General features: G+C 35.7%; 2 pseudogenes; both read right to left on the reverse strand.

The window, feature by feature from the left end:
• Positions 1-17930: 17930 nt before the first annotated feature.
• Positions 17931-55735, reverse strand: LOC149241080 (uncharacterized protein At4g18257-like; annotated as a pseudogene).
• Positions 55736-55942: 207 nt separating this feature from the next.
• LOC149241081 (uncharacterized protein At4g18257-like) lies at positions 55943-106392 on the reverse strand (annotated as a pseudogene).
• Between the last annotated feature and the right edge of the window lie 37787 nt (positions 106393-144179).

The raw sequence follows: 144179 nt of genomic DNA on the forward strand, positions 1-144179 counted from the left end.
GGCGCTAGCCAGGGACAAACCCCAATGTCGAGAAACCCTTGATCAATTCTTCTTTATGTTCTTCAAATTTTAGCAGAGAAAGTGAGAGAGATAGTACACTTATAATAGAAGTCAATCACTTTGACTTTTGATATCAGCATGAGATCAATTGAATACATATTGCTTCAACTGATTCTCTAAGGTGACTCGTTCACCTATCATAGTGTTGCATCTTGTCTATTTGCTGCACATTACCGTGTGACACCTTGTTGTACTGTCACATGTGTTGAACCTTGATGACTGAGCTGCTCTCATCTTCATGCTGCTCATCATGCTACATCTTCCATGGTCTTATTCATCATTAAGCTGCCCATGCTCATGATCTCATTCATCATTATGTTGCCCATGCTCATATCATCATGCATCATTATACTGCCCATGCTCATATCATCATGCTACTTATTATGCTGCCCATGATCTCATACATCATGTTGCCTTCCTTCGGAGACAAATGCTCCAGCTGTTTCGGCAGTTCCCGGTAGTTCCGGCTTTTCTGGCTGTTCTGGCTTTTCTGATAGTTCCAACAGTTCTGGCATTTCCGGATTTTTTGGATTTTTCGGCTTTTCTTGGTTTTCCGTTATTTCCGGCTTTTCTGGTGTTTCCAGCTTATTCGGGAGTTCCAGCTTTTTCGACAGTTCCGGATTTTCCGGCAATTTCGGCAGTTCTAGCTTTTCTGGTATTTCCGGCTTTTCCGGCGTTTCCGACTTTTCCAGTAGTTCTGGCTTTTTCGGCTTTTCCGGCTTTTCCAGCAGTTTCGGCTTTTCTGGCTTTTTTGGCAGTTCCGGCTTTTCCAGCTTTTCCTTAGGATCTCTCCTCCTACTAAAACCCAAAGACAAGTAGAGAGAGGAAGAGATCCAAGTGTGTGTAGAAATGACCTGAAGCCCTCTTCTATTTATACTAAAACATAGAGGTTGAATAGACATGACTGTTGGGCTTCTGAGCCTACATAAGTTGCTGGCCAACTTAACAATTTGTCCATAACATAAATAAATTCATAACTTCATAAATACTTATCGGAATCGGATGATCTTTAGATCAATCCTACACCTCTCAATGAGAGGGATCCAATAAAAATATCAACTGCCATAAATAATATGACCCACATGGAGTTTGGCCCTAGTTTCCAATTTTAACATAGATTAACTCTTGGGGTTCTTGTAGCACCTGAGGGAGGTTTGTAAGGTGTTGGTTCCTCGGTTCCAATTCCTTAACTACACTTAGGGAGTTGAATCATGTCATAGTAACTCTTCGTCACATGTTTGCCCTGGTGGAACGGTTAGCTTGGGTAAATGTGGGAGGAGGGTGTTACACCCAATTATTTTATTGGGGATGCTATTGCATTTATGCTAATTCTTCAAAGTCTTTAGCACCCTTTATGTCAGCCTATGTGTTGTGTCTCCAATTATCACAATCCGTTCTTCAAAAATTCTTGCTATAATTTCTCTTGATCCTTTTTAACTTGAATTTATTGTTGTTTCTTTAAACCATAGACATTTTTCATATCTTTAATGGTATCTTAGTTTACTTCTCTTACTAGTCTCTTAAGCCCACTTCCATCTCAGAAGAAATATCATATTCTAATTCTAGGTCTGAAGCCCGTCCATCCTCCAACGAGGCTCTCTGATAGAGCATAGCCATTTGGCAGTTAAACGAGATATCAACAGAAGAAGTTATATCTGCGGTTCTTTCTGGCTATAATGAATCCAATTCAATCTGGCAATTCAACGATCTCTGCTAAAAGGGAAAACCGGCCTCCTCGGGACCCATCTAGTTTAATCGATGCCCACATGTTTTTTATTTCAATATGTAAAGACATATCACCATCTATTTTACTTTCATTGTCTAAGATTCTAGTTTTATTATTCCCTTCCAACCTCGAGCGTTGCTAAAAGTTTCTAGCCCTTAAAATCTTATTCCTGATGATTAGATCCCATTTGGGCTTCTCTCTGTCAACTTTTATCTCGACATCTAACTCAAACTTCTTGGAGTAGTTGATTTGTTATGCAAACTTGAAGGTGATGGAAAAATTGCAAGTAAAATTTTATGTATTTTGGGTAATGGATCACTTTACAAAACACATAAAATAATGATTTTAAAACTTAGTTAACAACAATAACAAAGACAATATACCATATTAGAAACACATAAGAACAATACTGATAAAGGAGTTCATCCCTCTCCTGGGTTACATCTCTTAGACAACTTCCAATGTTGGGCCTCTTTCATTAAGTGCTAAAATTTATGTTTACATGGATTTATACTGTTCAAAATGTAAATATTATGTCTCCAATGGCTTTAGAATAGTAATGAATCCCTAGCTGGGCTTTTGTTGGGCTCAATTAGGCCAAAAACTGAAGAAGTTATGCTCTCTCAAAGTTTTCTATGCTAATTGATCTTCAAACAACACTGCTTTGTTATCCATCCTACGAATCCACCTTTTTCGGGCCCGTAGAGTGACAATTTCGCTCGGTGTCAGCGAGATTCACGCTGGATTGGGTGCAAAATGTCGCCTACTTTAATTTCCCTGCAAGGCCTATAGGTGGAAAACTAGGGTCACATGGGGCCATGCACCTGGGGCCTGGGGCTAACCAACCCTTCCCATCGGCATAGCCCCCTGGATCTTTTACATTTAGTTTCATGGGGCCCTTGAAAACGAGTTTGTTCCCTATGTTTTAGTGCCTGAAATCCAAGCCCTCTGCGGTGATCCGCCATGGTTCCATGGTTCGTGGTGATCGTGGGCTGGTCTCAAAACTCCACCCCTAACTATTTTGTTCCATTTTACTTTGGCGTGTGGGCATATAGTAGGCCATGGGTCCTCGACATGGTGCCTTGTCCCAAGCCCCCAACTATTAGCTCCCAAATCCTAGATTGTGGTTACATGTGCTCCATGTGATCCGGGGCTAGTCCCCAAAGTTTCACCCCCTCACGATTGTTGGTGCTTCCGTCTGTTGGCGTTGGTTCGATGGTTTATTATCGCAGGTGCCATAACCTTGGGCTGGGGCTAAGCCCAAGCCCGCGACTCCCCTGCCTGTAATCTCATGGGCGTGGGGTGACTGAGGACCAGGACTTAGCCCCGACCCCGTCCCCCAACATCAAACGACATAAACTTTAAATTACCAATTCAGAATTATGGTAGTTAAGAACCACCATGCACACTAGCAGTAAGGCGTTGCAATGCTGCTCCATAGGTCATGCGTTTGACTCACCCAGAGGCTTATTTAGCCATAACATAATTTTAGTGAACCCCGGGTGCCACATGACAACCCATTACCTGGCTACATGACATCCCACCATTGGTCCAACTCATAACCTCATTCAACCAATCAAATGCGTAGTAAATTTTACCCAATACAGATAGGCCAAGTGGAAGCCTTCCATTGACCCAAATTTTACAGTGAGCCTGTCGAGTCAGCGTACAAACTGCCTAGTCAACAGTCTTGCATCCAACCTGCAAATCTTTTCCCTGTTTGGGAAAACGATCAAAATGCGATATCAGTAGCATACAATATCGATTTTGAGCAATTCAAGTTGCGTTGGATTTGGGTCATTGATATCTACGTTCTGGTACAAGTTTCACTTTTGAACAATTTGAATTTTGAGTACTTTATTGATACCATGGATCACTTTCCCAACTAGAAGCTTTTGGATCTCCAAAAGAATATTTTTCAGTCAAAAAATAGATGAGGGTATAGTTCCCTCACCCTTCCCTTTTCAATACATTTAGCTTTGCCTTATTTTGTACCTTTGAGCCCTTTGTGAAGGTGGCTCACGTTCCTTCTTCTTGAAGTTCTTGTTTCTCTGACAAGGATAAGATCTTTTTGCAATTATTCAAGATTTTCAGAAGAGAAAAATTCTCTTGAAAGAATCCGAACATTCTCTCTTGTTTCTTCAATCAAAGGAGGCTTACCTAATTTCATTTTATTTTTACCTTGAAGCTTTTCTTTGCTGATGCAAAGCCTTACTTCATATCCAACCTGAAAACTATGGTCAACACGATGCTTATCATGTTTAGGCTCATACTTGGCTTGACTCTTCACCAAATGTGATCGCCATCGCCATGCACCATTCTTCCTCAAAGCCAAAACACTAGGACAACCACAAAAAGATGTATTAGAACTAATGTTACCTTTGTCAAGTAGCTCTTATATCTGATTCCTTATTATTGCATTCTCTAACACTGACATCTTGTTCAAACCAATGTTCAAAAGTGATGCATCCTGCTGCAAATGAACTTCATGTTGTTTTCCTCTTTTGGGAGGCAACACATTAGATTCTTGAAACATCTTATCACATGTTAACCACTTCAACTAAATCAGATTTTAATGTTGCATCACATTCTTGGAAGGCTTCACATTCATCAACATGTTTATGTTTAATCATGATTCAACAGTGCAGAATTCTGACTAGCATTTACAAACCACTTCATTTGTCCAACATTCACAAGTGATAAATTCAACTTCTTGCTATGTGACTTAACAATATAATAAATCCCATTTTTAAACAAATGATACTTGTTCTCATGGCGATGAAAGATGGATTTCCTGTCATATAAGTATGGACGTCTCAAAAAAATCCCACAAATGTCAAGTGGTACCGCATCAAGTTCTACCTCATCAATAAAATTTGCAGTGATGGCAAATCTAAGTATGAATTTTCTTGTAACTTTCAATTTGGCATTGTCACAGACCAAACCCAAAGGATAAGGTTTAGGATGAGAAATGGTTTCCAAATTTAGTTTCTTGATAATGTCTTTTGAAATGAGGTTTGCTTGTGATCCACTATCAAACAAAGTATCTACTTTGTTATGTTTTGTGATGACTCTAATATAGAAAATCTCTATTATTTCTCTTTCATTTTGAGTTTTAATGGGTTTTATAGAAGAAATAGTACTTGCAATTGAATCCTAATATTTCAATCCCATGGCTATGATTAGATCTTATTTTGTAGTTGAACCAATCTTTTCTTTCTCCTTGTTATTAAACTTTCTGGGTCTCATTTCAGGATGAAGTTTCCAATAGTGGTCTTCATCATGGTCTTCTTTTGAATAGTGTGTAAATGTGAGTTTTTATCCCTCCTTCTTGAATAAAGCATTATTTTTATCCTTGACTTTGAACTTACCTTTTCCTTTTTCTCCAGACTTAAATGACTTCTCACTAGTTTCTTTAGAAACAGTCTTCCCTCTTGCTTCTAAATGAGTTGATTGTACGCAAATTTCATCTAGTTTTGTAGCGTTAAACATGAGAATAATGTGTCTCAAATAACTATGTAATCCTCCAATGTAGTTCAATAGATTATCTTGGGAGGACAAATCTATACCCAAAATCAAAGCTCTTTTTTTAAATTCTTGAGTATAGCTTTGCACATTTTGACCCTTAGCTTGTCTAAAGTTCTTCCAATCCATTATAGATTTTTGCATGTATGTTAATGGATAAAATTTCCTTCTTATTACAACAACAAAATCATTCCAAGAGGATAAAATCTTACCATGTTTCTTCATGTCCTCTTGAGTTTTGGCCTCCCACCAAAAAAGTGTTGCACTTTCCAACCTAAGAGAAGCAAGCTAAATTTTGGTCTCATCATCCTTTATTCTTTGTATTCTGCAATACGCTTCAATTTGATGAATCCAATTTTCTAATTTATTAACATTTACCTCTCCATCATACATAGGTAATTCAATCTTTATGTCAAGCTTTAATAAAGGGTTTTTACCACATCCTTTTGGAGAATTTGGAGGTGTTTGTGAAAGGGTAGAAGACGTAGAAGATGATGAGGATGAAGATGAGGATGAGGATGGAGGTGAAGGTGGTGGCTTGTCACCATTTCCTCCATTCCCTTTTGGAGGTTTGTCTCCTTTTCCTCCATCTCCTTTTGGAGGTTTTGAGCTCTCTCCTTGCAACCTTGAGTTCCTCTCCTCATAAAGAACTTTTACCATTTCAGACATTTCAAAGAAAGCTTTTCTAAAAGTTATTTCATCTTCAGACATCCCTTTAGGACCTTCTTCATGTGCCATGACTAGTGAAGCTTGAGGTATGAGTGTTCTCCTTGAAATAATTTGAGATATTGGCTCCAAAATTTCTCCTTATCCTCTTTTAAGCTTCAACCTTGTAAGCATCAAAAAACACTTGCAAACAAAATCAAACCTTCAAAATAACCTCAAGCTCTGATACCAAACTGATCTGTTATGAAAACTTGAAGGTGATGGAAAAATTGCAAGTAAATTTTTATGTATTTTGGGTAATGGACCACTTTACAAAACACATAAAGTAATGATTTTTAAACTTAGTTAACAACAATAACATAGACAATATACCATATTATAAACACATAAAAATGATAAAGGAGTTCACCCCTCTCCTAGGCTACATCTCTTAGTATAGCTTACAATGTTGGGCTTGTTTCATTAAGTGCTCAAATTTGTGTTTACATGGATTTATAGTGCTCATAATGTAAATATTATGTCTCCAATGGCTTCAGAGCAGTCAAAAACCCCTTGCTAGGCTTTTGTTGGGCTCAATTTAGCAAAAAACTATAAAAATTAGGCTCTCTTAAAATTTTCTCTGCTAACTGATCTACAAACTGCACTACTCTATTATCCATCCTACGAATCCCATTTTCCATTAACCCATTACTCTAAAATAGAAAAATAAACTTTTCAAATTTTATTTTAATTTTATAAATAATAATAAAAAATTTGTTATATGTGGATAAGATGACATTTAGTCAACTTATCTACACATTTAAGATAAGCTCCGATAGGTGGATAATATTAGGCTTAGTCAACTTATCTAGACATTTAAGGATAAGCTCAAAGTTGTTGGATGGTCGTGAAAGATATTCAACATCTTGAATTTTTGTATTTTTGGATAAGATGAAGCTTAGTAAACTTATTTAGACATGTAAGGATAAATTCAAAGTTGGTAGAGGGTCATGAAATATGTTCACCATGTTTTTGAAGATACTAAAGGTGGTATAAAGTGAAGATTTTACATATAAAGAGATAAATTAATTACAATTTTTTTTTTTAGATAATTGAATATGAGAGAATGGTCATATATTGAAAGTTTTATTTAAAATTATGAAAAGTAATGAATGAGGTGGGTTTGCACTAATATTATTGAAATGCTCTTATCAAATGACATATTTTATATATAGGTTATTTGTGTTAGAGTTTTAACTTTTCATTTCCTTATGAGCTAATTATAGTTAGTTGTAAGTTTACATAGAAATCATGAGGAGGCAACACTAGACTAGCATTTGAAGAGCCATAGCCTTAAGGCTATACAAATAACATTGAGGTTTCCATGAAGAAAACCAAACCCTCTTTGGAGTGGAGAACCATGGTGAGCGCAAGATTTGAAAAAACCAAAATTGACTAAGAGTAGAAGTTGAATTCATGACTAAAACTTATAACTAGAGTGGAACAAGATCCACATTCAACGATGACTTCTGAAATATCACTAAGGTTGTCACAAGAGTTGCGAAAGCATTTGAAAGGATAATGCCCCCATGCAAGAGCTGAGAATAACTTAGAGGTGGCTCTACTTTTCTAAATTGTCAAGTGCTACCAAAGCTTATTGTCGTCCTGCTCTTGATTTAGAATAGCATTGGCCACAAAATATTTGACATGCCATAGTGTGATAAAACTTAGTAGTTGTGGTACAACTAAAGCTAAGGCATGGCACAAAGTCATCAATAATTGAATTCACTACCTCATTGTTCTAGGATACTTGTTGTTTAATCGAGTTCTTAATCAAATACAAGCTTTGTTGACTATCATTCAAGATAGAGCAATGAAAATCATCGATTATAGGAGCATCATCATATTTAGTTCTGGTACACCTTAAAGAGGCATTGCCATGAGAATTGGAATGAAGCAACATAGTACACATAATTACCAATAGAAAGACAAAAACAAACATAGTTGAACTAACTATACTTTATAATAACCACAACTTACATGTACACTAGGGAAAAAGGGTGGTAAGATCCATCTTAAAACGTTGGAGCTAATGACCAAGTATAGGTTTAACACCCTTCTGCATTAAAGCATCTATTACCTTTATGACAACCGTTAACATAGTTGAACTAACTATACTTTATAATAACCAAAACTTACATGTACACTAAGGCAAAGGGGTGTTAAGATCCATCTTAAAGCATTGGAGCTAAAGACCCAAAATAAGTTTAACACTCTTCTTCATCAAAGCATATATTACCTTTATGATAATCGTTGTGTCCTAGAAAAAAAACTCCATGACAAATACTTTAGTCCATTATCCCTACTTATAAAAAATAGTTCAAATGTTAATCATCTAGATGTGAGAAATTGTTCATCATTTGGACATATGTGTGTTGTACGTCCTCTCACGCCTTCAATCACCCTGTACTAGGAATATTGAAATATTATTATTGCCATGGTCTTTGTCATATGGAGGGCGAGGGCCGTTGGGTGCTTTCAAGCACATTGGGCTACTAAATAGCTTTAGTATGAAGAGTTCATCCATAAGTAGTGCAACATAAATATTGGGCTAACTCTAGCTCAATTTATGAACATACAACAATTGGTTCAGTGTTTAAATAAATATATATTGTTAATTATGATTTGAATATAAGTAAGAAGATACAACTTTCGCTAACCACTTAGACTACACAGATTGAAAATTACAACATGTTATATTAAAGGCAAGACATGCAATAAAAATATAGAGAGTATAGATTGCAACAACTAAGTGCATAGAGGCAGGGGTGTATTAGATAGGGCTTACTGGTAAGGGAGGCTTGCACTAAACTTGCCTGAGATAAAGTAATGTTTAGGAGGTTGACCATGAATTTGAGGTTTAAGGGTAGGGGGTTGAGACATACTGTCTATTTGTCGCAGAGTCACAAATTCATGGGTGGGGATGGCTTCCTTTTGCATCTGTTGAATGACAATACAACACATAAGAATCATGAGTGACTAGTGCCAATAGAGACTTCATAGGAGCACACACTTAGGGTCTTCACTAGCAATATAACCAGTCAAAGCATGAGCACTGGGATAATTGAAAGTTGGTGAAAACAACACATTCATCATCATTGTTATCGTTATAATGATCTACAGATGGATTTGAGCACTGGGATCATTGAAAGTCGGTGAAAACAACATGTTCATCATCATTGTTATTGTTATAATGATAGAAAGATGACTTTGAGCACTGGGATCATTGAAAGTCGGGGAAAAAACACATTCATCATCATTTTTATTGTTATAGTGATCTACAGATGCAAAGGGAATTGGAGTGACATGTTAGGGTTCCCCTGCATTTGTATATATATATATAAATTATCATTTAGTTAACATATATGTATTGTTTGAGTATTTTGAAGATAGGTTTTGGAATATTTTGAAAATATAATATATAACTTGGTTTAGATGTATTCATATTTATCAAAATTTCAAAATATTCCAAAATCTTTAAAATATACTAAGATTGCAATGAATATAGAGCCATTGAAAATCTAGTATATAACTTAAGTTTAACTTTATTCATATTTATCAAAATTTCAAAATATTCCAAAATCTTCAAAATATATTGAGATTGCAATGAATATAGAGCCACTAACAAACTCCACCCAATTGAAGGGAAGGGAGAGACTAGGCACCTTTATCAGGAATGTAGGAAAAAGATTACCTTAAGTCGTTGCAAATGATCTGATTTGCAATGATATGATTTACATCCCATGATTGATGTAGATGCTCAGATTTTTAAGGAAACGAGTATTATCACCAAGGATGATGAATACTTTGCAGCAAAGGTCATTGTCATCTTGCTACGCTAGCTCGCCATCTTTGTTGTCGCTTGGTTAGTATAACAGAATTTGAAGGCTCACAAGGTACAATCAGATGATATTAATGACGATAGATTTTATGATTCGCTCCCTTCCTTTTGTACTAATTAATTTTTTTATTATGGGTTGTTAAATAACGTAAAAAAAAAGGATCGTGGTGTTGAAACCCATATCACTTTTATGAAATCCTCATCTCTAACAATGTTTTGGTCTTCTACATCCATAACTTGGATACAGATTTGAACCCAGAACTCTTAACTTGCTGCTGAAGTCTGGTGTGGCTACGACGTTCTCATCTCTGCAATGTTCCGAGCTTCTATGTCTGTATCTTACCTATAGATTCTAACCCAGATCCCTCATCAGAGTAGCTAATGGTTTAAGTTAACATTCACGTCTAGCACTAGGATCAACGACTGCGTTGGGGACAATTCAAGGCCCGACATTTCTAGGTTGCATACACTACGCCCTGGTATTGATTTTAGAGATGAAATGTATGATATGACATGATTCCATGGTTTCATAAAAGAGACAATTGGAATGCATTCTCTAGTTGCTTCGCTTCCACCATAAACATGTCTGTTAGCGTGGTCACTATATCCTAGTTCCATATGGCTTCCTACGACATGAACAATTATCCAACATAGAGTATACGCGTCGAGGAGTAAATTAAACACTTGAGAGAGTCGCATGAAGTGTGGTGAAAGTTGCTCTGATCACCAGTATGGAGAAGCACTTGTTGCACTAACTAGTATAGGAAATGAGATTTAATTTTCCCATACATAACCTTAAAATTTTGGATATATATATATATATATATATATATATATATATATATATTGATTGTTGTGCAACCCTGATAATCATTAAAGATGAACTGGGACCAAAGACGATGATGGGAAAAGCCAAAGAACAGAAAAATGTGGGCTAGCTAGGCCCTTTTTCTCCACCACCACTATGATCATACTATATACTAGTCTCTGTTTAGGTTTTGTTTTCTTGTTTTAATGATTTCTACGCCTTACTTTGATTCATTTGATATCTTTAACCTCCTTATGTAAGGTAGATGTAGTGACATAACTTTGAAAGCAGTTTAAGGCCCGACTTCTTTTATGGGAGGATTTAGATAATTATGGTTGTAATTTTTTTTTTAGTAGTAATATAAAAAGTGGATTAATTTACAAAAATAGATTAACTTACCAAAAATCAGAATGTGTGTAAAAATTGTTCTTATAATAGGAATTTTTAACATATGTTATCATTATAATTATAATGAAATACATTTTATGATATAAATTTTTGGAGAAATTATATTTTTAATCTAAATTTTTCAAGAGAAATTATTTTTTATCTAAATTACAAATTTAGATGATTAAGATCATTACTTTTAATTGAAAAATTGATTTAGATCCTTAAAATACCACAATTTCATCTTTATTTTATAATATTATGTAATTTTGTTAATTCAAAATGGTTCTTATCAAATTTTGGTTAAAAATGTGAGTTTTTTTTTCATTATTTTAAATGATTGAAAAAAAAACAATATAATTTAGACAATGACATAATGAAATATTCATCATTATTTTATTTTTGCTCTATTTTGATTTTATGAGAGTTGCTTAATATTGTAACAAAATTTTATCAAGTGGCATAAGATATGAAAAATCAAAATTTTCATACATCTCTACTCTAATTGGATTTCTGAAGATTTGGGTGGTTTCAAATGGAGCAAATTTCTTAAAGATATTTTTCCACTATGTATAGATCTTTGTGTTTGAAATTTTTGTCTAATTATTATCTTATTCGCAATTAAAAAAAATATTTTTAAATGGAATAATAATTTTTGGAAAATATTTAACTTTAAAGATCGGTTACCACTATTACACTAGATACAACTATTTCATAAATACCACCACAAATGAGCCAATTACATCATGCTTTTTAAGACTTGAATAAGTAAAATAAAGTGTTCACATAAAAAAAGGTTAAAAAATTAAACTAATTAATCTTTTTTAATAAAAATGAAATTCCATTTTTCTATATTCATTTTATCTATTATTATTATAATAAAATAACTATATATAATAATAATAATAACTCAACCATCATAATAATAATAATAATAATAATATATATATATATATATATATATATATATATATATATATATATATATATAAAAGTTATTTAATATAAATAAAAATATGTTTTTTTGGGCGAAATGAATGCCAAAAAATACTTCGAATGGGTTAGGAAGTTTCATTTCGTCGAATATCAATTTCGTTTATGTAGTTTACAATTTGTTTATTAAAGTAGAATATTTGATTGGATTTTAGGCGATGACGTATGATTTCAAACGAAACAGATATATTTACTCTGTCAATTCAAAGATTCAACGAATATTATTTTAATAGTTAAATATAGCGTAAATGAAAGTTTTAAGTTATTATAGTTTTGGTAAGAGAATAAGTTATGTTTCCAGAAAATAAGAGAATAAATTATGTTACCCGGAATAAAGTTATATTTTACAATGAATAAATATATAGAGTGATTGTTTTAATTTATTATTTTTCTTTTAAAATATATTTTTGGGTGAATTTATTATAAATTAATTATTGTTTAGTGAGATCAAATTAACATAAGCTAACTTTTATAACTAGGTCTATTTCTAAGTATTTTTGACAATTATCATTTTATTGTATAATGCTAGCAAAATTTCCTTTGTATATGTTATGTAAATCAAAATATTTTGGATAACTATCTTTTTTTTTTTTGTATTCAAGCTTCTGATATCCATAATGAATTAAATAAAGTCTTTTGGTAGAAATCACATGAGAGAATTTTTTGTCCCACCCGTTTTGAACCAACAAGTGTGGTTCATCATTAGAGCCAGATGAAGAGGTAGAGAATTTTTTGTCCCACGCGTTTTGAACCAACAAGTGTGGTTCATCATCAGAGCCAGATGAAGAGGTAGACCATGGCAAAGGCTTAAATAAAGAGCAATGTAGAGACATAATTTCAAGTAACGACTATATTTGAACAATAATGTTTAGATTATAATATTAATATATTAATATATCAAAAACAAATATTATTAAGTAACGGCTATATTAAACGTCTAGTTTTTTGAAAAAAAATAATAATAATAATATTATTTTATTAATTTATTAAAATTATTATTAATTTTTAACTATCATTTTATTGTAAAAATTTATTTTAAATTTAGCCAAATTTTCTTTGTATATACCATGTAAATGAAAATAATAATTACAATATTAAAATTTTAATATTTTAAAAAATATTAAAAAAATAATTATAATTGTGTAAAATCATATTTCATATTACTAATATAGAGAATTGTTAAAAATAAATATGTTTCATTTTCATTTTTTGGGTTATATTATAAGTTTTAAGAAATTTCTTATTTTTATGTGTTTTTTTTCAACTACCAATTTAATATAATATTTATTAGATTTATGAAAAGATTACTTCTCTCAAAATATTATTTTTATAATTAAATATGTCTATGTGTGTTTTTTTCAACTACTAATTTAATATAATATATATATATATCTATATCTATATATATATATATATATATATATATATATTATAGTTATTTTTATAATTAAATATGGTACATATATAAGTAATAAAATTATTATGATTTTCTCAGAATAAGAAATTGAGTTATAACATTACATAATTGATGATGGTTAATGATCATTAAGACTAAATTTGGTTTATTCAATTCACATGATATCTACTTAGTGATAAAATATTTCTTTAAGTTTGATGATATATGATTAATATCTCTTAAATTCTTTTTAAATCTTTCCCAATACATTTTTCCAACTATTTTAGCCAACTAGTTTAAACAATATCTTAACAACACATTAATTTAGGAATTATCTTATTGGAGGGAATCTCTCACATCCAACTATTTACAACCACTTCCTAAAACTAGGAATAAACTCCTCATGTAGACTAACTCTACCTAATAATGACCAATAAGCTCAACAATTAGATATGATCTCACACATATGACACGTAGGAGTTACATACTTCAACATTCTCCCTTCACAACTACCAGAGTCTTAATCTTCATCATCTCAACTCTTCAATATCTTATCCTTTGTATCAAATACTTCACTATGACTTGAAGAACCTCCTCAATCGAAAAATCTACCTGTAGTCCAATATGGTACTTTCACTTTATACCTCGATCATGTACACATCACCAAACTATCAATGTTCATATAAATAAATAACCATCCACTAGAATGCATGGTTACATAATCATTATAAGTGTTCTTATATTAGGATATCCCTTCATGGACATGGTTCATTCAACTTCTTGATGAACTCCCCTTGAATGTGAAACTTCACCTCCTAGAGTCTAAAACCAACAATATGGCCCACTATATCATATCTAGCCACACATGGCCCACTCCTCAAAGTGTTAAAGAACTCCCTAATAGAGGTCATTGAACTAAACTATAGAAGCAATCAGGTCATTAGGGAACACACAATAAAGGGTATGCATGCCTCTCTAGGTCTTATAACGACATGCCCTTTTCATGTTAAATAGATATGGGTACAAAACAATCCATCTAATGGATATATTAGGTACACAATTTTCAAGTACCACTAAATCAAATCAAAACAATGTATGTAGACTTGCTACAACTACGATGTGTAGATCACAGTACAATATGTTCATGTGTGTTATTATTCAACTCACACAATTTTACCTTATTTTCCCGTCATCATCTAGTCTCTATTGTTGCCACAACTAATATCCTTTGCTGCCATGATGCTTCCATAAACACTATCACCTACTTTTCTTGGACCAAGCTCCAAATATCTCTCTATTGTATCAAGAACCTCTTTGTCCTCCTTATTGCAAACTCATCATTCACTCCCAAAAAAACACTTGCAATCAACACTTGTTTTTCTTAGGAAAGAACAATGCAACTCACTTCCACCTCAAAAAGTGTCCATGCTCCTTGAACACTCACCTGAAGAATTGTCATCATGTACTAGCTAGAAATCATTCATACCATTAATACCTTAGATTGAATTGGAACTTATTGTACTTCAGGGCCTAACATCAACTAACCATGAAGATTGAGTAATTTTCCATCCCATGGACCTACTTCCATCTATGAAGATACATGGGTGCCATCCACTGTACTCCCTAATTATTTAGGAAAGTAGTCTAGATATGGGATTTATCTAACTCAATCTTGCATTTTTTGCACCTTCCATTTTTGACTTATAGTGAAACATTCAACAATCAGTTTAAGGAGTAAAACACATGGGTAGAACTCCCTTCTGGCTATGCCACTTCTTCACTATCCAGATTCATGAATGATTACAATGCTACAAATTATCAGAAAGAGATAAAATACATAGTGATAAGATTACCATATTGTTCTACAATCATTCACACACTAGGAATCTCAATGTTTCATCTTTGGCATCTTTGTTTGCATATTGGTTCAATCTTCATCTTGTAGTTTCATACTTTAGGAAATTGTCAGAGTAGTCAATTCTAACCACCATGCACCCACATATTGTTTTGATTAGGCTCAATATGTATTTTTTACGAACTCTAAATAAATTCAAGTACACAATTTACTTTACTTCCCAAGGATTCTAACAAATTTTCATTGAAATAGAAATATGCTCTGATCAGTTTCGTAGCCCTTAGCTAATGTTCATATTATTATATTCAATATTTAAATATTGGATCCATATTTTCTTTGAGTTGGGGGATCAACTTCACACCATGCACAATTATGATTCTCTTTGTAGCTTCTCTAGGATTCAACTTTAGCAACTCTCTGTCACTGCCATGTTTTTGTCATTGTCATCTGCAACCAACCAAATGTAAATTTATCTTCATCGCGAGGTTCTAAAACCCTTAAATATATACCTTTCAACCCTTCAATATCATCCTCTAAAGTATCCTTCTGAAGGAAATACACACAATATTTCTCATTTTCTTTATCAATTGGAAGCTCTCCACACACAAGTTTTGAATAAAGTTCTACTTTCTTGTTCAATGCTACATAGCTAACTAATCCATCATTTTCAAAATTTAGTTGAATTTTATCCCTATGAGATTGATATTCAATGCCAGAGTTCTTTTTGAAGAAGATATTATGAAGGGTGTTGTTCCTCTTCCTTGCATGATGCAAATCAATTTTAGGGGCAACATCTGTGTTCCACTTGGCCTCCTCTTGGGTTCTATAGGGTCAAGTCCTCTATTCTAACAAAAAAGACACACTCACCCCTTATATGGCCTTCTATTTCTTAGGCATATCCCCTAACTTTGTCTACCATCCCAAAACCCAATGTAACAACCCTGGTAAAAATTCATGTAAAAAAATATATATGACCAAGGTCATGGGACACGTATTCCAAGCTGAATGTTGGGAAAACATCCCAGTGGGTGTTCATTTCGGTTATCATGGCTAAAGAAAAATGGAAAAGGAAATGTCAAAGGCTTTGGAAAGGGAAAATGACATTAATTAGCATTTTATTTATGAAAATAATGGAAATTAGGAGAAAAGGAAGGTGAAAGGTCACAAGTTGCATCTGAGGAGGAAAATTAAGGAAAATAATGGAAAATGAAAAAAATAGAGGCCTCATTGATAAAAAGGCTTTTGAGGATCAATTCATATACTTTTGTTAATTTATTTTTGGAGTGCTCTCTCTATTCTCTCTCTTACACACTCTTGGACACTTAGAGTTTTCTTGGAACACTTCAACATTGGATCAAGAAAAGCAAAGAAGGTAAGATGAAGTAACGATCAAGCAAGGAAGAGCAGGATCAAGTGGCTACAATGAGATTTTTTGCACGAATTGAGTTGCATGTATGGTTTCCTTGCTAGTTTTGGCATGCATGGTTATGCGTGTGTGTATTTGGTTCTCTTATTGTCATGAGCATGGGTTTTTCCAAGTGTGATAGTGTTCTTATTCCTTGCCTTGCCATTTCCAGATAGCCATGGTGTGATGGGATTTTCATGTTTTGGTTGAGCTGGATTGTCGGATGAATTGGAAGTTGAATGAGGTAGATCTCTGAATGAAATAATACATGGCCTAGTGATCCCCGAACTAGACTGTGGATTTTGGTAAAGCCAATAGCCTAGTGACCCCTAAACCAGACTAAGAGTTGCGATAAAGCTAGGTATTGTGTGCCTCGGTGGGCCTAGGAATCCTCAACCGGTGAATGGCGGGATATGCGGTAAATCCTAGAGCTGTTTACCCTTGATCATGCCTAGGAATCTATGTGGTGAATGACGGGATATGCGACAAATCCTAGAGGGTGGTGTCTCGATTATGGCATAGTGATCCCTGGATCATACCATCAATTCCTCATGGTGTAGGTGGAGAAATTTGGTGGCATCCATGCTTGTGTTAGGGCCTAGTGATTTGGTGGGGATTGTGGTAAATACTGGTATTGTATGTTTATTGTTTTGGCCTAGTGATCTAGTGAGGATTGTAGTAAATCGTGGATCTATTGATGAGGGTGAGGTGGTGTAGCATCGGGAAGACCTGGTTGAGTTTTGGTTATGAGTCCCACATTCATGCTTGGAATATGGCACGGGCATGATTGGCTGAAAGAAAAATTTAGTTCAACTAATCTATGGTTGGGTGGTTCGCCGAAGTCCCATACTCGGTTGGCCTTTACATTCATTAGTAAGAGTTCGTTCTCCTTGGTATTTCATGTGTAAATGTACTGGTTCATATGTGGTATTTATGGTTGTTGTATCCTTATTATTTTTGTTGGTTATATGCTGCTTATGAGTATGTTTTATGACAGTGATGATGTATGCCTCTCATTGTGTTTTTCTTTTTAAATGAATGAACAATGAATATATGACCTAATAGATGATAATGCAACTAATGTGATAATGCATCAATGTTTCCTTAAGAATCTCAGATAAGTATGAGGCCCCTATGCTTAGATATGTTGTTATGACCTGTAGATTTATGATCATTCTTCAAAGCCTTTAGCACCCTTTATGTCCGCATTTGTGTTGTGTCTCCAATTATCACAATCCGTTTTTCAAAAATTCTTGTTGTAATATCTCTTGATTCTTTTTAACTTGAATTTATTGTTGTTTCTTTAAACCATATAACTTTTTCATAACTTCAGTGGTATCTTAGTTTAATTCTGTTAGTAGTCTCTTATTCCCACTTCCAGCTCAGAAGAAATCGAGTCTAACCGATGCCCACATGTTTTTTATTTCATTATGTAAAGACATGTCACCATCTATTTTACTTTCATTGTCTAAGATTCTAGTTTTATTATTCCCTTCCAACCTCCAATGTTGCTACAAGTTTCTGGCCCTCAAAAATCTTGTTCCTAATGATCAAATCCCATTTGGGCTTCTCTTTGTCAACTTTGATCTCAACATATAACTTGACCTTCTTGGAGTAGTTGATTTGTTATGCAAACTTGAAGGCGATGGAAAAATTACAAGTAAAATTTTATGTATTTTGGGTAATGGATCACTTTACAAAACACATAAAATAATTATTTTTAAACTTAGTTAACATCAATAAAAGAGACAATATACAATATTAGAAACACATAACAATAAAAATGATAAAGGAGTTCACCCCTCTCCTGGGCTACATCTCTTAAACAATGTCCAATGTTAGGCCTATTTCATTAAGTGCTCAAATTTGTGTTTACATGGATTTATAGTGCTCAAAATGTAAATATTATGTCTCCAATGGCTTTTGAACAGTAAAAAAACCCTAGATGGACTTTTGTTGGTTTCAATTTGGCCAAAAACTGAAGAAGTTATGCTCTCTCAAAGTTTTCTCTGCTAATTGATCTTCAAACTGCACTACACTGTTACCTATCCTATGAATACACCTTTTCTGGGCTCATCAAGTGACAATTTCACTCTGCGCCGGTGAGATTCGCGCTAGATTGGGTGCCAGATGTCGCCTACTTTAATTGCCTAGTAAGGCTTGTAGGCGAAAAACTAGGGCCACATGGGGCCATGCACCCAAGGGCATGAGCTAACCGCCCGTGCCCATGAGCATAGCCCCCTAGATATTTGGCTTTTGGTTTCGTGTAGCCCGTGAAACTGGGGACTTTCCATAAGTTTTAGTGCCTAAAATCTAAGCCCTCCATAGTGATCTGCCGTGGTTCCATGCTCCGTGGTGACAGTGGGCTGGTCCCAAAAATTTGCCCCTAACTATTCCTCTCCATTTAACTTTGGCGTGTTGGCATATGGTAGGCCGTGGAACCTCGACCTGGTGCCTTACCCCAAGCCCCTCGACTGTTAGATCCCAAATCTCTGACTATGGTTACAAGCGCTCGATTTGATCCGAGGCTAGTCCCCAAAGTTCCACCCCCTCATGATTGTTGGTGCTTCCGTCTGTTGGCGTTGGTCTGATGGTTTATTATCGCAGGTGCCAAAACCTTGGGTCGGGGCTAACCCAGAGCCCTCGATTTCCCTTCATGTAGTATTGTGGGTGTGGGGTGACTGAGGGCCAGGGCTTAGCCCCGGCCCCATCCCCCAACTTCAAACGACATAAAATTTAAATACTAATTTGGAACTATGGTAGTTAAGAATGACCATGTGCCCTGGGGTGCCACGTGAAAGCCCATTACTTGGCCACGTGGCATCCCACCATTGGTCCAACTCATAACCTAATTTAACCAATGAAATGCACAATAAATTCGACCCAATATGGAGAGGCCATGTGGTAGCCTTTCATTGGACCAAATAGTATAGTCAGCCTGCCCAGTCAGCATACAGACTACCTAGTCAATAGTCTTGCATCCAACCTGCAAATTTTTTATCTGTTTATGAAATTGATCAGAAAGCGATATCGGTAGCATACGATATCGATTTTTAATGATTTAAGTTGCATTGGATTCAGGTCATCGATATCTACGCTCTAGTACAAGTTTCGAGCACTTTTGAACACCTTTCATTTTGAGCACTTTACTGATCCCCTGGTTCATTTTCCCAACTAAAAGCTTTTGGACCTCCAAAAGACTATTTCCAGGCAACAAATAGATGAGGGTACAATTCCCTCACCATTCCCTTTCAATACATTTGGCTTTGCCTGATTTTGTACCTTTGAGCCCCTTGTGAAAGTGCCTCACGTTCCTTCTTCTTGAAGTTCTTGTTTCTTTGTCAAGGATAAGATCTTGCTGCAATTATTCAAGATTTTCAGGATAGAAAACGTCTCTTGAAAGAATCTGAACATTCTCTCCTATGTATTCAATCAAAGGAGGCTTACCCAATTTCAGTTTCTTTTTACCTTAAAGTTTTTCTTTGCTGATGCAAAGCCTTACTTCATCTCCAACCTGAAAACTGTGGTCAACATGATGCTTATCATGTTTAGGCTCATACTTGGCTTGACTCTTCACCAAATGTGATCGCCATCGCCATGCACCATTCTTCCTCAAAGCCAAAACACTAGGAGAGCTAGAAAAAAGATGTATTAGAACTAATGTTCCCTTTGTCAAGTAGCTCTTGCATCTTCTTCCTTATTCTTGCATTCTCTATCACTGACATCTTTTTCAAACCAGTGTTCAAATGTGATGCATCCTGCTGCAAATGAACTTCATGTTGTTTACCTCTTTTGGGAGGCAACCCATTAGATTCTTGAAACATCTTATCACATGTGTTAACCACTTCAACTAAATCATATTTTAATGTTGCATCACATTCTTGGAAGGCTTCAGATTCATCAATGTCTTTATGTTTAATCATCAACAATGCAAAATCCAGAGTACCATTTATGAACCTCTTCATTTGTCCAACATTCACAAGTGATAAATTCAACTTCTTGCTATGTGCACTAACTATAGTCAATCCCATTTTTAAATAGACGATACTTGTTCTCATGGTGATGAAATATGGATTTACTATCATATAAGTATGGGCTTCCCAAAACAATCCCACAAATTTCAAGTGGTACTGCATCAAGTTCTACCTCATCGATAAAATTTGCGGTGATGACAAATCTAAGTATGCATTTTCTTGTCACTTTCAATTTGTCATTGTCACATACCAAACCCCAAGGATAAGGTTTAGGGTGAGAAATGGTTTCCAAATTTAGTTTCTTGACAATGTCTTGTGAAATGAGGTTTGCTTATGATCCACTATCAAACAAAGTATCTACTTTGTTATGTTTTATGATGACTCTAATATAGAAAAGCTCTATTATTTCTCCTTCACTTTGAGTTTCAATGGGTTTTCTAGAAGAACTAGTACTTGCAATTGAATCCTCATCTTTCAATCCCATGGCTATGATTTTTGTGTCATCTCCGGAATTAGATCTTAGATCTTGATGTGTAGTTGCAACAATATTTTCTTTCTCATTGTTATTAAATTTTTGGGTCTCATCTCAGGATGAAGTTTCCAACAGTGGTCTTCATCATGGCCTTCTTTTGAATAGTGCGTACATGTGAGTTTTTCTCCCTCCTTCTTGACTAAAGCATTCCTTTTATTCTTGCCTTTGAACTTACCTTTTGCTTTTTCTCCATACTTAAATGACTTCTCGCTAGTTTCTTCATAAACATTCTTCCCTCGTTCTTCTAAATGTGTTGCTTGTACACAAATTTCATCTAGATTTGTAGTGTTAAACATGAGAATAATGTATCTCAAATAACTATGTAATCCTCAAATGTATTTCAATAGAGTATCTTGGGAGGAAAAATTTATACCCAAAATCAAAGCTCTTTTTCAAAATTCTTGAGTATAACTTTGCACATTTTGACCCTTAGCTTGCCTAAAGTTTTTCCAATCCATTATAGATTTTTGCATGTATGCTAATGGATAAATTTTCCTTCTTATTGCAACAACAAAATCATTCCACGAGGATAAAACCTTACCATATTTCTTCATGTCCTCTTGAGTTTTGTCCTCCCACCAATTAAGTGATGTACTTTCCAACCTAAGAGAAGCAAACTGAATTTTGGTCTCATCATCCTTGATTCTTTGTATCTAACAATACACTTCAATTTGACGAATCCAATTATCTAATTTCTCAACACTTACCTCTCCATCATACATAGGTAATTTAAACTTTATGTCAAGCTTTAACAAAGGACTTTTACCATATCCTTTTGGAGAATTTGGAGGTGTTTTTTAAAGGGTAAAAGATGTAGAATAAGATGAGGATGAAGACGAGGATGAGGATGGAGCTGAAGGTGGTGGCTTGTCACCATTTCCTCCATTCCCTTTCAGAGGCGTGTCGCCTTTTCCTCCATCTCATTTTGGAGAATTTGAGCTCTCCCCTTGCAACCTTGAGTTCCTCTCTTCATAAATAACTTTTACCATTTCAGACATTTCAAAGAAATATTTTCTAAAAGTTATTTTATCTTCAGACATCCCTTTAGGACCTTCTTCATGTGCCATGACTAGTGAAGCTTGAGGTATGAGTGTTCTCCTTGAAATAATTTGAGATCTTGGCTCGATAAGTTCTCCCTCTCCTCTTTTAAGCTTCAACCTTGTAAGCATCATAAAACACTTGCAAACAAAATCAAACCTTGAAAATAACCTTGAGCTTTGATACCAAATTGATCTATTATGAAAACTTGAAGGTGATGGAAAAATTGCAAGTAAAATTTTATGTATTTTGGGTAATGGATCACTTTACAAAGCACATAAAATAATGATTTTTAAACTTATTTAACAACAATAACAGAGACAATATACCATATCATAAACACATAACAACGAAAATGATAAAGGAGTTCACCCGTCTCTTTGGCTACATCTCTTGGTCTAGCTTACAATGTTGAGCCTCTTTCATTAAATGCTCAAATTTGTGTTTACATGGATTTATAGTGCTCATAATGTAAATATTATGTCCCCAATGACTTTAGAATAGTCAAAAACCCTTAGCTAGGCTTTTGTTGGGCTCAATTTAACCAAAAACTGAAGAAATTAAGGTCTCTCAAAATTTTCCCTATTAACTAATCTACAAAGTGCACTGCTCTATTAGAAATCCTGCAAATCCACCTTTCCCATTAACCCATCACTCTAAAATAGAAAAAATAAACTTTTCAAATTTTATTTTAATTATAATAATTTTAATTTATAAATAATAATAATAAATTCATAATTATGAAAAAAAGAGATACAATTAAAATATTTATTAGTTAAAAAATACATTTATTTAATGTTAATGGAAACAATTATAATATATTTTTTAACGTTATTCAATCTATTAACGTAAATGTAAAGAAATATTGCAATTAAAATAGAAGAAATGAAACATTAAACTCAATTTCAAATTTTATATTTCATTTGTATATTAAATTACAAAGAAACCTAAAACGTTATCCATTGCAATAAAAATATGCTCACATTATGGTACCGACTATTAATGGCCAACGAATCGAATTTGTTATATGTGGATAAGATGACGTTTAGTGAACTTATCTACACATTTAAGATGAGCTCTGATATGTGGATAATATTGGAGTCGTATACCGAGGCAGAGGGGGAATTGCCCGAACGACTGAAAGTAGTCGTAATCTAGGGAAAAAAATTAAAAAAATCTTGTAGAGGCAGTATTTGAATCGTGTTTTTGATGGTGGAAATGGATTCAGTACCATCAAAAACATTTAAGATACCTAAAATTTTGAAGTTTAACAACTATAACTTGGATTTACAGAAATCCTTGCTGAATTTTCTCTAAATATAACCGGAATTTCCATAATTTTCCAGGCAATTCCTCTGGCTAATTAGACTACGGCAATAATATTTTGCTTAGTCAACTTATCTAAACATTTAAGGATAAGCTCAAAGTTATTGGATGGAGTTATTAGAGGGCCGTGAAAGATATTCAGCATCTTGAATTTGTTATGTGTGGATAAGATGAAGCTTAGTAAACTTATGTAGACTTTTAAGGATAAATTCGAAGTTGGTAGAGGGTCCTGAAATATGTTCACCATGTTTGTGAAGATACTAAAGGGGGTATAACGTGAAGATTTTATATATAAACAGGTAAATGAATTAAAATTAAAATTATGAAAAGTAATGGGTGAGGTGAGTTTGCACTAATATTATTGCAATGCTCTTATCAAAGTATATGAGAGATTTCATATATAAGTTATTTGTGTTAGAGTTGGTTTTTACAATTTTATTTATTTATTTATTAGCTAATTATAGTTAGTTGTAAGTTTATATAAAGATTATGAGGAGGAAACACTAGGCTTGCATTTGAAGAGTCATAGCCTTAAGGCTATATAAATAGTATTTAGGTTTCCATGAAGAAAACCAAACCCTATTTGGAGTGGAGAACCATGGTTTATGCAAAATTTGAAAAAACCAAAATTGATTAAGAGTAGAATTTGAATTCATGACTAAAACCTATAACTAGAGTGGAACAAGATCCAGATTCGACGATGACTTCTGAAATATCACTGAGGTTGTCACGAGAGTCGCCGAGAGCATTTGAAAGGATAATGCCCCCATGTAAGAGCTGATAATAACTTGGAGGTGGCTCTACTTTTCTGAATTGTCAAGTGCTACCAAAGCTTACTGTCATCCTGCTCTTGATTTAGAATAGCATTGGCCACAAAATATTTGACATGCCATAGTGTGTAAAACTTAGTAGTTGTGGTACAACTAAAGCTAAGGCATGGCAGAAAGCCACGGATAATTGAATTCACTACCTCATTGTTCTAGGAGACTTGTTCTTGTTTAATCGAGTTCTCAATCAAATACAAACTTTGTTGACTATCAATCAAGATAGAGCAATGAAAATCATCAATTGTAGGAGCATCATCATTTTTGGTTCTTGTACACCTTAAAGAAGCCTTGCAATGAGAATTGGAATGAAGCAACATAGTACACATAATTAGCAATAGAAAGACAAAAGCAAACCTAATTGAACTGACTATACTTTATAATAACCACAACTTACATGTACACTAGGGAAAAGGGGTCCTAAGATCCATCTTAAAGCGTTGGAACTAAAGACCAAAGATAAGTTTAACACCCTTCTGCATTAAAGCATCTATTGCCTTTATGATAATCATTGTGTCATAAAAAACAAGACTCCATGACAAATACTATGTTCCATTATCCCTACCTAAAAAATAGTTCAAATGTTAATACTCTAGATGTGAGAAATTGTCTATCATTTGGATATATGTGTGTTGTACATCCTCTCATGCCTTCAATCACCCTGTACTAGGAATATTGAAAGATTATTATTACCATGGTCTTTGTCATATGGAGGGCGAGGGCCGTTGGGTGCTTTCAAGCACATGGGCTGCTAAATAGCTTTAGTATGAAGAGTTCATCCATAAGTAGTGCAACATTCAAATTGGGTTAACTCTAGCTCAATTTATGAACATACAACAATTGGTTCAATGTTTAAATACATATATTATAAATTATGATTTGACTATAAGTAAGAGGATACAACTTTCACTTGCCACTTAGACTACACAAATTGACAATTACAACATGCTATATTAAAGGCAATACATGCAATAAAAATATAGAGAGCATAGATTGCAATAGCTCAGTGCACAGAGGTAGGGGTGTATTAGACAGGGCTTATTGGTAAGGGAGGCTTGCACTAAACTTTCCCGAGATAAATTAATGTTTAGGAGGTTGACCATGAATTTCAGGTTTAAAGGTAGGGGGTTCAGACATATTGCCTATTGGCTGCAGAGTCATAGATTCACTGGCGGGGATGGCTTCCTTTTGCATCCGTTGAACGACATTACAACAAATAAGAATCATGAGTGAGTAGTGGCAATGGAGACTTCATAGGAGCATGAGCACTGGGATAATTGAAAGTCGGTGAAAACGAGACATTCATTATCATTGTTATCGTTATAATGATCTACAGATGGCTTTGAGCACTGGGATCATTGAAAGTCGGTGAGAATAACACGTTCATCATCATTTTTATTGTTATAATGATAGACAGATGGCTTTGAGCACTAGGATCATTGAAAGACGGGAAAAACAACACGTTCATCATCATTGTTATTGTTATAATGATTGATGGATGGAGAGGGAATTGAAATGACTTTTTAAGGTTCCCCTCGATTTGTAAATGTATATCAATTATCATTTAGTAAAGATATATGTATTGTTTGAGTATTTTAAAGGTAGATTTTGGAATATTTTGAAAATCTAATATATTATTTAGTTTAGTTTTATCCATATTTATCAAAATTTCAAAATATTTCAAAATCTTTAAAATATACTAAGATTGAAATGAATATAGAGCAATTGAAGATCTAGTAACTTAGGTTTAGCTTTATTCATATTTATCAAAATTTCAAAATATTCCAAAATCTTTAAAATATACTGAGATTGCAATGAATATAGAGCCACTAATAAACTCCACCCAATTGAAGGCCAGGGAGAGACTAGGCACCTTTATCAAGAATGAAGGAAAAGGATTACCTTAAGTCGCTGCAAATGATCTGATTTGCAATGATATGATTTACATCCCATGATTGATGTTGATGCTCAAATTTGCAAGGAAACCAATATTATTGCTAAGGATGATGAATACTTTGTAGCAAAGGTCGTTGTCATCTTGCTAGGAAAGCTCGCCATTTTTGTTGTCAACTTCCTAAGCTAGCTCGCCTTATTCTGTGTTTTCTACAAGAAAGAACTTCTTGGATGCTCTCAGAGCTTTCCATTTACAAATGTCGCTCGGTTAGTATTACAGAATTTGAAACCTCACAAGGTACAATCAGATTATATTATTGACGATAGATTTTACGCTTCGCTCCCTTCCTTTTACACTATTTAAATTTTTTATTATGGGTTGTTGAAGAGTGTCAAAAAATGGATTGTGGTGCTAAAACCCATAACACTATTATGAAATCCTCATCTGTTCAACGTTTTGGTCTTCTACATCCATAACTTGGACATGGATTTGAACCCAGAACTCTTAACTTGTTGCCGAAGTTTGGTATGGCTATGACATTCTCATCTCTGCAATGTTTCGAGCTTCTATGTCTGTATCTTACCTGTAGATTCTAACCCAGAGCCCTCATCAGAGTAGCTGATGGTTTAAGTTAACATTCACGTCCACAACTAGGATCAAGGACTGTGTTGGGGAAAGTTCAAGGCCCAACATATCTAGGTTGCACACACTACGCCTTGTTGTTGATTTTAGAGACGCAGTGTATGAAATGACATGATTCCATGGTTGCATAAAAGAGACAATTGGAATGCATTCTCTAGGTGCTTCGCTTCCACCATAAACATGTCTGTTAGTGTAGTCACTATATCCTAGTTCCATATGCCTTCCTACAACATGAACAATTAACCAACATAGGGTATTATACGCATCGAGGAGTAAATTAAACACCTGAGAGAGTCATGTGAAGGGTGGTGGCAATTTCTTTGATCACCAATCTGGAGAAGCACTTATTGCACTAACTAGTATAGGTAATGAGATTTAATTTTCCCATACATAACCTTAAAATTTTGGATATCTTTAATATATATATATATATATATATATATATATAGTTGTGCAACCCTCATAATCATTAAAGACAAACTGGGACCAGAGACGATGATGGGGAAAGCCAAAGAAAATAAAACTGTGGGCTTGCTAGGCCCTTTTTCTCCACCACTAGTATGATCATACTATATACTAGTCTCTATTTAGGTTTTGTTTTCTGGTTTGAATGATTTCTATGCCTTACTTTGATTCATTTGATGTCTTTAACCTCTTTATGTAAGGTAGATGTAGTGACATACCTTTGAAAGGGTTTAAGGCCCGACTTCCCATATGGTTGTAATAATTTTTTTTATAGTAATAAATATAAAAAGTGGATTAATTTACAAAAATGAAATTAACTTACCAAAAATAAGAATGTGTGTAAAAATTATTCTTATAATATGAATTTTTAACATATGTTATCATTATATTATAATGAAATACATTTTATGATATGAATTTTTGAAGAGAAATTATATTTTTAATCTAAAATTTTCAAGAGAAATTATTTTTTTTAATCAAAATTACAAATTTAGATGATTAAAATCATTACTTTTAATTGAAAAATTGATTTAGATCCTTAAAATACCACACTTTCATCTTTATTTTATAATATTATGTAATTTTGTTAATTCAAAATAGTTCTTATCAAATTTTAGTTAAAAATGTGAGTTTTTTATTATTATTTTAAATGGTTGAAAAAAAACAATATAATTTAGATTATGACATAATGAAATATTCATCATTATTTTATTTTTGTTATTTTGTTTTGTTTTGATTTTTATGAGAGTTGCTTAATATTGTAACAAAATTTTATCAAATGACATAGTGATATGAAAAGTCAAAATTTTCATATATCTCTACTCTTAAATAGATAAAATAAATACTCACATAACAAAAAATATTAAAAAATTAAACTAATTAATTTTTTTAATAAAATATAAAATTTCATTTTCTATATTCTTTTGGTCTATTATTATTATTATAATAAAATAGCTATATATAATAATAACTCAACCATAATATATATATATAATATGATATATTAAAAAAATGAAATAATTAATAATAAATAGATAAATTTCTTGTTAAACAGCCACGATAACAGATCGATGAATTTGTACTTATTGACGTAGCCACTTCAACCAACTTTATAACTGACACTATGAATTAAAAATGTGGCATATATTAAGAATATAACTCTCCCATGACAAAGCTCCAAGTTCCCACTGACTAGGACGCCTTTGTGTTCGCCGCGTTTCGATCAGGAAAACGAGAATTGAAAATGAGATAAATGATTATAATTCTTATTATCGAATTTTAATATACAATAATAGTAATATATAATTCTCTCATGATAAAATAATAATAATAATCAATTCACCCATGATAAAATATTGTTTCAGGGCTCGACCTTCCCTACATGGGAAAAGACAAAGCTCCAACTACTATGACGCCTTTCGGGTTTGCCGCGTTTCGATAACGAAAACAGGAAAGATAAGTATAGAGTAAATATTCTTTAAATAACTCATTTATTATGATAAATAAAATAAAATAAAATATTATAATATAATTAATAAATAAATAAAAGTATTTCCTCAATTTAAAGTGTGCACTTTTCTCAATGACATTAAATAAAGGATAATAGAAATCGAGGTTTGACCTTTGCATCCTTCTCGTCACCGATACATTTAGATACACGAGAGATGTTCCTGATGGTGACTCCAACTCCTTATAAACCATAGTTCGCATTGGAAGTTCTTTATAATAATTTTTTTTTATTAATAATAACTGGGATAATAACCGTTTAAAATGCAAAACTAGTTGCCAGGAATCGTGGTACAGTCGGAGGACTGCCACCGTGGAACAGCAATTGTGTGCTTGGTTAAAATTCGATATTAAAAATCTTTGCAACGAAGCCATTGGAATAAAATCCAGCCTAATGTTATGGCATGAATCCGGTGTCGCGAGATCAAATCACAAGCTGAAACTCTAAGGTGTATTGTTCATACATATGACACAGAACACTTAAGTTTTTCAGACACATAAGCGCATCAGACGCCTTCGAATAACATCCGTAAATTTACGTCACAGCGATTAGGTCTACTTTAGTCACCGAACTACTTCTATAAATCTTTCTAAGATTCCTCCGACTTTAACGAAATGTTCATGGCCTTCAATTCTAGAGACGAAATTATAAAATTATAGCGGTTGAACAAAATTAGAAGGCTTTTTAAAGGCTGTGGATCGAAATGCCCGTAAGAATTATGAATATGAAGTATATGAGAATTTGCATCGGACGAAGATATCAAAATAGCAATAAGAATTGAATATAGTATAACTCTAGTGACGAAATTATAAAATTAGAGCACATGAAGAAAAGTTAAAGGGGGTTATAATAATTAAGAAAAATACTTAAATATATATTTTAGTTTGTGAGGAATTACTGAAAAGATATACATATTACGTAGAGATCATATAAGAGATATTCATTTTACAGGTAAAGACTCTAATTGAGTAAAGAAAATTATAACATTGATTTTAATCACTTAAATTAAATTTAATGGATAATCAATTTTAATTAATATAAAAATATATATTTTTATTTTTAATTTGTTTATATATAAATTATTTAATTAAATATAATATAAATTATATATTATTAAGTCAATAAATTTATTCTACAGTTTAGTATAATAATGTGTAAACCTGTTTATTATTGAAATTGAAATTTTACTTATATCTATTAAAATAAAATTTTAAAATGAAAATTTACTCATATTAACCAAAATATAATTTAAAAAAAATCTAAAAAATTAAATAACATACAAAATATTTACATAATATTTAAACATAAAAAAATTGTAATCCCCTAAATTTATGTTACATCTTTATTTAAAATAAATCTATACTAACCTAATTTAAATAAATATAACCTTAAGGTAACTCCCCCAACTCTCCGACAATAAAGGTTTCTTTAGTGAGCCTTATGTACTTCGGGGAAAGGACAAGGCTACAACCACCGTCATCTTATTGGCAACAGACAAGCCCGCGACCAATACAACATCTTTTGGGTGACGATACGGTAACTCCGCCAACCCTTTCACAATACAGGATTCTTTAGTCAGCCTTATCTATCTCAGGGAAAAGAGAAGGCTACAACCACCGTCATCTTTTAGGTAAGAGACAAGCCCGCGACCAATGCCACATCTTTTGGGTGTCCGAGAAACGAGTGATTGTTTGCGTCGAAAATAACAAAACATGGATAAAAAAAAACCGCCAATTAACCTATCATTTTGTCCCTTCGACCGTAGTGCAACTCGAGAGAAGGAACATGCTATTATTTTATCCGTTGTTTTGTGATTTGTGATTTTCGATTTTATTGATGTATTTAGGTAAATTTTATTTTCAAATATCAAAACGTTTATTTCACAACGACATCCAGTTATAAAAAAGTATAAATATATATAAAATTTAAAAATGTATAATAAGTTTTTTAATGATGAAGATTTATTTCAAATCAATATCATAATTTATTATTACATATTCATAAACATAATATTATATTATAATTTATTTACTTAATTAATTTAATTAAAAAAATTATTTTTTAGATAAATTTTAATTTTTGATTTATAATTATTATAAAATATTCAATAAATATTAAATTTTTACTATTTATTTAATAATTATTAATTATTAATAATTAAATTAAAATTATAAAATTTTATTTCAAAATAAACACTTAACATAATTAAAATAACATAATTTTTAATAATTAAATTTAAATAAAATACTAATAATAATAATACTATTATTTTTAAAATTAATAAATATTTTTCATATTTACCTAAATTATAAAAACTAAGATCTTCTAATTAATCATTTTTTTAATAATTTAATTTCTCTCCGTCTAAGATATTAATCTAATTTTATTTATTTTTAAATAAAATAATTTCTCTCCATCCATCTGCAATAATTAAAAGATAGTTAATAATAATAATAATAATATTTTTAAATCTGCAATAAGGCACATAATTCCCAACCTTGACTGGACCAACAATTGCGTATTGAAACTGGATAGAAATAATCTCTGCAACAAAATAAATAATAATTTTGTTATTATCTCTGCAACCTAGAAATTATGTTTTTAATCTAAATTTTTCAATTGAAATTATTTTTTAATCTAAATTACAAATTTAGATGATTAAAATCATTAGTTTTAATTGAAAAATGGATTTAGATCATTAAAGTACGGCAATTCCTTTTTTTAATCTTTATTTTATAATATTATGTAATTTTGTTAATTCAAAATGGTTCTTACTAAATTTAGGTTAAAAATGCGTGTCTTTTTTTCATTATTTTAAATGATTGAAAAAAAATATAATTTAGATTAAGACAAATAAAATATTCATCATTCTTTTATTTTTGTTCTGTTTTGATTTGTATGAGAGTTGCATAATCTTGTAACAAAATTTTATCAAGTGACATAGTGATATGAAAAGTCAATTTTTTCATGATGATGATGATGATGGTTAACGTACGCTGAGACCAAATATTGATCTATTGGACCTAAAGTAACAAATTATTTATTTTGATTTAAGATTTTATTCCTATACTCAAAAAGCTTGGAGAGAAGCCTCCCGAGCTCACTATAATTTTGACATGCATCTTTATTGTAATTGGATTTCTCAAAATTTGGGTGGTTTTAAAATGGATCAAATTTCTTAAAGATATTTTACCACTATGTATAGATCTTTGATTATGATAATCTCTAGTGTTTAAAATTTTTGTCTATTTGTTATTTTAGTTGCAATTAAAATTTTTATTATTTGTATTTTTAAATGGAATAATAAATTTTGGAAAATATTTAACTCTGAAGATCAGCTATCACTATTATAGTAGGTACAACTATTTCATAAATACCACCACAAAAGAACCAGTTACAACATATTTTTTTTGAGACTTGAATAAATAAAATGAATTGTTGATTGAAAAAATATGTTAAAAAATTAAACTAATTAAAACTTTTTTAATAAAAAATGAAATTCTATTTTCCTATATTCATTTGTCTATTATTATTATAATCAAATAACTCTATATATAAAATAATAATTCAGCAATATATATGTAAAACTAACTCAGCAATAATAATAATAATAATAATAATATATATATATATATATATATATATAAAAATTTAATAGGGATATATAAATTTTTTTATATAAGTAATAATAAAAATTAAATAATTAATAATAGATAGATAAATTTCTGTTAAACAGCCACGGGAAAAAAAACAAACGATGCATTTGTACTTATTGACGTAGCCACTCAACCAACTTCATAACTGATACACTATGAATTAAAATTGGGGCATATAATAAGAATATAACTCTCCCGTGCTAAAATCAAGTTTCAGTCTTCCACCTTTTGTACCATAGCAAAAGACAAAGCTCCAAGTTCCCACTACTAGCACGCCTTTGGTTTCGCCGCGTTTGGATCACGAAAACGAGAATTGAAAATGATATATATAATTACAATTATTATTATCTAATTTTAATATAGATAATAATATATAATTCTCTCATGATAAAATAATAAGAATAATAATATAATTCACCCATGATAAAAGATGGTTTCAGGGCACGACCTTTCCAACATGGAAAAGACAAAGCTTCAACTACCATGACACCTTTGGGTTTGCCGCGTTTCCATAACGGAAACGGGAAAGATTAGTATACTTTAAATATTCTTTAAATAATATAATTAAATTAATAAATAAATAAATACAAGTAATTCCAAAATTTAAAGTGTGCACTTTTATCCATGAAATTAAATAAAGGATATTGGAGATCGAGATTTGACCTTTGCATCCTTCTCGTTACCAATACATTTAGATACAGGAGAGATGTTCGTGAACGTGACTCCAACTGATCCTTATAAACCATAGTTCGCATTGAAAGTTCTTTATAATAAAATAAAAAATATTAATAATAACTGGGATAATAATAGTTAAAAATGCAAAACTAGTTGTCAAGAATCGTGATACAGTCAGAGGATTGCCACCCGAGTGGAACAGCAATTGCGTGCTTGGTTGAAACTCGATATTAAAAATCTTTGCAACGAAGCCATTGGAACAAAATCCAGTCTAATCTTATGGCATGATTCCGGTGTCGCGAGATCGAATCACAAGCTGAAACTCTACGGTGTATTGTTCATACATACACTTAAGTTTTTCAGACACATAAGCGCATCAGACGCCTCCGAATGACATCCGTTTAACTCACCGAACTTCTTCTATAAATATTTCTAAGATTCATCGGCCTTTAACAAAATGTTCATGGCCTTCAATCCTACAGACGAAATTATAAAATTATGGCGGTTGAACAAAATTAGAAGGCTTTTTAAAGGTTTTGGATCGAAATGACCGTAAGAATTATGAATTTGAAGTATATGAGAATTTGCATCTGACTAAGATATGAAAATAGCAATAAGAATTGTATATAGTATAACTCTAGTGACGAAATTATAAAATTAGAGCACTTGAACACAAGTTAAGCGAGGTTTAAACAGCCGTGGATCTAAATGCCTATAAGAATTCGCGTCAAAATAACAGAGGAATTTGCATTTAAGTAACAGATAAATATAAATTGCAACAAGAATATGTAGGTTACTGTTTGTAGGTTACTATTTGTTTATTAAAGTAGAATATTTGATTGGATTTTAGGCGATGACGCATGATTTCAATCGAAACAGATATATTTACTCTGTCAACTCAAAGATTCAACGAATATTATTTTAATAGTTAAATATAGCGTAAATGAAAGTTTAAGTTATTATAGTTTTGGTAAGAGAATAAGTTATGTTTCCAGGAAAATAAGAGAATAAATTATGTTATGACCTGGAATAAAGTTATATTTTACAATGAATAAATATATGGAGTGATTGTTTTATTTTATTTTTTTCTTTTAAAATATATTTTTGGGCAAATTTAATATAAAATATTTATTGTATAGTGAGATCAAATTAATCTAATATGAGGAACTTATTATAAAATAATTATTGTTTAGTGAGATCAAATTAATATGGGGAACTTATTATAAAATAATTATTGTTTAGTGAGATCAAATTAACATAATTTAACTGAACTTTACAACTTGGTTTATTTTTAAGTATTTTTGACAACTATCATTTTATTGTAAAATGTCAACAACTTGGTTTATTTTGATCTATTTTTAAGTATTTTTGACAACTATCATTTTATTGTAAAATGTCATTTTAAATTTGACAAAATTTGTAAAATGTCAACAACTTGGTTTATTTTGATCTATTTTTAAGTATTTTTGACAACTATCATTTTATTGTAAAATGTCATTTTAAATTTGGCAAAATTTCCTTTGTATAGGTTAGGTAAATGAAAATATTTTTTAAAACTATTATTTTATTCTAAAAAGTCATTTAATTAAATATTGTACATATAAAAGTAATAAAATTGTTATGATTTTCTCAAAATAATCAATGACAACTATCATTTTATTTAAAAAGTCATTTTAAATTTGGCAAAATTTCCTTTGTTTAGGTTAGGTAAATGAAAATACTTTTTACAACTATCATTTTATTCTAAAAAGTCATTTAATTAAATATTGTACATATAAAAGTAATAAAATTGTTATGATTTTCCCAAAATAATCAATGACAAATATCATTTTATTGTAAAAAGTCATTTAAATTTGGCAAAATTTCCTTTGTATAGGTTAGGTAAATGAAAATATTTTTTACAACTATCATTTTATTCTAAAAAGTCATTTAATTAAATATTGTACATATAAAAGTAATAAAATTGTTATGATTTTCCCAAAATAATCAATGACAACTATCATTTTATTGTAAAAAGTCATTCTAAATTTGGCAAAATTTCCTTTGTATAGGTTAGGTAAATGAAAATATTTTTTACAACTATCATTTTATTCAAAAAAGTCATTTAATTAAATATTGTACATATAAAAGTAATAAAATTGTTATGATTTTCTCAAAATAATCAATGACAACTATCATTTTATTGTAAAAATTCATTTAAATTTGGCAAAATTTCCTTTGTATAGATTAGGTAAATGAAAATAATTTTTACAACTATCATTTTATTCTAAAAAGTCTGTTATGATTTTCTCAAAATAAACAATGACAACTATCATTTTATTGTAAAAAGTCATTTTAAATTTAGCAAAATTTCCTTTGTATAGGTTAGGTAAATGGAAATATTTTTTACAACTATCATTTTATTCTAAAAAGTCATTTAATTAAATATTGTACATATAAAAGTAATAAAATTGTTATGATTTTCCCAAAATAATCAATGACAACTATCATTTTATTGTAAAAAGTCATTCTAAATTTGGAAAAAATTCCTTTGTATAGGTTAGGTAAATGATAATATTTTTTACAACTATCATTTTATTCTAAAAAGTCATTTAATTAAATATTGTACATATAAAAGTAATAAAATTGTTATGATTTTCTCAAAATAATCAAAATAAGAAACTGAGTTATAAGATTACATAATTGATGATGGTTGATGATCATTAAGACTAAAGTTGGTTTATTCAATTCACATGATATCCATTTAGTGATAAAAAGTTTCTTTAAGTTTGACATTATATGATAAATCTCTTCCATTTTTTTAGATCCCTCATAATACATTTTTCCAACTATCTTACTCAACTAGTTGAGAGAATATCTTAACAACACACTAATTTAGGAATTATCTTGTTGGAGGGAATCTCTCACATCCAACTATTTACAACCACTTCCTAAAAACTAGGAATAGATTCCTCATATAGACTAACTCTACCTAATAATGACCAACAAGCTCAACAATTAAATATGATCTCACACATAAGACAAGTAGGAGTTACATACTTTAACATCACCCCTTCACAACTACAAGAGTCTTAATCTTCATCATGTCAACTCTTCAATATCGTCTCCTATGTAGCAAATAATTCACTATGACTTGAAGAACCCGCTCAATAGAACAATCTATCTCTAGTCCAATCTGGCACTTTCACTTTATACCTCGATCATGTACACATCACCAAAATATTAATGTCCTTATAAATAAATAACCATCCACCAAAATGCATGGTTATATAATAATTACAAGTGTTGGTATAGTAGAATATCCCTTCACGTACATGGTTCATTCAACTTCCTGATGAACGCCCCTTGAATGTAAAACTTCACCTCCTAGAGTCTAAAACTAACAATATGGCCCACCATATCATATCTAGCCACACATGGCCTACTCCTCAAAGTGTTAAAGAACTCCCTAATAGAGGTCATTGAACTAAACTATAGAAGCAATCCAGTCATTAGGGAACACACAATAAAGGGGTATGCATGCCTCTCTAGGTCTTATAACGACATGCCTTTTTCATGTTACATAGATATGGGTACAAAACACTCCATCTAATGGATATATTAGGTGTTACACAAAATATTGTCACCATGACTATTTGCAGTTAGTATGGGTTTATCATCATTCATACTGTCCTCCTTAGCAAGTCTCAAACCTCATCTCTTCATGTCAAGCTTTGAAAATGAGAGAAAGACCTTAAAACTAAATAAAGCTCTGATTCCGCACTTTCTCTCACTGTTGCCTACAGTCCCGCACCCCTTGATCATGTTACCTGCGGACCTGCCTGCTCTGTCTCTAAAGGAGTGGGTGCGGACCCCTGTGAAAGTCAAAAAGGTGAAAGTTTATTATTAAAAACTCACTTGTGGTTAATTCTAGATGATTCTAGAAGGAATCTTGACGTGGATGGTTCGCTCCTAGGTGGTTCATGCATCCCAAAACTGAAGGAGCTAATCCCTTGATGAGAGGAGCTTATCCCTTTGAAGGAGGGCTTTATCCCTTTGAAGGTGGACCTAGTAACTTCCCTCCATTGCACTATAAATTAAGGCATTGGGCTGGTTGTAAAGTTCTTCTTTGATTTAAGTTAATACAATCAGATTCATTTTTCTCAACAAATTGTCTTATGTGATTTGTTTCATGAATTCCTTGATCATCATGATAAATATGCTTTATTATATTGGCTTTTTAGGTGCTATTTAATGTGTGTGCTTGTTTGTGTTTTTAGATTTTTCACAAGGGAGCTCATTTCGATCAACGGAGCATGGCTTCCACAAACTAGCACTGGACCCAAGGCAGGCCTAAAACACTTGTTTGCCTTTATTTATAAATTGCATATTTAGAGAAAGATAGAATTTGTTTGGTTTGATTGTCGCTAGATATCATTAGATACTAGGGAGGTCGGTCTTGTCCGCAAGAATGACTTATCCGGCCGACAAAATGGCGACTCCACTGGGGACTTGAATTTTTGATTTTTTCCTTGCTTTTACTTTGACTTGAGAAACTGTGTTTTTGTTTCTGTTTTTGGCTTGATGTGTGTGGGATTGGGTAGGTTTAGTAGATCTTGAATTATTTTTGTTTTTCATACTTTTGGAAGAGGACCGCACCCTCTTCTTGTAACACAGTGCGGACATACCCGCACTTTTGCTTTACAAACAGAGTGGTACCGCACCTGGGTATACTGGGGGCCTGCGGACCCTGTCAAAATTTTGAAAAACTTAAGATTTTCTCTTTCAGTTAGCTTAGGATTTGTTTATGTGTTTTTAGCCTCTGCCCAGATCTACACGTGACTTGTCAGGAACTTTTCTTATGTTAATTCCATTGGCATTCTTGTTTTAAGCTTTTATCAATTGGGTGTTTTGAGTCTCTTTTTTGAGAAATTCTTAATTTGATTTCCTTTGGTCATTACTTGGAGGTTTGTCTCAGTCTTTTCACAATTTTGCATCTTTTTGCTTTTGTTTTTGCAAAAAAATTTCCCCCTCATTCGCCGGGGGGGGGGGGGTAAATTGTGTATGAGTGTTAATCGCCTTTGAGTGTTTTTATTTTTTGATCTTTGGAACTCTCACCCAATTTTCTTGACTTGCACTTGATTGGTTCTTAGATTACATTAGAATCATCTTGTGTTTGAGAATTCTCTTGCATATATCACATTTGCATAATTAGAATTCTCATTTTCAGAATATGAATGAAAAATGTGCATAGATTACATTTGCATACTTTTCAAATGAATTGTGCATAGATTACAATTGCATAGTTTACATTCTGAAAAATCAATCATAGATGTAGATCAACTTTCTTTGATTTGAATTTACATATTTTTATTCTTGTTTTAAACACACAAAAATAGAAATAAAAATTGTTTTGGAATTGATTTGCATTAGTTTTTCTTGATGAAATTAGTGCATTAGAGAATTTGTTATATTTTCTCTTAGTGATCAATTTTTTGCATTGTTGGAAGTGAATGGAAACTCTCTCCTTACTTTAGTTAGGATTCATCGAATTGAAAAGATTGCATTATCATATTCGATTGCATTCAGTTTTGGGTCGGGTCATAACACCATTGGTTTCATATCCATTCACCCTTTTGAGTAATAACAGCGTAAATAACACAACGCTTAGTTAAAACTCATCTAGTAATTTTTACATTTTTAGGGCTCTTTCCACCAATCTAGCTTAGGCTAGTGTCTTGGAATAGGTTTTAGTTAACTCTCCAAGACAGTAAAACAAACAAGTAGTTGATCTTGCGGTAGGGAGAAATTCCAATTGTTACATCTATGCTCTGGGAAAGCTCCTCTTAAAGGAGAATCACGAGATCATATCTGAACCAGTGAGGTAATCAATCCTTCCTCATTTGGAACGATAGAAGATATACACATATTAAAAACGGTAAACCTCAGATTAACCATTGTCGTGGAGCCTGGGGTCACTTGTTGGTAAACCTTGGATTATGTCAAGAAACCTTCAAGGGGATTGAGCTTGCTACTCTGCCCTTGCGTGTGTGTCGGATCACAGACTGTTCCCCCAGGTATATTTGTTTCTATTGGTAACCATAGTGACCATAATCTATAGGATTCTTTCCTAAGGTGACGGTGGAGGGAAGATCCCACTATACCTAGAGCAGACGTTGACTAGACTCACTTGGATTTTCTAGGGGGTTCTCTTCACTCGAGACGGTTTAGTGGAGAAACTTGTGCCAGTCTATTCATTAAGCAGGTTGTCGGGGTAACTGTTCCAACCACCATTTCTGTATTGAATTCTGCGACGTTGGATTTCATCACCAACTAGTGTTTTTAGTACGGAAAGTTACTGTTTGTGTGTGGTTTGACTTCTAGATTTGATAGCGCGTGTTAATTTGTTTGTTTTTACTTTTAGAGACCATAGGTGTGAATTGTGAATTTTAATTGTTAGGTGTGAATTGTGAATTTTAATTGTTAGGTGTGAATTGTGAATTGTTAATTTTAGTTTTAAATTATTAATAAAATTCACTAAAGTTGAATATAATGGCAACTGTTCCGAAATTTACCGACCAAGGAACCCCTCTTAATGAGGATCCTAGTACTTTTCCTTTCTTTGGAAATGTTGGTCCTCCTTATATGGCTACTTTGTCATTACCTGAATTTATAATAGGTTTACCGATATGGTTATTTTCAACATCGCCAGCGATTTTTCTGTCTAAAAATCAGCTTTTCCGTCATAGTCCTCGAAGAGATCTTTCCAACGGGCTATCATGCGCGTCAAACGGAGATAGTACGACCAATTCGCGACCCCGGGAAGTTGATGTACCAACTTACCGAAAAATGGGGCCCACAATTTGGCGTTTCATCTTCTAGGGTTAGGTTTTGGAATGTGAAGGGTTTTCCATTGTTTCTCAACAATAAATAGGCCCTCGAGTCTCATTGTAACACAATTTTTGGAGAACAGTTCAGAGGCATGTAGCCGACACATCTCTTCTCAGAGATAAGCTACCATCACCCTAGCTGGGTTATTTCCATTTCTATTTGTAAGCATATTTCAGTATTTTACAGTAATGAAATGAAGTATTATTTCCATTGCATATTTGTCTTTATGGTTATCTCTGTATTTTATTGCGTTCCTGTTTAAATCCGGATCACTTACAACCCTTTTCTGACCGTAAAAACATGAAAAGGTTGCCAGATTTTTTTCGTTTCAAATTCGATATTGGTTATAAAACGACGTGTCATTGATCGCTTTTTGACTTTTCGGATCAGAGGCACTAATTATGAAAAGTACTCCTTGATCGTAATGGTCAAGCGGTTCTCTCAAGTATTATTTTATACTTTTTCGGGCTTGGGAGACACAAATTTATGAAAAAGGACAACCATGGAGTTTTCTTAAGTTTTTTTCAGACTCTCTAAAATTGGAAAACACCGACTTTTTCCTATAGTAGACTCGTTAAAATTTAACAGTAAAGGACCTGTTCAATTAAAAACAAGAATGGACCACTCCTTCTTAAGGTTCGAATTTAAACTAAGTTGGACTCATCCGAAGGATGAGCTTATAATCAAGCAAATGTTATCCTCCTCAAGCTTGTCAAAAATAAAGAGGTACATGCCAGAAATGTTGGGGGAAAAGAGAGAAAAATGAGCCTGTTTTTCATACTTTGTAACCACTCTTGAACACGACACTTTTTATTCACCTGGGTTGGGAAATCCTTTGCCTAACAGTTGATCAAACCATATTGAAAGTCTTCAGCCGATTTCTGGGTATTAACTTTGGGTCAATTGTTACCAAACCATCTGCTGTGTCGTTATGTGTTCAAGAGGTCAGTGCAAATAAACCATTCATCTGCAAAATATATCTCATCCATCTTGACCATCCCTGAGTCAGTGCTTGCAGCTAAATTTCTTCAAACTTGATCTATGATTTCGTGTTGTGGGCTTGCCTACGACGGATCGCTTTCTATCGACTTCAGCTCATTATCTAGAAAGATGATCTAGAAATTGTCAGTACCTTGGGATCTGCATGCCTCAATGGCAGGTTTCTCGCCTTCGACGATAGGTTGCATCATTGACCATCGATCTAAGGATTCCGTGACATGTTCGACATCAACACATCTATTCACATCTCATGGATTGTACTGAGTACTTTGAGAGCCATTGACATTACTGGTGGTTTCTCTCACACTTGTTAATAGTTTACATCATTAACTGGTAATCAAGTCGTTTCTACCATGTTCGACTTCGACACATTCATTCACATGGATAAAATCGTACTATTTCGGGAAGTAGAAATCAAGACCCTGGATCTAGTTTCCACCATCCAGGCTGCGAGGAATTTTGTATTCATTATACAATGGACTATTCATAAACAGATGGCTACGTCCATACTGTGTCTACATGTGTCTATACTTGTGATGTATTACAAGATCATTCCTATATCAGAGCAGTAGTTAGTTTTCTAGTTAGTTTTGATCTGAGTATGGGAATGCCTACCTCAGCGATGATATGATCTCATATATATATTTTGCATTGAATGCTTTTACAGGTTCCAACCAGGCTCTCCACAAGATGATCCTCGAAATGATAGAGTACTTCACTCTTCTTAGATGATAAATGAAATCCTCATCTACTACAGACTTCGCACTTTAGGGGGCAATCTGTTACACAAAATATTGTCACCATGACTATTTGCAGTTAGTATGGGTCTATCATCATTCATACTGTCCTCCTTAGCAAGTCTCAAACCTCAGCTCTTCATGTCAAGCTTTGAAAATGAGAGAAAGACCTTAAAAATCAATAAAGCTCTAGTTCCGCACTTTCTCTCACTGTTACCTGCGGTCCCGCATCCCTTGATCATGTTACCTGTGGACCTGACCACTCTATCTCTAAAGGAGTGGGTGCGGACCCCTGTGAAAGTCAAAAAGGCGCAAGTTTATTCTTAAAAAATCACATGGATGGTTCGCTCCTAGGTGGTTCATGCATCCCAAAAATGAAGGAGCTAATCCATTTGAAGGAGGGCCTTATCTCTTTGAAGGTGGACCTAGTAACTTCCCTCCATTGCACTATAAATTAAGGCATTTGGCTGGTTGCTAGGGAGGTTAGAAGCTGAACGTTTTTTAGGGTAAATGCTGGTGGAATGGAGACTTCCTAGTTAAGCTTGAGAGGAGAGATTACATACCTTTTGGCTTCATTGGGAAGAGAGTGAAACTTGTCAAAGTAGAGGAAACTTCTTGCTGGACCCTGGGAGGAGCTTGTACAGCATCAAGGCACAGGTTGTAAAGTTCTTCGTTGATTTAAGTTAATACAATCAGATTCATTTTTCTCCACAAATTGTCTTATGTGATTTGTTTCATGAATTCCTTGATCATCATGATAAATATGCTTTATTATATTGGCTTTTCAGGTGCTATTTAATGTGTGTGCTTGTTTGTGTTTTTAGATTCTTCACAAGGGAGCTCATTTGGATCAACGGAGCATGGCTTCCACAAACTAGCACTGGAACCAAGGTAGGCCTAAAACACTTGTTTGCTTTTATTTATAAATTGCATATTTTGAGAAAGATAGAATTTGTTTGGTTTGCTTGTCGCTAGATATCATTAGATACTAGGGAGGTCGGTCCTATCCACAAGAACGACTTATCCAGGCCGACAAAATGGCGGTGCTCTAGCAGTTATGCTTAGGGGGCATCAAGCATAGTTTTCTCTCTATTTCAAGCTTGTGTAAAAATGAAACTACTTTGAAGCATAGTTTTTCTCTGTTTCAAGCTTTTGTAAAAATGAAACCTATCTCAAGTCAATTTCAGTTATTTTCAAGACTCGTTAAACTCATGAAAATCCCGAGATTATTTTGCTATCTTTCATTCTCGTAAAACAAATGAAAATTCCGAGTTCTTTCTGTCTTTTCCTGCTCGTAAATTAAATTGAAAGTCGGCCATATGAGTACATTTTTATCATTTTTTCGAACTGATTAAAACTTACGAAAAAGTGAAAACCATGAGTACATTTTTATCATTTTTTCGAACTCGTTAAAACTTACAAAAAAGTGAAACATTAGAGTCACCTTTAAGCTCTTTTCTGACTCCTAAAACATGAAAAGTTTGCTGAGTTTTTATTTTTAAGCTCATTAAAACATAATTAAAAAGACAGTCCACTTACAACCCTTTTCTGACCGTAAAAATATGAAAATATTGCCGGATTTTTGTCGTTTTAAATTCGATATTGGTTATAAAACGACGTGTCATTGATCACATTTTTACTTTTTTGGATCAGAGGCACTAATTATGAAAAGTACTCCTTGATCGTAATGGTCAAGCGGTTCGCTCAAGTATTATTTTATACTTTTTCGGGCTTGGGAGACACAAATTTACGAAAAAGGACAACCATGGAGTTTTCTTAAGTTTTTTCAGACTCTCTAAAATTGAAAAACACCGCGTTTTTCCTATACTGGACTCGTTAAAATTTAACAGTGAAGGACCTATTCAATTACAAATAGGAATGGACCACTCCTTCTTAGGGTTCGAATTTAAACTAAGTTGGACTCATCCGAAGGATGAGCTTATAATAAAGCAAATTTTATCCTCCTCAAGCTTGTCAAAAATAAAGAGGTACTTTCCAGAAATGGTGGGGGAAAAGAGAGAAAAATGAGCCTGTTTGTCATACTTTGTAACCACTCTTGAACACGACACTTTTTATTCACCTGGGTTGGGATATCCTTTGCCTAATAGTTGATTAAACCATATTGAAAGTCTTCAGCCAGTTTCTGGTTATTAACTTTGGGTCAATTGTTACCAAACCGTCTGCTGTGTCGTTATGTGTTCAAGAGGTCAGTGCAAATAAACCATTCATATGCAAAATATCTGTCATCCATCTTGACCATCCCTGAGTCAGTCCTTGTAGCTAAATTTCTTCAAACTTGATCTATGATTTCGTGTTGTGGGCTTGCCTACGACGGATCGCTTTCTATCGACTTGAGCTCATTATCTAGAAAGATGATCTAGAAATCGTCAGTACCTTGGGATCTGCATGCCTCAATGGCAGGTTTCTCGCCTTCGACGATAGGTTGCATCATTGACCTTCGATCAAAGGATTTCGTGACATGTTCGACATCAACACATCTATTTACATCTCGTGGATTGTATTGAGTACTTTGAGAGCCAATGACATTACTGGTGGTTTCTCTCACACTTGTTAACAGTTTGCATCATTGACTGGTAATCAAGTGGTTTCTACCATGTTTGACTTCGACACATTCATTCACATGGATAGAATCGTACTATTTTGGGAAGTAGAAATCAAGACCCTGGATCTAGTTTCCACCATCCAGGCTGCGAGGAATTTTGTATTCATTATACAGTGGACTATTCATAAGCAGATGGTTGTGTCCATACTGTGTCTACATGTGTCTATACTTGTGATGTATTACAATATAATTCCTATATCAGAGCAGTAGTTAGTTTTCTAGTTAGTTTTGATCTGAGTATGGGAATGCCTACCTCAGCGATGATATGATCTCATATATATATTTTGCATTGAATGTTTTTACAAGTTTCAACCAGGCTCTCCACAAGATGATCCTCGAAATGATAAAGTACTTCACTCTTCTTAGATGATAAATGAAATCCTTATCTACTACAGACTTCACACTTTAGGGGGCAATCTGTTACACAAAATATTGTCACCATGACTATTTGCAGTTAGTATGGGTCTATCATCATTCATACTATCCTCCTTAGCAAGTCTCAAACCTTAGCTCTTCATGTCAAGATTTGAAAATGAGAGAAAGACCTTAAAAATCAATAAAGCTCTGGTTCCGCACTTTCTCTCACTGTTGCCTGCGGTCCCACACCCCTTGATCATGTTACCTACGGACTTGCCCACTCTGTCTCTAAAGGAGTGGGTGTGAACCCTTGTGAAAGTCAAAAAGGTCCAAGTTTATTCTTAAAAGCTCACTTGTGGTTAATTCTAGATGATTCTAGAAGGAATCTTGACGTGGATGGTTCGCTCCTAAGTGGTTCATGCATCCCAAAACTGAAGGAGCTAATGCCTTGATGAGAGGAGATTATCCCTTTGAAGGAGGGCCTTATCCCTTTGAAGGTGGACCTAGTAACTTCCCTCCATTGCACTATAAATTAAGGCATTGGGCTGGTTGTAAAGTTCTTCTTTGATTTAAGTTAATACAATCAGATTCATTTTTCTCAACAAATTGTCTTATGTGATTTGTTTCATGAATTCCTTGATCGTCATGATAAATATGCTTTATTATATTGGATTTTCAAGTGCTATTTAATGTGTGTGCTTTTTTGTGTTTGTAGATTCTTCACAAGGGAGCTCATTTGGATCAACAGAGCGTGGCTTCCACAAACTAGCATTGGACCCAAGGTAGGCCTAAAACACTTGTTTTCCTTTATTTATAAATTGCATATTTAGAGAAAGATAGAATTTGTTTGGTTTGCTTGTCGCTAGATATCATTAGATACTAGGGAGGTCGGTGTTGTCCGCAAGAACGACTTATCCGGGCCGACAAAATGGCGGCACTCTAGCAGTTATGCTTAGGGGGCATCAAGCACTGTTTTCTCTCTATTTCAAGCTTGTGTAAAAATGAAACTACTTTGAAGCATAGTTTTTCTCTATTTCAAGCTTTTGTAAAAATGAAACCTATCTCGAGTCAATTTCAGTTATTTTCAAGACTCGTTAAACTCATGAAAATCCCGAGATTATTTTGCTATCTTTCATTCTCGTAAAACAAATGAAAATGGCGAGTTCTTTCTGTCTTTTCCTGCTTGTAAATTAAATTGAAAGTCGGCCATATGAGTACATTTTTATCATTTTTTCGAACTCATGAAAACTTACGAAAAAGTGAAAACCATGAGTACATTTTATCATTTTTTCGAACTCGTTAAAACTTACAAAAAAGTGAAACATTAGAGTCACCTTTAAGCTCTTTTCTGACTCCTAAAACATGAAAAGATTGCCGAGTTTTTCTTTTTAAGCTTGTTAAAACGGAATTAAAAAGACAGTCCACTTACAACCCTTTTCTGACCGTAAAAACATGAAAAGATTGCCGGATTTTTGTCGTTTCAAATTCGATATTGGTTATAAAACGACGTGTCATTGATCACTTTTTTACTTTTTCGGATCAGAGGCACTAATTATGAAAAGTACTCCTTGATCGTAATGGTCAAGCGGTTCTCTCAAGTATTATTTTATACCTTTTCGGGCTTGGGAGACACAAATTTATGAAAAAGGACAACCATGGAGTTTTCTTAAGTTTTTTCAGACTCTCTAAAATTGAAAAACACCGCGTTTTTCCTATACTGGACTCGTTAAAATTTAACAGTAAAGGACCTGTTCAATTACAAATAGGAATGGACCACTCCTTCTTAGGGTTCGAATTTAAACTAAGTTGGACTCATCCGAAGGATGAGCTTATAATCAAGCAAATGTTATCCTCCTCAAGCTTGTCAAAAATAAAGAGGTACTTTCCAAAAATGGTGGGGGAAAAGAGAGAAAAATGAGCCTGTTTGTCATAGTTTTTAACCACTCTTGAACACGACACTTTTTATTCACCTGGGTTGGGATATCCTTTGCCTAACAGTTGATTAAACCATATTGAAAGTCTTCAGCTGGTTTCTGGGTATTAACTTTGGGTCAATTGTTACCAAACCATCTGCTGTGTTATCACAAAATCAGTACTAAGGGCTGCAACCAAGTAAGATTTTATGTAACTCTTTCAACCAGACTTTAGACTAGGAATTAGCCTTCCTAGTCAGAGAGGGCTCTCTCACAGACTTTTGACAGAAATCAATTACAACAACAGATGGCTAACTCTTCACACATTCATGAAAACAAAGCTGGTTGAACACATATCAAATTGGTCTTCATTGGGCTATGGAGTCTTACACATTTAATAAACAAAAGCACAGTCATTTCATGGAAGTCAAGGCTCTTTGCATTAGATGTTCAAACATATCTCACACAAACCACAGCTTGCCAAACATACAGGAAGTCAGAGCATTAGAAATGAATTCTGAGTGATTATGTTATAACAAGGCTGTAAAAGAACATATAAGAGAAAACACCACCATCATATTTGAACAAAATAATCCATTGAGAATCTTGAGAAGAAACAACCACTATTTTACTATTACTGTAACAAGTCTTTACATTGGCCCAAATAACTTTGTTTTTGTATAAAATGTCCAACCTTTTTTACATCAGAGTCATTTCTATATATAGGAAAACCAAAATACAACTACTTGAGACTCCTCAACAAGCATGAAGGGAGCTCGAAATCCTATCATTAATTGCCTTATCCATATCTAAACAAACTAATTAATTACAAAGGTATTGCGCTGTGAAAACATAGAGCCCCATTCCCATTGAAACTCTAAGTCTATCTCCTCGTGTGCATTGATGCTTTCTTGAAATTTGACACCTGTATCACTTCAGTAATAGCCAAGACATGCTGGAGGAACATTCACTGAATGAGCAGCTTCGGATACTTGATATGTGGATGACTCATCAACTGATGAGGATCTGTGTCCTATGTTCACGGTCTCTGCCTCCCATTAGTCCTCATGCATTAAAATACTATGCTCCAAGCCATTTAATTCTTCTAATAACCACGTATAATTCAATATGCCTTATGATCTGGACACTTTGTGAACTGAACAGGTGTACCACTCAAAATTTCGGTAACCCTACCAGAACCCTAATATTTCGGCTATAAAGTAACTTTGGGAAGACTTTAGCCAAAGACAAAATTTTCACCTTTTCCTTACATACTCACACCTGTCACCTTTTGAATGCTTAGATAGCCTTGTATAATCTCCATGTTGGCCTCGAGTCATCCCTTTTAAGATTTGCTGACCTCAGCATCAATTTCATTTTTTTCACATAAACAGTCATCTACAGCAGTTTCGTAGCGCGCTACGAAACTGCTGTAGGTAATCAAAACAAAGCATATGACCTTTAAAGCACTGATGACTTAACTCCGTGATTTCTTCAGCTATTTTGTACAGGTGTAAGGGCTCCAAAAAGTTTCGAAATGATGACAGCCAAAATTTATCAAAACTTGAAAAGCAAATTTCCCCTTGGATTAATCAGCTAGTTTACCTAGCTTCTTCTTCAAAATGCTAATTTCTTCCTTCAAAACCTTGTTTTCTGCTCTTAAGCTTGTATTCATCTGTTTCATGATTTTTGCCTGCTTCAGAGCTGGCACCGTCCACACATATGCATCAGACACTGAGTCAGTTTGGCTCATTAGACTTGTTCTGCCTTTTATCACAGCCCTTTTATAATTTGCATATCTCACTGCCCTTTCCTTAGAAACATTTTTAATCTGAGGCACTTCTTCTTGTGTTGTTCCTGCTTGTTGCTTGATAGCAATGACATTTCCACCTTGGCTGATGATGACCCTACTACCCTTGTCTTTGCTTCTGGCTGCATGAACTATTCTGGTCAAAACCTCAAGTACATCTGTACTAGGCACTTCTAAAGGTGCCTTCTCTTTCTGCGCTTTCTCTATTTCTTTCATTTGTCTTCTTGTAACTGGCCTACGTGGCTTGAAAGCATATTCTTTACTAGGCTCCTCAAATTTCAACCTTTTTGAAGCTCTTGGTTTTTTAGAACTTTCGGGTGAAGATTGAGTGAGGTCAATATGCATTGGCTGCACTGGGTGATCTTGCTCAAACTCTATTGGTTCAATCTGTATTGGCTGATCTTGCTCAAGTTCAATAGCTTCAAGTAAGTCATTTAAACTGCCTTTTGAAATAGGGCTTTCTTCCACAGTAATTGACTTACCTTTCTCCTTGTTTAGTTGACCTCTGGTTTTCACCCTTGAAATCTTTTCAACTTCACTTGATTTAGCTTCATCCTTCTTTTTCTGGATCTTCTGCTTTGATGACTGAGGTGTCTCCTTAGATGATGACTTAGGAGTTTCCTTCGCTGATGATTTAGGTGTCTCTTTTGCTGCCACAGACTTCTCTGATTTCCTTAACTTGGTTTTAGGCTTCTTTTGGTTAGTCACCTCTTTTCTAAGCTCAGCCAGAGTGGGTTCTTCACTCCTTTCTTCCCTTTCCCTCACAGGCAATGGAGTGAGGCCTGTTTTGCTTGGGAAGCCGGCCATAAACACAAATGAATCCCAATCTCTGCCAATCTGTGAAATGCAACAAAAGTTTGAAGTGGTAGGAGTAAACTTTATTGTACCTTCCCTCGCATGTCAGGTATTTCTGGATGCATGTGAGGAGCATAGCATAATGTTCTTTTATGTAACTCCTTGGCACCGCTTTGGTGAGGTCCTCATTTACATAAGGTTCCTTCAAAAACTCTTTACAGGGACTCATGTCGAACTTAAAGTTTTTGAACCATTCTTGACCACCCCTCGGAATTTCAGTGACAGTGGAAATAGCTTCAGGAGACACAGGAAACTCTAACATTGACACCTTTGAATTCAGTCCAGTAAAATTCAATGCGAAAGCCTTCGTTACCTCTGCATGTCCTCCCTTCAATTTCTCGCAGAACCTCCAGCAACCAGCATTTCGAAAGGCTCTTGCTACACCTTCATCCTCGAGAGTAACATCTAACCCCTCCGGCTCTGTCCTCAAACACTTACCGGATCGATGTTCCCTCTTTTCCATCTTGCTTCGGATATTTTCGCACAGGAAACTAATGGCAGCTACAGCGCGAAAACAATCTCGACTTTGGAGTGCAGGCTCACTTGCAATAATCTCTTTAAATAAGAACTTGGGCTTATCATACAGCAAACATGTTTACACATTATGAAAACACATTATGACATAACCATACCTCGTTAAAATCCCTTAAGCTGACATTCATATGCATGACTCTGTACCTTATGGCGGAATGATGATTTATCATGACCTGGAGAGGACATCAACTGACAAACATGAGCGGACCTATGACTCACCCCTCCCAGATTTGACATTGCAAGAGAAAACGCTACAAAAACCCCGAAACCCCGATTTCGTAGCGCGGACAGTTCAAATTTAACAAAACGCGCTACGAAATGGCTGATAAACAGTACGCTGCGAAAAGACGGAAACATCATTGCGCAGCTAAATTGACCAAACAAACATGCGCTGCGAAACTGCGCAAAGTACTAATGACATGACATGCCTTAACTGACAATGATGGAGGGTATCTAACGATTTTTTTCTTACACGAACTTACATCAATACCTTTTGAAATTCAAATTTCAAAGTGACACACACATATAAACCTATTCACAAAACTGAAAACCTTTATAAGAAACTTGTGGACAACATTACATACATGAACTATGGTTCTAAGTGATAACATGCTGTGTCGTTATGTGTTCAAGAGGTCAGTGCAAATAAACCATTCATCTGCAAAATATCTGTCATCCATCTTGACCATCCTTGAGTTAGTCCTTGTAGCTAAATTTCTTCAAACTTGATCTATGATTTCGTGTTGTGGGCTTGCCGATGACGGATCACTTTCTATCGACTTCAGCTCATTATCTAGAAAGATGATCTAGAAATCGTCAGTACCTTGGGATCTACATGCCTCAATGGCAGGTTTCTCGCCTTCGACGATAGGTTGCATCATTGACCTTCGATCAAAGGATTCCGTGACATGTTCGACATCAACACATCTATTCACATCTCGTGGATTGTATTGAGTACTTTGAGAGCCATTGCCATTACTGGTGGTTTCTCTCACACTTGTTAACAGTTTGCATCATTGATTGGTAATCAAGTGGTTTCTACCATGTTCGACTTCGACACATTCATTCACATGGATAGAATCGTACTATTTCGGGAAGTAGAAATCAAGGACCTGGATCTAGTTTCCACCATCCAAGCTGCGAGGAATTTTGTATTCATTATATAGTGGACTATTCATAAACAGATGGCTGCATCCATACTATGTCTACATGTGTCTATACTTGTGATGTATTACAATATAATTCCTATATCAGAGCAATAGTTAGTTTTCTAGTTAGTTTTGATCTGAGTATGGGAATGCCTACCTCAGCGATGATATGATCTCATATATATATTTTGCATTGAATGTTTTTACAGGTTCCAACCAGGCTCTCCACAAGATGATCCTCGAAATGATAAAGTACTTCACTCTTCTTAGATGATAAATGAAATCCTCATCTACTACAGACTTCGCACTTTAGGGGGCAATCTGTTACACAAAATATTGTCACCATGACTATTTGCAGTTAGTATGGGTCTATCATCATTCATACTGTCCTCCTTAGCAAGTCTCAAACCTCAGCTCTTCATGTCAAGCTTTGAAAATGAGAGAAAAACCTTAAAAATCAATAAAGCTCTGGTTCCGCACTTTCTCTCACTGTTGCCTGCGGTCTCGCACCCCTTGATCATGTTACCTGCGGACCTGCCCACTCTGTCTCTAAAGGAGTGGGTGCGGACCCCTGTGAAAGTCAAAAAGGCGCAAGTTTATTCTTAAAAGCTCACTTGCAGTTAATTCTAGATGATTCTAGAAGGAATCTTGACGTGTATGGTTCGCTCCTAGGTGGTTCATGCATCCCAAAACTGAAGGAGCTAATGCCTTGATGAGAGGAGCTTATCCCTTTGAAGGAGGGCCTTATCCCTTTGAAGGTGGACCTAGTAAATTCCCTCCATTGCACAATTAAGGCATTGGGCTGGTTGTAAAGTTCTTCTCTGATTTAAGTTAATACAATCAGATTCATTTTTCTCAACAAATTGTCTTATGTGATTTGTTTCATGAATTCCTTGATCATCATGATAAATATGCTTTATTATATTGGCTTTTCAGGTGCTATTTAATGTGTGTGCTTGTTTGTGTTTGCAGATTCTTCACAAGGGAGCTCATTTGGATCAACGGAGCGTGGCTTCCACAAACTAGCATTGGACCCAAGGTAGGCCTAAAACACTTGTTCTCCTTTATTTATAAATTGCATATTTAGAGAAAGATAGAATTTGTTTGGTTTGCTTGTCGCTAGATATCAATTGATACTAGGGAGGTCGGTCTTGTCCACAAGAACGACTCATCCGACCGACATTAGGTACAAAATTTTCAAGGACCACTAAATCAAAACAAAACAATATATGTAGACTTGCTACAACTACGATGTGTAGATCACATTACAATACATTCATGTTTGTTACTATTCAACTCACACAAATTTACCTTATTTGTCCATCATAATCTAATCTCTATTGTTGCCACAACTAATATCCTTTGCTGCCGTGATGCTTCCATAAACACTATCACCTACTTTTCTTGGACCAATCTCCAAAGATCTCTTTGTTGTATCAAGAACCTCTGTGTCCTCCTTGTTGCAAACTCGTCATTTCACTCCAAAAAAGTCAACTTGCAATCAACACTTGGTTTTCCTAGGAAAGAAAAATGCAACTCACTTCCACCTCAAAAATTGTCCATGCTCCTTCCTTCACCTGAAGAATTGTCACCACGTACTAGCTCGAAATCATTCATAGCATTAATACCTTAAATTGAATTGGAACTTATTGTACTTTAGGGCCTAACATAATCTGACCATGAAGATTGAGTAATTGGCCACCCATGGACCTACTTCCATCTATGAAGATACATGGGTGCCATCCACTGTACTCGCTAATTATTTAGCCATGGACCTACTTCCATCTATGAAGATACATGGGTGCCATCCATGGTACTCGCTAATTATTTAGGAAAGTAGTCTAGATATGGGATTTATCTAACTCAATCTTGCATTTTTTGCACCTTCCATTTTGGACTTATAGTGGAAAATTCAACCATCAATTTAAGGAGTAAAACACATAGGTAGAACTCCCTTTTGGCTATGCCACTTATTTACTATCTAGATTCATGAATGATTACAATGCTACAAATTATCAGAAAGAGATAAAATACATAGTGATAAGATTACCATATTTTTCTACAGTCATTCACACACTAGGAATCTCAATGTTTCATCTTAGACATCTTTGTTTGCATATTGGTTCAATTTTCATCTTGGAGTTCCATACTTTAGGAAATTGTTAGAGTAGTCAATTCTAACAACCATACACCCACATATTGATTTGATTATGCTCAATATGCATTTTTTAAAAACTCTAAATAATATCAAGCACACAAATTACTTTACTTCCCAAGGATTCTAACAAATTTTTATTGAAATAGAAATATGATTTGATCCCTTTCCCAACCCTCAAATAATGTTCACATTATCGTATTCAAGCTTTAAATCTTGGATCCATATTTTCTTTGAATTGGGGGATCAACTTCACACCAAACACAATTGTGATTCTCTTTGTAGCTTCTCTAGGATTCAACTTTAGCAACTCTTTATCACTACCATGTTTTTGTCGTTGTCATATGCAACCAGCCAAATGTGAATTTATCTTCATCGTGAGGTTCTAAAACCCTAAAATATATACCTTTCAACCCTTCAATATCATCCTATAAAGTACCCTTACGAAGGAAATACACATAAAATTTCTCATTTTCTTCATCAATTGGAAGCTCTCCACACACAAGTTTTGTATAAAGTTCTACTTTCTTCTTCAACACTACATAGCTAACTAATCCATCATTTTCAAAGTTTAGTTGAAGTTTATCCCTATGAGATTGATATTCAATGCCAGAGTTCTTTTTGAAGAAGATATTATGAGGAGAATTGTTCCTCTTCCTTGCACGATGCAAATCAATTTTAGGGGCAACATCCTTGTTTGACTTGGCCTCCTCTTGGGTTCTGTAGGGCCTAGCCCTCTATCCTAACAACAAAGACACACTCACCCCTTATATGACCTTCTATTTCTTAGGCATCACCCCTGACTTTGTCTATCATCCCAGCAACCCATTGTAACAACCCTAGTAAAAATTCATGTAAAAAAATATATATGACCAAGGTCATGGGACACGTATTCCACACTGAATGTTGGGAGAACATCCTAGTGGGTGTTCATTTCGGTTATTATGGCTAAAGGAAAATGGAAAAGGAAATTTCAAAGGTTTTGGAAAGGGAAAATAACAATAATTGAAATTTTATTTATGAAAATAATGGAAATTAGGAGAAAACAAAGGTTAACGGTCACAAGTTGCATGCAAGGAGGAAAATGAATGAAAATAATGGAAAATGAAGAAAATAGAGGCCTCATTGATAAAAAGGCTTCTGAGGACCAGTTCATATATTTTTGTTAGTTTAGTTTTAGATCTCTCTCTCTATTCTCTCTCTTACACACTCTTCGACACTTAGAGTTTTCTTGGAACACTTCAACATTGGATCAAGAAAAGAAAATAAGGCAAGAGGAAGTAACGATCAAGAAAAGAAGAGCAAGATCAAGTGGCTACAACGAGATTATTTGCAGGCATTCAGTTGCATGTATGGTTTCCTTTCTAGTTTTGGCAGATATACGGTAAATCCTGGAGGCTGGTGTCTTGATTATGACCTAGTGATCCTTGGATCAGATTGTGGATTGCGGTAAAGCCTAGAGACTAGGACATAAGAAAATTCCTCACGGTTTAGGTGGGGAAATTTGGTGGCATTCGTGCTTATTTAGGGCCTAGTGATTCAGTGGGTATTGCGGTAAATCCTGGTATTGTATGTTTATTGTTTTGGCATAGTGATCCAGTGAGGATTGTGGTAAATCCTGGATCTAGTGATGAGGGTGAGGTTGTGTAGCCTCGGGAAGAACTGGTTGAGTTTTGGTTATGAGTCCCACATTCATGCTTGGAATATGGAACGGGGGTGATTCACTGAAAGAAAATTTTGGTTAAGCTAATCTATGGTTGGCTGGTTCGCAAAAGTCCCATACCCGGTTAGCCTTTTGATTCATTAATAAGAGTTCCTTCCCCTTGGTATTTCATGTGTAAATGTACTAGTTCATATGTGGTATTTAAGGTTATTGTATCCTTGTTATTTTTATTGGTTATATGTTGGTTATGAGTATGTTTTATGACAATGATGATGTATGCCTCTCATCATGTTTTGATTTGTAAATGAATAAACAATGATTATATGACCTGATAGATGATAATGCAGCTAATGTGATAATGCATCAATGCTTCCTTATGAATCTCAGATAAGTATGACACCCCTATGCTCAGATATGTTGTTATGACCTGTAGATTACGTGTGCACAATGTGTTCTACAGAATGTCTGTCATGGTTATGCTTGGTTAGGTAAAGCCCTTTATCAAGTTTTATGTTAGAGCCTTTGTCTTAGTGTCATTTATTGCCTTGGTAAGTATCATGAAGTTTCAGGCAGTGGTTTGGAGACTATCCCTAAAAAAGTGGCTTAAATCTCGCAGTCTCTGGAACAGAACTAGCTGAAAAATACTACAGTCTCTCCCTTGTAGGCATTGTGGGAGACACTAGAGGGTCCCAGTCACATGCATGCCCATGTCATGGGAGCGACTGGGGGTTTAATTCATTGAAAGGCGAGGTTAACTCAGGGGTTGGGAACTTAGAGTGGTAGATTCTCCTGGGGTTCCTGTACCAACTCAGGGAGGTCTGTAAGGCGTTGGTTCATTGGTTCCACTTCACTACAGTTAGGGAGTTGAATCATATCATAGTAACTCTTTGTCACATGTTTACCCTGGTGGAACAGTTAGCTTGGGTAAACGTGGGAGGAGGGTGTTACACCCAATTCTTTTATTGGGGATGCTATTGCATTTATGCTAATTCTTCAAAGCCTTTAGCACCCTTTATTTCAACCTATGTGTTCTATCTCCAATCATCACAATTCGTTCTTCAAAAATTCTTGTTGTAATTTCTCTTGATTCTTTTTAACTTGAATTTATTCTTGTTTCTTTAAACCATAGGTCTTTTTCATAGCTTCAGTGGTATCTTAGTTTACTTCTCTTACTAGTCTCTTATGCCCACTTCCAGATCAGAAGAAATCTAGTCTAATCGATGCCCACATGTTTTTTATTTCAATATGTAAAGACATATCATCATCTATTTTACTTTCATTGTCTAAGGTTTTGGTTTTATTATTCCCTTCCAACCTCCAACGTTTCTACAAGTTTCTTGCCCTCAGAAAACTTATTCCTGATGATAAAATCCCATTTGGGCTTCTCTCTTTGTCAAATTTGATCTCGACATCTAACTCAACCTTCTTGGAGTAGTTGACATGTTATGCAAACTTGAAGGTGATGGAAAAATTGCAAGTAAAGATTTATGTATTTTGGGTAATGGATCACTTTACAAAACACATAAAATAATGATTTTTAAACTTAGTTAACAATAATAACATAGAAAATATACCATATTAGAAACACATAAGAACAAAAATCATAAAGGAGTTCACCCCTCTCCTGGGCTACATCTCTTAGACAACTTCCAATGTTGGGCCTCTTTCATTAAGTTCTTAAATTTATGTTTACATGGATTTATAGTGTTCAAAATGTAAATATTAGGTCTCCAATGACTTTAGAACAGTAAAAAACCCCTAGCTGGGCCTTTGTTGGGCTCAATTTGGCCAAAAATTGAAGAAGTTATGCTCTCTCAAAGTTTTCTCTACTAAATGATCTCCAAACTGCACTGCTTTATTATCCATCCTACGAATCCACCTTTTTTGGGCTCTTCGAGTGACAATTTCGCTCGGCGTTAGTGAGATTCGCGCCAGATTGAGTCCAAAATGTCGCTTACTTTAATTTCCCAGCAAGGCTTGTAGGCAGAAAAACAGGGCTACATGTGGCCATGTGCCCAGGGCATGGGGTTAACCACCTGCTCCCATCAACATAGCCCCTTGGATCTTCGACGTTTGGTTCTGTGGGTCCCTTGAAATCGAGGTCATTCCTTAAGTTTTAGTGCCTGAAATCTGAGCCCTCCGCAGTGATTCGCCATGGTTCCATGCCTCGTAGTGACCGTGGGTTGGTCCCAAAACTTTGCCCCTGACTATTCTGATCCATTTAACTTTGGCGTGTGGGCATATAGTAGGCCACGGGACCTCAACTTGGTGCCTTGTCCTAAGCCCCCAAACTATTAGCTCCCAAATCCTAGACTGTGGTTACATGCTCTCTATGTGATCCAGGGCTAGTCCGCAAACTTCTGCCCCCTCACTACTATTGGTGCTTTCGTCTGTTGGAATTGGTTTGATGGTTTATTATCGCAGGTTCCAGAACCTTGGGCTAGGCTTAAGCTCGAGCCCTCAGCTCCCCTACCTGTAGTCTCGTGGGCGTGGGTGACCGGGGGTCAGGGCTTAGCCCTGACCTCGTCCCCCAACATCAAAGGACATAAACTTTAAATACCAATTCAAAACTATGGTAGTTAAGAACTACCATGCGCCCTAGCGGTAAGGTGCTACAATGCTGCTCCATAGGTCATGCGTTTGACTCACCTGGAGGCCTATTCATCCATAACATAATTTTAGTGAACCTCGGGTGCCACTTGACAGCCCATTACTTGGCCACGTGGCATCCCACCATTAGTCCAACTCATAACCTCATTCAACCAATCAAATGCATAGTAAATTCAACCAAATACAAAGAGGCGAAGTGGCAACCTTCCATTGGCCCAAATTGTACAATCAACCTGTCCAATCAGAGTATGAATTTCCTAGTCAACAGTCCTAGATCCAACCTGCAAATGTTTTACCTATTTGGGAAAATGATCAGAATGCGATATCGATAGCATACAATATCGATTTTGAGAAATTCAAGTTGTGTTGGAGTCGTCGATATCTATGCTCTGGTACAAGTTTCAAGCACTTTTGAACACTTTTAATTTTGAGTACTTTACTGATCCCCTGGATCACTTTCCCAACTAGAAGCTTTTGGACCTCCAAAAGACTATTTTCAGTCAACAAACAAATGAGGGTACAATTCCCTCACCCTTCCTTTTTCAATTCATTTGGCTTTACCTTATTTTGTACCTTTGAGCCCCTTGTGAAGGTGCCTCACGTTCCTTCTTCTTGAAGTTCTTGTTTCTCTAACAAGGATAAGATCTTGCTGCAATTATTCAAGTTTTTTAGAGGAGAAAAGTTCTCTTGAAAGAATCTAAACATTCTCTCTTGTGTGTTCAACCAAAGGAGGCATACCTAATTTCATTTTCTTTTTACCTTGAACCTTTTCTTTGCTGATGCAAAGCCTTACTTCATCTCCAACCTGAAAACTACGGTCAAAACAATGCTTACCATGTTTAGGCTCGTACTTGGCTTGACCCTTCACCAAATGTGATTGCCATCGCCATGCAACATTCTTCCTCAAAGCCAAAACATTAGGAGAGCCACAAAATTATGTATTAGAACTAATGCCCCCTTTGTCAAGTAGCTCTTGCATCTGCTTCCTTATGCCTGCATTCTCTAACACTGGAATCTTGTTCAAACATGTTTAAAAGTGATGCATCCTGCTGCAAATGAACTTCATGTTTCTTTCCTCTTTTGGGAGGAAACACGTTAGATTATTGAAACATCTTATCACATGGATTAACAACTTTAACTAAATCAGATTTTAATGTTGCATCACATTCTTAGAAGGCTTCGGATTCATCAACATCTTTATGTTTAATCATGATTAAACAATGCAAAATTATGACTAGCATTTACAAACCACTTCATTTGTCTAGCATTCACAAGTGATAAATTCAAATTCTTGCTATGTGCTTTAACAATATAATCAATCTCATTTTTAAACAAATGCTATTTGTTCTCATGGCGATGAAATATGGCTTTCCTGTCATATAAGTATGGGCTTCCCAAAACAATCCCAGAAATGTAAAGTGGTACGGCATTAAGTTATACCTCATCAATAAAATTTGCAGTGATGGCGAATATTGTCACATACCAAACCCAAAGGGATAAGGTTTAGGATGAGAAATGGTTTCCAAATTTAGTTTCTTGACAATGTCTTTTGAAATGAGGTTTTCTTGTGATCCACTATCAAACAAAGTATCTACTTTGTTCTGTTTTGTGATGAATCTTATATAGAAAATCTCTATTATTTCTCTTTCATTTTGAGTTTCAATGGGTTTTCTAGAAGAACTAGTACTTGCAATTGAATCCTCATATTTCAATCCCATGGCTATGATTTTTGTTTCATCTCTAGAATTAGATCTTAGATCTTGTTTTGTAGTTGCAACAATCTTTTCTTTCTCCTTGTTATTAAAATTTTTGGGTCTCATTTCAAGATGAAGTTTCCAACAATGGTATTCATCATGGTCTTCTTTTGAATAGTGCGTACACGTGAGTTTTTATCCCTCCTTCTTGACTAAAGAATTCTCTTTATCCTTGCCTTTGAACTTACCTTTTCATTTTTCTCCATTCTTAAATGACTTCTCGCTAGTTTCTTCAAAAACATTCTTCCCTCTTGCTTCTAAATGAGTTTCTTACACACAAATTTCATCTAGTTTTGTAGTGTTAAATATGAGAATAATGTGTCTCAAATAACTATGTAATCCTCCAATGTATTTCAATAGATTATCTTGGGAGGACAAATATATACCCAAAATCAAAGCTCTTTTTCTAAATTCTTGAGTATAACTTTGCACATTTTGACCCTTAGCTTGCCTAAAGTTTTTCCAATCCATTATAGATTTTTGGATGTGTGCTAATGGATAAAATTGCCTTCTTATTTCAACAACAAAATCATTCCAAGTGGTTAAAACCTTACCATGTTTCTTCATCTTCTCTTGAGTTTTGGCCTCCCACCAAAACTCAAGAGAAGCATGCTGAATTTTGGTCTCATCATCCTTGATTCTTTGTATCATACAATACACTTCAATTTGACGAATCCAATTATATAATTTCTTAACATTTACCTCTCCATCATACATAGTTAATTCAAAATTTATGTCAAGCTTTAACAAAGGAGTTTTACCATGTCTTTTTGGAGAATTTGGAGGTGTTTGTGAAAGGGTAGAAGAAGTAGAAGATGATGAGGATGAGGATGGAGGTGAAGGTGGTGGCTTGTCACCATTTCCTCCATTCCCTTTTAGAGGTTTGTCTCCTTTTCCTCCATCTCCTTTTGAAGAATTTGAGCTTTCCCCTTGCAACCTTGAGTTCCTCTCTTCATAAAGAACTTTTACCATTTTAGATATTTCAAAGAAAGATTTTTTAAAAGTTCTTTCATCTTCAGACATCCCTTTAGGACCTTCTTCATGTGCCATGACTAGTGAAGCTTGAGGTATGAGTGTTCTCCTTTAAACAATTTGAGATCTTGGTTCCACAATTTCTCCTTGTCCTCTTTTAAGCTTCAACCTTGAAAGCAACAAAAAACAATTGCAAATAAAATAAAACCTTCAAAATAACCTTGAGCTCTGATACCAAAATGAAAACTTGAAGGTGATGGAAAAATTGCAAGTAATATATATATATATATCTATATATATATATATATATATATATATATATATATATATATATATATATATATATATATATATATATATATATATATATATATATATATTTTAATGTATTTTGGGTAATGGATCACTTTACAAAAAACATAAAATAATGATTTTTAAACTTAGTTAACAACAATAACATCGACAATATACCATATCATAAACACATAACAACAAAAATGGGAGTTCACCCCTCTCGTTGGCTACATCTCTTGGTCTAGCTTATAATTTTGGGCCTCTTTCATTAAGTGCTCAAATTTGTGTTTACATGGATTTATAGTGCTCATAATATGAATATTATGTCTCCAATGGCTTAAGAACAGTAAAAAACCCCTTGCTAGGTTTTTGTTGGGCTCAGTTTGACAAAAAACTATAAAAGTTAAACTCTTTCAAAGTTTTCTTTGCTAACTAATCTACAAATTGCACTGCTTTACTATCCATCCTACGAATCCACTTTTTCCATTAACCCAAAATAAACTTTTCAAATTTTATTTTAATTATAATAACTTTAATTTTACAAATAATAATAATAAATTCATAATTATGGAAAAATTAGTTACAATTAAAATATTTAATAATTAAAAAAATTATAATACATTATTTCAATCTTATTGGAGACGATTATAATATATTTCTTTAACGTTATTCAATTTATTAACGCAAATGTAAAAAATTATCGCCATTAAAATAAAAGAAAGGAAACATTAAACTCATTTTCAAATTTTATATTTCATTTATATATTAAATTACAAAGAAACCTAAAACGTTATCCATTTCAATAAAAATATTTTCACATTATGGTACCGAATATTAATGGCCAACGAATTGAATTTGTTATTGTGGATAAGATGACCTTTAGTCAACTTATCTACATATTTAAGATAAGCTCTAATATGTGGATAATATTAGGCTTAGTCAACTTATCTAGACATTTAAGGATAAGCACAAAGTTGTTGGATGGTCGTGAAAGATATTCAACGTCTTGAATTTGTTATCTACAGATAAGATGAAGCTTAGTAAACATATGTAGACATTTAAGGATAAATTGAAAGTTGGTAGAGGTTCATGATAATAATAAAATAATAATATCTATTTTTAAGGTCACAGTCAAGCCAGACACCAAATTGGTGTATGAGACCCCCTTGTTTGTGGGACAAGGGACCCACCTTCGCGCAACGATTTGATTGCTAAGTCTACGAAGGCATACATACTCTACCTACCTCTGGGTTTGAACTTGTGACCTCTTAGGAGGAAACACATGCTCTTAACCATTAGGCCCACTTATGAAATATGTTCACCATGTTTTTAAGATACTAAAGGTGGTATAAAGTGAAGATTTTACATGTAAACAGATAAATTAATTATAATTTTTTTTAAGATAATTGAATATGAGAGAATGGTCATATATTGAAAGTTTTATCTAAAATTATGAAAAGTATTGGATGAGGTGAGTTTGCAATAATATTATTGAAATGTTTTAATGTTTCTCTCAAAGTATAGGAGAGATTTTATATATAGGTTATTTGGATTAGAGTTAGTTTTTTCAACTCTTCAATTTTTTATGAGATAATTATAATTAGTTGTAAGTTTACATAGAAACCATGAGGAAGTAACACTAGACTAGCATGTGAAGAGCCATAACCTCAAGGATATACAAATAACATTTGAGGTTTCTATGGAGAAAACCAAACCCTCTTTGGAGTGGATAACCATGGTGAATTCAAAATTTGAAAAAACCAAGATTGACTAAGAGTAGAAATTGAATTCATGACTAAAACTTATAACTAGAGTGGAACACGATCCACATTCAATGATGATGTTTGAAATATAACTGAGGTTGTCACGGCAGTCACCGAGAGGATTTGAAAGGATAATGCCCCCATGCAAGAGCTGGAGACTTGTTCTTGTTTAATTGAGTTCTCAATCAAATACAACCTTTGATGAATATTAATCAAGATAGAGAAATGAAAATCATCGATTGTAGGAGCATCAACATTTTTGGTTTTGGTACACCTTAAAGAGGCCTTGCCATGAGAATTGGAATGAAGCAACATAGTACTCATAATTAGCAATAGAAAGACATAAACAAACATGCTAGTTGAACTAACTATACTTTATAATAACCACAACTTACATGTACACTAGGGAAAAAGGGTGCTAAGATCCATCTTAAAGCGTTGGAGCTAAAGACCAAGGATAGGTTTAACACCCTTCTGCATTAAAGCATCTATTACCTTTATGATAATCGTTAACATAGGTGAACTAACTATACTTTATAATAACCACAACTTACATGTACACTAAGGAAAAGGGGTGCTAAGATCCATCTTAAAGCGTTGGAATAAAGACCAAAAATAGGTTTAACACCCTTCTTCATTAAAGCATCTATTACTTTTATGATAATCGTTCTGTCCTAGAAAAACAAAACTCCATGACAAATACTTTGTTCCATTATTTCTACTTTAAAAAAATAGTTCAAATGTTAATCGTCTAGATGTGAAAATTGTCCTTCATTTGGAAATGTGTGTTGTACGTCCTCTCATGCCTTCAATCACCCTGTACTAGGAATATTGAAATATTATTATTACCATGGTCTTTGTCATATGGAGGGTGAGGGCCGTTGGGTGCTTTCAAGCACACGGGCTACTAAATAGCTTTAGTATGAAGAGTTCATACATAAGTAGTGCAACATTCATATTGGGCTAACTCTACTCAATTTATGAACATACAACAATTGGTTCAGTGTTTAAATAAATATATTATTGATTATGATTCGAATATAAGTAAGAGGATACAACTTTTGCTAACCACTTAGACTACACAAATTGATAATTACAACATGTTATATTAAAGGAAAGACATGCAATAAAAGTATAGAGAGTATAGATTGCAACAACTAAGTGCATAGAGGCATGGGTGTATTAGACAGGGCTTACTGGTAGGGGAGGCTTGCACTAAACTTACCCGAGATAAAGTAATGTTTAGGAGGTTGACCATGAATTTGGGTTTAAGGGTAGGAGGGTCAAACATACTGCCTATTGGCTGCAGAGTCACAAATTCACTAGCGGGGATGGTTTCCTTTTGCATCCGTTGAACGACATTACAACAAATAAGAATTATGAGTGACTAGTGGCAACAGAGACTTCATAGGAGCACACACTTAGGATCTTCATTGGCAATATAACTAGTCAAAGAATGAGCACTGGGATAATTGAAAGTAGGTGAAAACAACACGTTCATCATCATTGTTATCGTTATAATGATCTAAAAATGGCTTTGAGCACCGGGATCATTGAAAGTCGGTGAAAACAACACATTCATCATCATTGTTATTGTTATAATGATAGAGAGATGACTTTGAGCACTATGATTATTGAAAGTTGGGGAAAATAACATGTTCATCATCATTGTTATTGTTATAATGATCTACGAATGCAGAGGGAATTGGAGTGACATGTTAGGGTTCCCCTACATTTGTAAATATATATCGATTATCATTTAGTAAACAGATATGTATTGTTTAAGTATTTTAAAGATAGGTTTTGGAATATTTTGAAAATCTAATATATAACTTAGTTTAACTTTATTTATATTTATTAGATTTTCAAAATATTCCAAAATATTTAAAATAAACTGAGATGGTAATGAATATAGAACCATTGAAAATCTAGTATATAACTTAGGTTTAGCTTTATTCGTATTTATCAAAATTTCAAAATATTCCAAAATCTTTAAAACATATTGAGATTTCAATGAATATAGAGTCACTAATAAACTCCACCCAATTGAAGGCCAAGGAGAGTCTAGGCACCTTTATCGGGAACGAAGGAAAAGGATTACCTTAAGTCGCTGCAAATGATCTGATTTGCAATGATATGATTTACATCCCATGATTGATGTCGAAGCTCAGATTTGGAAAATGATTACCTTAAGTCGCTATAGATGATTTGATTTGCAATGATATGATTTACATCCCATGATTGATGTTGATGCTAAAATTGGCGAGGAAACCAATATTATCGCCAAGGACGATGAATACTTTGCAGCAAAGGTCATTGTCATCTTGCTAGGCTAGCTCGCCACATTCTACGCTTTCTGCAAGAAAGAAATTCTTGGATGCTCTCAGAGCTTTCCATTTACAGATGTCGCTTGGTTAGCATAACAGAATTTGAAGGCTCACAAGGTACAGTCGGATTATATTATTGACAATAGATTTTACACTTTGCTCCCTTCCTTTTATACTAATTAGTTTTTTTATTATGGTTTGTTGAAGAGTGTCAAAAATTGGATCGTGGTGCTAAAACCAATAGCACTATTATGAAATCCTCATCTCTGCAACGTTTTGGTCTTCTACATCCATAACTTGGATACAGATTTGAACTCAAAACTCTTAACTTGCCCGAAGTCTGGTGTGGCTACGATGTTCTCATCTCTGTAATGTTCCGAGCTTCTATGTTTGTGTCTTGCCTATAGATTCTAACCCAAAGCCCTCATCAGAGTAGCTGATGGTTTAAGTTAACATTCACGTCCACAACTAGGATCAGCGACTGCGTTGGGGACAATTCAAGGCCCAACATTTCCAGGTTGCATACACTACGCCCTGGTGCTGATTTTAGATATGCAGTGTATGATATGACATGATTCCATGGTTGCATAAAAGAGACAACTGGAATGCATTCTCTAGCTGCTTCGCTTCCACGATAAACATGTCTATTAGCACACTCACTATATCCTTGTTCCATATGCCTTCCTACAACATGAAAAATTATCCAACATAGGGTATACGTGTCAAGGATTAAATTAAACACCTGACAGAGTCACGTGAAGGGTGATTGCAGTTGCTCTGATCACCAGTCTAGAGAAGCACTTGTTGCACTAACTAGTATAGGAAATGAGATTTAATTTTCCCATACATAACCTTACAATTTTGGATATATATATATATATATATATATATATATATATTGTTGTGCAACTCTGATAATCATTAAAGACGATCTGGGACCAGAGACGATGATGGGAAAAGCCAAAGAACAAAAAACTGGGGGGCTAGCTAGGCCCTTTTTCTCCACCCCCAATATGATCATACTATATACTAGTCTGTGTTTAGGTTTTATTTTCTCGTTTTAATGATTTCTCTGCCTTACTTTGATGCATTTGATGTATTTAACCTCTTTATGTAAGGTAGATGTAGTGATATAACTTTGAAAGTGGTTTAAGGCCCGACTTATTTTATGAAAGGCTTTAGATAATTATGGTTGTAATCATTTTTTTTACAATACTAATATAAAAAGTGGAATAATTTACAAAAATGAGATTAACTTACTAAGATAATAAGAATATAAAAATATTAAATTTAAAATTTGCTTTCATAACTTGAATTTTGCATGTGATCATTATAATTATAATGAAATACATTTTATTATATGAATTTTTTAGGTGATTTTTTTATTATTTAAATTATAAATTTAGATTTTTATTAAAATCATTATTTTTAATTGAAAAATGGATTTAGATCTTTAAAGCACCACGATTTCATCTTAATTTTATAATATTATGTAACTTTGTTAATTCAAAATAATTCTTATCAACTTTTGATAAAAGTTATGAGTTTTTTTTTTCATTATTTTAAAATGATGAAAACAAAATAATATAAGAAAGATTATTACATAATGAAATATTTATTATTCTTTTATTTTTGTTCAGGTTTTATTTTTATAAGAGTCGCATAATTTTGTAACAATTTTTTTTTTCAAGTGACATGGTGATATGAAAAGTCAAAATTTTCATATATCTTTATTCTAATTGGATTTATGAAGATTTGAGTGGTTTTAAAATGGAGCAAATTAAAGATATTTTATTACTATGTATAGATTTTTGATCACGATAAGTTTTAATGTTTGAAATTTTTGTCTAATTATTATCTTATTTGCAATTAGATTTTTTATTATTTTTATTTGTAAATGGAATAATAATTTTTGAAAAATATTTAACTTTGAAAATTTGTTACCACTATTACACTAGATACAACTATTTCAAAAATATCACCATACATAATTTAGTTACAACATATTTTTTAAAACTTAATCCACATAATTGTTAAATGAAACAATTTATTAAAAATTTAGATCAATTAATTCTTTTTAATAAAAAATAAGAGTCTATTTTTCTATTATTATTAGAATAAAATAATATATATATATATATATATATATATAATTTAACTTATATATTTATATATATTTATATCTAATTTAACTCACCGAACTTCTTCTATAAATATCTCTAAGACTTAACCATAATTTATATATATATATATATATATATATAATTTAACTCACCGAACTTCTTCTATAAATATCTCTAAGATTCATCGGCCTTTAACAAAATGTTCATGGCCTTCAATCCTAGAGAAGAAATTATAAAATTATAGCGGTTGAACAAAATTAGAAGGCTTTTTAAATGCCGTGGATCGAAATGCCCATAAGAATTATGAATATGAAGTATATGAGAATTTGCATCTGACTAAGATATCAAAATAGCAATAAGAATTGTATATAGTATAACTTTAGTGACGAAATTATAAAATTAGAGCACTTGAACAAAAGTTAAACGGGGTTTTAACTTTTAACAGCCGTGGATCTAAATGCCAAGAAAGAATTCGCGTCAAAATAGCAGAGGAATTTGCATTTGAGTAACAGATAAATATAAATTGCAATAAGAATCGCAAGAATGACAGATCAAAGCTACTAGAGCATCTATGAGGTGCAATCTTTAAATTCTTTAAATTAAATGGTAGAGAATATCTTCACATTACAATATGTTCATGTGTGTTATTATTCAACTCAAACAATTTTCCCTTGTTTGTTCGTCATCATCTAATCTCTATGGTTGCCACAAGTAATATCCTTTGAAGCCATAATGCTTCCATAAACACTATCACCTACTTTTATTGGGCCAAGATCTAAATATCTCTCTGTCGTATCCAATACCTCTTTGTCCTCATTGCAAATTTGTCATTTCATTCCCAAAAAATCAACTTGCAATCAACACTTGGTTTTCTTAGGAAAGAACAATGCAACTCACTTCCACCTCCAAAAAGTGTCCATGCTCCTTCCTTCACCTAAAGAATTGGCATAACGTACTAGCTATAAATCATTCATACCACTGATACCTTAGATTGAATTAGAACTTATTATACTCCAGGGCCTAACATCAACTGACCATGAAGATTGAGTAACTGGTCATCCCATGGACCTACTTCCATCTATGAAGATACATGTGTGCCATCCATTGTACCTGTTAATTAACTAGTAAACTAGTTTAGATATGGGATTTATCTAATTCAATCTTGCATTTTTTGCACCTTCCATTCAGGACTTATAGTGGAACATTTAAAAACCAGTTCAAGGAGTAAAACATATAAGTATAACTCCCATCTGGCTACGCCACTTCTCTACTATCCAGATTCATGAATGATTACACCATTGCAAATTATCAAAAAGAGATAAAAGACATAGCGACAAGATTACCATATTCTTCCACAGTTGTTCACATAATAGGAATCTCATTGTTTCATCTTTGGCATCTTTGTTTGCATATTAGTTCAATCTTCATCTCAGAGTTCCATACTTTAGACAATTGTTAGAATAGTCAATTATAACAACCATGCACCCACATATTAAGTTGATTAGGCTCAATATGTATTTTTTAGAAACTCTAAATAAATTCAAGCACACAATTTACTTTACTTCCCAAAGATTCTAACAAATTTTCATTGAAATAGAAATATGTTATGCTACCTTCTGTAGCCCTCAATTGATGTTCAACTTATCATATTTAAGATTTAAATCTTGGATCCATATCTTCTTTGAATTGGGGGATCGAATTCACACCATGCACAATTATGATTCTCTTTGTAGCTTCTCCATGATTCAACTTTAGAAATTCGTGTTCACTACCATGTTGTCGTCATTGTCATCTATAACCAACCAAATGTGAATTGATCTTCATCGTGAGGTTCTAAAACCCTCAAATATAGACCTTTCAATGCTTCAATGTCATCCTCTAAAGTACCCTTCCGAAGGAAATACACACAACATTTCTCATTTCCTTCATCATTTGGAAGCTCTCCACACATAAGTTTTGCATAAAGTTCTACTTTGTTCTTCAATGCTACATAGCTAACTAATCCATCATTTTCAAATTTTAGTTGAAGTTTATCCCTATTAACTCGATATTCAACATCAAAGTTTTTTTTGAAGAAGATTTATGAGAGGCATTGTTCCTCTTCCATGCATGATGCAAATCAATGTTACGGGTGACATACTTGTTGCACTTGTCCTCCTCGTGTGTTCTGTAGGGTTGAGCCCTCTATTCTAATAACAAAGACACACTCACCCCTTATATAACCTTTTCTTTCTTAGGCATCACCCTTGACTCTGTCTACCATCCCAACAACCCTATTCATTTATTGGGATGTTGTTGCATTTATGCTCATTCTTCAAAGCGTTTAGCGCTGTTTATTTCCACCTATGTGCTATGTCACCAATTCTCACAATTTGTTCTTCAAAAATTCTTGCTGCAAATTCTCTCGATTATTTTTAACTTCAATTTATTGTTGTTTCTTTAAACCATAGGTCTTTTCCATAACTTCAGTGGTATCTTAGTTTACTTCCCTTATAGTCTTTTATGCTCACTTCCAGCGCAAAATAAATCTAGTCCAACTAATGCCCACGTGTTTTTTATTTCAATATGTAAAGACATATCACCATCTATTTTACTTTCATTGTCTAAGATTCTAGTTTTATTATTCCCTTCCAACTTCCAGCATTGCTACAAGTTTATGGCCCTTGAAAATCTTCTTCATGATGATCAAATCCCATTTGGGCTTCTCTTTGTCAGCTTCGATCTTGATACCTAACTGACCTTCTTGGGGTAGTAAATGAACTTGACTAAATACATACCCTCGACTACCGAAATGGATCATAGGATTTGAACTAGAAACCCCCATACTAAACATTAAGATAAGAAGAAACATAAGAACACTTATCTTATAAAAAATATATAATTGGCTATAGATGATGGACATTCCACCCAACCATAGAATTTCTACTCTAGTTTTCCCAATAGTAAATCACCCTTGGGCTAGGGTTAGAAATGCACAATAAATGATGTGTCCGATGGATGGATATTGTCTAGTCACAAACTAATACCTAGTAAAATAACTTCTATAACAATTTCAATATAACTTCTATAACTTCTATAATATTCCTTTGGAAGCCCTGGTTTAGTTTTATCTTAGTTTATTACATGAGATCCCACATTCATTCTTGGAATATGACGCAGGGTTGATTGGCTGAAAGAGATATTTGGTTAAGCCCAATCTATGGTCGGGTGGTACGTGGAAGTCCCTGAATTGGTTGGTATTTTCCTATGTCAATATAATAAATTTTCTTATTGTGATAAATGAGCAATTGTAGTATTATGTTGGTGATATTATGGTTGAGTTTGCATGGTTTCTATGCTGGTTATTTTCTAGTTATATGCTAGTTATATGATGTGTACCATCTATGGATCTTGTCAAGAATCGTTTAATTATTGATTAATTGATGAATGTATGGAATAATAAGTGTTGTTGCAACTATGTGGAGAGGGCATAAATCCTTTTTGGTGATTTTTAGATGAATCTCAGACTATTATCATCAAATATGCATTAATGACCTGTAATTTACATGTTTGTTAAGTGTTTGACGAAATGTCTAGTGTCTTCTAGGAAATCTAAGTAAAGTTCTTGATTCGAGTTTGAATGTTTAGCTTTATCTTCATGTCAATAATGATTCTGGAAAGTCTCAAATAGTTATAGGTAGTGGTTTGGAGGTTGGCCTAGAATTGTGGTTTAGATTTCAGGACCACACCCTCCGAACTTGAAGTTTATGGCTATAACCACATGGAAGCAGAGTTGATGAGCCCCAAAAATGGATAATTATATGGGCTCATTCAACCTCCTAATTCGACAAATCCACCATTCTCATTAGTTTATTGCATGTTTTTGATTATATTTATGCTAATAGAGTGAATTGGGTTAGTCATTATGCCAACAAGTCTAATGTGTGCTTTGTGTAGTCTTTTTGGTCAATTTGGAGACAAAATCAAAGGTTTTAATGAGCACTTGGCAGCCAAATTCGTGGGAGAACAAGGGAGAGGATTTGTAGGAAGGTGTCCCCTTCATTTATGGGCCCTTACCTCGAATTCTCCACCATCAACTCGGAGTTCAAGGGCCACTAAATCAATTATCACAAGGGCAACCGAGCAAGTGCTAGTGAAAGTGCTGTTAACTACAAGTTTTGGCAGCCGAGTTCCTGAAGTTTAGGAGGGCTATTGGGGTCCTCAATTTGTATAAATAAGAAGGCTTAGGGCCTCATTTTGGTTATCCAGTAGTTAGTCACTTTGTAGGCAGAATTTAGCTAGCTTGTAGTTCGATTTTAGTCAAGTAGATTAGCTTTACATTTCAGCACATTTTCAAGCTTTCTCTTGTGGACAGTTTTGATGTAGCTCTTCTTTTCTTGCTCAAAAAAGATGAATCCAGCTTTGCACCAGCTCTAAGTCTCTCTTAGGAGGATGTAGCTCTTGGGGTTGGGCCCATCTCAAGTGCCTAGTACCTCCTTTGTTTATCTTTATGTGTTTTTGCTGCATTCTTAGAATAAAATCTGCTAGTTAGATTTAAATCTTGTTTTGTTATTTAGATTGCTTTTGATGGTTGAAGTAGCTTTTCATGTTCGGATTTAGTTGGTAGGATAATAATAGGAAAAAGGCTCCAAAAAAGGGTCAACAAACACTATTGGTTTCACCTCTTCCTTATTGGATCAGGGGCTGGAATTGAAGTAACCGTGTTGTCCCAAACAAAAACACTAGTTTCCTTTACCATGCAATCCTTAGTGTACTGTTTTCATTTGCAGAAGTTGGTTATGTGTTCAAATCTCTGAAATGGTTCATTTCATAGTTGATATACATGGTTCTCTTTCAAATAAAGTTGTTGTTCATTCACTTTATTGTTAGTTAGATTAGATTAGCTAGGACTTTGATTACTTGCAAGACTTTGTTGATTCAGTTGAATGTATACGGTGTAGAGCATCTCTACCACTCTTTCATCCACCTAAGCTTCATCAGAGCCATCTGCTCCATCTCCCAGCTAGGTTCCTCGTCTCACATCTGTCCTCTTGCCCACGTAACCCTACCTTTTTGTGCAATCATTGTTTTAGCCTTGTTTGAGCCAATTTAGCCATATACACCTTCTCACCACTCCATCCACCAGACCCTGGGCCACTTCAGACCCCTATCCTACCTCCATATCCATTCATACATCTTCCCTCACTCACCCATCCTCCAAAATTCAATTTTTAAACATCCTGTAGAAATTTCTGAACATCCTGTAGAAATTCCTGAACATCCTGTAGAACCCTTGCAGACTTCCTGTAGAAGCTCACAAATGAGGTTTCTTGATAGCCAAACTTTGTGAAACTCTCTGGAAGGGTGTTAGGGACTCCTTAGACCCTCTCTGAACCTTTCTGACCTCTTCCAAGCATTTCTCCTCCTTGATCCACCCCTGCACAGTCAAAGAACAGTGAAAGCATATGCATGATGAAACTAACGACTTAATCAAAAATACAAAAAAGATGTTGTCTTCAGATAGAGGTAGTCTAGACACATGTATTTTACCTTCATAGAATTAATGGCATCTCTTTCAGTAGTTTGCCTTCTCTCCTTTGCATCAGTAGGACTAACTAGTAGAATTAGGGTTTGCTAGGGTTTGTGTTTTCCTTCAGTTTTTCAATCTCTTTTCGCAAACAGATTAGCTTCCTTCGAGTTAGCTTTCATCCATCAATTAAAAAGCTTCTTCTAAGAGCTCATAGAAGTTGGCTTAAGCTCCTAGCGAACTTGTGCCAGCTGACCAAGTGATAGCTGCGGCAAGAGCTAGTACTTTGCATACAACACTGTCACTTCCAAGTTTGTTACGAACTACCGGGTTGATAAAATTAAAGAAGGGAGTCTCGGGAGTTGCAACATTATTGCTGCAATACTAGGGTTCACCATCTTTTTGGCACCGTTTCCGGGGAAGCGTCAGAGTATTGGTGATTGCTGCTTTTCTTCTATTTTCTACTACAACCTTATGCTAAGTAGTTTATTTCATTTCCATTTTGCAATTTTATTTCCACAAAAGTAGAATAGACATTTCCTGCTTTGATTTCATTTATGCAAGCGTAGATTAGCATTTCAATTCTGCAATTTCAATCCTGCAAGCGTAGATTAGCATTTCAAATTCCGCAATTTTAATTCCGCAAGCGTAGCATAACAATTTATTCCTGCAATTTCATTTGAGTAAACTAGATTAGTCCTTTCTTGCTTTCATTTCAATTCCGCATTGTCATTTCAGCAAGATAGTTAGTTGCAGTTCAATCTATTTTAGTTTTGCAGGTACAAGCAGAAAAAAGCAAAATCAACCAAAAATATTTCCTTTCATGCCTTGTAGGAGTAGACATAATTCAGAAAAATGATTGCACAACACCCCCACTGCTTCACACAACCAACCTTCTCTCTTCTTCGATGGTTGTGAGTAAAGAACCCTTAGGTGGACAACAGAACATATTTGAAGAACCTCAAGGGATGAAGAAGAAGAAAACGTTCCTCTGGAGCAAATGGCTACAAATAGAAATGTTGGGAGCAGTACCTTATCTAAAAATGAATTTGCAAATCAGATGGAAGATTTCAAGAGCGAGATGAGGTAGTTTCTTGCCATGCAACTGGATACCTTGCAGATTCAAAGGAAGTGAGAGGAAGCTAAGAGGGCTTTGGACATCTTTTGTCCTAGATGCACTGGGAAGCATCTTAGGAACGAATGTCCAATGCACTCCCTAGAAGTGTGTTTCGTCTGTGAAGAATACCATCCTACGAATCAGTGCCCTTCCTTGCCTGGAATCAAAGTTGCATATAAGAGGGCAAAAGGAGCCATTGAACCACTCTATTATCTGAACCAAAGAAGGCCACATGGACCCATACCTTACCAGCGGGGAATGCAAGGGACATCCCAGACCTATTACGACCTCTATCCAGCCACTTCCATGCCTTCTTGGGGTCCCCCTACTCATCCTTCCTGGTCCACACCCCCTCCTTGGTCGTATCCTCCACAATACCATGCTCCTCCAGTTGCTCATTCATTTCACTCTTATGCTCAGCCACAACCTCAGTGGAATGCACCTCATCAAGGGTGGAGGCCCCAGTACAACTCTCATCCCGCTCCTTTGCCTCCACCACCTGCTCAACCATAACCATCGCCTCCTCCTCCACCAAGGCAGCCCCACATGCCTGCCCAACCACAACCCCATCCACATCCATATCAAATATACATCCCCACTCAGCTACCTGTACCACCATTTCCAAAACCATACAATGGAGTAGCTCAACCCAATTGCAAAGCTGAGGCACAACATGTCCAAATGACTCCTCTTGAGCTCAATGATCTTCACCATAGCTCAGGAAGAGTGTTGCAAAGCAGAGATTATATTGACAACATTGAAGGACCAAAGGCAAAAGAAGATTCAAAAGAGGAGATCAAAGAACCATGGGCTGCACTTGATGAAGAGAAGAGATCAGAATCAGAGATCGAGAAAGCTCCCTCATGGTTACCATCAAACCCTCCATGTAGTCAAGAGAAAAGTCAGCAAAAAGAGGAAGATGTGAAGGTCATGATAGAAGAAGATATGGAGAATGATCCAGATCAACAAAAGGATATCAAAGCTATATTGAGACATGGTTCCAGACAGTCACTAAGTTGCAACAGTACTCTCTTCCTCAGCTATGTTGGATCCCTTCAAAGTCAAATCATTTGGTCTCTGAGATCTGGATAGTTGTCAAAGCATGCATTTCAAGCCGCCACAACATTTTATCTCTAATCTCGATGTGCACATGGCTCCATTGGAAGTATTCTTATACTTGAAAAGAATTTTGTTTTTTTCAAGTAGGGTAGGGTAGAAAAAAGAGAAAAAAGAAAAAGAAAAAATGAAAATAAGATGAAAATAAAAATCTAAGTTGAAAACCTCCTCGGAGGCGCCTTAGATTGGCTCATTGATTGAAAACCTCAATGAGGCAGTCAATGGGTTGGAAAGAAGAGAAAATAAAAAGGGAATAAGATCCCTGGGTGAAAACCTCCCTTGGAGGCGCCCAGGGCAGGCAATTAGGGTGAAGACCTCCATGAGGCGCCCTAGTTGGTTTTCAAAAAAAAGAGAGAAAAATAAAGAAAAATAAAGCTAATTTCCATTGAATAATTGCAGGTTACAAGAAGGACATTGCAAGTCAGGGAGGATCGCTCAAAACAAAGACAAAGGAAGTTATGTGCCTTCTACAAGAAGTTCTGTGTTTTCTACAGGAAGTTCTGTGTCTTCTACAGGAAGCCTACAAACAAGCAAAAATTGATCTCTGAAGAGGACCTGAAGGCTGGGAATCTGTCTGTGAGGCCTGCAAGCATCCATGTTTTCATCCCTCACCCTTCTCCATCATTTTTTCTATCTCATTGTGCTTCTTTCCTCAAGATTGTGTGTTCTACAGGAAGTTCCTGTAGAAATTACAGGATTTCTACAGGAAGCTAGAAATGGATTTGAAAAAGGTATTTTGGCAAACATGATAGCTTCCTCAAGGGTTCAGAATTCCTCCTGCAATCTTCAAACTCCTCCTCCATCATCTCCATGCTTGCATCACAGCCAAAGCTCAGTTTTTCTTTCCATGCAAAAACTTGCAGAATGCTTTGAAGAAAAAATACATAGAACAGAATTTGTTTTTTTCTGAGCTTAAAAACCATGCATCCATTTGCAAAACTGTTACAGGGGGAGTTGTATAGGGACAATGGCAACATGCCCGAGCAATCTTAGCCCATTCCGGTGCACGGTTTCCAAGAAATCCGCCTCCATCACCGTCAGCCATTTTTGCATTTTCTCCATATCCGTGCATCCATTTCAAAACCTGTTTCATGGGGAGATGCATATGGGTGATAGTAGCCTACCCAAGCAGTTTCAGCCGATTCTGATGCACGGTTTCCGAGAAATTGATCTCTGAAATCTTCAGCCATTTTCCATTTTTCTCGAAATATGTGCATCCATTGATTGCAATTTTGCTATGGGAGGTGAATAATGATGATAGGAACATGCTCAGCAAGTTTTAGATCGATCCGATCTATCGTTCGGGAGAAATGGCGAAAACAAGTTTTGGTTATGTGAAAATTTAGCAGCAGCAGCTTGAGTGTGCAGATCTGAACGTAATGCCAGCTCCTACAGCATGGATCTGGCCAGAGGATACCTGTACAAGAAAAAATAGCCATGAATCAGCCACCAAGCCCTCATGCAACCACAGAAGCCAATGCATGCAGCAAATGAAAGGCCACAACACCTCACAACAGCCACATTCGACTTCCAGGTACATGACTAAAACTCATTCCTCTAATTGCATGAATGTAATTTGGAAACTGCATGAGCAATGAGATGGTTGGGATTAAGAAAATTGGTGGCCAGTTACCAGTTCTCCAGCGCTCAAGCAAAAATCACGCAGCATACGTGTATGGTCGGTCACGTGAAATTTGAAAAAACACAGGTAGTGGTAGACGTGTTCAACTCCAGCGCACAGGACGTCAAATGATTAACAGATAGAAGAGAACATACAGTCCATAACATCACTGCAGTTCGAATAAAGACAACACACGTTTTTGCCACCTCACCACAAATCACGCAGCAATTAAAGAAGGCTCGGCTGAAACTCACAAACTGCTGTTCATCTGCACTTGCCACATCCTCAACTGAAGTATGCACAAAACGATTAACTAGTCATCCTCCACTAGTTTCTCTACCTATCTTCAAGATTCTGCTACGTATCAGGCTCGCTCAGAGGCGCAGGGGCGCTCTACAGGCGTTTCTACAGGAAGTCTTCTACAGGAAACACAGAAAACAACCATGCAGAAAGAAAACCTGGGATTTTCGGCGAATTTCAAGCTCCAAACGAGGTAGGATCGGGGAAACTTCGTTGTGCATGATTTGTTGGTACAAAATGGTGAATTGAACACGACATTGAATTGAAAAATGAGAGTAACAGTCTACCTGTGTATTCAACAAAATATGAAAGATTGCCTGCATATTTCACTATATTTGCCCAAGTTCTTTCTCTGCACTCTGAACTCTCCTCATCATCTTTAAAAGTAAAGAAGATATATGCTGCAGTAGAGGCCACCCTGTGTGTATGAAAACCTAAATTTACATATGTATCTATGTGTTGAGAAGAGAATTTGTGCCCTTATGCTCAGTTCTGCAAAAACAACATTGTCCTTTCAATAAACTAACAGTCGAATTCTGGGTGACAGATACAAGGGAATTATTGCTATCTGGTATTGTGAGGAACACAAGAGAAACTCCTCCCTGGGTTTAGAAAACACCACATTCAGTTGTCCTCTATTTTAGTGATTGACTGTTGTTTTCCTGAGCATTTCCTTTTCTGATTAAAACATAAAAAGAGAAATTCCACCATGCAATGAGGATTCATAATGGGAGAACACAATTGAACAAGTAAGGGCACACCCCAGGAAACCACGACACAAGTCAAAGAGAAGGCACCCCCAGCCAAGCAAGCCAAATCAGGGAAAACTGGTTCTATAGGAAGCCAGCAAACTGTTTCTACAGGAAGCCAGAAAACGGCCACTACAGGACTTTCTACAAGAAGTTTGGGGAAAGGGCAGCAGAAGGAGAAATCGCCCGAGATTTTAGCTAGGGAGGCAGCAGCTGTGCTGGCCACCCTAAACACATCTCCCAAGCAGAACGAGAAGCAAAAGAGGGAGCCCTCACTATATTATAAGGCAAGAAGGAGCATGCAGATAAGAACTGGCGGACCCCAACCACAGTCAAAAGAGCCAATCACAATTGTAGACACCTCAACTACACAAAAGGAGAGGTCTCCCTCCAACGCATCCATCACCTATGAACGGGGAGGCTCGAAGACATCCACATGGAGAGAAAGAATGGAAATGTTGGACACAAAGGCCTCTCTACAGGATGCTGAGACAGTTCTGCAGGAAGCTGAGAATTCTCTAGGAAAAGGAGCACAGGCAGTGGGAAGAAGCAGAGAGAAAAGCATGGTTTCATGACCGAGAAGAGGACATCACTTCAGAAGCTTGGCATGACAGGGAGGCCACCAGGGCCATCAAAGATGAGGAGATAGATCAGTTGCTTAGAGGATGAGCAACACTTTCAGTAGGGGGGTGATGATGAGCCCCAAAAATGGATAATTATATGGGCTCATTCAACCTCGTAATTCGACTTAATCCACCATTCTCATTAGTTTATTGAATGTTTTTGATTATATTTATGCTAATAGAGTGAATTGGGTTAGTCATTATGCCAACAAGTCTAATGTGTGCTTAGTGTAGTCTTTTTGGTCAATTTGGAGACAAAATCAAAGGTTTTAATGAGCACTTAGCAGCCAAATTCGTGGGAGAACAAGGGAGAGGATTTGTAGGAAGGTGTCCCCTTCATTTATGGGCCCTTACCTCGAATTCTCCACCATCAGCTCGGAGTTCAAGGGCCACCAAATCAATTATCACAAGGGTAGCCGAGCAAGTGCTAGTGAAAGTGTTGTTAACTACAAGTTTTGGCAATCGAGTTCCTAAAGTTTAGGAGGGTTGTTGGGGTCCTCAATTTGTATAAATAGGAAGACTTAGGGCCTCATTTTGGTTAGCCAGTAGTTAGTCACTTTGTAGGCAGAAGTTAGCTAGCTTGTAGTTTTATTTTAGTCAAGTAGATTAGCTTTACATTTCAGCACATTTTCAAGCTTTCCCTTGTGGACAGTTTTGATGTAACTCTTCTTTTCTTGCTCAATAAGATGAATCCAACTTTGCACCAGCTCTAAATCTCTTTTAGGAGGTTGTAGCTCTTGGGGTTGGGCCCATCTCAAGTGCCCAGTACCTCCTTTGTTTATCTTTATGTGTTTTTGTTGCATTCTTAGAATAAAATCTGCTGTTTAGATTTAAATCTTGCTTTGTTATTTAGATTGCTTTTGATGGTTGAAGTAGCTTTTCATGTTCAGGTTTAGTTGGTAGGATAATAACAGGAAAAAGGCTCCAAAAAAGGGTCAACAAAGACTTTTGGTTTCACCCCTTCCTTATTGGATCAGGGGTTGGAATTGAAGTAACCGCACTGTCCCAAACAAAAACACTAGTTTGCTTTACCATGCAATCCTTAGTGTACTGTTTTCATTTGCAGAAGTTGGTTATGTGTTCAGATCTCTAAAATGGTTCATTGCATAGTTGATATACATGGTTCTCTTTCAAATAAAGCTGTTGTTCATTCACTTTATTGTTAGTTAGATTAGATTAGCTAAGACTTTGATTACTTGCAAGACTTTGTTGATTCAGTTGAATGTATACGGTGCAGAGCATCTCTACCACTCTTTCATCCACCTAAGCTTCATCAGAGCCATATGCTCCATCTCCTAGCTAGGTTCCTCGTCTCACATCTGTCCTCTTGCCCACGTAACCCTACCTTTTTGTGCAATCATTGTTTCAGCCTTCTTTGAGCCAATTTAGCCATCTACACCTTCTCACCACTCCATCCACCAGTCCCTGGGCCACTTCAGACCCCTATCCTACCTCCATATCCATTCATGCATCTTACCTCACTCACCCATCCTCCAAAATCCAATTTTTAAACATCCTGTAGAAATTTCTGAACATCATGTAGAAATTCCTGAACATCCTGTAGAACCCCTGCAGACTTCCCGTAGAAGCTCACAAATGAGGTTTCTTGATAGCCAAACTTTGTGAAACTCTCTGGAAGGGTGTTAGGGACTCCTTAGACCCTCTCTGAACCTTTCTGACCTCTTCCAAGCATTTCTCCTCCTTGATCCACCCCTGCACAATCAAAGAACAGTGAAAGCATATGCATGATGAAACTGACGACTTAATCAAAAATACAAAAAAGATGTTTTCTTCAGATAGAGGTAGTCTAGACACATGTATATTACCTTCATAGAGGTAATGGCATCTCTTTCAGTAGTTTGTCTTCTCTCCTTTGCATCAGTAGGACTAGCTAGTAGAATTAGGGTTTGTTAGGGTTTGCGTTTTCCTTCAGTTTTTCAATCTCTTTTCGCAAATAGATTAGCTTCCTTCGAGTTAGCTTTCATCCATCAATTAAAAAGCTTCTTCTAAGAGCTCATAGAAGTTGGCTTAAGCTCCTAGCGGACTTGTGCCAGCTGACCAAGTGACAGCTGCGGCAAGAGCTAGTACTTGTGCATATAGCACCATCGCTTCCAAGTTTGTTACGAACTACCGGGTTGATAAAATTAAAAAAGGGAGTCTCAGGAATTGCAACATTATTGCTGCAATACTGGGGCTCACCAAGAGTCATGCATGCAATTAGAGCCCTATAACTGTACCCTTGCAGACTTTTTTTGTGTGGTTGGGGTTTAAATTGTAAGAAAAGTAGCTTCTACTTATGGTTTGGTCACTTGGGGTTGTTCTTTAGCCCCTGAGTGTCCTGTAACCCTTGAGGGATCTTTGTAAGTTATTAGTGTCATCCCAACTTCTATAACTGAAGCTTGGAGGTTAGGTCAAGTCATAGTAACTCTTCGTCTCATGTTTAACATGGCAGGTCAGTGAAATTGGTTAAATATGGGATGGAGGGTTACATATTAGTATCATAACTTCTAGGTTAAAATACTTGGACTGGATGGGCTACATGCATGTTGTCATGGTTATGGTTACCGTTCATGATATATATATATATATACATCTTGTGTGTGTGTGTGTGTGTGTGTTTTAACCCTGTAGATGAATTACTTGTAGACGAATTCTAAAAACAAAAAATAAACAATGAAGAGAATATAAAACAAATACATAGAGATTTTCCCTTGGATCCCAAAATTGGGACTACCAGATTATTTTTCATTATGTTCCTCTCAATTTTACAATGCATATATATACATGTTAAAGAATTCATAAACCCCAATCCATTAACCCTGTATTAGAACATAACCACAGTTCCCTTGATCGGATCTACAAAATACCATGGGCAAAAAACTATCATGCTCAAAACCATGTGCAAAACCCATTAAGAAAACCATAGGTAGGTCCGCCCACCTAATATAGGGTCCAATTTTTTTTCTTGGGGCAACGTGTGGAGGGGGGATATTGCACCCCTCAAACCCCTCGACAGGGTGGGCTGCCTCCCCTGGTGCGCCCATTGCAATGAATAGGGGGGATACCGCCCCCCCTATGAGCCCCCCACGCGTGACTAGTTGTGGAAAGAATATAACACACATCCAACATTATTCCAATTGTTGTTTTCTTTTCCACACAGAGGATCAAAGGAGAGATTATTCATTGGTCCATCCTTGCAATGCCCATTGTTTCTCTACACCAAAAAAACTTCTCAGTGCTCACAGACTTCGTCAATACATCTATAACATTCTTCAAAATGTCCACCTTTACCAACAACACCTTTTGGTCCCCAACCATATCCCTCACAAAGTGATACTGAACATCAATGTGCTTTATCTTTGAATGATAACAAGGTTCTTTGCCAAGAAAATTGCACTTTGGTTGTCACAGTATATCCTTATAGCTCGTTGTACTAACCCCATACTTGAACATAATCTCTACAACTAAACTGCTTCCTTGATTTCATGAGTGGCTGCCATGTATTCTGCCTTTGTAGTTGAAAGTGCCACTGCAGACTGTCTCTTGCTCATCCAACTAACTACTCCTACAAATAGGTTAAATACATTCCCACTTGTAGATCTTCTCTAATCCAAATCTTGAGCCCAGTCTACATCAACAAAGCCATGTATGTCTAAAAATTTGTCCAATCCTATTCTTCCTTGGTAGCACAGACCATAATCACTAGTGCCACACAAATACCTTAAAACCCGCTTCACTTTTGTCCAATGCTCCTTCCCTGGTTTTGACATAAACCTTCTCAATACTCCCACTGGATGTGAAATGTCGTGTCTAGTACAGACCATTGAATACATCAGGCTACCAACTGCACTTGCATATGGAACACGAGACATGTCATCTTCCCCTTCTTGTGTCTTGGGACACTGTTCAACATATAAATTTACGCCAATAGGAATAGGAACCTTCACTAGTTTACTATCCTGCATATTAAACCTCTGCAGTATTGTCTCGACATACTTTCTATGGTTTAACCAGAGCTTCATCTTTTCCCGATCTCGTCTAATTTCCATGCCCAAAATATAGTTTGCAACACCAATATCCTTCATGTCAAATTTGGAGGAAAATTTGGTCTTCAAATCCTAAATAATTTCTTTGTCATTTCCAATCAGCAACATATCATCCACATAAAAGACCAGATAAATAACATAGTCACCAATTAATTTAAAATACACACAGTGATCCACTATGCTTCTGGTGAAGCCAAGTCCCCATATATATGTATCAAATTTCTGATACCACATCCTTAGTGATTGTTTTAACCCATACAAATACTTTTTTAACTTGCATACCTATTCTTTCTTTCCCTTCACCACAAAGCCTCCAGATTTCTTCATGTAGATCTCTTCTTCCAAATCCCCATGAAGAAATGATGTCTTCACATCCATATGTTCTACCTCAAAATCAAAAGAAACAACAACATATAAAAGTAATCCAATAGAAGCTACCTTGGAAACAAGAGAAAAAAATCACCAAAATAAATTCTCGACACTTGGGAATAACCTTTTTCTACCAATCGAGCTTTGTATTTCTCCACCTTGCCTTCTGCATTCATCTTCTTCTTAAACACCCATTTTATTTCAATGGGTTTCCTTCTAGCCAACAAATCCACCAGATCCTAAGCCTCATTTTTGTCCAAAGATGTCATTTCATCAACCATGGCCTTTTTCCAGAGTTTTCCATCCTATGAATATACTGCCTCCCTGATAATTTTGGGATCATCATTAGTAAGATAAAGAAAAATTTGAATAGAAATAAGATGGACTATACCTTTCTAGTTGCCTTCTTTCTCGAACTGATCTTCTCACAACTGGAGTTTGTCGCTCTTAATCTTCTGATTCATGTTTTGTTGTAGAGTCTGATTCTTCCTCCTTTAGCTCAAACTCTATATTCTCAGGTTCCTTTGGTAGGACTTCATGTTTAATAACGCATTTCACCTCTCTAAATGCCACATCTCGTCTTCCATACAACCTTCATTGTTTCTGGGTTCCAAAGCTTATAACCTTTTAAACCATCCTTATACCCAATAAAGATGCAACTTTCAGATTTATTATCCAACTTGGTTCTTTTCTCCTTTGGAACACGTACATATGCATCACAACCAAATACCCTCAAATGTGAAAGAGAGGGTTTCTTACCAGTCCATACCTCATGTGGAGACTTATCCTCCAACGTTGATGAAGGTGGTCTATTAACCAGGTAGCATGTAGTCTCCATTGCCTCTACCCAAAATTCTTGTCCTAACCTAGCACCACTGAGCATGCTTCTTGCCTTTTCCATCAAAGTTCGGTTCATTCTTTCTGCGACTCCATTTCGTTGAGGTGTGTATGGAGCATTCTTCTGCCATCCTATACCACACTTCTTACATATCCTTCTTGCATAAATCTCCACCATTATTTGTCCTCAACACATTTATCTTCTTCTCTGCCTGATGTTCCACCAGTCTTAAATTCTTTAAACTTGTCAAAGAATTTATATTTCTTCCTGAGGAAATTTTATCCATGTATTCTTTGAGAATTCATATATAAATGATACAATAGTACACAAACTTACCCAGTGATGGAACCGACATAGGTCCAAACACGTCACTGTGCACAAGCTCTAATATCCCTTTCACCCTCTTCGCACCAGAGGGGAAAATCACTTGATTCTGATTCCCATATAACACAATGTTCACAGAAATCCAAATCTAGAGAGCAATTAGACATACTTTCTACCATACCATTACCATGAAGTATTCGAAGGCCCTTCTCTCCCATATGTTGAAGCCTTTGATGCCATAGCATGGTCTTTTCTCCAGAGAACACTATATTTTCTACTCCACTTTCAGAAGCCACAGAGTTGTTGCACCAATCAATAACAATACTACCAAGAAGCTTGTACAGAGTCCCAATACGAACTCCTCGCATCAATACCAGTGATCCCCGAACCATCTTGTAGGTATCTTTCTCGAGCATTTTTTTTACACCTACATCATCTATCTTTCTTACAAAAAATAGATTTCTGGCTAATGCAGGAATATGCAGAACACTCGGAAGTGTTCTAATCCTTCCACCTTGCAAATTCAGCTTGACTTTTCCGCATTCGACGATTTTAGCCTTTCTATCATCCCATAAGAAAACATCACCACCATCATATTTCTCATACTTGCAAAACCACTCCCTATCCATTAGGGGAATTTTGAGGTCTAAAATGGGCCTCCTAAGAAAAATGTACAACCAAAATAAACTTTATAAGAACCAATAGGATTCAAGATGATGTTGTTAACCATGGGGGATGATTCACCATTTTTGGAGTAAAAACGTAAAAGGTTTAAAAATAAAATAAAATAATAAAACTACTTTTCAACTCCTATTTTCAACTTACCTCTCTAAGGTTTTACTCAAATTTTGAGTGGGAGTACTCGTTGGATGAAAAATTTAATTCCTCACCCAAGGAATACCCATGGTGCATACTTTCAATGGACCCTATTACACGAAAAATATGAAATACATGAAAAAACGTGATTGCAATCACATTTTTCATGTATTTATCATTTTTCATGTAGCAGGGTTCATTAAAAGTATGCAACATGGGTACTCCTTGGATGAGGAATGAAATTTTTCATCCAACAAGTGTTGCTGCTCAAAATTTGAGTAAACCCATAGGGAGATAAGTTGAAAATACGAGTTGAAAAAATAGTTTTTCTTTTTTCCTTCTAAAATTTGATGATGTAATCTAATCTTATTTTATTATTTCGACTATTATTTTATTATTTCCAATATTTTTTATAATTTCCTTAGGAGACCCATTTTAGACTTCAAAATTCCCCTAATGGGGAGTGAAGTGAAAGGATGCTCCTGAGTCAATCAAACATGCCTCATGATCTACATGTGTACTTGAAGAAGAAGCCAAGTACACATCCCCACATTCATCTAAGGTGGTTATCATCTCTACAGAAGGAGCATCATCAGATCCATTTCCTTTCTGAGGAGCTTTAGATCTATAGTCCTTTTTGAAGTGCCCTTCCTTTCTGCATTTCCAACATACCTTTACAAGTTTTCTTAGAGATTTAGATCTCCCACTTGAGGACTTATTTTTGTTTCTGTTTTGGGACCGCCCTTGTACAGACAAGGCATCTCCATTCTAGTTCTCCATATGTTTCTGTCTCATCTCCTCCGACAACAAGGATGAGACAATTTCATCAAACTTCAAGGTAGTTGTATTTCTACCTATTGCAACAACCAGATTATCCCATGAATCTGGTAGATAACACAACAAACTGATGCACTTATATTCATCTAAAATTTTTATATCAATAGTTAAAAACTGGCTTACCACAATATTACAGGAGTTCAGATGCTCTGTCATCGAGTCTCCATCCTTCATCCTCAGGTTATACAACTTTTTTCGCATGAACAATTTTTTCACCAGAGACTTAGATTTGTACAAAGTCCCTAACTTGATCCACAAATCCTTTGATGTAGCTTCCCCTGATACATTCAACAATACTGAATATGAGATACACAATTGTATTGTGCTCTTTGCCTTCTGATCCAACTTCGCCAAGTCTTCTGCTGATATTATTGTTGGTTTAGTACTCGGATATACTGCGATCCACTAATATTTATCGACCAGCAGATCGTCCATCTTGAGCTTCACTGCAAAAATCGATCCTGCATATATCCCACTGAACAAGGTCTACCATAGGCCCAAGACAAACCCCTTAATAGCAAAGGCATCCCCTTGAAGCTGAAACAACTCTGATACCAAATGTAGGTTTTAACCCTGTACAGAAATTACCTGCAGATGAATTCTAAAAATAGAAAATAAACAATGATGAGAATATAAAACAAATACACAGAGATTTTTCCCTGGATCCCAAAACCGGGACTACCAGATTGATTTTTCATTATGTTCCTTTCAATGTTACAATACATATATATATACATTTTGAAGCATTCATAAACGCCAATCCTTTAACCTTGGATTAGAACATAACTATAGTTCCCATGACCAGATCTACAAAATACCATGGGAAGAAAACCATCATGCCCAAAACCATGTGCAAAAACCATGCACAAAACTATAGGTAGTTCCGCCCACCTAATATAGGGTCCAATTTTTTTTCCTGGGGTGCTACCCCTGACCTCATGTAGGGGGGTTACCACCCCTTTGAAACCCCCAAACAGGGGGGGTTGTACCCCCCATGACCCCTCCTATTGTGCCAAACACAATGAATAGGGGGGGCAACCGCCCCCCTAATGAGCCCCCCACGTGTGCAACTAGTCGTGGAAAGAATATAATACACACCCAAAAACATATACATATATATATTGTGTTAATATGGATTGATTTTGTAGATGAGATAGCCTCCCAAAAACTTCACTGAGGTATGTTGATTATGTTTATTATTCGTTATCTAACATGGTATGTTTGCAAGAAGAAGAGGGTCAAAAATGACTAGCAAAATGGTGGATTACAATTTATGAGATTCTCCTTATAGATAAGATGAGCAACACAAAGATGAGTACTCTCCTGACATAAAAAATACTTTGAGATGTCTAAAGGCATATGGTAGCAGATCTCGACCGGGGCATAGTTGATACAGAGATGACATGGTCATAGGTGGAAGATGGTTGGATACACTTTACAATAGAGGTAGTGATTATGGATTCCATTCTGGTTCTGGACCAGAGAAACAAAATGGTCATCATCATTATCATCCTTACAGGAGGGGTGAGAAGCATTACTTATTAGATGATTTCAAGAAATCTGAGCCTCCTACATTTGATGGAGAGCTAAAGAAACCAGAAGATGCATAAGCATGGTTACTTGGGATGAAGAAATTTTTCGAGCTACATGATTATGAAAATTATATGAAAGTCAGGATAGCCATTTTTAGTCTCAAAGGGAAAGCATACATCTGGTGGGAAGGTTTAAAGTGTGTTAGAGGCATCAAGACAAAGGAGTTGAGTTGGCACAAATTCAAGAGACTTTTAGGAAGAAGTACTTGTTAGAGAGATATTATGATGGTAAGGCTAAATATTTCTATGAGTTGAAGATGGGATCGATGACAAAAAAAGAGTATATGAATAAGTTCTTGGATCGATTGAGGTATGTGCCATATCTTAAGGATGAAAATATGAAGGTTCAAAGATTCGTTAGTGGATTTCCTTTAGCATTTAAAGATCGGATTGAGTACGATGTGCCTAGGACATTGGAAGAAGTAATTGGGAAGATAAAACATTGTTATGACCAGTATAAGCATAGGTTGGAGCCTAAGTAGGGTTAGGAAGGTAATGACAAGAGTAAGGGAAAGTGGGATAAGAAGAGAGGAAGACCTCAGGATACATGTAACAAGGAGAATCTAACACCGTGCAAGAAATTCAATGCAGTTGATATAGGACAAGGATTCCAGTATGAGGAGCAGAACAAGGGTGATGGCAGGAAGCCTTTGCAGTGTTGGACCTATGGCAAGGATCAAGGTAGGAGAGATTGTCCACAACATCAGGGTGGCATACCTTAGATTTACAGTGTTGAGGAGGCACAGACAGTTGGGGATGTTGGACAAAGTATTCCTCATATTTATGCAGCATTGGATAATAGGCAAAATGATCATCAAACATCTATTATTGAGATGGAAGGTAAGACTTATGATCAAGTTGTTTCTATTTTGATTGATCCCAGATCTAACTATAGTTATATCAGTCTCGACCTAGTGGATAAGTGTTGCTTGAATAAAGAAGTGCATGCAGAGTCTTGCCATGGTGCAATTGGTTACATGTACTAAGAAAATAGTTCATCATTGGGTGAAATCTTATGCGTTTGAGCTGAAAAATATGTCTACATCAGTGTATCTAAATGTGCTTCCATTGGGATCATATAATATGTTGTTGGGTATGGATTGGTTGTACATTCACAAGACTAAAGTGGATTGCTATGATAAGGTTATTGAGTGTCTGGATGATGATGAAGATAAGAGAATGACGAGAAGATAATCTTGTAGGGCAAGAAGAAGCCTACATCTGTGAGAATGGTTACAACTATGCAGGCAAATTGGAGTAGCATGAAAAGGTGTGTATTGTTTGCAGTTCATATTTCCAGTGACAAAGGGAAGGATATTGAGCATGCTGAAGTCTTGAAGAGGTACCTATATTTGCAGCAATTTAAAGATGTATTTCAATCAAATATTTTAGAGTTATCACCTTATAGGGAAGTGGAATTTTCTATTGAGTTAATGTTAGGAGCAACACCAACATCAAAGGCACTGTACATGTTGAGCACCTCAGAGTTAGTGGAACTGAAGTTGTAGTTGAAGGAAATGATTGAAAAGGGATATATTAGGCCAAGTGTTTTGTCTTGGGGAGGACCATTGTTGTTTGTTAAGAAGAAGGATGGTACTCTTAGGTTATGTATTGATCACAGGGAGTTGAAAAAGGTGACGATCAAGAATATGTATCATTTGTCGTAGATCGATGACTTGTTTGATCAGTTGAAGGGAGCAACAATGTTCTCGAAAATTGACTTGAGATTAGGATATCATCAGTTACTCATCAAAGAAGAGGAGATCTACAAAACCACATTACAGGCTAGGCATGCACATTATGAGTTTGTTGTGGTTTCTTTTGGTTTGATTAATGCTCCAACTACTTTCATTTGTTTGTTGAATAGTGTGTTGCATCCTTTTTTGGAAAAGTTTGTGATAATATTTATTGATGACATATTGATATATTCTAGGAATGATGAAGAACATGAAAAAAATCTAGCAACAATGTTAAAATTGTTGAGAGAGCATTGATTGTATGCCAATTTTAGTAAGTGCAATTTCTTTCAGATATAATTTCATTACTTAAGGCATGTTGTTTCCAAGGAAGATATAGTAGTGGACCCGGAAAAGATCAGAGCTATCATGGAATGGGCAACTCCTAGGAATGTGGATGAGGTCAGATCATTCATGGGATTAGCAGGTTAATAGAGGAGGTACATTTGAAACTTCTCATGGATTGCCTATCCTATTACATGATTGCAGAGAAAACGAAATATGTTTGAATGGACATAGGATTGTGTAGCTAGTTTTGAGCAGTTGAAGCAGTTGCTTACGAACACTCCAATTCTAAAGATGTCAAATCTAGATAAAGAGTTTTTCGTGTGTACAAATTATTGCAAGAGAGGACTTGGTGGAGTTTTGATACAGGAAGGAAAATTGGTATGCAACGAATCAAAAAAACTGAATGAGTACGAGCATAATTATGTGACTCGTGATCTTGAGTTGGTAGCTATCATTCATGCATTAAAGATATGGAGACACTATATTCTTAGCAAGAGGTTTGTTTTAATGAATGATCACAGTGGGTTGAGATACTTGTTTGACCAACCTAATATGAATCCCAGTAAGGCTAGGTGGTTGGCTGCTTTCAGTGAGTTTGATTTTGAGATCAGGTACATTAAGGGAAAGGAGAACATGGTTGCAAATGCTCTTAGCATAAGAGTGTAGGTAAATCACATTTTCGCAGTAAGTTATTATGGGACAATCTTGCAGGAGAGAATCTTGTAGGTAGGACAACAGGATAGAAGGTATATGTAGCTTAAGCATAGGTTACAACAACAGGGTACAAGTGATCAGGATGTGGATTATCATCTCACAATAGATGGTTTAGTCAGATTTAGGGATAAGATCTATGTGTCAAACAATAATGAGCTCAAGAAGCTTATCTTGAGGGAATTTAATGTCAATCCGTATTGAGGTCACTCGGTGATCTAGGTGGCTCCGTACACACTCAAAATTCAGTAGTGGCTTAGAATAGCTCAAAAATCAAAGTCACCATATTGAAGTGAAACTAGGACCAGATCGTAGTGCTCATCGTCTTGATTCATCTGTTGGCAACAACACTCAAATCCGAGTTCGTATGCTCAAGTTATAGCTGGAAAAAGTTATAGTCAGAGTTGGGCAAGTGACAACCACTAACAAGGCAACAATTTGGAATTTTCTGCCAGACGAAATTCAACCGTCAGAACGAGTGAATTTGTCGCCTCGTTAATTTCTCTCGTAACCCCAAAAATCGATGGAAAATGTTTGACCAATTTTTTTTTTTTAAATTAAAAGAATTTAAAAAAATGGTGGTGGGCCTATCGGTCTCGCAACCCCTCATACCCGTCATATATATATATATATATATATATATATATATATATATATATATATATATATATATATATATATATATATATATATATATATATATGGGTTGGGGCTCGTGGCTAACTCGAGACCCTACCCTACGATTCGAGAAGTGGCTATGTTACAATGGGGGTTGACCGGTGTCGAATATGCGCCGATCGGTGGGATGGCCCGCTAGTGGCATTCCCATAACCAATGGCATATTAAAATGTGTAGCTCAAATCATATGCCATGTGTGAACACCGCTCAACGATTAACATAATTGCACACCGTTAAAACGAAACTGCCAACAGATGCACCACCAAAATTAAATACACCGAGTGCCAAATGGGGAGGACTGTGGGATTGGAACCCGGGTCTCCCACACATCATTTCGCTACCCAATCAACTAAGTCAACAAATTAATTGGTTAATTCACTCGACACTTTTTATTTAAACATCAACAAATACCATTTAACTTGCATAGGAGGAGCATTGAATGGAACCAGGTGCAGATGGAACCCAGCTAAGAGTAGGCACAAGTTTTGAGGTGGAGAATATTTGGGGGAATATTCCATAGAATATTCTATGATGTAGTGAGGAATCTAAAATATTCCATAGAGGGTGATTTTTCACAGTGTCAGATTCATGCCAACTTTATACTTAAACGAACCATAATTTTGTAGGGAGCATGATGGTGTGGTCTTTTTCCCCATCTAAGCAATAGGAATTCAGGCGACTATCAATAAGGAATATTTGTAGAATCTTGTGGAATCTAAAATATTCCCTTGGAAGTTGATTTTTGACAAAGACAGAATGATGTCGACTTTATAATCATTTTTCACATAATTTTGTAGGGAGAGTTGTGGTGTGCTCAAAATGTTCATCCAAGTAAAGAATTTTTTGGCCATCTTGAGGAAGGAATATTTGGGGGAATCTTTGAGATTCCTGAGGGTCCAAAATTTGATGGTGTTAGAAAGGCGTAAAATTTATAGTCGTTTGACACAATTTTGCGCCATGAATTCAGTAGTGTAGTCCATTTTGTTTGCTGATCTTTGTACTTTCTAGCCATACCAAAAGTGGAGGTAAATGATGTAGTAATTCCATGCTTTTCTTCTGATTTGATGAGATGATGTTTTTGTTGTTGAGATCCCCAATTACCATTATGTTGAGGGATACTTGTATGCCACTTCATGTGAGATTTTATTAGCTTGTCATTCTAAAGGAGGGCCCATTTGAGTGAGAGTTCCTAAGAACGTCTCGTGGAGAGACATGTCACTCTGCTTGAGGGAATTTATCCTTGTAATGAAAAATAATTTACTATGTACTTATCATAATCTTGCAACATTTAATGAAGCGACCTCCCCACTCTTGACACCAGGGTCCAGAGATGTAACCCACACTGGGTGAACTCTGTTATCAATGTGTTTGTGTTATTTGATTTGATGGTTGTCATTATGTTTCATCTTCTTTACAGTATGAAAATGTGGATTTTCATACTCTTTCATATGCAATTCTGCTAACATCACAAAAGTAAAATGTATTGGTTAATTCTGGTAGTTGAAAAGATAAGGATCACCCAAGATATTAGAAGACAATGACAAAAGTTAAGCAATTCTACTATTAGCCGAACTTGAAGAAAGAGGTGGTTGATTTTGTTGTGAGGTTTGGATTGTCAGCAGGTAAAAGCATAGTGTAAGCATCCAGGCAGTTTATTGTAGCTGATTCCGATTACAGAGTGGAAATGGGAGGTCATTTCTAATCGAAATTTGGATTAGGGGCAAAAATTTGCTCAAAAATCAAAGTGCTAAGAATCAATCAAAATCTGAATGATCACGTTCGTCTCGACAATACAATCCCAATGCAACTCGTTTCACTTAAAACAAACCTCGTATGAGAAAGATCTCACATTCTATTCGCTTTGCCAAACAGAAGAATTTTGAAACAAAAAGTACAGTCACTGCATAATTATCAATACGTACTACTAATGTGGCAGATGACTGTGCAAGTCAAAGGTTGGTCAATGACCAGTGAGGTCACGCCAAGTGGTGTTATATGAATGGCCAACAGTTTGATGCGTTGGCATTTTTTCATTGGTTGGGGAAGCACCAATGAGAAGGTGGCATGTGGTAGGCCCGAAGACCGCCACATGTCCCCCCCCCAAAGGCTTATGAGCATCAGTGCGTAATGGAAAAATTTTATTGGTAGGCTTGGGAGTCGAACCTGTGACTTGCACTGCACAAGCCCAACGCATTACCACTATGCCGCGCCAATGTTACTTAACCAACTACAAGAAAACATTGTATTTAAAGTTTAATATGTGGTTGGTTGGGGGGAGGAGAGGGCCAAACCCCTCCCCATGTGACCAAAACCCATAACCAGAAGCTATATCTTAACGATAACCACGCCATTAAACACACTAAGTGATTTTAATGGTAACTAAGCCATTATTATCACTAATTAAGTGGGATTAGGTTGGCAACAGTTTGGTAGGTCTGCTAAATCCAACCTTACTCCAAATTTGGCGGAGTTAACTGGAGTTTCTCTAGTTTTGGTGGAGTTTTCCTAGGGAAAATTGAAGAGGCCATAGCTTTGGCATATTTCGACCAATTTTGGCTCAGAAAGAGTCATTCCTCGATGATTTGGATGCTCTGAACACAATGGAATAGGTTGCAGAGGCGGAAAGGAACTTCTGTACATGATGTTTCTACGTTGAAGTTTAAGGAAGCTTAGGGCCACCAGGAGAGGAGGTCAAACCTAGATCAGCTGAAGTCCAATTCCAGAGCTTGGAAAGTAATTTTTGGGGGTTTTTGGGTCTTCTAAATCCAATGGAGGAGGTTGCAAAATCATTGGAGCATTTCATGTGCATGTAATACGAGAATTGACCATTAATCCAAAGAGGGTCTAACCATTGAAGCAGATCCAAGGAGATGTAGCCCACGAGGGGTGAACTCCTTTATCAGCTTTGTGTTATGATTTTGTTGTGTTTTACTTCTCTACATTTTACTTGTTGTATATGTGTTTTTAACAGCTAATTAACCTCATAAATTTCTCATAAAAGACACATAACTTGACACATAATTCCTCACATTTTGGTTAATATGAGATGATCCTAAACACAATTTTTTTATACTAATGAGGGAGCTTGCATAGCATTAAGAAGTTTGCCCAATATTTTAGATTAGGTTGGTATCAAAGCATTGTTAGCTCATTTTAACCCTTAGATGGTTTGCCAAGGTTAGCTAGAAAATTAGCTATTGGTTTTGTATTTGTGCAAGGAGAATTTAACTGTGTGCAAGTTTATGCGTGAATCTTTTTTATGCATTAAAAGTGTGATGATAGCTTCAAAAAGTGATGTTTCTAATCCATCTTCCTTAGCAAGACTCTTTGATTTAGAGATGTTGCAAGAGATTATCATCATGAGAGATATGGTGCAAGAGATGAATGAAGATAGGAAGGAGAACACTATACTTCAAGAGGAGTTGATGGCCATGAAGGAGGAGAAGCAAGAGCTTCTTGAAAAGATGCATGAGATGGAGATTCAACTCCATGATGCCAAGGAAACCCTAGCCAAGTATGTGCATGAAAATGAGGTATGCAATTCAATTTTATCTTCAATTTCCTCTCAAAATGAATGTTTTGGTGCTTTTGAAAGACACACTAGAGGAATAGGGTCCAAATTATTGATGAAGATGGGCTATGAAGGTAAAGGGTTAGGCAAACATGCACAAGGTATAGTTGAGCCAATTTTTGTTGAGGAAAGGCCTAGGTATTTGGGTCTTGGTTATGGCCAACATGATGGAGAATGCTCCAAAACCAAGGAGGCACATGAAGGTTTTCCAAGAAGGACTTTCACTACATGCTTGTGAAGTTTGTGTTCATGAGGAATGCAAAAGTTTTATACCCACTTTTCAAGAAGATGCTCAAAAGCATGCAACTAGTGGAAATGGAAAACAAGAGGATGTTGAAAGCTCTAAGTTCATTGAAACCATTGTTGGTATCCCGAAGAGAGCCACTACTTCATCAAATTCACCTCCTCAATAAGGCGAAAAAGGTGAATGTGAAGGTATAAATATGCCTTTAATCAAGTTTCCTTTGATTATGATAAACATGGTAAATATTCACATAAGATTTGGAGAAACTTTACATGTTCCTTTTGTGGTTTGAATAACCATATTGTTTTGAGGTGTTGGAAGAGGATAGCCATACACAGGAAACTTTCAAAACAAAAGAGACAGAAAACCAAAGGTCCATTGGATAATGGAAATCATGTTGAAAAGAAGATGCAATTATTTTGTAGTCATTGCCATAAGCAGGGTCATCTTGTAGACAATTGTTGGAATTTGAATCCAAAAAGTCATCCATGAAATTTAAAGGTGGAGAGATATTTTGCCAAGAATGGAAAAGAGGATTTTATAATTGATGTGGGTCAGGATGATACACATGATGAAGTGCAGCTGAAAGAAGTGCCATGGAAATGGTTTGGAAAGAGATGGTTAGATTTCTTAACCAATTAAGGCCTTGCATTTCTTTTGATAATTGATGAAATTTTTTCCTTATTGATGCATTTATTTTCTCCTAAAAGTATGCTACATATTGCATGAAGAAAGATGTTGGAAAAATAGAGTTATGTTGGCTCACTTAGATGTAGCAAAGATGGAAATTTGAAACTACAAATTCGCATGCATGTTGCATTCTTGAACTTGCATGTTTACGCCAGGTTGGTGTTCGAAAGTGGATCATTTGACTCACTTTATTGCAAAAAATTTTGTCACTTCAACTCTTTAATTACTCGTACATACCGTTTGGATTCTTGTACTTGTGAGAGAGTTGAAATTGTTATACATGCATGAGATTTTGTGTGGGTGAACAGTGGAATTTTTAATAGTTTCATTATGCTTGAACATGCATGAGTGATTGACTTGTGTTGGTTGATTGCTTTGTTAATATGTATGTTGTCAACTTGAGAATGTTGATCATTTGCACATGCATGAGTGTCGGCTTGTGTGGTCGATTGGTTGTTACATGCATGTTATATTGATTTGGAAGAGTTGATTTTTGTCTCCAAAGATGGAAGGGAGATGTGACGAATTGTTTCATGAGAATGTGGAATTCTTGTTGTAAATCGTTAAGTTGTTGTACATGCCTTTACTTGATTTGAAAGTCAATTGTTTAAAGAAGCATGTTTTGTTGACTTGTGTTTAGTCAATGGTTTATACACCAAGATGTAAGATTACATGGCAATGTTCACATGATGTGACATTTGTTTCTTTGAAGAAGCAAAAGGAATAGGTCATCAAGTTCTTCTTGCATGAATGTTTTTTCAAGGTTAATGGTGTTTTTGTGACAAGATGTTGCAGGATTTTGGAAGGTCCACACTTGAGAAAGAGGCTGATGATTAGCCTTCATTCTAAAATCATGACATGAGTAGCATGTTAATACTGGAGGATGATGGAATCAAGAAGTGAAAGTGAAAAAAAAATGCCAAAAAAATTTGTAGCCCTTGTAAAATATCAAATGGTATACAATGCATTTGATGTGTTGAAGCCAAGAAGTGAAAGAGATGGCGAATGCATTCTTCTAGATGAGCAATTTGGAACCGTGGAGGTAAAAGAATGGTAATTTATTTTCTTTTTATTACTGATATTGGAACTCGTTGCTATAGTTCACTCAGATGGGCTTAACTTGGAAAAGTGGTTTCCAAGGAGAAGCTTGCATAGAATGCATGTGTTACAAAGGAGGAACATGATTCTCAGTGGGAAGGCCACCAGTCAGCTTTCCAAGCATCGAGGGATCGCTTTGGTACAATAGGGTGTTTAATCAGCAAGAAACCAACAAGTGTTGGATTGGGTCAACAACAAAAGGAGAACATTGGTTGAAGTGCCAAGCCATTTGCAAGGCAAGGCATGTCAGTGAACCCAAGTGGCTATCTTGGAGATTTTTCCAAGTAGAATCAATTGATAGAACTTGGGAATGAGAAGAGTTTTTCAGATCTCATAATATAACCATCTTTTGTGGGTCCCAAAGCCTGTCAGTGGGAAGGAGTGATTGAAATTTGGATTAGGGGAAAAATTTGCTCAAAAATAAAAGTGCTTGGAATCAATCAAAACCTGAACGACCACATTCGTCTCAGTGATACAATCCCAACTCAACTCATTTCACTCAAAACAGAGCTCGTATGAGAAAGATATCGTGTTCTGTCCACTTTTCCAAATAGAGGAATTTTGAAAAAAAAAGTACAGTCATTGCACAGTCCGTACTGTTGACATGGCAGGTGATTGTGCAGGTCAAAGGTTGGTCAACAACCAGTAGGTCACACCAAGTGGTGCTGTATGAATGGTCAATAGTTTGATGTGTTGGATTTTTTCATTGGTTAGGGAAGGACCAATGAGAAGGTGACATGTGGCAAGCTCAGAGGCAACCACATGTCCCTCCCCAAAGGCCTATGAGCATCCGCGCATAATGGAAAATTTTTATTGGCAAGCCGGGGAGTTGAACTCGTGACTTGCACTGCACAAGCACAACGCATTACCACTACATCACGCCAATGTTACTTAACCAACTATGAGTGCACGTTGTATTTAAAGTTTAATACGTGGGCCAACCTCCTCCCCATATGACCAAAACCCATAACTGAAGGCTGGAGCTTAACGATAACCATGCCATTAAACGCACTAAGTGATTTTAATAGTAATTAAGCCATGATTATAACTAATTAAGGGGATTAGGTTGGTAGAGATTTGGAAGGTTCGCTAAATCGGCCTTACTCTAAATTTGGTGGAGTTAACTGGAGTTTCTCCAGTTTTGGTGGAGTTTTCCTAGGGAAAACTGAAGAGGCCATAACTTTGGCATATTTCGACCAATTTTCGCTCAGAAAGAGTCATTCCTAGATGATTTGGATGTTATGAACACAATGGAATAGGTTGCAGAGGCAGAAAATCACTTTTGTATGTGATTTTTCTACGTTGAACTTTAAGGAAGCTTAGGGCCACCAGGAGAGGAGGTAAAGCCTAGATCAGCTGAAGTCCAATTGCAGAGCTTGGAAAGTCATTTTTTGGGTTTTTGGGTCTTATGAATCCAATGGATCAGGTTACAAATCCATTGAAGCACTACAGTTTCATGTAATTAGAGCGTTGACCATTAATCCAAGGAGGTCCTAGCCATTGAAGCAGGTCCAAGGAGATGTAGCCCAAGAGGGGTGAACTCCTTTATCATATTTGTGTTATGGGTTTGCTGTGTTTTACTTCTTTGCATTTTATTTGTTGTATATGTGTTTTTAACAACTAATTAACCTCATAAATTGCTTATAAAAGACACATGACTTGACACATAATTCCTCACATTTTGGTTAATTTGAGATGATCCTAAACACAATTTTTTTATATTGATGAGGGAGCTTGCGTAGCATTAACAAGTTTTCCCAACATTTCAGTTCAATTTCCATGGATTTCATTATAGGTTCACCAAGGGCATCGAAGCAGTATGATTCCATCATGGTTGTGGTTGATAGGTTAAGTACGGTAGCACACTTCATTGCAGTTAAGTCTACGAATTTAGCTAGAGAAGGTAGCTCAAATTTTCATCAGAGAGATAGTGAGGTTTCATGGTGTTCCTAAGAAGATTGTATCTGATAGAGATTTCAAGTTCACTTCTAGGTTTTGGAAAGAGTTGTTTGTAGGTTTGGGAAAATTACAACTTAGCATCCATAGAAAAATGTACAGACATAGAGGTTTAATAAGATCCTTGAGGACATTCTAAGGATGTACATTATGCATCGCTAGAGGAAGTGGGAAGAGTATGTACCACTGGTTGAGTTTTCCTATAAAAATGGGTACCAGGAGTTGTTGAAGATGAATATGTTTGAGGAACTTTATGGGCAGAGTTGTAATACTCCTATCAGTTGGAGTGATTCAATCAACAAGGTATTGATTAGATCCGATATGTTGGCCAAGATGGAATAACAAATGCAAGTTATTAAGAGTAATTTGAAGGCAATACATGACAGGATGAATATTTATGTAGATCAACACAGGGTATTTAAGGAGTTGCAGGTTGGGGAACATGTGTACTTCTGCATCAAGAGCAAGAAGATCTCCTTGAGGACTGGATCATGTGCCAAATTGGCACCTCAATATTGTGGGCCTTTTGAGATCCTTGAGAGGTTTGGACCAGTATCCTACCGATTTGCATTGCCTTCGATAGTGAAAGTCCATAATGTTTTCCTTTTTTCATTGCTTAGGAATATGTCTAAGATGTTGATCATGTGATTAATTGGTCTGTATTGCAGGTGGAACTAGAGGGATAATTCTAGTTATAACCACAAGGCATATTGTAGCAGAAACATCTCATGCTCTCGAACAGAGCAATCGAGCAAGTTAAAGTGTAGTGGATGGACTTTGGGCACGATCAAGATACATGGGAGATGGATGGTCAAATGTAGGCTATGTATCCTTCTTTATTCGTCAGTTGAGTGGATATTATTTGGTATATACGTGTTTGATTCTGAGTTTTTCATATTTCTAAGCATATGTATGTTGTAAACACCGGATCGAGCTGTGTTATAAAGCTCCAATAAGCAATATGGTGTTCATGTTATGATGGTCATTGACTTGGTATATGATATGATGTAAATGTTGCATCGATTTGTGTTATAAATCTCCATGGGAAGCATGTGTTTTGTTGATTTATTGGTGTCATTGAACACTGTCCACAGTGTTCTGCTAAGGAGGAGGGGTTTTTAACAACCCCCTGGTTGATTTTCTATGTAAATACAAAAAAAATAAGACCATGGTCATGGGACACATATTCCAAGATGAATGTTGGGAAAACCATAGTGATGGGTATCATTGAATGGCTATGGAAATTGGAAAATACAATATGGCAATAGTTGGCATTTTATTTATGAAATAAATAAAAATAGGAGAAAAGGAAGGTGAAGAGAAATAAACTTGGATGAGAAGGAAATTTATTTTTAAAGAATAAGAATTTACTAACTAAATTAAAAATAGACAAATTTATTTTTAAAGAATAAGAATTTACTAACTAAATTAAAAATTCATAAAAGTAAAATAATAATAAACTAATTTAATTAATAAAAAAGAATTAATCAAATTAAAATTATATCATGTGTCGGCCATTATTAAAAATTAGGGTTCTTAGCTTATTTATAACCTGGTCTTGCTCTCTTCTCTCAAGAATAATTTCTCATTCATATTCTTCTGTTTTGTCCTGATGATGGACCCCCTTTGGGGTTTGAAACGTTGGCAAAATGAACAAGAAACTGTGGATAATCCGGATCATGAAGCTACGAGAAGGAAATTGAAGGAAAAATAGAGGAAAATGAAGAAAATAGAGGCCTTAACGATAAAAAGGCTTCTTTAGGTTAATTCATAGCTTTTGATAGTTTAGTTGAGCCTTTTGACAATTTTTGGGTGGAGCTCACTTCTGTTATCTCAATCTCTCATACTTTTGCACACTTAGAGATATATTGGAGCATGCCTGGAGCACTCTAGTTTCACTTGGATTAAAGAAAGAAGGTAAAGGAAAGTAGGAAAACGTAAGGGAACAGGTGGATCAATGACTACAACTAGATTTATTTGTAGGTAACATGTTGCATTTGTGATTTCCTTTCTGATGTTTGGATGCATGGTATATGCATGTGATTTCTAGTTATGTGCTCTCATTGGCATGGAGGATTGCCTGAATTGATAGTGGTTTTAGCCTTGGCTTTCCATTTCCTGGATAACCATGGTGTTATGGGTTTTTTCCACTTGATTGTTTTCTTATTAGTGCTCGTAATTCCTTATGACTATGAGTTGGAACAAAAGCTCAGGAAGCCCTGGAAGAACTTGGGTTGAGTTACTAGTCCTGGAGCCCAGGTTGGGAAAAACACTTTAGAGCCCTTGGTGGGTTGATTTACTAGTCCCTGGAGCTGGGTTAAATAAATACTCTAGAGCCCTAGAAGGTTATGGGTTGAGTTACTAGTTCCTGGAGCCTTAGACAACTTGGGTAGAGGCCGATCTGGTTGGTGTTAGTGACGTCCAACCGTGAGGTGGAATCACCGGTTGAGGGTTGAGGCAGTTGGCATTTGGAAGCCCCAATTTGGTTTTGTATTGGTTTATTCCATGATATCCCACATTCATGCTTGGAATATGGTGTGGGGGTGATTAACTAAAAGATAGATTTGGTTCAGCCCAATCTATGGTTGGGTGGTACGTGGAAGTTCTTGACTTGGTTGGTAGTTTCCTATGTTAATATAAGACATTTTATTATCGTGATCTATGAGCATTTGTAGTATTATGTTGGTGATAATATGGGTGAGTTTCTATAGTTTCTATGTTGGTTTTTTTCTGGTTATATGATGTGTACCATCCATGGCTCTTTTCATGAATCGTTTAGTTATCAATTGATTGATGAATGTATGGACTAATAAGTGTTGTTGTAGCTATGTGGAGAGGGAGTAAAGCCTTCTTGGTAATTCTTAGATGAATCTCATACTATTATAATCATATATGCATTCACGACCTGTAGCTTACATGTTTCTTGAAGTCTTTGACAAAAAGTCTAGTGTGTTATAGGCAATCTAGGTCAATCTCTTGATTCGAGTTTGAATGTTTAGATTTTTCCTCATGCCAATAATGATTTTGGAAAGTCTCAGACAATTTTGGGTAGTGGTCTAGAGGCTGGCCTAGAATTGTGGCTTAGATTTTAGGACTGCACCCTCTGAACTAGAAGTTTTGGGCTATAACCACATGTAAGCGGTGTCATGTGTGCGGTTGGAGCCCTATAACTGAACCCTTATGGGATTTTTCATGTGTTTGGGGGTTAAGTTGTGAGAAAAGTAGCTTCAACTTAGGGTTTGGTCACCTGAGGTGGTTATTTGGCCCTTGAGTGTCTTGTAAGCCTTGAGGGATGTCTGTAAGTTGTCAGTGTTGGCCCCACTTCCATAACTGAAAGTTGGAGGTCAGGTCATGTCATAGTAACTCTTCGTCTCATGTTTACCTCGGAAGGTCAGCGAAATTGGGTAAATGTGGGATGGAGGGTAACAAAAGGTGACTTAGGATTAATAACTATGTATAATTTCCCCTTAGATCCCTTTCTCCTGTGAAAACATAGCTCCTATGACTCTATTTGTGTTTGTCTACGACTGGTGATGTATTTTATTTTATTATTTTTAAACATAATTTACATATTGCTTGGCATGTGTCCATACATTATATTTACAATACACATTGCCTAGAATTTCCATACATTATACTTACAATACACATTGCTAATTATAGGCATTATAAATTGGTGTGTTATACATAAGACAAGTCCTTCTATGTTAGGGATCTTAGATTCTACATGCTCTCAAGTTTCAATAAGTAATATAATATAAATGGAAAGCCACAAGATTTTTAAGAGAGGATCCAAAGTGTCCCAAATTCCTATTTATTACTATATTTTTGGTCTACATTGCTAATAATATTTTTTCTATTCATACTTATTTCCCTTTTCCCTTCCTTCATGGCTTATTCTACCTTTCCAAATTCTTTACTTGATTTAACTTAGTCTTTTGGAATGAAGTATTCATTTATAAATATTCGCGACCCTTTAAACTTAGAGTATTACTAAGAATGCAATATTTATGGTTATCAAAGCGCGACCCTTTAAACTTAGAGTATTACTAAGTGTGTGATATTTATGGTTATCAAAGCTTACCTTAACATGGATTAATCTATCTTTATGCAACTTATAACTTATCCTTTTAACCACCCAAGTTATATCCAATTGATGACTTTAAATTGTTTTTACCAAGTCAATTATATATAATAATGGTTGAAACCTAATCCATAAGGATTATGGTGAATGCATTTTTCTTTTGAGAAAGAACATGAAGAGTCTAAAGAGATTGTAAAGAGCCATCAAGAGTCCAAGAGACCTCTTGGAAGATGAAACCAAAGATCATAAAATAATTTATTTATGTGTAATTATTCTAATGAGAAATGCATCACATGATTATATAAATACACTCTCCATTCTTGACTATCTAATACTAGTATCAAAGCATGTACCTTCCTAGATTTCTCGATTGCGTGAGAGCCACATGTTTGTGGCTATTTCTAAAACTATCAGGTATGTAGAAATCTTTCACTCACCTAGGGTTTTGTCCATGTGGTATATGCCCATGCTTCTCTTTCTATGTGTTGAAGCACCTTCCATACTTTGGTATCAAAATACTTTTCATTGGAAAACCAATTAGATATACCTTTCTAAGTTTTTCATATATGCCACTTTGAGTAGCCATGAAACCGATGATCGTTTCTTTGTCTATGCATATATTATAGATCTTCGTCTCATCTCAAAAACTGGCTTAAATACCTCTTTGTGTACTCATAGCTACCATAGGAGAAATGAAATAAATAAGAACTCTATAAATTTCCATGATGAGCATGTTACTAATGTTTTTTATCATAACAAACGATGTTGATGCTTTAGTTATGGAAAAGGCTTCAGCTGCGGCTCCATCTCTTGGATCTTGTTCAAATATTCTTCTTAGTTTATCACCATTCTTAATTTTATCATGCTCGTAGCTACCATAGGAGAAACGACAAAAAAAGAACTCTATAGATTTCCATGATGAGTATGTAACTGATGTTTTTGATCATAACAAACCATGTCAATGCTTTGTTTATGGTGATGGCTTCAGTTATGGCTCCATCTCCTGGATCTTCTTCAAATACTCTTCTTAGTTTATCATCATTCTTAGTTTTATCATGCTCATAGCTACCATAGGAGAAACAACATAAATAAGAACTCTATAAATTTCCATGATGAGCATGCTACTGATGTTTTTTATCATAACAAACCATGTCAATGCTCTGGTTATGGTGATGGCTTCAGTTGTGGCTCCATCTCTTAGATATTGTTCAAATACTCTTCTTAGTTTATCACCATTCATAATTTTATCATGATAACCAACAAGCAACAAGGAAAGGATTGATTTAGTTCCCTCAAATCCTTCGTTACTAATGACATGGTATGTCTGTGGGAGTTTTTTTCTAGTAACAATCCATTAGGACAATCCATTGACCAAAAACAGTCCTAGCCCTGTCCAAGCACTTGCAAAGACACCATTATGCCCCTTAGTGAATGTAATGATATTGTCATTTCCCTTGCTTCTCTTATAATAGTTCCAAACCCTGTGTCTACTCTGGCAAAGAGCATTCCTCAAAAAAACTCTAGTGCTATAAATAGTATGGGCATACTAGGATTGAGTTCCTCCTCTCCCAAAAAAGGATCTGTAGAAATTTTGTATAATTATACCAGGTTCATTTTAATTGCAATTTTAGCCAAACTTCTATCATCAAATGATTTTCAAGTGATATTTGATTAGGCATTAAATCTAGGTATGATTTTTCATAGCCCCACAATTCCATTCCTTTGAATTCCTTTATCTTGTCGAGAGGATTTCTAGAGCCTAGAGCCAAAGTGAGAGTTAGAGCTAGGAGCAGAGTCATGTTTCGTGAGCATGATTTGGTTTGCGGCCATTCTTAAAATGAATGACCACAAACCAAACATAGGGAACTCCAACAAAGCTAGAGCTTTTCCCTATATGCAGACAATCAACCTATACTAGCACACAAAAACTCTAATGGGGAAAGTCCTCTGAGACAACACTAACACTCAATAAGAAATCAACTAATGGAGTAAATGGAAAACATCAATAGGAAAATCACACCCCTCACCAAGAGAATCACAGGCATGGATCCCTCCACCTCAGACACAAATGAAGAACCCCAGATGCCAAGTTAGGAGAACGACTTAGTAGAATGAAAAGTTACATGACATATGCTCATGCTAACAATACAATTTCTAATAATGCAACAATTTTTTCAGTTCATATAATATTTTCTTTATAAATGTTTTTATTTTTTTTGTCTTGTAAATTCATCAAATCATAAACAATATAGATAATCTTACATTTTTTGTATTTATACTACTCATCTAATTTCCCAATAACAATAGTTAATAAATTTAATAATATATATATCTATATATAATTATAATTTATTAAAATAATAATACTTTTTTCTCTATATAATTGACGATTTTTCTCTCCTTAACATAATTGACGGTAGAGGTCGATGAATCTTTAGTTTTCTCAAATATTTTATGAGTAAAAGTAAATCCCATCCTTTGCCTCTGCCTTTGATGTATTGAATGAGATTTCTTTTTGATAAGATTCTCCATCAACATTAGAATTAACCTCATTTTAAACTAAGTTTAACTGAAATAATAAAATAATTAATTTTCATGGTAAATAATATAACTGTAATGTTTTTTCTTAAAAGGTAAGTCTCTAGTTTCAAATCGTGATACACGAATAGGATTGCCACCCTGGAGTGGAATAACAATTGTGTTGTTGGTTGAAACTCGATGTAAATATACTTTGCAGCCGAGCTATTGGAACAAAATCCAATCCAGGGATGATTCCAGTGGCGCGAGATCGAATCACAGCAAAAACTCTACGTTGTAGTTTTCATACACATCACACATGACAGTTAATTAATTTTCGTAACAGCCGTCAGATCTGCTTCACTCGTCGAATTTCTTCCATGGCAATTTCTAACATTCCTCAGACTTTAACAAAATGTTTATGGCCCTTAGCTTTAGTGACCAAATTATAAAATTATAGCGGTTGTACAAAAAATAGACGCATTTTAAAACTAACATTCCTCGGACTTTAACAAAATGTTATGGCCCTTAGCTTTCGTAACCAAATTATAAAATTATAGCGGTTGTACAAACAATAGACTCATTTTAAAAGCCATAGATCTAAATCATTATAAGCATGTGCATATATATGTTTTTTAATATTTTTGTAAACTAGTGAATACAATTTAATATCTGTAGGGTTAAAATAATAATTTTCCATAATAGAAGGAAGGAAAGGTAGTATATGTTTTTTTCGAAGATAACATTTCGAAGAAGTAAATGAATACCACAAGAAATTTAATTGGGAGGATTGCAGATAGAAGAGAATTTTAATTGGGTGCAAAATATTATATGCACTTCAAAACAGATGTAGAGAGGCAACATTAAGTGATTTTTGGACTCTTAGTTTGTCTAGTGATATTATATAGGTGTGAGCTATGGGCTAGCAGCGACCCTGTTTCAAAATGAAAACAAATTGAAAAAATCCAAAAACCCTTGATTATGAGCAAGTTCAAAATAAAAAAGTTTGGTTCCTTATAATATAATGTTGAGTGAAACAAAGTCAGCGCCCATTGAAGCAATTGCTATGGCACAATAAAATGTTCGGTTCATTATGAGATAATGTTGAGTGAAATAGGGACATGGTGCAATAAAAAGTTCAGTTCCTTATGAGATAATGTTGAGTGAATTTAGGGGCAACTCCCATCCAAAGAATTGCTATGATGCCTCTAATCAAGTATCTTTTTTTTGGAATTGAGCAAATGGGAGTAGGTAGATAGCAGAAAGTTATCTTCAATGAAGGCATGAGTGAAAGAAAGAAATGGGTGAGACAAAACAACAAATAGAGGTAAAAATGAAATATTTACCTCAATGCATGTCCAACAAATAGCAAGGAGTTAAATAATTTTGTTATGGAGAAGTTTCGTAAAGGGTATATGGGGAAAACAATTGGGTAGAAAGAAGAAGCACTATGTTCATTAATTCAACCCCACTTGTGATCTCCAACAAAAAAAAGTACATTGGAGCCAACATTCAATGGAGAGCAAAAATTCTTATTGCTCAATTAAGAACTAAGTCACATCAACTTTAGTGTGAAAGGGGAAGGTGGAAGAGACCTAAAGAAGCTTGAGAAGAATGGGTGTGTCTTTTTACACATATGGGACAGTGGAATCTGAAAACCAATTCATTTTGGAATGAAATGCTTTGAGAGACATCAAGACAATTATGACAGTATGTTAGCCTCAATTCCTGGCATTGTCTTTTCAATGAGGACATTGTTAGAAAATTGGGTCAGCGAATCAGTAAGAAAATAATTGAATTACAAAAAGAAAAAACAAAAAAACTAATCCAATAATCTCATAGATATTAAAATATCATTCATTCATATATATATATATAAACCATAGATATTAAAATATCATTCCTTCTATCTCTCTATATATATATATAAACCAAAAAGGTTACAGCATCTGTTAGGTGTAATTTTTTTCCTTAAATTAATTGGCGGAGATTATCTTACCTGGAGCATTCCCGTAGCTGTATTGGTTGAGATGGAGACAGAGATCCACGGCAGAATTACGGGCCTCTTTGTTGCCGGAAAATAGCAGCGGAGTGGCCCCCTGGCATCGCCCTCTTTTTCTTTAGCGGCGGCAGAAAATTCCGTAGGCCGAATCACCAGATTTGGGAATTTTGCGTTGCAGGTTTTGAATTTCTGGATGCGAGTTGCAGCGATAGCCGTGGCCATGTCTCTTTCTATCTTTGGCTGGGCAGATGCTAGATAATAATTTGTTGTGTGATGAATGATGAATGAATTTATATAGAAGGCCTTCAGTGGAGAGATCCGCAATAATGCCGGGCGGCAGCTTTCCTTGACTATTATCGGTGTCGTGAAAACAACGCCAAAAAAATTAAATTGCATGAGCTTTGAAGTTTCACTTCTCCTGATCGGACAATAGATTTTCTTGAAGAATAAATTTATGCGGAACTTGCTAACGGCAGAGACTTCATTTAGTCACGTACCAAATGTTTATGGAAAATCAACTTTATTTTTGTAGTTTGCTATTTGTTTATTAAAAGAGAGTATTTCACTGGGATTTAAATAGAATATTTGATAGAATTATCGGCGATAAAGTAGGACTATAAACTAACAAAATGAGCATATTAGCGTGTGACAACTCGAAGATTCAACTAAATGTTATTTTTAATTATTAAAATAAAGCGTACATGAAAGTTTCAAGTTATTGTACTCTGTTTTGGTAATTGAAGAATGTAAGTTATCATGTTGAATAAAATTATTTTTTCCGGCCATTGGTTAAATTTAAATCACATCTTCTAAATTTTAGAAACTTGATTTATTTTTAAGTATTCTTGACATTAATTAATTTTTTTATAAAAGCCCTTCCAAATTTTGCAATTTTCCCTGGTACTTAAATCATTTTTATCAATATTCTTATTTAACATTTTTAATATATTATTTTTATAATTAAATATTATTTAAATAAAAATGTTAAAATCATTAATTTGAGGGTTAATTTAATAGATAATTATTATTATAGAATGGATGTTTTTATAAACAATAATATTGGTATTGAGAACTTCTGGAATTTGTGTTGTATTGTTTGAATATTCTAAAGTTTTGGGTGAACACTTCACCCATCTTCAAGCGCAGGAAGCAAGTTGTTTATAGATAGAGTGCTACACCAAGTTGTTGATAGGTAGAGTGCTACACCAGACTATATAGAGAAAAGATATTAAAATTAGTTGTTAAAGATAGAATGATTGAAAGACCCTTGCAGGACAACTTTGACTAAATAAAGAGAGAAATTAATTAATTAAAGATTTAAGTATATTTAATATAATTTGTGGTAAATCAACGAGAGAGAAAAAATTTATTGAATTAAAGAATAATGTTATTTTTGGTAAAACTATAATGACTGCATGGAAATGAAACAATTAAACCTTATAAAAGGTCGATTATTGATTGGTAAAATTGGTAACTAAAATCTATAAATAAACTTTAAAAATGAACAAGTGCTGCAGCCGGTAGTCCCTGCCGGGGTCTGCCACAACAACACAATACAAACGCTCTGTGCAACATGTCTAAACTTTTTGTTTCGCTAAAAACCTGCCTTCGTCGAACAAACTTGCTACCTTACCTGAAAGATCTTGCTGTCTGCATGGCGTTGAAAGATCTTGCTGTCTGCATCACACAATCGCATAATTCACTTAATCGAATTTCAAAGGAAATACAATTTTCATATTAATTTAATGCGTTCATAGAAGGCTATCACAAAGGCATCTTATTCCAGAACAGAGAAAACAATCACACAATCGCATAATTCACTTGAATGTGTAATAAAACAACGCCCAGTGTGTTGGACAAGTTTAATTATTAAATACAAATTATATAATTTAATATTTCAAAATGAACATGGGTGTACTCTTCAAATGAAATAGAAAGAGTGATGAACTTTTATTTTTATATAAGTGTAATTATGGCGAATTAGATATATATTTTTTTATTTTGGAAATTTTATATAATATTTGTGATATATAATTTTTTTGTTATTTTTTAATAAGTAGTTTTTATTTATGTAGACTGAATATTTTAAATCTTTATATTACAAATCTTAATAAATGTAGTTTAATAATCCAGTTATTCCATATATTGTTGTATCAATTTAATATGTTATAGAAGTTGAATGTTTGGGGTATTGATCGTTTCATTAACTTTTTAGAGAGCCTCGTTGCCACGTTCATATGCCCAAGCAAGAAACATTTGGATGACATATGGGCTTGGATGCAAGCCACTTTCCCTGTTGCATGGAAAACCTGCTTAAACCGTGAACGACCACCTTTCAAAAGATTTGATAAAGCTACTATGAACCATATAAACCAGATAACCAAAACATTAGCGCGTCAATAAGAGTAAGTAATACGACATGCTAACAGAAACCTCCCGAAATGTTTGGGTGGGAATATTGCAGATAGGGAAGAAACCATGGATTTTACTTAGATTGATGCAACTCCTGAAAATTTCTCCACCGCCTTTGAATCCATCCAGGCTAACAATGACAAGGATCAAGTCACGTTGTTGTTTTTCTTGGCGGACAAAGATCCTGTTTCAGATGCCTCAGCTGTTTTTCTTGGCGGACAAAGATCTTTTTTCAAGCCTCAGCTGGTATCCAGGTTCTCATTTCTAATTCCCTCAATCCCTTATGTAGTGAATTTATACAAAACCAGATATCGATAATGAAAATAACAGTAAAATTAGCTGTAAAGAAAGACCCAGAGCGTAATTTTTTGGACATTCAGAGATTGATATTTGAAATTATTGGAGATTGAAACCCTCCAATCTCTGCGACATAAAAGATTGCACATTTGCAAAAGGCATTCCAAGCCCTTCAAGACCAGAATTGAAAATTGCAAGCAAAGATCAAGTCGGTGCTGACCACTGAAGAAAGAAAGCTGGAGGAACAAATTCAGGTTGCAGACGAGTTGTATTTTCCTTGTTAATTCTGATACATGCTTTCATTCAAAACCATTAATAAAAAAATTCCTCTAAATACATGGCATTCAAAACCATTAGTAAACGTTAGTTCGGTGTCTATCCATAAACCCTTTTAGGCACTGTTTTGTATGATGGTGGCAGCGCTTTGGATACATTTAATAATAATACAATTTTACTGATATTTACCTGGTGTAGATTGACCCGTCCACTATCTTGCGGGTAGTAGTTCCTCGCTAAGAAAATGGTGGGATTAAGGGGGCGACAGACAACATTATGCAAAGGGGATCAGAAAGAAAATGGCAGAGAAGTTTATCAGCATTCCAAATTCTGATAAAGTCAGTGTAGATATATATAAAAAACAATAAGGCGAGATAGAGATAGATGGAGTAGCAGCTACGCAGGCCTTATATTCATATCCTTTTTGAAGTAAAAGAAATTTACAGATATTTTCAACTTTTCCAGGTATCTTAGTCCTAGATGCTTATTTTTATGATATTTTGAAAATTACTAAAATTTAATTATAAATTTTAATATTTAATTATTAGGGAACAAAATCAATTGAACGCACTGAATCTATAATACATATCATTATAAAATGCCAAATTTATATATTTTGTTGTGATTATGCAGAAACAGATACAGATATATATACATTTCGTTTTCACCGTTGGTACTTCCCAATCCAGAAATATTTAGACTCATAATCTTTTGCAAACAGAGACACTCGTCGGATCCCTTTTGATAGAAGCGAACACTAATATTTTAAAGTTTTCAGATAAACGATGACAATGAATAGAATGGGCATAGATTTAAGATTGTGAATCCTGTGAATAATTTAAGTATGTGCACCTACGGTCGAGCGGCTCCTATCCTCGCCCCTCACCCTCCTTCTTAGGTCGTCGGGTGAGCTGCTTAACGCTCCTCACCCTCGTACCTCAGTTTCGTCTGCGCCGGCGAAAGGTAAGGCAAGGTTATGCACAGTGAATGCCTACGGGTAATGCCTATGAACGGTGAATGCCTATGAACGGTGAATGCAGATACAGGCAGATACAGGCTATGATAATGCGGAAATTATGCAGAAACAGATACAGATATATATACATTTCGTTTTCACCGTTGGTACTTCCCAATCCAGAAATATTTAGACTCATAATCTTTTGCAAACAGAGACACTCGTCGGATCCCTTTTGATAGAAGCGAACACTAATATTTTAAAGTTTTCAGATAAACGATGACAATGAATAGAATGGGCATAGATTTAAGATTGTGAATCCTGTGAATAATTTAAGTATGCGCACCTGTGAATGATATGTTTGAGACTGCTTTGCAGCTTTGTTCAGACTTCAGAAGAAGCAGCTTTCTCCAGACTTCTGAAGAAGCAGCTTTCTCCAGACTTCTGAAGGAGCCAAGCTAATGCCTCCTATAGCAAAATGGAAAAAATGCTAATGCCTCCTGCAGCAAAATGAAAAAGGGGAAGGGAAAGACAGGTATGCCGACTGCCATATAGTATTTGAGAAGTATTTGAGAAATCTGCAAAAGGGCGAGCACGCTGCCATATAGCATTTAGAATTGAAGAACAACGGAAGACAAGTGGCTACTGCCATGCAAAATATTAATTTGCGTTGACCATTTCCATATGCTCTATTTAACCAATGTTTTATATCCCAAAACTACTTTTATGCAAAGTTTGAATTTGAAGGTCTTATTGCGAGGTTGCATAACTTACTGCATCGAAAAAATCCTGTATCCAAAGTTTGAAAACCCTCATGCGCATTTATTGAATGGTTGCAAACATTCTGGATTGGAAAAAAACTTTTAACCAAAGTTTGAAAAACCTCATGCTTGGAAACTTTGGATAAAGCTATTACACCGGATAATCAAATGAAAAGTTTGGGTAAAAAGATTACACCGGAATTTCATTTTAACATCGGGGCACGTGAAGCGTGCAATAAGACCTCCAATTCGCAACTTTGGTTATAAATTTCTTACACCGATATTTGCAGAGATAAACTTTGGTTAAACTTTGATAGTGCACAAATTTTTTTGGTCAAAGGACCGGTTAATGTATGGTCAACGATCGATCGATCACTATTAGTCCGAGGCAGGGACTAATAATGAAAAGGGGATAATAAATACTTTTTATTTAAGGGGGAAATTTTTAAAAAGAGAGAGATAAACATAAAAATCAATAATTAAATTATTAGACAAGTTTATTTATAAGATTAACTGACATATTATTAATGAGAGGAAAATCTAGGGATCTAAATCAATAGATATGAATGAAAAAATTATAAATGTGAAAAAGAAAAAGGAAATGAAGGAGGTAAAAGGAAACAAAGGGGAGAAATAATATTAAATATCTTAATTATGATAAAAAGATAAACATAGAGGACAATTATTAATCTAAATCAAAATAATATGATGAGAAAAAATAGCTATAGATAAGGGAAGAATTAAACTATAGAATAATAAATAGCTAAGATAAGGGAAGAATTAGACTATAGAATAATTCGGGGAGGAAATGAGGAAAATTTAAAAGGGGTTAGGATGATAAGAAATAGATGGTGAGTTTCCAGGATTGGCTTAACTGGTATCTATCATCCCGGTTAAAATTATTAGGATGCTTTTCAATTTCAAGGATATCCATCATCTCACTAAAATTATTAGTATGCTTTTCAATTTCAAGGGCCTCCTGGAATGATGACCCACCATCCATTTCTTATCATCTTAACCCCTTTTAAAATTTCCTCCTTTCCTCCCTGAATTATTCTATAGTTTAATTCTTCCCTTATCTCTAGTTGTTCTTTTCACATCATATTATTTTTGATTTAGATTAATAATTGTCCTTTATGTTTATCCTTTTATCATAATTAGGGTATTTAATATTATTTCTACCCTTTGGTTTCTTTTACCTCATTCGTTTCGTTTCCTTTCTCTTTTTTTACATTTATAATTTTTTTATTCATATTTATTGATTTAGACCTTAGATTTTCCTCCCATTCATAATATGTCCGTTAATTTTATAAATAAACTTGTTTGATATTTTAATTATTGATTTTTATGTTTATCTCTTTCTTTTTAAAAATTTTCCCTTAAATAAAAGGTATTTATTATCTCTGTTTTCATTATTCATTTTTATAATGTCTGAATGCTGACCTTTTGGCTTCATTTTTTCCAATTTAACTTTTTAATCTCGTGACATAATCAATAAATACAATTTAATTATAAATTTACCAATTTGACCAATCAATAATCGACCTTTTATAAGGTTTAACTGTTTCATTTCAATCCATTCAGTCATTATAATTTTAACAGAAATAACATTAATCTTTAATTTAATAATTTTTTTCTCTCTTGTTGATTTTTAACATTTTATTCATTAAATTCTCTCTTTATTTAGTCAAAGTTATTGTGCAAGGGTCTTTCAATCTTTCTATCTCTAACGGTTAATTCTAATATCCTTTCTCTATATATTCTGGTCAAATTCTCAACACCAAGATAGTTCTTATGTTATAAAGTACTAAAGATGGGTGCAGTGTTCACCAGAAACTAATTTTTCAAACAATGCACACAAGATTCCAGAAGTTCTCAACACCAAGATAATCACTATGTTATAAAGTGTTAAACACACATGGAAAACATAGAATAGGAAAGATAAATCAGTGAGTACATTTTTTTATTAACATCAGATATACATTTATAGTACAATATGTGACTCTTGGGATTCAGATCCCAAGGTCTCTTGGACTGCTTTTGTCCATTCGAATTCCACACTAACCCATTAGGATTAGGTGTCCAACATTCCCCCCCTTAATCCGAAGGGTTATGTATGAGTCCAAGAAGAGAGCTGTAATACAAAATGTGCAAAAAATGCATGGCAGCACTAGGCTGAATGTGCTCTATGAAATGTTGGTATAAAGGGCGGTGGTTTAAGGATGACCACCAACACTGGAACGCTTAGTGCAGTTCCCGGAACTCTTCCAAAACTGGCAAGAAGCTGGAGTCTTCTGCTAGAGGAAGTGTTCTTAATCTGTGATGGTTTAAGGATGACCAACAACTCTGGAATGCTTAATGCAATTCCTGGAACTCTTCCAAAACTGGCAAGAAGCTGGAGTCTTCTGCTAGAGGAAGTGTTCTTAATCTGTGATGGTTTAAGGATGACCAACAACTCTCCGATTCCTGGAACTCTTCCAAAACTGGCAAGAAGCTGGAGTCTTCTGCTAGAGGAAGTTTCCCAGATTGCCAACTGAAGGCATGTTCAGGGGCATCTTTGTCTCTGGCTACAACTCTGAAACTGATGTGGCAGGTTGTGGCTCAGGCTCGCTTGATGTGACTTTGAAGCTTGTAGATGACCATCATTTCCCCCCCTGTCAGGTACAAGGTGAGAAGATGGAGAAAACTCAACTGCAAGACTGTTCAATATTCTGGAACAAGTTCTGATATGTGTTTGGAATATCTTCTTGGCTGTTGATGCCCATTGCCAAGAAGCGATCCATCCAAGATGAATCTTTGTTCTTGCAGGGTGTTTGTTTCTGAAGCATCTGTTTGAAGAATGGTTGGTTTTATGATAGTGCTTACATGGATGAAGATCAAAACAGTGATCTTTCAGATGGCCAACTCGGTCACAGTGTTGGCATTTCACGATCTGTTGTTGTTGCTGCTGTGGAAGAGAGGCAGAGTCTGGAACAGCTGAAGCTGAACTGTCATGAGGAGCAGGTGAACTGACATAAATGAATCCAGCACTCTGAAACTGAATGGGCTTGGCGTAGTCTGGAATATGAAAGGACAAGTCCTTGTCATATCCAAGACCAGTTCTGTGCTTGTTGTGGACAAGCTGTTCCCAAGGTCTGATGATGGGCTTGGGAAGTGCAGACTGAATTTCTGGATCTGCATGTACAATTGCTGCTTTATTTGAATGAACTGTACCATTATTAACATGCTGCTGATGGGTGGTTGTCTCAATGTTCTGAACACAAACGGGTTCAGAATGGTGTCTATTTTGATGTAGCTCTTCTTGCTGTAGCTGTGATTCAAGCTGTAAAAAATCGATCTTTTCCTGTGCATTTTGTAGACATGTCTGAATTTCTGAGAGAGATCCTTTGCTGATTTGCAATGTGTCATCAACAGTAGATAATATCAGAGTTTTAAGGAACTGTAATACTTCACTGGTTCTGGCCATTTTTTCTTCAATCTCTGATTTACACCTTAAAAAACTGATCACAACTACTACTCAATATCTACTCACAGTACACAGCAATATCCTTTATAAATGTCAGCAAATGATCAGTGTGCAACAAGAAGCAACAGGTAGAATTCGAAGATGCTGAAACCGGAATACCAGAAAGCAACCATAATTCTTTCTTTCTCAAAATTTGCAAGGAGTCAACAAACTAGATAGTGCAGATTTGTTCTTATTGAAAACTTTTATATCTCAACACTTGATATAGACATATAATCTCAGTAATAGCTCACCAACACTGTCTCTTGAATATAAGTTTTATAGAGTATCAAAAAACTGCAGCAATGTCTCTCAAGCAGTTCCTTCTAATGCTTAAGTAGGTCTTCCACCTCCAGCTATTGCAAGTACAGTTAAAAAACCACTAATCAAGTTTTATTGCCTCAGGACAATGACAGCTCCAACGTGCATTCGATCTGCAATTAATCTACTCTAGAATCGCTACCAAGGAGGTCAGACTGCTTCAACAATCAATCAGTGCAGCTTCAGAGTTGCTTCATGCTGCAGCCACAGAGAATAGTCATTCTACAGTTAAGTCAGCTCCAGGAACACTAAACAAGTTAGATCGATTGATTTACAAAATGCACACAAAATTGTTCCACGCTGCCACAAAGAATAGTTGACCAGAGCATGGACCCGCGAAATCAACCAATGCCCAGCACTACTCAGAAGATCGTTCTATGCAACCATCGATGATAGTCGCATGGTTTCAAGATTTGACCAAAATGTTGACCACAGAATCAACCGATATCAGTTTTAGAAGTGTACTGCAGCTACCGATAACTCACACCACTTCAGATGCCTATCTCAGAAGGATCACGATCTACTCCAGCGAACTATGTTCAGACAAGTCACACCACCCCAGAATAATGTTCAGTTTCTTTGTCTTCAGGAGATCTTGGCCAGTCCAGGGAATAAGCTCAGCATACCTACGCTGCTATTCTCAGCCTCATGGTGATTCGTTGCTGGCCAATCACTTCAACATGATATGATGCTCTTCCTCAGCACAGAATGACTTGAACAGAAACGACGCACAAATGCTCTTTGTCAACACAAACTATTCAAAATGACTTGAACAGAAACGACCAACAATTCTCTTCCTCAACACAAACTATTCAACGCGCACTAAACTTAGAGACCTCCAACGCAGCGGCAACAATCTCTATACCTTCGTTGCAGAGAAAACTTCTGAAAGACTGAAGTGCTACAAAATGAAGAACTTGCAACTTCTTGATGTTGACATGAAAGAAGATCACTTGATATGCCTTTTGGAGGGGTGGACTCACCAAATTGGCCCTTGAAAATCCTTACCAGGGCCTCATGAAGCACTGCACATCCCCAACACCGTCGCACGAATTCGATTGTCCCAAGTCGGCTTCACCAGTGTACATTCAACGTTCATTGCAAATAGAACTGTATGCATTACTAAACGTAGAGGAAATGAATCAACGACTTGCTCAACATTGCATTCAAACTGTATTCAATGCAGAGATAATGTTTGAATGGAGAATGAACCCACAACTTCTGTTGGTTCGCAGGGACATATTTTAACAGAAAAATGACAGTAGATAGGAGTTACGCTTGCAAAGGAAGGTTGCATGTTCCGCTGTTGGTCCTCAAAAGCATCGATGATTTCTTCAAAGTAGCACTGCGCACGCTCAACTATTTAGTTCCTTACAACAGATTCCCAAATCCATGAATTGATAGTCACACAACCTTAGAATGCGAAAGTCATTCCCAAATGTCGATATAAAGTTAACCAACACCCATTCACTCGCCTTTAGAAGCTCGAACCTTGAATTTGAGTTTTACCACTTGAGAATTTCAACCAACACAATATTCAGTAGGGACCCAAAGACGACGGCAGGAAAACCGAAGCGCGGTGATTCAAACTTGTGACGTCGACGGGGAGGTGTTGGAGCCTCAAGATTAGTTACAACGTGTAGGGAAAAAACTGAAGCATTGAGGCAATGCAGGAAACATTATGCTAGCGGTTGTAGACCAAAGCTTCAAGATGAGGAAGAGAGCCCAGGGCTGTGGAGCGCTCAGTATTATAATGCCTAAAGAATATAAAAAACCCCTGCCAAAATAATCAAGTACCCAAAAATCACATCTGACAGACAAAGGGGCATTTCTGAGTGGAGACAGAGAGGAGTAACTCACGATGAATATTAGGTAGCCATTGAGGCATAGTTGCGCTTTTGCAATGGTAGTGACCACTTATTTGACCTGTAAACCCTCACAAAAATAGGCTACAACTCCAGGAAGAGAGAATTTTCTAACTGCTGCCAATAAATAGTGATGGCAAAGAATGCTTCATGCAACAAAAGAAAGGCAGAGAATGCTAGTGTAACGCTTGGCAAAGATTTGACAGTCTGAGGACAGAACATTGATACAGAGAATTTTCATAGAAATAGCGTATATCATCATCGCTCGTAAATGATATGAGCCGTTTCCAAATTTCTTTTAAGAATTATATGTATCAGCAGCATACAAATCGGCAAAGAATCTCATGCATTGTTAATAGGGATGGCAGATAATAGGTGGCACTACAGGTTGAAGCGGTAGATTTGTTATGCGCAAGGAGGTCTGAGACGCTGACAAGCCAGAACGGTTGAAAGACAGAGAATGAGGGCATAACTTGCCATAAATTTAATGGACAGGAAAATGTCTGCAGTTCTGACATGCAAAGAGAGGCCACAAAACAAGTGGCTCAAATATGAGCAGGGCAGGAGATCGCTCGCTCCGATACCATGTTAAACACACATGGAAAACATAGAATAGGAAAGATAAATCAGTGAGTACATTTTTTTATTAACATCAGATATACATTTATAGTACAATATGTGACTCTTGGGATTCAGATCCCAAGGTCTCTTGGACTGCTTTTGTCCATTCAAATTCCACACTAACCCATTAGGATTAGGTGTCCAACATAAAGTACTAGTACAATCGCATGCAAAATATTAATGGGTTGATATAGCTGAAGACTTCATAAATATAACAAAAAAACTATTACAGCACAAAAAATGTGTTACCAATGGGCACTTTTACCGGATTAACCAAGTATAAAAAGGTTATTTGTCAACTTTAACTTGAGAAAAAAAAAATTTACCCATTTTATTGTAAAATGGACAATTTTGCTAAATAAAATTTTCTTATATATTAATTTCCCCATCTAATTAGAATTGGAATAATCTCAAATACCTAAGAAATCGGTTGGAGAGGAACCACGTGGGACTAATCTCAAATCCCTAAGAAATCGGTGGGAGAGGGACTAATCTCAAATCCCTGAGAAATTAGTGAGCACGGAGCCACCTAACTTGTAAATTTATTAAAAGCCAATGCAATCTAACGAACTCTGTAACACACTATTAATAAGTGTTCAGACAAAACATATAATGAAAATATTTACTTGACAATAAATATGGGACTAATCTCAAATCATTATAATTATCGTACCAACTTTAAAATCATTATAAGTATCCTAACAACTTAAGTTATTAAGTTATGACATAAATATGACGATAGATGTAAAGTATATTAAAGAAGTATATTAAAGAAATATCTTACATCTGTTTTATATTACACATTTCGAAAATGGTCTATTTTCAAATATTTGTTATAAATTTTACAAATTATTTATTTCAATATATTTCTACTCAACTTTTTTCTTTTTTTTTTCAAAAGGTGGAAAAACCTATCAAACTCAGTTTGTCAAACGAACAGTGAGGACAACCATCTCTGGCTGCTATTCGCGAATGTCAGTTGACACATCACTGTTATCAAGGAAAACCACGCCACCTGAAATAACCCGCTGGTGGTCCGTAAGGGAGCAGTCTTTCACTCCTGCCAGATGCCTCTGGGTCTTGGGCCGTTAATCTGTTTCCTTACGTCCGAGGAAGACGAGCTCTTAGCCAAGCAGAAGCAGTTTTAGGGCATACTCCAGGCCCGATTTCTACTCAACTTTTATTTTATGGAGAGTATTTTTTATAAAAACAAAAAATAAAATTGAAATTAATAAAATAAAACACATAATATTAATCATTACCTCACAAACCAATAAGATTTTAGATCGAAGATAATTAAGCCAAAACTCTAACCCAACCTTTTTAAGTGTGTGTATTGGCTATTGTTAATGGGAAGGATGTAAGCACAAATTACCTAAACTTTAAAGTATTAAAGAAAAATTAGGATTTCTAAGATATATATAACACTATTTTATTTATTTATTTATTTATTAAACTTTTCAGGTATCAATGATTATCTTTTCGACATTGTAATTCCTATTTAAATGATGACTAATTTTTTTTGTTTTTTAAAGTATAAATGATAATTAAAATATTTTAAATTTTTTATGTTTTGGTTTTTTAGATATATATTCCAATCAATTTTACTTAAACTTTAGTAGAGATTTGTTAGAATCACGAGTTTAGGTTGTGAAATCTACATAATCTTGGTGTTTCAAGGGTTTTTCATGGTGATAAATCTATTTGTGCATTAAAAAACATATTTTAAACAATACATAACCACGATTTTTGGCAAAAAATATTTAAGTTATTGTATGTTAGCTTATTCGTTACATGATTTGGTTAACTATTTCCTAAATTTTATAATTATTCTTCCTTATTTGTTTGAAAGTATTCATAACTTGCTCCTAACTATCCAGGAATACATAATACTATACATTAGTTAGAATGTATAAATATATAGTTAATATAGTTAACTTATATTAGTGTTAGGTCATATATTTTTCCTTTGGATTGACATTTGACACATCCAAAACCTAGGAAATTGAGTCTACATACTAGTGAATATCACCACATCAAATGGGTATAGGTCTAATCGAGACCTTGATTGGGTGATATTATTATCTTTTGTTGGTGGGGTCATTTTCGACCATCAACTCATTGTTGATGAAATTGTACATGGATAAGATTCTTTAAAGCTTCTAGCATTGAGATTTCCAGATCAATAGCATAAGAGACTCAAAGGAAAATGGAATCCCTTACTGTATATGGCTAAGCATAAAACCACTTATCAAGTCCTAGATATTGTGTTATTACATTTCTAGTGTTTTATTAGTAGGTCAACCAAAACCTTTAATTGTATCCTTTCATTATAATTGTATATTTTTTCTAGAACATTTAGTTGTACCCTTTCTTTACAATTGTATGTCCCCCCCTTACACATACACACATATACAAAGGACGCCTAGTCTTAGAATCACCTCATCTTAAATTGTACATCATATTCATTGTAAAATGAGGGTTCCTCATCAAAGTGAAATATAACCTATATAATATATAACCTATCTTGAATTCAAATTGAAATAATTCATTTGAGAATTTCACTATAACTTTTTTGACCGGGAAGTTTCAGATATTGAAATTTTGTGGAGATGAAGGTTAAATACCATAGTACAAGCAATTAATATCTTAGGTTCTAGTTCGCTATGTTTTCAAAGATATAGATTATGGATGACAGGGTCTATGACTACTTCCAAAATTAGTTTTAAAAGTCATATTAGAATATTCATTATAATGTTTTTTTAGACAGATCCTTGCACATGCTTGCATTCCTTCTCATAGCAGAACTCAATCAATATACTTTTCTAATGCATTACCAATATATTTGAAGGTTTCCTCATTCCAACAATGCAGAGGGAAGAATAAAATTTTAACCCAGACCAATGATTGAACATCATTTTATGGGTTCCATTGGTCCATATATAATCCATTTGATCCCATAAAATAGGGCCTTCTTCAAAAGATCAAGTCTCGATCATATTTATTTTCAAAGAGAAAGGTGAAAACACCTCTCCCACAAAATCGAATAGAGATATGCCCTTCTATAAGGGGTTTTCTAGTTTATCAATCCATACATGGAGGGATCTATGAGAGGGCTAGATGATATGTATGTGAAAACTTGAATATTTTTAAACAATTTGAAAGTTAAATTTGTATAAGTTTTGGGTAGAGGATCAAATTATTAAACACATAAATAAGTAAATTTAAACGAATTTTACATGCAAACAGAGGCAATTAAGGACATCTGAAACACATAACAAAAAGCATGATAAAGGAGCATTACACAAAATTTTAACCTAAAAGTGCCCATGAAATTTTCACATAGTTTCCATGTCTTAACATGTAAACCAATCAAAATCCTTTAAATTTAAAAAGAGGTACATGTAAATATTTTGGAGGGAAAAGAAGAAAAACTATTTTTTTTTACTTGTATTTTTAGCTTATCTCCTTATCGGTTTGCCCAAATTTCAAGTGTAGACACTCATTGGATGAAGAATTAAATTCCACATCCAACGACTACCCATTAGGCATACTTTTGAGAAGATCCACACTGATAAAAATTAAATATACATTAAAAAATTGTGTTAACCACATTTTTTTAATGTATCTTCAATTTTGATCAATGTGGGTCTTCTCAAAAGTATGCATAATGGGCACTTGTTGGATGTGGAATTTAATTCCGCATCCAACGAGTGTCTACACTTGAAATTTGGGTAAAAATGAAAAGGAGATAAGCCAAAAATACAAGTAAAAAAGGTAGTTTTGTTCTTTTCCCTACAAAATTGATAACTCTTATTTTATTATTTTTCCTTAGGGGGGCACTTTTAGGCTGAAATTTCCTCTAATGTTCACCCTTGTCTTGGGCTTCATCTCCTGGTCCAGCTTCCAATGTAGGGCCTCTTTCATTAAAAATGATAAAAGTGTCTTTCACATGCTTTACACCATTCAAATAGAAGAATTGATGTCTTCAATGGATCCAACACTGTCAAAAACCCCTTTTTTGGTTCTTTTTGCACCTCATTTGGCCCAAACTAAGGAAATTATGCTTGTTCCTTCCTTTTGTCAAATTCTGCAGCTAACCATCCTACAACTCGGCCTCAATCTGGCTCAAGCACCCCAAATGCAGAACCGGTGCACCAAACCTGACACAATTCCCTCTCGACAGGTGAAAATGTAGGACCATTAAGCCCCAAGTCCCAAAAATCCTGGACACATCGTGACCATATGACCAAAAAAGGTGTTGATTTTTGGCGCTGCTATCTGCCCCTGTCGGTAGTGTGCCCCGTGGTTCCATGGTTGCACATGACCATGGTTTGGCCCCCTTGGTGTTAGCCCCTCTCCTAAATCTGTGTTGTTGTTCACGTGATAGGGTCATATGACCTGAGGCTGGCCCCCTTCCATTTTTCCGCTCGAACTTCATTTTGGACTCGGTCTTCATTTGCATTTTGTTACATTGTTGGCCTTCGGCTATGGGCATGTGCTACGACCGTGACCTCGGGACTAGGCTAGGCCCTAGCCTTCACCGGCCCCCGCCCCTCCCCGCACGTAGTCCTATGATGCAAGGGTGGCCTGGGGCTAGTGTTTAGCGCCCCCCCCCCCCAAAATGTGCCAACCACCAACTTTAAATATATTTCAGATAAGTTATATACCAAGCAACAAAGTGATGGCGCATTGGTATTGGATTTGGTTGATGAGTCTAAGGTCCTGGCTTCAAACTCCAAGGGGTGATGTTTGGTTTGCAAACCAATTTGGGCCACCATGAGGAGGCCACGCGATAACCACTGGTTGGCCCACGTAGCGCTCCCTCATTTGACCACTTCACCAAAACATTAACTAATGAAAACTTACCAAATTTGAACCACTAAGATTCTTCCACTTGTAAACCAGCTATTGGCCGATGATTGTCCAGTCACCCTACCATGTCATGGTCTAGTCAACAATATGAACTGTTGACTGGGCATCCCTGCAACTCAAATTCCAAAATTTTTAGTTGTTTCCCAAAACTATTAGAAAGTGTTTCTGGTAGCATTCAATGTCGAATTTGAGTGAAACGAGTTGTGCTGGATTCATATCACCGAGATCTATCCAATCATACATGTTTCAAGCTATGTCACACACTTTCAATTTTGAGCATTATTTTGATCCATCGGATCACTCCTCCCCATTGGAAGATTTTGGACTTCCAAAATATTTTTATCAATGAACGAATATATGAGGGTACTACTCCCTCACCCTTCCAGTCCCAATCCACTAAAATTTTCTTGAACTTGACATTTTGAGCTTTTCATGAGAATACATCATTTTCCCTCAATTTGGAGTCCTTGTCTTGCTGTCATGGATAACATCTTGTTGCAATTCCCCAGAATATGAAGAACAACAAATTGACTTACAAGGAATAAACACATTCCCTCCTTGATCTCCAATCAAAGGAAACTTAAACAATATCAAATTCTTCTCACCTTGAACAGTGTCGTCGTGATGATGCTTACCATGTCTAGCCTTGCACTTGGCTCGACTCTTGACCAAATGTGATCGCCATCACCATGCACCATCTCTTTTCAAAGCCAACACATTATGAAACCCACAAGAAGAAGTTTTGGAACCAATGTCCTCTTTGTCAATTTGCTTTATCTTCTCTTTGACTCTTGCACTCTCTAACACTGGCATCTTGTTCACAACAATGTTCAACAATGATGCATGTTGCTGCAAATTTACTTCACTTTGTTTACCTCTTTTAGGAGGCAACATGTTAGACTCCTGAAACATCTTATCACATGGATTAGAAACATCAATGAAATCATATTTCAATTTTGAATCATATCCTTGAAAGGCTTTAGATTCCTCAATACCTTCATGTTTGATAATTAACAATGCAAAGTTCTGACTAACATTAACAATTCTCTTCATTTGTCGTGCATTTACAAGAGATGGATTCAACTTCTTGTTGTGTGCTCTAACAATGTACTCAAACATATTCTTGAACAAATGATATTTTTTCTCATGCCGATGAAAAATAGGTCTCTTATTATATAGATATGGGCTTCCCAAAACAATACCACATATATCAATTGGAATTACATCAAGCTCTACCTAATCTAGGAATTTTGCAGTGATTGCAAATATAAGTATGCATTTCTTTGTCACGTGAAATTTTGCATTCTCACATACTCAACCTAAAGGATATGGTTTAGGATGAGGAATAGTTTCTAGATTCAACCTCTTGACAATTCTTTTCTGAGATAAGATTTGCTTGTGAACCACTATCAAACAATGTATCTATCTAAGTATGCTTTAAAACAACGCTAATATGGAAAAACTCTATTCTTGCTTTTTCATCTTGAGTTTCATTGATACAATTTGAAGAGCTAGTAATTGCAATGTACTACCTATCAAACCCATGGTTGTGGTCTTTGTTTCATATCCAGAATCTGAACCTAAATCATATCTATATTCTTCTTCTTCTCCTTGTTCTTAAACATTTTGGGTCTCATTTCTGGATGAAGTTTCTAGCAATGATCTTCATCATGGCCCTCTTTGGAACAATGTTTACATGTGATCCTTTCTTTCTCCATATTGATGGTAGCATTCTTCTTCCCATTTCCTTTGAACTTGTCTTTTCCTTTTTCTCCGGACTCAAAGGAACTCTCACTAGTTTCTTCAGAAACATTTTTCCCTCTTGCCTCTAAATGAGTTTTCTGAACACAAACTTCATATAGTTTTGTAGGGTTAAACATGAGAATGGTATGTCTCAAATAACTATGTAATCCTCCAATGTATTTGAGAAAAGTATCTTGTGAGGACAAATCTATACCCAAAATAAAATCTCTTTTCCTAAATTCTTGAGTATACGATTACACATTTTTCTCTTTAGCTAGCCTAAAGTTCTACCAATCCATAATAGCTTTCTACATGTATGCTAATGGATAAAACTACCTTCTTATTGTAACAACAAAATCATTCCAAGAGGGTAAAACCTTACCATGTTTCTTCATGTCCTCTCGAGTTTTGGCTTCCCACCAAATTAGTGCCGCACCTTCTAATCTAAGAGAAGCAATCTAAATCTTGGTTTCATCAGCATTGATTCTTTGTATCCTGCAATACACTTCAACCTGATGAATCCAATTGTCTAATCTTTCTGCATTTACCTCTCCATTGTGCATAGGAAATTCAAAATTAATATCAAGCATAAGAAAAGGAGTTTTACCATGACCCTTGGGGGAACCTGGAGGTGTTTTTGAAAGGGTAGTAGTAGTAGAAGAAGATGAGGATGAGGATGATGATGGATGTGAAGGTGGTGGTTTGTCACCATTCCCTCCATTCCCTTTTGGAGCCCTGTCTCTTTTTTCTCAATGAGATTTTGAGCTCTCTCCATACAATATGGAATTCCACTCCTCATACAGAACCTTAATCATCTTTGACATCTCGAAGAATGCTTTTCTCAAGGTTTTCGCATCTTCAGATATCCCTTCAGAACCCTCTTCATGTGCCAATACTATTGAAGCTTGAGGAGTGTTTTTTCGCCTTGAAAAATTTGAGACCTTGGCTCCAACAATTCTCCTTACCCTCTTTTGATCTTCAACCTTGTAAGCATCAGAAAAACAACTTGAAAGAAATCAAATATTCACTATATCCTGGGATCTGATACCAAAATGATCTGTATGTGAAAAATTGAAGATTTTTAAACAATTCACAAGTAAATTTTTTATGTGTTTTGGGTAGAGGATCAAATTACTAAACACATAAAAAAGTAAATTTAAACTAATTTTACATCTAAATAGAGACAATTAAGCACATTTGAAACACATAACAAAAAAACATGATAAAGGAGTTCACCCCTCTCTTGGGCTACATCTCCTGGTCCCGCTTCCAATGTAGGGCTTCTTTCATTAAAAATGTTCAAAGTTTGTTTTACATGCTTTACACTACTGAAATAGTAGAATTGATGTCTCTAATGGATCCAACGCTGTCAAAACCCCCTATTTTGGTTCTTTTTGCATCTCATTTGGCCAAAAAATGAGAAAATTATGCTTGTTATATTGTCATGTTGTCATGATGTTTTTCTTTTGAGCAAGTATTTCATTGTAAATACTGCAACGAGCTAAGTTATAAAGCTCCATGGGTAGTATGTTTTCTTTTTAGTGGTTTTGATGAGGTCATGGTGTGGTTTAACACCAAGGATGATGTTCCCCAAGGGGTAGGGTTCTGTAACAACTCTGGTGAAAATTTCATGTCATAAAATTTCATAAAGGCAAAATAAGACCACGATTAAGGGACACTTATTCGAAGCTGAATGTTGGGCAAAGATATCCTAGTGGGAATCACTGGATGTGTGTTTTGGCTAAGGAAAATTGATAAAGGAATTAAAAGCAAAAAAGTCATTTTGGCACATTTATTAATGAAAATAAAAGAAAATAGGAGAAAAGTAAGGTGAAAGGTCACAGGTTGCATGTGAGGAGGAAAATGAAGAAATTAGAGGCCTCATTAATAAAAAGGCTTTTGAGGATCAATATGAAAGATTTTGCTAACCTTTTGTCAGTTCAAGTTTGGAGCTCTCTCATTATTCTCTCTCTCTCTCTCTCTCTCACTCTTGATCAGTTAGAGTTTTCTTTGAGCACTCTAGCTTTGGATTAAGGAAGGAAAAGAAAAAAAAGGGAAAAGAAGGAAAGCAAGGATCAAGGAAGAAAAGAAAGATAGCACAACTTCAATAGAAATACTTGTAGGTAACCTTTTGCATGTGTGATTTCCTAGCTGGTTTGGACATGCATGGCTTTGCATGTTGGTATATGGTTCTCTTGCTATCGGTGGCATGGTTTTGCCGGGTTATGACAGTGGTTTTCAGCCTATCCTTGCCTTTTTCTAGACACCATAGCATGTTGGGATGTTTATCTCTATTTTGAGCTTTGGTTTGCTGATGGGTTTTGGAATCTGGGGTGGAGGTGGTCTCAAGGTTCATTCCCAAGGGTCTAGGAAGCCCTTGACTGATTTTGGTTGGATACACAATAAAGCCTAAGGGAGAAGTCTCGGCTTAGGACCTATTGATTCGGGTTTGGATTGCGGTAAACCCTTAGAGAATGATCTCGATTTAGGGCCTACTGATCTGGGTTTGGATTGCGGTAAATCCTAAGAGACAAGGAGATGGAAAATTCCTCAAGGATAGTGATGGATTCCGAATGGCATTCCAAGTTCAATTCGGTTGTGATCGAAGCACCAATTTTGGTGTGATCACAATTTTGTGAGGGTGGAGGTGGTTTAACCTATGGATTCCCTTGGTTGTTCTATGAGATCCCACATTCATGCTTAGAATATGGCACAGGGGTGACTGGTTGAAAGAGAGATTTGGTTCACCCATGTTTATGGTTGGGTGGTACGTGGAAGTCCCAAACCTGGTTGGATTTTCCTATGATTAATAAAAGCTAAGTTCTCTTACTTTTGTACTTGTTTATATGTGGATTTAATGGATGTCATATCTCTGATATTTATATGGTTTAATGCTGGTTATAAGCATGGTTATGTGACTGGTTCATGTCATGGTTATTTCATGTATTTACTTGTAATTGTTAAATGGATGGATGCAAGACCTAATTGATGGTATGATAGTTCAATGGAGAAGGAGGTGATCCTTATGGTTATGTTTCATAAGTTCTTTCAGTCATTTATGCTTTGTCTTGTATCCTAGACTTGTAGGTTGCATTGATGCCAAGTGTTTGATAGAATGTCAGTCCCGGTTGGGGATGCTCAGGCCTAGTCTTGAGGTTGATTTTTGATTTATCAACATTTTTATCATGTCTTTGATGGATTTTGAAGGTTGTAGCAAGTTCTAGGCATAAGCCATGATTATGGGCTATAAAAGTGTCTCAAATCTCAGGCTCATTGGCATAGTTATGCTAAGAAAAGTCCACAAACGCTGGCATAAAGGCCTATGAGAGAGACTTTGAGTTGTTAGTCGCTATGTTGCCTATAACATGAGAGAAAATCTGGGTTAAAAGGCTTAAATCATCAGTGGGACTCAAGGACAGGCTGTCTGAGTGGCTGACATGTCTCCTGAGGGTGTTTTTCTGATGTGGATGGGTTTGTTTGATATGTTCCATCGATTCCATTTCCTTAAGGTCACCTAGGAGATTGAATCCCTTAGTAACCTCTCTCATCACATGTTTGCCCGACTTGTTGGTTGCTTGGGTGGACCTAGGAGGAGGGGGTGTTACATTTGTAACAACCCCCTGGTTTCTTCTCTATGTAAATAGAAAAAAAATAAGACCACGGTCATGGGACACATATTCTAAGTTGAATGTTGGGAAAACCATAGTGATGGGTATTATTGTTGATTAATTAATGGCTATGGAAATTGGAAAAGGCATTGGCAAAGGCAAAATGCAAATAGTTGGCATTTTATTTATGAAATAAAGGAAAATAGGAGAAAGGGAAGGTGAAGAGACACAAATTTGGATGAGAAGGAAATTGAAGGGAAAATAGATGAAAATGAAGAAAATAGAGGCCTTAATGATAAAAAGGCTTCTTCACAATAATTCATAGCTTTTGACAATTTAGTTGAGCCTTTTGACAATTTTTGGGTGGATATTTATTCTATTCTCTCATTCTCTCATACTCTTGGACACTTAGAGCATTCTTGCAGCATGCTTGGAGCACACTAGTTTCAAGAAGGAAAATGTAAGGGAACAGGTGGATCAACAACTACAACTGGACTGCTTTGCAGGTAACATGTTGCATGTGTGATTTTCTTACTAATTTATGGATGCATGGTATATGCACATGATTTTATGGTTATGTGTTGTAATTATCATGGAGGATTGCCTGAATTGACATTTGTTTTAGCCTCGCCTTGCCATTTCCTAGATAACCATTGTGTTGTGGGTTTTTTTACACTTGAATGTTTTTTGATTGGTGCTTATAATTTCTTATGGTTGTGGGTTGGAAGAAACATTCTGGAAGCCTTGAAACAACTTGGGTTCAGTTACTAGTCCTGGAGCTTAGGTTGGGACAAACATTTTAGATCCCTTGGTGGGTCGATTTACTAGTTCCTGGATCCCTGAATAGCTTGGGTAGAGACCGATATGGTTGGTGTTAGTGATGTCCGACTATGAGGTGGAAGCACTGGTTGATGGTTGAGGTGGTTTGTCTTTGGAAGCCCTGATTTGGTTTTGTCTTGGTTCATTCCATGATATCCCACATTCATGCTTGGAATATGGTGCGGGGGGTGTTTGGCCGAAAGAGAGATTTGGTTCATCCCAATATATGGTTAGGTGGTACGTGGAAGTTCGTGACTTGCTTGGTATTTTCCTATGTTAATATGAGACATTTTCTTATTGTGATCTATGAACATTTGTAGTATTATGTTGGTGATATTAGGCTAAGTTGCCATGGTTTCTATGTGGATTATTTTCTGGTTATATAATGTGTACCATCTATGGCTCTTTGTTATCGGGAAAACTAGTGTCCATTTAGAGCTGCTAGTCCCACTAAGACGGATAGCTATCTTAGAAACAAACAAACTAAAGTTACTTGTGTTTTCCTTTATGAGAGATAGATGAGAGAGAAGCAGAGAGTACCAACCTCAGTCTTTCGCTAGTCTTCTTGCTTGTTTCCTCTCTCCTTTGATAGAGCTTTCACCACTCCTTTCTCACTTGTCCCGCTTCAAAGAACACCTGTAGAATCAAAGCAACAAAATACCATCAAATCATAGAGATCTATAACCATAAATAATGTAGGATCAGATGTACATTAACCATATAAATGCATATACAAATACAAGATTCAGAGATATACAAGCATATGGAGGAAAACTCAAATAGCTTTATTGATAGAAGTAGTATAAGAGAGGATTACAACCAAGTTGTCTGATCCAGCATCATCCTCCTAGCATGATAGCCCTCTTCACCTCATACAAAGCAAGATCACCCAACAATGTCTTCAAAGAGAAACCAACAACACTTCCTTGCAAGTTACAAAATTCCAGCCTCTGATCTCTAGGATGAGGAATCCATATATAGATGTTTACAAGAGAGTGAGTCAGCTTCTGGGATTTTGATTAGTGTCATTTCACTGATAGTTCTTGGTTCCACTTGGAGATTTCATGATCTCTTACTCATCCCTGGGCAATTTCAGAGAGGCAAGTGTTATATGAGCAGTTTCTAGAAGATTCTTTGAGTTTCCACCTAGCAAACTACTTCTGCCATTTGTCTGCTCTTGCTCATCGCACCCTACAGAAGGGATTTCCAATATACATCACACCCCCCGTGTGTAATAGGTGAGATGCATCACACCCTATGCATGGAGCAGTTTGTATGGTCTAGTTTTGACCAATTCTCAGTAATTTTTCATGGAGAACTTCTGGGAGATGATGTAATCAGCTGACCTTGTTCCTTTAGGGTATGAAAAAACACTTTTAGGGGTTTAGAAGCCCTTGGTTTATGGACATATGTGATTGGGGTTGTAGTGCCCAAATATGTCTATAACAGTTGCCCCCTAAAGCATGAGGTCTTAAATCTTTTGATGTCAGGTGAAATGCTTTATAATGAGGATTCGAGGTTTTTCGAACTGGAAGGTGACCTGTAATAAGATACAATACAATATGTTATCTTCAAAATATTTTCATGATCTAGCTGAGGCGGGCATTCCCATGCTCAGGTTTATAAAATTCATATTTATGTACATAAGACAGACAACCGTCTGCATGGCAAACTGATGATTCTGGTAGAGCCATCATCCTTTAGTTTGGATGATTATCTGTGTAGCTGTGATGTACATTTGATGTCTTTATTTTCCTGAATATATCACAGCTCGGATGGATGAAACTAGATCCGGGGTCTTCAAACTCATTCAATCTTCGCCCGAAGTACAAGTCGATCCATGTGAAAAGATGTTCTGATGTCGAACATGGAAAGACATCGCCTGATTACCAACCAATGATGTAAGCCATTAACAGGCGCGAGAGGAATCACTGATAACGATAATGACCCTCAAGGTACTGCAGTACAATTTACGTGGTGTGAATACATGAGTTGATGTCGAACACCACGCAAAATCTTTCGGTCGAAGGCCATTGACGTAAACCTGTCGCCAGAAGTGAGAAACTTGCCATTGAGGCATGCAAGCTTCAAAGTACTGAAAGGGTTGTTCCTAAGTCAACTTCTTGGATAATGAGCTGATGTTGACAAGAAGTGACCCGTCGTAGGAGGGCCTTAATGAATCCCACATCTACGACATGGAACGGAGCAAATGATTTTGTGGAGGTGAAAACGATCTGATGATACAAGGTTCAGGGTGGTGGTCATGAAAAATGGAGAGTGAAGGTATTGCAATGGATGAGGTGTTAGCTAGGTTGGTGAATTCTCTGAGCGACTTCTCTTGAACATATCGGCGACACTGAAATGGATTGGTAGCGTTAACCCCAAAAATGGATGGTACGGTGGACCAATGGTGATATGACCGGTGAATGGAATAACCCAACCCGACTCAATCATGGTGACGGAGTGAAAGTGTCATGTTCAAGAGCGACCTACTACCAATGAAGCTATTCAAGTTTTCTTCCCTTTTTCCCCAGTCATTGCTGACCAGAATCTCTTTATTTTTGTCAAGCTTGAGGAAGATAACATATGCTTGTTCTATAATTTGCCCTTCGGGCAAACCTGTCAATATGTTTTAACGAGTCTAGTGACAATGAAACTTGCTCTTGTCTACATGGACAAGTTTGTCGCTATTGTTTTAACGAGTTTAACGACAAAGATAACTCAGTCCTTTTCAATTTTAGAGAGTCTAAAAAGGGACGGAAAGGCAACTCCATTAGTCCTTTTTCGTAATGTAATCCCTTAAGTCCGAAAAAGTATAAAATAATACGAAAGGGATGACTTTTCGATAGTTTTAACGAGTCGAACAAGACAAGCGCTCAATATTTTTGTGTAATAATCCCTCAAGTCCAAAAAGATTAAAATCTAGAGGAGGGATGGCACTTCCGATCGTTTTAACGAGCTGGAGAGGCCAATTTCTCGGCAATCTTTTCATGTTTTACGAGTCAGATGAAAAGAGCTTAAAGGAGACTCGTTTTTTGAGGAACAAGTGATGTTTTTAGATAGCAACTGGTTCCAAGTAAGGTTTGGAACTTTTCAATCACGGCAGTGTAAAGAAGGTGGCTAATAGAATCACTCATCACAGTTGTTCCTCAAAAGGGTAAACAATCAAATGGAGGCGTATGATCGGCTAAAAAAGAGTGGAGGTGATGGTAAGAACATGACCAAGGTTCAAAAGCTGATAATTATGCGATCGCCAAGATTATTTATCGAAGGTGGGTTCATTTTTTAATGAGCTTGAACTTGGGGGAACATTTTCTCATTGCTAGGTTTATTTTTTAACGAGCTTGAACTTCACGTAAAACTGCTCGTGGCTAGGTTTATTTTTTAATGAGCTTGAAATTTGCGTAAAACTGCTCGTTGCTAGCTTTATTTTTTAATGAGCATGAACTTTGCATAAAATGCTCATTGCTAGGTTTATTTTTTAACGAGCATGAACTTTGTGTAAAACTACTCGTGATAATAGTCAGAGATGTTGATTTCACCATTAACACTATGTTCTTTTCATGGTCATACTGGCTGTTCAATTACTCCATCAAATTGATTAGAAATGTAAATACATGCTTGAAAAATGAGTTAAACAACAATATTTTACTTGAACTACGTGAATAGTAACATTAAAATAGTCTTTACCTCTCATTTTACCATTTCATTCAAATTTGGGGTTTTTGGAGCTCTGGAGGTGTTTTCCCCCTTTATTTTCACCATCTGATTTCGGGAGATTTTGTGGACTATTTTCGGCGCCGTCTAGACCAGGTAGGAGCTAACCCTGAGCTCTTCAATTGCATTCTTTCCTTTTCTGATTCTGAGCATGTTTTCCTGTTCTTCTGGGCCTCTGGGGTTTGAACAATTCGTTCTCTCCCCATTGCACCTAATGTACATCGAAAGGTGCAATGCATACTGAGCTAGCCATTGGCCAGTCAGGATGCATCTCACCTAGTACACAGCTGGGGTGCGACGGGTGCAAAAAGGAAATTTTATGCACTATTTTTTCATGGAAAGTTTACTTGTTTTTGCCTGAATCAGGATCCTAATTCTTCTCTTGTTTGTTTTTCAGAGCTTCATTGGATCAAGATGGTCGTTACATGGCATGAATGCAAGCATGAAGAAGAGGACATGGTTGCTTTACATGATCCGGGTACGGTGACTGCTTTGCGGAACTGTGGCTTGCTCAAATTCTTCTGCATATCCAGCATGAGGCAACAAATCAATTTGTTGCAATACTTTATCGATGCATGGGATCCTACCAACCAAGTATTCTAGATTTGAGGTAAATCCATCCCTTTGACAATTGAGGATATCTACTTCTTGATCGGTTTATCGAGGCGTGGTGCCCCTTTCTCACTATCAGGATCCACCCATGGGGGTGAATCCGTGAGGGATCCGAACAAGGATTTGTAATAACAATGTAATTCGAAACCTTGAGCATCGATATCCATGACCCGCTTAAAAAAGATTTTCCAGGCATGAGAACTCCACAGAAGTTCGACAGGAATGCTTTAAAGGATAATGACTCTTTTATGCTAAATCAATCTAACTTCAATATCATACTATCCATTTTCTTTGTTCTTTACAAGATTCAGAATTCATTCCAATCTTCATATTGCACTATTCAAAAAGAGTGTAATTGCTTCAAAACTACCTGGAAACATTCCTTTAAGAAGCCATTTTTGATAACAGAAACAGAAAACAGCATAAAGTATTCAATCCATAGAAACTACTAACCTGAAGAAACGCAGGCGAGCCGTGAGCAGAGTGCAAGAGGAGGAAGAAAAAGCGAAAATAACCAGAGAAAAACCCTTATCTAAACGCACAGAATTGTGAAGCCAGGCTGGTCCTTCTTCGCAAAAGAGATAATCATCACACAGCATAATCGAAGGAAATTCGAGGAGCAGAATTGCAGGAGGCAATTCTGAAGCAGGAAGAAAAGACCATGGAAAGAAAACCAGCCAGAGTGCTAGCCGGAGGAAAATGAAAAGAGTTAAGCTAACAAAATGCAAGGCTAAGCTCCGACAAGTGTCATGGACGAGCCGGAAGTCATGAGAGTGCAGGTGTGTTTTAGAGACGGCTTTAGAACAGATGACCGGATGGCTCAGAAAAAAGCATGCACGACAAGAACGTGGCCGGCATGCAACAAAACTACGCACCTGAGTTTAGCTTATTGGCCACATCTCCATCGCGTTCTCTGGTTGGACGCCCCTACCTGCAAACGCCACACGGCTGCCGCGCTTCGAAACCTTCAAATCTCCCTATACTTATTACGTCAGGGGATTTCCCTTGCAGTTTTGCCTGTTGATTGATTTTTGAGACGCTAAATCTTAGTTGAATCTTCGAGTTGTCACTCTAATATGCTCATTTTGTTAGTTTATAGTCCTACTTTATCCCCGATAATTCTATCAAATATTCTATTTAAATCCCAGTGAAATACTCTATCTTAATAAACAAATAGCAAACTACAAAAATAAAGTTGATTTTCCATAAACATTTGGTACGTGACTAAATGAAGCGTCTGTCGTTAGCAAGTTCCGCATAAATTTATTCTTCAAGAAAATCTATTCCACGTTACCGGTCCGATCAGGAGCAAGTGAAACTTCAAAGCCCATGCAATTAAATTTTTTTGGCGTTGTTTTCACGACACCAAGCTGCCGCCCGGCATTATTGCGAACCTCTCCATTGAAGGCCTTCTATATAAATTCATTCATCATTCATCACACAACAAATTATTATCTAGCGTCTGCCCAGACAAAGATAGAAAGATACATGGCCATGGCTATCGCTGCAACTCGCATCCAGAAATTCAAAAGCTGCAACGCAAAATTCCCAAATCTGGTGATTCGCCCTACGGAATTTTCTGCCGCCGCTTAAGAAAAAGAGGGCGATGCTAGGGAGCCACTCCGCTGCTATTTTCCGGCAACAAAGAGGCCTAATTTTAATTTCAAAGGCAACAGGCCCGGAATTCTGCCGTGGATCTCTGTCTCCATCTCAACCAATACAGCTACGGGAATGCTCCAGGTAAGATAATCTCCGCCAATTAATTTAAGGGAGGGAAAAAATTACACCTAGCAGATGCGGTAACCTTTTTGGTTTTTATATATACGAATGAATGAATGATATTTTAATATCTATATGTATGAATGAATGATATTTTAATATCTATGAGATTATTGGATTAGTTTTTCTGTTTTTTTCTTTTTTCAATTCAATCATTTTCTTACTCAAATATTGATGATTGGCTGACCCAACCTTCCAACTTTCTAACAGTGTCCTCACTGAAAAGACAATGCCAGAAATTGAGGCTAACATACTGTCATAATTGTCCTGATGTCTCTCAAAGCATCTCATTCCAAAATGAATTGGTTTTCAGATTCCACTGTCCCATATGTGTAAAAAAATACACACCTGTTCTTCTCAAGCTTCTTTAGGTCTCTTCCACCTTCCCCTTTCACACCGAAGTTGATGTGACTTAGTTCTTAATTGAGCAATAAGAATTTTTGCTCTCCACTTAATGTTGGCTCCAATGTACTTCTTTTTGTTGGAGATCACAAGTGGGATTGAATCACTGAATAGAGTACTTCTTCTTTCTACCCAATTGTTTTCCCCATATACCCTTTACGAAACTTCTCCATAACAAAATTATTTAACCCCTTGCTATTTGTAGGACATGCATTGAGGTAAATATTTCATTTTTACATCCATTTGTTGTTTTGTCTCATCCATTCCTTTCTTTCACTCATGCCTTCATTGAAGATAACTTTAGGCCATCTACCTACTCCCATTTGCTCAATTCCAATTCTTTTTAGATACTTGATTAGAGGCATCATAGCAACTCTTTGGATGGGAGTTGCCCCTAAATTCACTCAACATTATCTCATAAGGAACTGAACTTTTTATTGCACCATGTCCGTGTTTCACTCAACATTATCTCATAATGAACTGAACATTTTATTGTGCCATAGCAATTGCTTCAATGGGAACTGACTTTGTTTCACTCAACATTATATTATAAGGAACCAAACTTTTTTATTTTGAACTTGCTCATGATCAAGGGTTTTTGGATTTTCTCAATTTGTTTTCATTTTGAAACAGGGTTGCTGCTAGCCCACAGTTCACACCTATATAATATCACTGGACAAACTAGGAGTCCAAAAATCACTTTAGTCGTTTTCCGATCCCATAAAGTTGCCTCTCTACATCTATTTTGAAGTGCATATAATGTTTTGCACCCAACTAAAAATTCTCTTCTATCTGCAATCCTCCCAATTAAGCAAGCTTGTTGTTGTATTCATTTACTTCTTCGAAAAAAACATATACTACCTTTGCTTCCTTTTATTAGGGGAGATTATTATTTTGACCGTACATATATTAAATTGTATTCACTAGTTTACAAAAATGTTAAAAAACATATATATGCACATGATTATAATGATTTAGATCTATGGCTTTTAAAATGAGTTTATTGTTTGTACAACCGCTAGAATTTTATAATTTGATTACTAAAGCTAAGGGCCATAAACATTTTGTTCAAGTCCGAGGAATGTTAGTTTTAAAATGCGTCTATTTTTTGTACAACCGCTACAATTTTATAATTTGGTCACTAAAGCTAAGGGCCATAAACATTTTGTTGAAGTCTGAGGAATGTTAGAAATTGCTATGGAAGAAATTCGACGAGTGAAGCAGATCTGACGGCTGTTACGAAAATTAATTAACTGTCATGTGTGATGTGTATGAAAACTACAACGTAGAGTTTTTGCTGTGATTCGATCTCGCGCCACTGGAATCATCCGTGGATTGGATTTTGTTCCAATAGCTCGGCTGCGAAGTATATTTACATCGAGTTTCAACCAACAACACAATTGCTATTCCACTCCAGGGTGGCAATCCTATTCGTGTATCACGATTTGAAACTAGAGACTTACCTTTTAACAAAAAACATTACAGTTTTTTTTTTTTTTTTCCCGAAGGTGGTAAAACCTATCAACTCAGGTGTCAAACCAACAGTGAGGACAGCCATCTCTGGCTGCTATCCGCGAATGCTGGGTTTGACTCATCACTGCTAAATAGGAAAACCACGCCACCTGGCATAACCCTGCTGGTGGTCCGTAATCGGGAGCAGGCTCTCACTCCTGCCAGATGCCTCTAGGTCTTGGGCCGTTAACCTGTTTCCTTACGTCCGAGGAAGACGAGCTCTTAGCCAAGCAGAAGCAGTTTTACGGCATACTCCAGTTATATTATTTACCATGAAAATTAATTATTTATTATTTCAGTTAAACTTAGCTTAAAATGAGGTTAATTTTAATGTTATGGAGAATCTTATAAAAAGAAATCTCATTCAATACAACAAAGGCAGAGGCAAAGGATGGGATTCACTTTTACTTATAAAATATTTGAGAAAACTAAAGATTCATCGACCTCTACCATCAATTATATTAAGGAGACAAAAATCGTCAATTATATAGAGAAAAAAGTATTATTATTTTAATAAATTATATATATATATATATAATTAAATTTATTAACCATTGTTATTGGGAAATTAGATTAGTAGTATAAATACAAAAATTTAAGATTATCTATATTGTTTATGATTTGATGAATTATAAGACAAAAAAATAAAAACATTTATAAAGAAAATATTATATGAACTGAAAAAAATTGTTGCATTATTAGAAATTGTATTGTTGGCATGAGCATATGTCATGTAACTTTTCATTCTACTAAGTCGCTCTCCTAACTTGGCATCTGGGGTTCTTCATTTGTGTCTGAGGTGGAGGGATCCATGCATGTGATTCTCTTGGTGAGGGGTGTGATTTTCCTATTGATGTTTTCCATTTACTCCATTAGTTGATTTGTTATTGAGTGTTAGTGTTGTCTCAGAGGACTTTCCCCATTAGAGTTTTTGTGTGCTAGTATAGGTTGATTGTCTGCATATAGGGAAAAGCTCTAGCTTTGTTGGAGTTCCCTATGTTTGGTTTGTGGTCATTCATTTTAAGGATGGCCGCAAACCAAATCATGCTCACGAAACATGACTCTGCTCCTAGCTATAGCTCTCACTTTGGCTCTAGGCTCTAGAAATCCTCTCGACAAGATAAAAGAATTCAAAGGAATGGAATTGTGGGGCTACGAAAAATCATACCTACATTTAATGCCTAAACAAATATCACTTGAAAATCATTTGATGATAGAAGTTTGGCTAAAATTGCAATTAAAATGAACCTGGTATAATTATACAAAATTTCTGCAGATCCTTTTTTGGGAGAGGAGGAACTCAATCCTAGTATGTCCATACTATTTATAGCACTAGAGTTTTTTTGAGGAATGCTCTTTGCCAGAGTAGACACAGGGTTTGGAACTATTATAAGAGAAGCAAGGGAAATGACAATATCATTACATTCACTAAGGGGCATAATGGTGTCTTTGCAAGTGCTTGGACAGGGCTAGGACTGTTTTTGGTCAATGGATTGTCCTAATGGATTGTTACTAGAAAAAAACTCCCACAGACATACCATGTCATTAGTAACGAAGGATTTGAGGGAACTAAATCAATCCTTTCCTTGTTGCTTGTTGGTTATCATGATAAAATTATGAATGGTGATAAACTAAGAAGAGTATTTGAACAATATCTGAGAGATGGGGCCACAACTGAAGCCATCGCCATAACCATAGCATTGACATGGTTTGTTATGATAAAAAAAACATCAGTAGCATGCTCATCATGGAAATTTATAGAGTTCTTATTTATGTTGTTTCTCCTATGGTAGCTATGAGCATGATAAAATTAAGAATGATGATAAACTAAGAAGAGTATTTGAAGAAGATCGAGGAGATGGAGCCATAACTGAAGCCATCACCATAAACAAAGCATTGACATGGTTTGTTATGATCAAAAACATCAGTTACATACTCATCATGGAAATCTATAGAGTTCTTTTTTTGTCGTTTCTCCTATGGTAGCTACGAGCATGATAAAATTAAGAATGGTGATAAACTAAGAAGAATATTTGAACAAGATCCAAGAGATGGAGTCGCAACTGAAGCCTTTTCCATAACTAAAGCATCAACATGGTTTGTTATGATAAAAAACATTAGTAACATGCTCATCATGGAAATTTATAGAGTTCTTATTTATTTCATTTCTCCTATGGTAGCTATGAGTACACAAAGAGGTATTTAAGCCAGTTTTTTAGATGAGACGAAGATCTAGAATATATGCATAGACAAAGAAACGATCATCGGTTTCATGGCTACTCAAAGTGGCAGATATGAAAAACTTAGAAAGGTATATCTAATTGGTTTTCCAATGAAAAGTATTTTGATACCAAAGTATGGAAGGTGCTTCAACACATAGAAAGAGAAGCATGGGCATATACCACATGGACAAAACCCTAGGTGAGTGAAAGATTTCTACATACCTGATAGTTTTAGAAATGGCCACAAACATGTGGCTCTCACACAATCGAGAAATCTAGGAAGGTACATGCTTTGATACTAGTATTAGATAGTCAAGAATGGAGAGTGTATTTAGATAATCATGTGATGCATTTCACATTAGAATAATTACACATAAATAAATTATTTTATGATCTTTGGTTTCATCTTCCAAGAGGTCTCTTGGACTCTTGATGGCTCTTTACAATCTCTTTAGACTCTTCATGTTCTTTCTCAAAAGAAAAATGCATTCACCATAATCCTTATGGATTAGGTTTCAACCATTCTTATATATAATTAACTTGGTAAAAACAATTTAAAGTCATCAATTGGATATAACTTGGGTGGTTAAAAGGATAAGTTATAAGTTGCATAAAGATAGATTAATCCATGTTAAGGTAAGCTTTGATAACCATAAATATCACACACTTAGTAATACTCTAAATTTAAAGGGTCGCAAATATTTATAAATGAATACTTCATTCCAAAAGACTAAGTTAAATCAAGTAAGGAATTTGGAAAGGTAGAATAAGCCATGAAGGAAAGGAAAAGGGAAATAAGTATGAATAGAAAAGATATTATTAGCAACGTAGACCAAAAATTAAGTAATAAATAGGAATTTGGGACACTTTGGATCCTCTCTTAAAAATCTTGTGGCTTTCCATTTATATTATATTACTTATTGAAACTTGAGAGCATGTAGAATCTAAGATCCCTAACATAGAAGGACTTGTCTTATGTATAACACACCAATTTATAATGCCTAGAATTAGCCATGTGTATTGTAAGTATAATGTATGGAAATTCTAGGTAATGTGTATAGTAAATATAATGTAAGGACACATGCCAAGCAATATGTAAATTATGTTTAAAAATAATAAAATAAAATACATCACCAGTTGTAGACAAACACAGATAGAGTCACAGGAGCTATGTTTTCACAGGAGAAAGGGATTTAAGGGGAAATTATACATAGTTATTAATCCTAAGTCACCTGTTGTTACCCTCCATCCCACATTTACCCAATTTCGTTGACCTTCCGAGGTAAACATGAGACGAAGAGTTACTATGACATGACCTGACCTCCAACCTTCAGTTATGGAAGTGGGGCCAACACTAACAACTTACAGACACCCCTCAAGGCTTACAAGACACTCAAGGGCCAAAGAACCACCTCAGGTGACCAAACCCTGAGCTGAAGCTACTTTTCTCACAACTTAACCCCCAAACACATGAAAAATCTCATAAGGGTTCAGTTATAGGGCTCCAACCGCACACATGACACCGCTTACATGTGGTTATAGCCCAAAACTTCTAGTTCAGAGGGTGCAGTCCCAAAATCTAAGCCACAATTCTAGGCCAGCCTCTAGACCACTACCAAAAATTGTCTGAGACTTTCCAAAATCATTATTGGCATGAGGAAAAATCTAAACATTCAAACTCGAATCAAGAGATTGACCTAGATTGCCTATAACACACTAGAATTTTCGTCAAACACTTCAAGAAACATGTAAGCTACAGGTCGTGAATGCATATATGATTATAATAGTATGAGATTCATCTAAGAATTACCAAGAAGGCTTTATTCCCTCTCCACATAGCTACAACAACACTTATTAGTCCATACATTCATCAATCAATCGATAACTAAACGATTCATGAAAAGAGCCATGGATGGTACACATCATATAACCAGAAAAAAACCAACATAGAAACTATAGAAACTCACCCATATTATCACCAACATAATACTACAAATTCTCATAGATCATGGTAAGAAAATGTCTTATATTAACATAGGAAACTACCAACCAAGTCAAGAACTTCCACGTACCACCCAACCATAGATTGGGCTGAACCAAATCTATCTTTTAGTTAATCACCCCCACACCATATTCCAAGCATGAATGTGGGATATCATGGAATAAACCAATACAAAACCAAATCGGGGCTTCCAAAGGCCAACTGCCTCAATCCTCAACCGGTGATTCCACCTCACGGTCAGACGTCACTAACACCAACCAGATCGGCCTCTACCCAAGTTGTCTAAGGCTCCAGGAACTAGTAACTCAACCCATAACCTTCTAGGGCTCTAGAGTATTTATTTAACCCAGCTCCAGGGACTAGTAAATCAACCCGCCAAGGGCTCTAAAGTGTTTTTCCCAACCTGGGCTCCAGGACTAGTAACTCAACCCAAGTTCTTCCAGGGCTTCCTAAGCGTTTGTTCCAACTCATAGCCATAAGGAATTATGAGCACTAATAAGAAAACAATCAAGTGGAAAAAGCTCATAACACCATGGTTATCCAGGAAATGGCAAGCCAAGGCTAAAACCACTATCAATTCAGGCAATCCTCCATGCCAATGAGAGCACATAACTAGAAATCACATGCATATACCATGCATCCAAACATCAGAAAGGAAATCACACATGCAACATGTTACCTACAAATAAATCTAGTTGTAGTCATTGATCCACCTGTTCCCTTACGTTTTCCTACTTTCCTTTACCTTCTTTCTTTAATCCAAGTGAAACTAGAGTGCTCTAGGCATGCTCCAATATATCTCTAAGTGTGCAAGAGTATGAGAGATTGAGATAATAAAAGAGAGCTCCACCCAAAAATTGTCAAAAGGCTCAACTAAACTGTCAAAAGCTATGAATTAACCTGAAGAAGCCTTTTTATCGTTAAGGCCTCTATTTTCTTCATTTTCCTCTATTTTTCCTTCAATTTCCTTCTCATCCAAGTTTATTTCTCTTCACCTTCCTTTTCTCCTATTTTTATTTATTTCATAAATAAAATGCCAACTATTGCCATATTGTATTTTCCAATTTCCATAACCATTCAATGATACCCATCACTATGGTTTTCCCAACATTCATCTTGGAATATGTGTCCCATGACCATGGTCTTATTTTTTTTGTATTTACATAGAAAATTAACCAGGGGGTTGTTAAAAACCCCTCCTCCTTAGCGGAACACCGTGGACAGTGTTCAATGACACCAATAGACGAACAAAACACATGCTTCCCATGGAGATTTATAACACAAATCGATGCAACATTTACATCATATCATATTACCAATTCAATGACCATCATAACATGAACACCATACTGCTTATTGGAGCTTTATAACACAGCTCGATGCGGTGTTTACAACATACATATGCTTAGACATATGAAAAACTCAAAATCAAACACGTATATACCAAATAATATCCACTCAACCAACGAATAAAGAAGGATACATAGCCTACATCTGATCATCCATCTCCCATGTATCTTGATCGGGCCCAAAGTCCATCCACTACACTTTAACTTGCTCGATTTCTCTGTTCGAGAGCATGAGATGTTTCTGTTGCAATATGCCTTGTGGTTATAGCTAGAATTATCCCTCTAGTTCCACCTGCAATACAGACCAATTAATCACATGATCAACATCTTAGACATATTCCTAAGCAATGAAAAAGGAAAACATTATGGACTTTCACTATCGAAGGCAATGCAAATCGGTAGGACACTGGTCCAAACCTCTCAAGGATCTCAAAAGGCCCACAATATTGAGGTGCCCATTTGGCACATGATCCAGTCCTCAAGGAGTTCTTCTTGCTCTTGATGCAGAAGCACACATGTTCCCCAACCTGAAACTCCTTAAATACCCTATGTTGATCTACATAAATATTCATCATGTCATGTGTTGCCTTCAAATTACTCTTAATAACTTGCATTTGTTATTCCATCTTGGCCAATGTTGGAGAGGTAAATCCCCTCTGCGGACAGAGGCTATCCCACTAGCCCAAAATGGGACTAGCAACAATCAAATCACGCTACTACGCAAGTTCCTAGTTGCATATTAAAAGTGGATTACGAGAACCAACCTGGAGTCCAACGCTAATGTCGAAAGAAGAGTTGATACTCCCGTTCCCTTGCTCCGGTAGGTCACAATCCTTGCGATCCCCGTGTATGGATACCTGCACATGCAAAGAACGAAACGAGAACAAGCATACAATCCACTAATATACAACTATATTTCAGTCAGAAAGGAAATAAACCAAACATTATCATGATGAACAATGAGATTGGAACCATAACAATAGTCGTTTATTAATGAATAATAAGCAGAGAAAGATACAACCAAGGTTCTGACATTGAACCTATCCTCTGGCTAGGCGAGGAGCTATGTATGTCTTGCGATAGACCTTCTCTCTCTCAGGATTCCGGCAGCATAACCTCCCTATGCTTCAAGACTCTTACTATCACTTAGGACAAGCATAATCACAACTAGCATTACTCAAAAACTAGCTTGTCTAGTGCATGAGGGCAGACTTTTATAGATGGAGAAAGGAGGAATATACAATGCATCAGGACACCCATTGTGGATTGGCATTATCCCCAAAAAGCCGTTGTGGATAGATGTCAAGGATAGATGATGACTCTTGACCTCTATCAGATAAACTTTATCCTCAAAAGACTTCGTGATCTGAAGGGAAAAAACATCTGGGCGCGCGTTTGTCAAAAAATCATTACCAAACTTGGTTGGCGTGGGTGTTGTACTGAGACAGAGCGCCAATGGTCGCACCCCCTTTTGAGGATCCCAGTGATTGGCGCAGGTAAGACATGGTGGACCCGCGCTAATGGAAAAAGGGTACTTTTCAGGGATAATTTGCAGAAGGTGTCTTCAGGGAAAGTGAAGTACATACTCAGGGGTACATAATGCAAGTGTTTTTAGGTTATGTCACTGCTCACAGGTCCCGGAATGCGTCCTCCAACGTACGGAAACAGGGAGATAGGGACGGTGACCAATGGTGACAAATTACTGTGTAACAGATGCCCCCTAAAGCATGAGGCCCGAGAGAGAGAGAGGGGTGAAATGCTTTACAAGAACACATATAGCTGCCGCCGAGGATCTGCATTGAGAGATACGACTGATAGTTCAAATACATGATGTACGTGGTATGGTCGCAGCCATCCATAAGAGAGTACATGATAATCTAGATCCATAGTATGGACGCAGCCATCTGGTTAGGATCAATGAATCGACTCAGGTATGGTCGCAGCCATCCAATGAATGAGTCATGTATCAAGAATCACGCCTGGATTACAACAGACACAATCCAGGGTCTTGCGCTCCATCTCGACCCGAACAAAAGTACAAGTTCAAGCATGCGAATATATGAGCTGAAGTCAAGCATGCATGAACATCGTCTGATTACCAGTCAATATTGGAAACTGTTAACAGACGCGAGAGGTACCACCAATAATGACAATGGCCTTCAAGGTACTATAGGTGCAATCTACGGTGTGCGAATTAGTGATCTGACGTCGAACACCCGTAGAATCATTCGATCGGAGGCCAATGATGAAAACCTCACGTCGAACACGAAGAACCTGCCATTGAGGCATGCAGGCTCCAAGGCACCGGAAGGGAGTCTCTAGATCAACTTCCTGGATAATGAGCTGAAGTCGACAG

Source organism: Pinus tabuliformis, chromosome 8 (genome assembly GCF_031772625.1).
Source record: "Pinus tabuliformis cultivar Carrire ecotype Pingquan chromosome 8, CPIR1, whole genome shotgun sequence".
Classification (NCBI taxonomy): Eukaryota; Viridiplantae; Streptophyta; class Pinopsida; order Pinales; family Pinaceae; genus Pinus; species Pinus tabuliformis.